Source organism: Poecilia mexicana, unplaced genomic scaffold (assembly GCF_051168715.1).
Source record: "Poecilia mexicana isolate PSO_F unplaced genomic scaffold, ASM5116871v1 scaffold_20, whole genome shotgun sequence".
Taxonomy (NCBI): Eukaryota; Metazoa; Chordata; class Actinopteri; order Cyprinodontiformes; family Poeciliidae; genus Poecilia; species Poecilia mexicana.
Genome location: NW_028263389.1, coordinates 18,020,409 through 18,163,952, shown reverse-complemented (window position 1 = coordinate 18,163,952; position 143,544 = coordinate 18,020,409). Strand labels below are relative to the sequence as shown.

The 143,544-nt window shown below is 38.0% G+C and overlaps 8 protein-coding genes across 15 annotated transcripts in view; 4 read left to right on the top strand and 4 right to left on the bottom strand.

The window, feature by feature from the left end:
• Nucleotides 1-5,149, bottom strand: part of nell3 (NELL (neural EGFL like) family member 3) — a 9,135-nt gene extending 3,986 nt beyond the window's left edge. The window contains exons 1-4 of the mRNA XM_014997357.2: nt 4,303-5,149; nt 2,296-2,855; nt 1,696-1,762; nt 1-1,607 (exon numbers count right to left, since the gene is read on the bottom strand). The exon at nt 1-1,607 is cut by the window's left edge and continues 3,986 nt beyond it. Of these exons, the coding sequence (XP_014852843.2) occupies nt 82-1,607; nt 1,696-1,762; nt 2,296-2,855; nt 4,303-4,867 (2,718 nt within the window). The 5' untranslated portion in view covers nt 4,868-5,149 and the 3' untranslated portion in view covers nt 1-81. The remainder of the gene's footprint in view (nt 1,608-1,695; nt 1,763-2,295; nt 2,856-4,302) is intronic.
• A 6,265-nt stretch (nt 5,150-11,414) lies between these two features.
• apbb1ip (amyloid beta precursor protein binding family B member 1 interacting protein) lies at nt 11,415-37,775 on the top strand. Its single transcript, XM_014997359.2, has 14 exons — nt 11,415-11,796; nt 20,255-20,314; nt 21,344-21,431; nt 22,955-23,241; nt 26,400-26,477; nt 28,761-28,920; nt 31,872-31,993; nt 33,096-33,170; nt 33,242-33,385; nt 33,943-34,053; nt 35,199-35,297; nt 35,381-35,507; nt 35,582-35,643; nt 36,244-37,775. Exons 2-14 carry the CDS (start codon nt 20,255-20,257, stop codon nt 36,820-36,822), a joined length of 1,992 nt encoding a protein of 663 aa, XP_014852845.2. The 5' UTR covers nt 11,415-11,796; the 3' UTR covers nt 36,823-37,775.
• A 2,277-nt stretch (nt 37,776-40,052) lies between these two features.
• On the top strand, nt 40,053-46,080 carry pdss1 (prenyl (decaprenyl) diphosphate synthase, subunit 1). Its single transcript, XM_014997380.2, has 11 exons — nt 40,053-40,255; nt 41,363-41,424; nt 41,500-41,632; nt 42,276-42,406; nt 42,602-42,743; nt 42,963-43,074; nt 43,153-43,262; nt 44,272-44,352; nt 44,421-44,534; nt 44,622-44,702; nt 45,435-46,080. The coding sequence occupies exons 1-11, from the start codon at nt 40,100-40,102 to the stop codon at nt 45,573-45,575; spliced, it is 1,263 nt and encodes a 420-aa protein (XP_014852866.2). The 5' UTR covers nt 40,053-40,099; the 3' UTR covers nt 45,576-46,080.
• A 499-nt stretch (nt 46,081-46,579) lies between these two features.
• On the bottom strand, nt 46,580-97,318 carry abi1a (abl interactor 1a). Of its 6 annotated transcripts, XM_014997362.2 has the most exons (12): nt 97,203-97,318; nt 95,500-95,792; nt 81,107-81,274; nt 69,620-69,796; nt 62,616-62,719; nt 61,986-62,138; nt 56,878-56,969; nt 55,312-55,449; nt 52,664-52,912; nt 51,333-51,419; nt 50,260-50,442; nt 46,580-49,177 (listed from the first exon to the last, which is right to left on the bottom strand). In XM_014997362.2, the coding sequence occupies exons 2-12, from the start codon at nt 95,614-95,616 to the stop codon at nt 49,002-49,004; spliced, it is 1,644 nt and encodes a 547-aa protein (XP_014852848.2). In that variant the 5' UTR covers nt 95,617-95,792; nt 97,203-97,318; the 3' UTR covers nt 46,580-49,001. The 6 variants fall into 6 exon arrangements, with proteins under 6 accessions (XP_014852848.2, XP_087857512.1, XP_014852853.1 ...); XM_088001386.1 differs by lacking the exon at nt 51,333-51,419 and having other exon boundaries at nt 50,260-50,439; XM_014997367.2 differs by lacking the exon at nt 55,312-55,449.
• acbd5a (acyl-CoA binding domain containing 5a) lies at nt 97,220-105,814 on the top strand. Of its 2 annotated transcripts, none has more exons than XM_014997379.2 (13): nt 97,220-97,326; nt 97,539-97,669; nt 98,985-99,105; nt 100,590-100,662; nt 101,365-101,482; nt 102,597-102,794; nt 102,868-103,032; nt 103,639-103,718; nt 103,794-103,965; nt 104,258-104,442; nt 104,545-104,601; nt 104,686-104,795; nt 104,887-105,814. In XM_014997379.2, the coding sequence occupies exons 2-13, from the start codon at nt 97,573-97,575 to the stop codon at nt 104,897-104,899; spliced, it is 1,389 nt and encodes a 462-aa protein (XP_014852865.2). In that variant the 5' UTR covers nt 97,220-97,326; nt 97,539-97,572; the 3' UTR covers nt 104,900-105,814. The 2 variants fall into 2 exon arrangements, with proteins under 2 accessions (XP_014852865.2, XP_087857516.1); XM_088001390.1 differs by having other exon boundaries at nt 97,237-97,326; nt 97,535-97,669.
• A 1,316-nt stretch (nt 105,815-107,130) lies between these two features.
• On the bottom strand, nt 107,131-116,161 carry mastl (microtubule associated serine/threonine kinase-like). Its single transcript, XM_014997381.2, has 12 exons — nt 115,870-116,161; nt 115,641-115,778; nt 114,999-115,138; nt 114,831-114,919; nt 114,115-114,221; nt 113,869-114,028; nt 113,477-113,622; nt 111,797-112,735; nt 110,825-110,966; nt 109,686-109,799; nt 109,210-109,311; nt 107,131-107,851 (listed from the first exon to the last, which is right to left on the bottom strand). Exons 1-12 carry the CDS (start codon nt 116,035-116,037, stop codon nt 107,694-107,696), a joined length of 2,403 nt encoding a protein of 800 aa, XP_014852867.2. The 5' UTR covers nt 116,038-116,161; the 3' UTR covers nt 107,131-107,693.
• Nucleotides 116,162-116,392: 231 nt separating this feature from the next.
• On the top strand, nt 116,393-126,528 carry LOC106923953 (ATP-dependent zinc metalloprotease YME1L1). 2 transcript variants are annotated; one of them, XM_014997384.2, is made up of 18 exons: nt 116,393-116,626; nt 117,195-117,314; nt 118,197-118,365; nt 118,448-118,549; nt 118,628-118,737; nt 119,697-119,847; nt 119,918-120,001; nt 121,505-121,678; nt 121,753-121,905; nt 121,983-122,115; nt 122,408-122,470; nt 122,943-123,055; nt 123,172-123,327; nt 124,080-124,231; nt 124,321-124,447; nt 124,523-124,596; nt 125,724-125,810; nt 125,895-126,528. In XM_014997384.2, the coding sequence occupies exons 1-18, from the start codon at nt 116,591-116,593 to the stop codon at nt 126,033-126,035; spliced, it is 2,145 nt and encodes a 714-aa protein (XP_014852870.2). In that variant the 5' UTR covers nt 116,393-116,590; the 3' UTR covers nt 126,036-126,528. The 2 variants fall into 2 exon arrangements, with proteins under 2 accessions (XP_014852870.2, XP_014852868.2); XM_014997382.2 differs by having other exon boundaries at nt 119,918-120,025.
• Nucleotides 126,529-143,240: 16,712 nt separating this feature from the next.
• rdh12l (retinol dehydrogenase 12, like) overlaps nt 143,241-143,544 on the bottom strand; it is a 4,846-nt gene continuing 4,542 nt past the window's right edge. The window contains exon 7 of the mRNA XM_014997389.2: nt 143,241-143,544. This exon is cut by the window's right edge and continues 167 nt beyond it. The gene's annotated coding sequence lies outside the window, so the exon portion shown is untranslated.

Genomic DNA, 143,544 nt, shown 5'->3' with positions numbered 1-143,544 from the left:
CAGCACTACTACATAGCACAAAAAAGTCTTTGAGTTTTCACAAAAAGATTTCCTGAAATGGTAGAAATGCACCCTCCTGAATCACAGAGCGACCCAGAGAATTGAAATATTTGTGCCACCCTCTTGTGTTATTTGGTTTACACGTCCTCTGATACAGTCCAGAGTAACGTAAACAGTTGTGCCATTCTGGACCTGAAAAGAGGCTCTCAGCCCGATGCTAGTCCACTCGCTGCCTTCAGGCATTGATCCAGACACCTGTTGAGCCACAGGACCGGCCTGCTGACCTCCGACCCTCTGCAGAGTCAGTTTGACTATATTACACGAGTGGATCAGTTTGAGGTTGAGGGCGATGTTTGCTGTACCCTTCTCATGAAAGACGAAGTTCCTCCTGGCGTTTGAGTCCCCAGAGCGAGCCAGACGGACCTGCGGCGTATCCGGGCTGATCTGCTGAAACAACAGCGGTTTATTCCTGACAGCTCCGGAGGGAAGACCGGTCCGTGAAACTGTGGCGGTCAAGGCTGACGACACAGCCGAGGGAATCCAGATCAGACTCAAGATACTGATCCCGGTGCTGTCACCAAAGTAGCGGATATTGCACTGCGACGGAGACGTAACTTCAAAAGTGAGGATGTCTTTGCTCTCTACCGTCACTGCGCCAGAGAGCGTGATGGAAGTATCCCTGTAGTTCACACCCGTCTTGAAGGCTTGCATTGTCTTCAGTCCAGTGGTGTTCCGGGTGGTGTAGGCGATCAGGGAGAAACCTTCGCGAATGCAGGTGTGACCCATGGAGTAAAGCGCCTGCTGAATGACAAACTTCACTACTCCACTCTCCGTGAAGCGAACCCCACGGCTGTCATGAGTCAGGCTGACCATGTAGGGGTCGGACACTGTCGTGATGCGGAAAGTCGGGCGGTAACTGGTTTGGTAGTGCGCTAGCAGGGACATCTGGGCCATCATAGCAACAGCACCAGTATCATGAGACAACCAGAGGAGACTCAGAGACGGGGTGGGAACATCAAAAACGTGAAGGTCTTTGCTCTGATTGCAGTGCTGGTTGGGACTCTTCAGCAGCAGAGTGAAGATGTGGTTGGGTTCAACCTCCACACCAGTACTGACGCTCACCCCCTGGAAGTACTTCCCATCCGGTTGCTCGATGCGAACGCCGCTGAGGTCCTGACCTTCTTCCTCCTGGCTTCTGTTGAGTCTCATCCCGACCTGGAGGAAGTTCCTGCAGCTGTGCTTTATAGCAAAGTTATGATCCAGCCACAACAAACCATGCTGGAGGAATGTCACTCTTCCAGCCTTGTTGGACAGAAGATTGCTGCTCTCTTTGCCTCGAATGTTGAGCTGCAGACCAGGAAAGATGTGGGTGCTAGACGTACCTGCAGGAGGTAGCGTCACCTTTGCCATCCAGATCTGGGAGAGTCGGTTCTCTGAAATCTGGCCGCAGACTGCGTCGCTGACGGCTGTACAGGGAGCGACCAAAGGCTCCCCATCGCAGTCTGAGCAGGCTTGGCACTCCTTGAGCTCCTGATTGTAGAAGTATTCATGACCACAAAGACCCGTCACTGCTTCTCTCTCCAAAACCCCCAAACACTTGAAACCACCTGCACGAAAGGAGACTTCAGATTAGCTCTGGCAAGGCTATAAATATGTTGGAGAATATGAAATGAAACAAAAACGTCATAAACTGACCAGGAGTATTGAGACACTTCACTCGCTCTCCGCAAATCTGTGGCAGTTCAAGACATTCGTCTCTGTCCTGCAATCCATACAATTATACTTTTAAAGTATTTCCTTGGACCAGTTTGTTCTTGTCAAGCAAATTTGATTTTTGGTATCTGCTTCAAGGATATTCAGTGGATTTAATGCATAATGTTGTCGGTTTAGGACAACAGTCTAATTTTGGAAAAAACTTGCTATTTTTCGGCTTTATCAAAATTAGTTTATTTTGCAAAACTGCAATGGAAACACACAAGTCACATGATCAACATCTGGATGTTACTACTGGTGGAAACCACGTAGAAGACGACAGGAAGTTTATGATGGCACAGCATGTTTTGTAATTACTTATCACATCAACAAACTTATTCACGTATGATTTTAATTTTGTTTCTTATTTAATGTAAACGCCACAATTGCAAAATTGTTTTTCTGACATTAGCGAAATATTGACAAAATTTTGCACACATTTATAATGGAAATGCAGCCAGTGTAGTTTGTTGTTCCAACAGGACAAAATGTGGCTTGGATTGAAGTGTTTGGAGTAGTTTTGCAGGCTAATATGAATCATACCTGGCACATTCTGTCTGCAGTTTGGGAGCACTGCGCGATGAGGAAGAAGCCCGGCGGACACATGGTGCATTTCTCACACTGCGGTGGATCCCTCTGAAAATCGCAGAACTCCTGTGATCCGCAGGGCGATTGGCAGCCACGCAGAGGCTGCGGGAAATGAGTCTCTCCCACAACATCCATCACTTTGGAGTCAATGTCCATTTTATGCACAGCGTAGGATTTTTGCAGATGGCTGCGGGCCTGGCTCTGCAGTCCCGCCAAGTGACTCTCGAAGTAGCTCTGCAGCTCCCCCTGCAGGCCCTGGAAGGAGACCTGCTTGACCGTCTCCAGCAGCTGGCCGAACTGGTTTTTCACCGCATCCATCTGCTCATAGATGTGCCGCTGGTGCTGCAGGACGTCCCGCTGCTGCGACAGCAGCGCCTCCTGCTGGTCGACGAGCTTCTGCTGCAGGTCACGGATTACGACCTGCTGGGCTCGGAGGGCTTCAACCAGCTTCTCCTGCCCCTTGGCCAGCTGGAGGTGCAGGATGAGGGCGTCTTCTGAAGGGACTTCGTTCTCCCCTTTTACAACAGGGCCATTAGAGATGGGACAAATAGAGGAGTAAATTTCCACCAAAAAAAACTCAGGAATTTTCAGATCAGTCTCAGAAATTTTCTACAAAACAAGTGGAATTTTTTGAGTCTGAAAAGGTGAACATTTTCTAGAAAACACAAGGAAATGTCAGAGTTTGAAAAGTCTAAAATTGTCATGAAAGCCACAAAGAAAATTCTGTTTGAAAAGTCAAATAGTTGATATATAAACTGAAATTTTGAGATGAATTTCAGCATTTTTTTATTTTTTTTTTTAGAAAAAACAGAAATTTTTTGAGTTCTAGAAAAAAAGGAAATCTGAGTCTCAGAAGTCCACTTTTTTTTTTTTTTTTCAATTTTGGGAATTTTCTGACATTTGGAGCTCAGAAATGTTAATGTTTTTTCTAGAAAATGTCAGCAACTAATCTCAAAATTTCTGTTTTGTCTAATAATTTTAAAAATGCATTGCATGTGCAACAACATTGGCTCATGCACACTCAGCCAATCAAAGTGCACTGAAAGCTTCCTACATGATCAGACATCAAAGTAGTCGACATTTTCCAGCTAATTGACTCTGAGGTATTTTTCCAGCTCAGCTATTGTTGCTCTGTCATTATCCCTTTTCTTAATGGCCAACAAAAAGTTACTTTTATGATTTGATAACAGGACAAAGTGTGTTACTGAAAGTTAACCATGGTATACCAAACACCATATAAAGGTAAATATAGGCTTAGGAATAAACTGGAGGAAGAGTCTGTTTATCCAGATGAAAGCAGATGTTTAGGAGTAATCTGTCTTGGTCTTATAAACTTCCAAGGTATTGTTCTTTGCCGTCTGTGCGGATAATAAATCACATCCAGTCTGGAGGATAAATGAGCCGGTGAACTCATAAACCTGAAGATAACAATTCACTATATGATGAGGTCTGGTTCTAAATATGAAATATTACAATAATGCAAGGATGTATGGGTGGATGATGGATGGATGGATGGATGGATGGATGGATGGATGGATGGATGGATGGATCCATCTTTGGATCATCTTTGGATCAAAGTCCAAAGATGAAAAAATTAATCAGATTTCGTTTTTTTTCCCTTGGATTTTTGAAAGTACAAATCTTTTATAATCTCTAGTTTTGGCGAAAAACAAGATTTATATCCATCAGAGCTTTTAAAATGCAACATTTAAGATTATTTAGACCACATTTGATTAAACTGACCTTTAAACTGCCCAGCCTTGAACTGCAAACATATTATTTAGCTCTAAAATGATAAATATCTGGTGTAATTATATATATATATATATATATAAATGTTTGTCTCTTTTGGTCAGTTGACAGCATCCACACCTCTTTAGGTATAGAAACTATTTCTAAGGTGATAAAAGGGTGGATTTTGAGTTTTTTAATCTGAATAACCGGGTTGTGACTGAAACAGACCTGGCTTTATGTCACATGTGAGCTGGACTCCCAGCGGAGCCCCGCCGAGCTCCGACGCTGCGTGTCCAAACTCCGGATAGTCTCCCAGAAACTGCGCGGCTCTGTCGGACAGGTAGACCGAGGACATGTCCGCCTCCGCCGCGGCCGAGCATCCCTCTCCCACGCAGGAACCCCCCCGGACTTTGGGCCGGATCTTCAGTGGCAGCCGGCACTCGATCCCCCGGCAGTCTCTGGTTTCATTCCGGGGCTGCTGGAGCCGGATCCGGGTGCAGCCCGGGTCGGAGCATCCGCCTCCACCGCCGTGCGGGTGGGTCTCCAGAGGCGCTCTCTGTGGGCTCGGGTGCGCATGGTGCGGGGTGGCCGCTGCGTGTCCGGTTCTCCACTGCGGCGCTGGGTTGAACTGCTGGGGGAGCCTGGATGAAATGCTCCCGGGACAGTGCGCTCCTGTGCACGGTCTTGGATCACCCGTTTCCCCGCCAGAGCAGTGCGACCCCCGGCAGAAATCCCCCACAGCGGGCGCAACGCTGTGTACGGAGAGCAGCACCGCCAGAAAAAGTAAGAACATTTTGCATTTAGCAATAAAAAACAGTTATTTGCAGTTTTCCAGATTAAATCCCCATTCCAAACAAAACCATGATGCAGCTTTCAGCTCCAGGATTCGGTCGGACTCGGAACATGACCCACTCTGAGACCCTGCACTTCAGCGTCTGAGTGGCATTCCGGAGATTTAATTAGCATCAGGTTTCCCCGGCCACATTTTAACCCTTCATCCTCTCCAGCGCTCCTCATTATCCATCTGCTGAGGCCAAAACAGGCATGAAAACCAGCTTAACGCCACCGGCAGCCAGGCGCGACAAAATCTACTAAATTCAATTTAAATTAACATCTGGCTTTCTTACAACCAAGTACATGGGCCATTAGAAACTCAGAAATTTTGTAAGGGAAAAAAAACGTGGAAATTTCTGAAGTTCAAAAGTAGAAAAGTTTTGACTTTTGAAACTTTCCGAAAGAATTTCCGAGTTCTTTCTAGAAAATTTCTGAGAACACTTAGCATAGCCACAGATTACAGTTAAACGGTTTTCCTGTAACAGTAAGTTGCATTTCTGCCATTCGCACATTTAGCAGTGAGTACAAGAGGTTGATTAACAGCGCTAAGACCCTCCACCTCGGTCTGATTGGTTGTTTTTAGTCTGGAGCGGTTTCTTCAGATGGCAATAGCAGCTCAAGAATTAGGTAGAGGAGATTTATCTTTTCACAGATTATCTGCCTGATATTAAACTGTCGAGACACAGTGATAGTTTTAACAAATATGTAAAAAAAAACAAGTTTTTCATAAAAGTTACATACTGCAGCTTTAAGTCTATAGATCCAAAGAAATTGATGCAAAGATAAGAGAAGAGTTATTGACATCCATCAGTCTGAAGAAGGTTGTAAAGGTACAAAGTTTTTGGAAAATCAAGGCTAAAGAGGAAGTTTGTTGATGGTGATCATCCTGATCAGACAGTGGATCTCTGTAACGGCAGCACAACGGATTCTTCAGAAAGAAGATCCTGCACCATAATGTCTTTCATACAAAATGAATGGTTTCAGAGTGGCCTAATCAAACTCTGGGTATAAATCTGAATGGGATTTGTAGCATAACCCATTCAAAACACAACATAAACCTTCCAGTATGGCTGAACCAAAACTGTTTCACAAAGAAAAATGGACCGAAATGCTTCCACAGCAGTTCAAAAGATTTGTTGACAGTTCTAACATTTAGATGAGACAAAAAACAAACAAAAAGGAAGTACATTTTTGTATTAATTTGTCTGTGCTTCCTCTGACCTTTAATCTTGATGCAACCCAACACCAACATTTAAGCACCTCTGGGCAGCCGACTCAGATAAACTCACTCAGAGACGACCCAATAAACCAGTTGGACGGGTTTCACATTCTTCTGCCTTGGACTTCTCCAATAAAAGGTTGACCTCTCCTGACCTTTTCTATGTAAACACAGTTTGGGTGTTTATGTTCACCAGGTCAGTGTAAGTGGGAGGATCCAGCAGCTGCCTCAACACACAACGCAACGTTATGGGAGCTTTCTGCAGCTTCGAAGGTCACAAAAGTAAAAAAATTAAAAGTAAACAGAGCAAAATGAGAGGAGACAGCAGTGCTGAGAATGTTACCTGGCAAAAAGTCAAGTCCTGAATCACAGTTAATCGATTACTGAAATAACCACCAACTAGTTTATTAATCGATTACTGAAATAACCACCAACTAGTTTATTAATCGATTACTGAAATAACCACCAACTAGTTTATTAATAGATTAATCGATTACTGAAATAACCACCAACTAGTATATTAATCGATTAATCGATTACTGAAATAACCACCAACTAGTTTATTAATCGATTAATCGTTAACTGGAGTACAGACCAAAAAAAAGCTATTTCTTGAAAGGACAACATACCCACAGCTGTAATTAAACCACAATTGTACAAAAATAAATTTTGAATGTAAGATGAAAAAAAAAAACTTAAGTGTTTGAATAAAAAATCTGCAGAAGATGACAATTTTCTTATCCAATTAACCGTGAGAATAATCAGTTACTAAAACAATCGTCAGTTGCAGCCCTACAAGCTCCAAAGTACTTAATTAGAGTTTTTGCAGGGTCATGCAATGGTCAGTAGGCCTGTCACATTAAGCAATAACTCAATTAATCTCATAATAAATTAAAACGAGATCAATGATTTCCATTGGCATGATTGATAATTTCTCTATTTTCTCTCCTTATACCAAAAACTGGATGACAAAAGTCTTCGGTCTGGTGCTTTGGACTCAACTAAACATTTATTTGAAGGACAATTTGGTTCATAGACTTCAAAATTAATTTTATTGATTTGAATATTTATTTAGAATATTTATAATGTTAAATGGTCATTACAATTTAAAGTTTACCATCACTTGAAAATGGTCTCAAAACAACGTTATCGTTTATTGTAATGACTTGTGGGTAATAATTGTTCATCAGAATGTTATCGTGACCAGACAGTGAGGAAAAATGTCTCAGCGAGGAAAACCAGAGAATGACTTCAGATCAAATACTGTCAAAATAAACACCAATCAATAATTCACCAATCAGAACCAGATTGACAAAGATTGGCATGACCCTCTGTGATGTTGATTGAGCTACATTGATTATCACCAGTCCATGATCGTAATCAGACCAATCAGAGTTGAACCAATTGAAAATAATCAATTTTAGCCTAATTAGCTTCAGACCAAACACCAACAGACTGAACAGGATCAAATCAATCACCTTTCGACCAAACAGGATCAGAAAAACAGCAATAGGCTAATCAGGACCAGACCTGATTTATTCCAGTCTGAATGTCTTAACACCTAAATACCCCAAAGACCTGTTGTTTTTACTTTACCAGGATGAAAAAACCCATTGAGATTAAAAACCTCGTTTTCAAAGGAGTCCTGGCCAGAGGCGATAAAAACTCCAACACAAAAAATTACACAGTAAAAGAAAATGTCAAGCTATAAAAACAAGCACATGTCATTGAATCGACTTCAAGAACTTTAAGTTTGGATGTAAAAGCGCTAAATTAGATGAATTTGGTCGGTTTCAGAGTTTCCTGAAAGTCGTCTTCCTCAGTTCAGCCCCAGCAGAAAGAAGAAACTGACCAAAACCTACAACTCAGTATTTCTCAGTGAAATCACTGTTGTTGCTGTTGTATCAAATTTCCAGATCTCTCCAAACATCAGCTTCTATGCACCAGAAATCTGGAACAAACCTCCAGGAAACTGCAAAACAGCTGAAACACTGAATTCCTTTAAACCAAACCCATTTGATTTAATTTAACATTGATTAATCTATTTGACGATGATTATTCCTGAGGAAGGCATTTGACAAAATGAAAAGCTTATTGCTTGTTTCATAATTGGTTACTGTATTATGTTTCTGTGGTGTAAAACACTTTCACTTGATTTGACTAGACCAAAACAGTAACAGACCAATTCGTTTTAGACTAATAGCTGACAATTGTTCAACTGGTCAGAACAATACAGAGTTTTAATGCGACGTCACACTTTCGTGAACTTTGTAACCGACAGCTATCTTGGCAGGCGGTTGCTATGGAGTTGCTATGACAACAATAAACAAGCCACGAGCTTAGAACGAGCTTTCACTTCCTTCCTATAACTTATAAGCAATATAAGTGCAGTACAACGATTAACTAAGTAGTTAACAATGTCGTAATACGAGATCAGAGGGAGTTTGTTCACATCATCCGGCATGTTTTCCTTCTCCGTCTCATACGGGTCGACCCAGACAGCAGCCATTTTGTTCTAAGATGGCGCAGATCACTTCTGGTTCAGACTTGTGTAAAGTTAGAGTTAGGAAAACCAAAGTCAGAAAAATCAGCGTTAAACCAATCAGTGTCTAAACAACAGTCACGTGCGGTCAGAGGAGCCAGAGCATCACCTGTCATCATGGGAAAATATAATGGTAAAATAATTTATATTGCTATTTTCACCCTGTGGTTTGTACTGCAAAGTATTTATTTTTTATTTAGCTTAACCAATTTTGATTATTTTTTCTTCAAAAGTGTTGAATTTTCGCATTTTTCCATTCAAATGCTCGGAAGCGCAGCTGGTGAGGCAGCAGCGAGCGGAGCCTCACCTGGGATTGATCAACCGCTGCTAACTGCACTGGCTGCCATTCTTTGAGAGCATGCTCCTTCTGTCTGTACGCTGCCAAGAAAATGGCTAAAAAACATTTTATATATGAACTGATTTTCCATAATTTAGCTTATGTATACAATACACGGTGATTTTTTTGTCACCAACTGTGTGTGTAACGTAAGCGATCCTAAACGGCAGAAAACAGATTCAAGGTGAGGCAGGCAGTTCTCTTGCCTCGTCGCTGGGGGCGCTCATGATCCCAGACATTGTGACTCCACAACTGCAGAGTAAGAGACAATAACAGCGAGCTAGTCATGGAGCTAGCCGTACAGTCGAGTGCAGCGACGTATTTATAGATTTCTCTTCGTACCACAGCTTATTAATAATCGAAAAATAAACATCAAGCCCACAACAATACTAGTCTGGCCAACGCAGATGGCGAGAGAGACGTGGTTTTGAGTTGCACTTCAACGGTTTTTCCCTTTGCTGTGGAGCACAGCACAAAATAATAATACCTATATTTCCAAGGCTCATTGAGTTAACTGAATTATTCTACGGCAGCAGCGCAGGTATGCATGGTATGTAAAGGAGTTGTCTTTTTGCCCTCCAGCTTTGTCCGCATGCGCGAAATTTCCTTATGTAAACAATAACATGCAGGTGGTCTACATCCGTATATCTGATTACGATTAAGTCAGTACCTCACCAGCTTTGCACCTCACCGACCCAAATGACCTTTGACCTGAATGCTGATAGACCAAACACCAACCAACCACATTCTTTCAGAGCAATCAGTCTGGCTACACTCACTTGAAGGCAATAGTAAACTCAGTCTGAAGGACTTAACAAGAGCGACCTTTAAACTAAGAGCTAGAAAACTGCTGGTTTGCAGATTTAACAGTACCTCCATCAGAACCAGCGCCGTTGGACCACCCTGTTTGCTAGAAATGAGGTTACAAAGACTCAACAACACAAACAAATCGCCTCGGTCCCTGCTGCTGAGCTCCACAGCCATTAATCTGTAGATTTATTTGGGAAATGCTCTCCTTCACGTTTTGGACGTATGCCTTTGGTGTCCATCTGTTTGTCAACCTCAGCGAGGAAATGAGCGCGGTCAGGACAAACGCCTGCACCCGGGGTGTTTGTCTAATTTATCACCTGTCATGAAAGGTTCTTGGAGCCATTTGAGGTTATTCATTTTCCCCTGTTGGTGCTCAGCTTCACCCTGTGATGACAGCTTTCCGCCACAGAATGGGGCGGTCTGCTTTCCTCATCAGACCTGAGGAAAATACAGCTTGAGCAAGCTTAAAATAGTTACATAACTCAGAGAATCAAGTTTTTACGGTAGCAATGGGGAAAAATTAGTCCTGTAGTGAACATCTTTGTGTAAATGTCTTGAAAGTAATAAAAACAGAAATGAAATCCTCACAAGTGTCTGCATGAAGAGATAACAGAAGATATTCATAGCATGATGGGTTGAATTTTTCTGGTTCCCCTGAAGATAGCAGACACAGTTTCACCACAACGGTCTGTTAAGATGTTCTGACCCGATTAACCAGTAAAGAAAAAAACAAAACACTTATGTTTTAGACCGATGCAATGGATCAACTCAATGTAGCACATAAAGGTTGTTAGAAAAATAAATAGTTTTTAAAATCTTTGCAGCAAAGTGAATGTGAAAAGTTTGGTTATTTGTATGCAACACTTTTTTACATGATCACCCTTAAATAAAATCCAGTAACAATAAGAAATTATTAGTAGGGTTGAAACGATTAATCGGATTGTGATTAATCGGTCAATGAAATGAAATGTTATTTCTTAAGCTCTGACAAGACAAAAAACATAAGAATTGTGTGAATAAAATAACATTTTATGTGATCAATATAAAAAATTACATATTTTCTTGTGATCAAATGGGGAGTGTAATGAAAAATTGGACTGTCTGGTAATAAATTCATATTAGATGATACATTTTTTTGCCATGGCCAACTAAAACCAGATGATCTGAGGCAACATTTATGCTAAATGAATGTAATAATTACTGAATAGTGAATAAAAACACTAAACGTTGATGTTTCTTATTGGCTGTTAGTTTGCAAACAGAGTCTCTGGTAAAATGTTATTACTGTTTGGGAAGAAAAATCAATTTCCTCAAATCGTTTGAGATCAACTAACTTATCAAGTTTTACAGTGTACTTCATAATTACTCACTACATTTTTGCAAAAATCAGTAATTTAAAAAATAAGAGATGTATTAGGTGAACTCACTCACTCACTCACTCACTCACTCACTCACAATGTTTTCTCAGTTTCTGTAATTTCGAGACTTTTAGTTAACTGTAATAACATGGTTGGCAGCTCAGCGCTGCCACTCCTGACCTGCTGTAAATCAGTTTCTGCCTGGTGAATTATTAACCAAGATGGCTGATTCAGCTTTGTTTTCTTCTCTCACAGGCTTCCATCATCTACTCCAGCACTTCTCTGCATCTCCTCCCTCCGCCGAAGCAAACTGAGCTTCTGAGGCGGTTTTGTTGAGACGATAAGGAGCGACTGGGGGGGAGGCGGGTCGGTCCAGGATTGTGAAAGTTTTTATCTCTCAGCAGGAATGCAGTGGCAGGTCTGGACCTGAACTTCCGCATTAAGCAGGAAGAAACAGTCAGAGTCCCGATGCAAGCCTCATCAGCACACCCAGACCTGCCTGCATGTGGCCGTCATCTCAGGCTGCTTTCTTAGCTGAGCGAGATTTCAGGGTGGCTCTGATGTCCAGGTGGCTTTTATTTTGAAACAAACTGGTGAATTGAGGATTATTACAACTGAAAAGGTGAGTTACATCTCTGATTATTTGAGTGTCGTACCTACAGGTAACGGTAAACACCTGCAGCTGCTCTTCTCTTTACTTAAACCAGGAATATTCTGACTGTTAGTCACTTTATGTGAATCATTTTCTCCTTTTCTTTTACTAAACAAGGATGTTTAATAGAAAAAACAGCTTTTAAACGTAAAATATTACAGTTTCCACTTTTTCTCCAGGAAAATGATAAAATATTGAGTTCGTTTAATATAATAAAGGTAAATATGGTGGTTTTGTTTGCGTAAAGCAGCCATTCATCATAAGCTGAAGTGATAAAAAGGGATGTAAGTTCATATGGTTTATTTCTACCTGGGTGTAGCCTGAAACTTGCTGCTCTTACACAACAACTACATGAAACCATCGGGTTGTTTTTTAAGCGCCTGACAATTTCAGTTTGCTGCTAATATAAGAGAAACTTTTAAAATGTGGATGTGAAGCTACTTTGGAAAGACGAAGTGAAGGTCTTTTTGGTTGAGGCGGCGTCTTGTTCGTGTCGTCAGGGACCGTTTTAGTCATTGCGTTACTCCGTCTGTGACTCAGTCGGGATTTTGTGTTGTAAAAAAACACGCCGACGAAATGAAGATAAGAAATTATGTTTTGTTTCATGTCGGTTATGAGTCACGGCTTTTCATCCCCTCAGGCGACGCCGTTCACTCTAATTTCTCTACGTTAAATCTCTGTGGATGCGTCTCCTAAATATAAATGCCACATCCAAGTAAAAGCGGCCGTTATTTCTGCGTCTGTTTTTGAATTTCAACGCTTTCGTGGGTTAAAAGGTGCAAACATGTTTGACGTTTTGTTGGATGGTTCTGCAGAGAATAAGTATTCAGTTCTGCATTTTAATTGTACGTTAAAATCTGATCATGAGGCCAGGAATATGAAGAGCTTCATTGCGTGTTGAAGAGGAAGTGAAAACTGTCATTGTTCTCTCCATCTCACCTCAGAGGGCAGCCTGCCGTTTTCAGTTAAACTGAGAAACTTACGTGGTCAAAACAGCCACTTAACCGATGCTATACAAGTAAAAACCGATGCTGTACAAGTAAAAACCGATGCTGTACAAGTAAAAACCGATGCTGTACAAGTAAACTCGAGTTTAAAATAACCCAGTCCAACTTTGTTAACCATATTAATCACTGTTTTTTGAAAGAAACTGCAATATACATTTATACTGTGCAAATAATTTATATTTAGTAGTCTATATACTACTAAATATATAGACTGGAGCAGTGGACTGGAGCAGCTGTTTATGCATGTTACTAGCTCAGCGTTACTGGTTCAAGTAACAACACAAGTAACAACACAAGAGCTTTAATTTAATTTACTCACATTGCTGTAATTAAGTACAATTTGTCTGTAATTTTTCCTTTTTTAAGCTGTTTAAGGTACCTGAACTTTTATTTGGGTTTGTTTTGAGTAAAGTGTTGCATTTGAAATCATATCTGCTAACAAATATCAATAAAACTAACAAAAAAAATAAAATTTTGGAAATTTAAGTCTAATTAAAAATACACATAACACCTCACAGATATTCAGAGTAACGAGGTAACTTTTACTTAAAGCAACATTTTAATTATGTTTACCTCCATTTCAGTAACATTTTAGATCAGTAACTTTAGATGTATTTAAGTCAAATTTGACTAAAGTAACTGTACTTTATATTTCCTCTGTGCTTCAAATTTTACTCTTTAAAATGTGAGTTTTGTTATTTGGAAAAATGTCACATTTTGAGTATAAAGTCAATTGGTGAGGAGGGAAACAATTAAAGTGTAGAAAATGTTGCATTAATCAGCTAAAAAGGTCAGAAATGCTTTAAGTTTTAAACATGACATGATTAGGAGTTTACCAAAGCTTCTTCAAGTTGAATTTAATAATTATTAAGACGTTGTTAGGACGGTTAGGATGTGAATGTAGAATCATTAACAAAAGTTAAAATAATTAAGCTAACTTAATAGCTTAATTATTAAGTTAGCTTAATTATTTAAGGCCCATTGTCTAGGCCTCTATTATATAACAAGGAGATTCTAAGCAGTTATTATTTTAGATATTTTCTGAGACTTTTCTTCAATGAAAACTTAAGAGGAACCATGAACCAAGACACAGATGAAACTTTAAGTTTAAGCTTGAACTGCCAGTGCATTCCTCACAGAAAAATGAAGACACTACAATTATTGCATTTAAAAGTATTTCTTTTTACATCCAGCAGAAATCCTTAGTTACAACAATTGTGTAATAATATTTTGACCTACAGAGAAATGAAGCAACATTTCCTGAGTTGTATACAGAAGTCATGTTTTCTTCAATGGCTGTTTCAACAATACAGGACGTGGTCACCAACTTGGTGTGTTTTCACGCCTGATAGTCCAGTAGACTCTGTTTGATTTGGGACCAAAATTACAGCATTTGTTACATTTCACTGTTTCAAACGAACCAAACCTTTTAAAAAACCTGTTCCCCTCCTCGCCTGTGGGGGCGCTGTACTAATAACCACTAAAGGAAACTACAAAACATCTGAAGAAGACACTGAGAGCAACTTCCTTCTTCTAGAAATGTAAACAAAAATTAAATGGCGTCAGATTATAATGGTTATTTGACCTCAAGTCATTTCTACAGCTAGTGTTAGCATCATGCGCTTGTTTTGGTTGTATTTACCCAGAATGCCCTGCGCTTTAGTCCACTTCCTGCTTTTGGAGCGGTCTCCAGTCCGCTTGGTGTTCACATAAGCATTCAAACCGGATCAGAACACACTTCAACCGAACCGAGACCGAGGTTTTTGGGTGGACCAGAGTTTGTCGTTTTCTCAGTAATAGAAAACTAGGAAACACCAAGAAATCCTGAAGAACTTTGAGATAGAGTCAGCACTGCAAAAATACAAAATTTTACCAAATAATTTTAGTCTAGTTTAAGTTCAAATATCTCAGTACAGTTGAAGTAAGACGAAACTAACTGAAAGTAACTTTTCAGCTAGATATGAGCTTGTAACCGTCCTACAGAAACGAGCCATTAGAATCATCCATAATGTCGGTTATTATGAGCACACAAACCCACTCTTCATAAAATCCAGAATTCTCAAATTTGACGAGCTTGTAGAATTTAAAATGGCTCAATTTATGTTCAAAGTATCTAAAAAGTTGTTATCTGAGCACATACAGAGCACGTTTTCTGAAAGAGAAGTGGGGTATAACTTAAGGGGTCACTCAAACTTCAAGATCCGCAATTTTAGAACAACAAGAAAAAGCTTCTGTATTTCAATTACAGGTGTAAAGTTATGGAACAAGTTACATGAAGATTTAAAACAAAGCAATAGTTTAACACAATTCAAAAGAAAGTACAAAGAGGTAATTTTCAATAGATACACATATGGGTGACAGAAAGCAATAAGGTGTGTATTGCAGATAATTTGGTGTAAGGGTTTAGAAAGACAAACCAGCATAAAATGGGAAAATGTATAGGTAAATATTAGTAACTGTTACTTCTGACTGCCACTTTGACTTTGATTTTTTTAATGACAGTAGGACTCTAAAGTTTCAAGTGTTTAGGGGGTAGGAGTTTATAAGTTCTCACTTTTTCCTACCCCATTTTGAGCATGATATGTTAACTGAAACAAAAAAATCTGTATTTTCTCTTCTTTCTTATGCACTTCTTGTTACTGTGCACTATTTTATTTTTATATTTGTATCATGTTCAAATAAAATTTCATTTCATTTCATTTCATTTCATTTCATTTCATTTCATTTTAAGTGAATAATTCCTTAATATTGATGAAAAAACTACTAGTTTCATTGGCACATTATTTATAACAATATATTTTACCATGTTACAAGGTAAATAATCTGCAAATGAAACCAGATGTTTTTCATCAATAATAAGGAATTATTTACTCAAAATAAACTCTTGCTGTATGTTAGTTTTGTCTTATTTGCACTAGAAACTAAACAAAAATACGTGGTTTTGGGTTTTTGCAGTGTTTCCATTAGTTTGCTTTTTGACACTTCTGCTGGTGAATATGTGACTCAAGTTCGCCCTTATCTAAGGAGGAAGTGTCTCAAGGATCAGGTCCGCTTTTCCCTTCATCAGCAGATGTTTTCACAACCCGTCCAAATGCAATCGCTCTTCTTTTCACTTCTCCGCAGGCTGGAAGTCGTCTGGTTAAGGCATCGGGCCTCAGAAATTAACATTTCGGAGCTGAGTGACTGACAGAGTAAACCTTTCCTCATGTGAGCTGGGTTGGAAAATTGAGCTGGTTTCATTATGGAAAATAAAATGTGATGCCAGGAGAAGAATATAAAAGAAAATTAGAAATTTGTAATGGTTTAGTACTTCTCTTCAACTGCAAACATCTCCTCCCCTAGAGGCGTGCCGAAAGTGAGAAAGGCAGTAGAGATTGAGTTTGCAGGTGGCTGCTGACACCATTTCCGAGACGATTTCAGTTTGCAGAATGACAGGAAGTTAACCCTTCTACCACTTCCTCTTCAGTCTGCGTGCCCTCCTCAAACATGGTTAGATGGTGAAGACTCAAACTCTCAAGGTGCTACAATTTGCACATTACTTGCATTTTGTGGTTCAATGTTTGATTTCATCAGTATGGAATGAAAAGTGAGTGAAGATTAAACCGAGAAGGTGTCTCAGTTGGTAGCTGCTGGTTTTCACTTTTCCAAAACTGGCGTTTCAACAAGAAAAATTAAAAATTCATCTTTCATTTTCTGCCATTGTATTTTGGTCCCAGTCAAGATTGTTATAGGACCAAACAGGAATGCTTTAGGAAACAATATGGATGCTGCAACCACCTTTTAAGGTGGCCTATTATGTTTCTACGAACAGGTCAGGATAGGTGATGGCCTATACAAAACATGCATTTTTGCACAAAATCTCTCTTAAACAGTGAGAATTGTTGTGAGCTCCTTCCAGAATGAGCTGTTTTAGCCCCTTGTCACTTTAAATTGGAGCTGCTTCTGGCCCCGCCCCCAACTCAACACTTACTCTCACACACAAGAGTGGCTGCAAACAGATGCACAGTTATGCAATCGTTCATCTTTGAAAAACAGAAGTAGAGCCCCCTGTACAACAAACAAGAATGCAGCAAGTAGTTTCTGAATGATAAGTCAACAACAAAACCCTTGTCTCTTCCAGCAGCCATTGTACAGCGCATACAGCGGTAAAACCAACTGACCAAACATGCTTTAATTCAGCTGTGGTTGCTAGGTAACTGGCTGTGCTTTGCTGAGGTTGCTAGGTAACAGCCAATGCCTGCTGATTTGTGACATTACATTCTGTAATGACTCGTTTTCCAGACACCAAAAATAATTGATTTATTGCCAAAAACCAGATGGGTGTTTGTTTTTTTAAGCAATTGGTAAAAAAAAAAAAAAAAAAGTAGAAACCCAAATTAAAGTACAAAAATGTGCAAATTGTGAATTTTGCATAATAGGTCCCCTTTAAGGATCATTCCCTGATTATCAAAAGATAAAAAAGTTGTAATCTTTTATATATGTGAATGTGGGCAAGATTTTTGCTTAAATCTGTACAGTGATCATTTAGGGAATGCTCCCTAAAGTTTACTATTGCAACAGCTTCTTTGGTTTTAAGAAACCATGGCAAGACTTGTATCATATATTATATGAATATTTTAATTAATTAAAATAAAGATAAATGTATTAACAGTCCTGGGCTTGAATGGAATAGCAACTGAAAACAAACCCATCCAATCAAAGGAAGAACAGGAAATAAACAAAATATCTTAAACATTTTTTTCTCTGAAGGGATTTAATTTGCTTTTATTACATCAGGAAGTGGAAAACACATCAATTCATCATCAATATGCCTCTAAATGGACAAAAATGAGAGGTGAACTATACTGGAAGTCTGCCATTAGCGCCACACTGAAAACAAAGGAAACATCCACAATTTACAGCTAATTTTCCAACGTAAGAAAAACAAATCCAGGACTCCGACTTGACTCCAAATTCAGGATTAACATAATATTCACTTTGAGGAACGAGGCAGCAAAAATACAAGATGTTGGCAGCTGATTCAACATGATTACAGACAGTCAAATGGAGATGTTTTTTTTTAAACACGCACTTTAGCTATTTCTTGGGCTATTTGGCTTTAACTTTAAATAATTAATTTAGATAATGTAGTTTAGTTTTTCTAGAGCTCAAAATGTTTGAGGGATTGTTTATGATCTGAAAAGGTTTATAACCTTATTTTATTTTTTAGCAGCTTGTGTGTTAAACTCTGCCCCAACTAAAATTAAAACCATGCATTTCATAATCTCTCGCTTCGTGTTACGTAAATGAAACCGGACTGAATGTCTTAACATAGACCGGTATTTGAACTTCAGGGTGTTTGTGTGAAGAGTGGTGCAAATCAAATGTTGCCTCCACGCGTACCAAAACTCTGCACCGCGTTAAGTTTTACAGAAATGCAAAATAGGACTTACCAGTTCAACATGTACAACAAGACGTGGCAAGTTTCGACAAATATCGCATGCCTGAAGTTATGCATGCAGTCTTTCTCCAATTAATGCGGGTTGAAGTTGAAGTCTGTGCAGCCTCAGGGAACATATTTCTGCACACATTTTAAAGGAAAGTGTTTGAGTTGCACTAGCATTAAATCTAAACTTTTGGTCTCCAAGATCCCATTTTAGATTTATCTGTCACTATTGCATTTAATCATCTGCAAAGAAAGTAGTAGTTGTTATATTTTGTAGTTGATTTCTAGCATAAGATTGTGGATGTTTGTATTTCATCGCAAAACAAGAACAAAACTGATTTTCCACAAACGTTTTTGCAAATATTGAACTCAGAAATAGATTTTTCTATGCAGTAAATTCACCAAATCCTCATCCAGGATTGCTAATTGCTAAAAGCTCTAATATGTGAATCTGACTTTAACTATATCAGGAGATCAGAAATAGACCAAATTTCCCATTTTTCAGGACCAATTTTGACTCCAAAGTAAATAGCCTAAACAACTTTTCAAAAGTTTTTAACTCCCATTGTCATTGCCACAGAGGACCGTAAATCCCAAGTATTGGACAAACCCAGATACATAATCAATAATAGTTTACCAAAGTTTTGAAACTCATTGTAATTTTAATGCTGCTGTTTCAAGCCTCTAGTCACTGCTAGCTTAGCATCAGGGCTAATGGCAGCCGCAGAGTAAAACAGGAAGAAGTGTAAATTAGTTTGGCTTCTGGATATTTTAATTTTTCACTGCTTCCTACATTTTAGTTTCTGTTTTATCAAAGTCTCTTTTCATATGTTATGAGTCAATGATTTAAGTTTATCTTCTACAGTTTGCTCTTGTTTTAAGAAGACGAAGTCAACTAAATTAAACATTGGTCAGGAATACAATCATTGACAAAAGAATTCTCTATAAACTATAAAAAATAAAATAATCCAGTTACAAATCAGATCTAAACCAAAGTTAAATCTAAATTAATTGTAATTTTTCAGGGAAGATTGTTTCATTTTGTATAAATGTTTTTACTTTGGGAAACTGGAAAGTGTTGCAAATAAGTAAAGCGCATTGAGTTTGTGAGTTATAACAATCACATGTGGGGTTCCTCAAGGCTCTGTTCTTGACCCACTTTATTTCCAATATCTGTATGATTTCCTTATCTCATGCTGATGGCAGACAATTTTAAATCTCTTTAACAAAGTTGAGCGTTTTTATAAATATCTATCTCCTCATTTCAGCTAAATATGTAAAAATTTGAAAACAAACAGATATGCAGTGGGAAGCGTAGAGTCGTGGGATGAATGGTGGATTCGCCATAAGCAGGAGTAAGCTGGCGCCACTCAGTCTCATCTGTGTTATTTTAATCTTTTTTTTCCTCTTACATATGAGAAAAAATCCAACGATGAGAAATTACCATTGAAATAATGGAATGGTGACATTAAAGCTACTATTCTAACTTCTGTGTACAGCTAGCTGTGCTGCAGTGCTGATGCTAGCTTGTGTGTAAACAAAAACAACATGCAAAGACTAGATTTTAGTTGTGTTTTCAAACTTCTTCACAAACCTTTATGTTACTTCTGAAGCATTGGTGTGGTCATTTTAAATGGTAACTTCTCTCATTTCCAGTAGCGGCTAGCTGTGCTACAGTGCCAGCATGAGCAAAAATTAAATATTTTTTATCTTTCTTCATAATGTTGCTTCCTTTTCATGCTTTATAGTTATTTTGAATTGCATGTCTATCTCTTTAAACCATCAGGGACTCTGCTTCTATTTCGTGTGATTAGATCATCTGATTCGAAAGAGAACTGAGTTTCAGTTTTAATTGTTTTACCTTTTATGTGTTTTCTGGTTCTTGATTGCATTATGTTGCACTAAATTACATATTGCTGGTTTTCTATGTCAGTTTATGTAAAAGCAAATCAAATCTATACTCTTAGAGCTTAATTTTTGTTGCTGTTTGTTTCAGATGGATGATATTGACGCCATGTTCAGCGACCTGCTGGGGGAGATGGACCTCCTCACTCAGGTGAAAAACTTTCACCAATACTTCTTCCTGTTTCATCTCCACTTGGATTTATGTGCCAATTTTTTATGTCATTTCCGTCCTAAGACATAAGAAAATAAAGTAGAAAAAGAAAAGAGTGAGAAGGTTTCTGATTGAATGTGTTTACTATCAAATCAAGGATAAACTTTCTTTTCCAAATGTGGAGTACAAGTTAGTCTTCCACTCATTCGATTGATTTCAAAATCATCACTTAATTATTAGATTTCTTTCTTACTGTAAAAAAATTATGCTAAAGATTTTTAACGCAAATTTAATTGTACTTAATTATTATTTATTAGGAAAGATTCATTCATTTGGCACATATGTTTTTAATCTGTGTGTTGCAAGACCTTGAGAGTCAAATGTGTGCAAACAATAACATACGGGGTTCCTCCAGGCTGTATTCTTGATCCACTTTATTTTTAATATTTTTCATTCCTCTACCTCATACAGTAGTATTATATATTTTAGCAGATGTATGTTGATGTCATAATTTTATATCTTCGTGATCCATTACAGTCACTAATTTTGTGCAAAAACACAAAATCTTACCAGGTATTGTTTTAGTTTCTACTCCAAATATCTTATTGCACTTGAAATGAGACAAAACTAACATACAAGTAACTTTTCAGCAAGACATAGAGGCTTGTTTTAAGTCAATATTTCTTTAATATTTATATTAAAGAAGTATCCATTATCAGATTATTTAACTTGTAACATGAGAAAAATGTCTTGTTATAAGTTAAACATCAATATTAAAGAGATATTGACTTAAAACAAGCTCATATATTTTGCTGAAAAGTTATTTGTAAGTTAGTTTTGTCTCATTTCAAGTGAACTGAGATATTTGCTTTACAAACTGGACCAAAAATACTTGGTAAGATTTAGTGTTTTTGCAGTGCATAATATTAATTTGTGACTGTATCAGCATAAACATTTGACAAAATTGTTGTTCCCTGTACAGAAATAGTGATATTCTCATGAATAGTCTTATTTTGTTCTTGTTTGCAGAGTCTCGGACAGGAAACCGAACCTCCTGAACCGCTCCCCAGCACTAGGCAGGAAATCAACTTCTCTGTCGGCTTCACTGGCCTGAACGGTGACTTTCCTTTTTTTATTTTTATCAAACTCTCTCTGATACCAAGTTCACTGATAGGAAACTTGCACAATAACTTATAAAGTTACGTAAAGATAGGACACAGTCATTGGTTTCACCAGTAAAACGGAAAATTAGAAGAAAAAAAGAAATAATTTAGTTCTGTTTTATCTGTTTAACATTTCAGAGATCAAGGTTTAATCACTTTGTGTCCACAAGAGGCTGTGAAAGCAGAGCTGAGAATTTCAAAGAAAGGTCACTCCCTTGATATTCACAGCGCTCATGTTGCTCGTTTATTTCTTACAGAATATTTTTTTAATTAGATGCAAAAAGTCAGCCTTAGTTTTTGTAACAACTTGTTAGCCTTTTGTTGCTTTAAGTAAGCTAAGTAGGACTAAACTGACCTTTTAACTAATGTTTTAATGTTTTATCAAAATCCAAGAGTGCAAAAATTCAGGATATAAAATATAGATACACATTCTGAGAGATCAGTAAGCTTTAAATTCTAATGAACATTTAACACTCTAACTGAAAGACATTTTAAATATCCAAAATAAATAAACAAAATGACAAATAAAATGAACTTTGAAGTCTTTGTAAACAAAACTGTCCTTCAAAAAAAGGTCTAGTTGAGACTGAAGACTTTTATCATCCAGATTTTGGTAAAAGAGAAAAAAAGAGATAAACGATAAATCATGCCATGAGTTTGTTTTAATTTGTCATGTGATTAATTGATTTATTGATTATTGTGACAAGCCTAAGCATGTGTTCAACCATTATCAACTTCATAAAAGCCTTAATTGTTATATTTGTGTTTACAAAGATCCACAGAATAATGGGATGAAATTGAAATAGGTCATTTTAAGAAATATCTCATATTTCGACTAATTTAGTGTCAGAAAATGGGAAACAAATTCATGTTGCTTTATGCAGTATGTAAGCTCTGCTAAAACTAAGCGCATAAAATAAGTTTGCAGATGACTTTTAAAGGCCTTAAATTTTTCTTGAAGTTGATATTTGCTGCTAAAAAGGCTAAACTGATTTAAATTTACATAAGTATTTTCGCTGGATGACGGCTACAATATGAGGCCTTTACAGTAAACAGTTGATGGTGATGCTAAATAAAAATAGAAAAGATTTAATCTTCCAAATTATCATCAGTTTTTAGGTTGGAGGCAAATTTTTGAATACCAATGTTTAATAAGTGACAGTGATGATTACCAATACTTGGTATTTCATCAGTCCTGAATCAGAATTAGATTTTTTTAGGCTTTGAGGTTCAGGAGTGGAAGTAAAACTAAATAGAGCATGTGAAAGTAAAATAATGCATGAAGACATTGTGCATCAGCAAACTTCTGTGGGATTTTTTTCTGTGAAGAAGGAAGATAAAAAGTGTTAAAACTGAAGCAAACTTCCCATTTACAATGTTCCTGAAATCTAATAAGAGCCAGTTTCAGTTTAAGTGGACATGAAAGGACCATAAAACATTTGAATTACATCTTGATGATTTGATTCTGCTCCACCAGCGTCACTACATGACCTGGAGGACAATGACTTGGACGCCCTGATGGCCGACCTGGTGGCCGACCTCAGTGAGACAGAAAAGAAACTGGAAGCAGAAATCCAAGGGCTGAACGCGCCACCGTCATCTTCATCAGACCTGCCGCCTCCGCCCAAAGGCCTGGGCGTCCAGCCTGCCTCCTCCATTACATCACCACCGTCTCCAGGAAATAACAGAAGCAGCAGTGTCACCACCCCATCTTCCTCCACCTCCTCGCCCCTGCCGCCTCCGCAGTCATCAAAACCCACAATGGTACGGCTCCTCTCCTCTAGAAAAGGTCACTGTCATCTAGACATCAATCCCAACCACCTTTTCTCCTCCGAAGGTTCAGATTTTAAAAGAAGTGAGAGTTTGAATGAAGGTAACAAACATTTGGAGGAGTTTACTCTTTAGATCAGGGGTGGCCAAGTCCAGTCCTCGAGAGCCACCATCCTGCAAGTTTTAGAAGTATCCTTACTCCAACAGACCGGGATCAGCTCTACAGAGGCCTGATAACGAGCCAGTCATTTGATTCAGGTGTGTTGAAGCAGGGATGCATCTGAAACTTGCAGGATGGCGGCTCTCGAGGACTGGACTTGGCCACCCCTGCTTTAGATGGACAATACAAGGCTAAACACCAATGTGGAAAAAATATTTTTTCAGTTCACTCATCACCAGATGTGGCTAGGGTTAGGTTAACCCTAACCCTAGCCACATCATCAGATGGGCTAAAAATACAAAGTTATAAATATAAAGTGGAAATTTTTGTATTTTAAGGACAAAAATCACAATAATTCATATAAAACAAAAAACAAAAAAACAACAAAATCAGGCAAAAGAAAAATGTTTCCAGATCAGTTTCTTTCAATATAAAACTTAAATAAAAAACTGCAGGTGTGTGTCTGTTTGTTGAATTTTTGGTTAAAACATCTTTGTTTTTCATCAGTGGGTAGAAAATCCAGAAATTTACTCAAGAGTAAAATACTTCATAATAAGATTACTCAAGCAAAAGTAAAAAAATAAAGTACAGAATAGTAAAATATTCCTGAAAGTACATTTTTTCTAAAAAAGTTACTCAACTAAATGTAATTGAGTAAATGTAACTAGTTACTATAAACTAGTTAATCACCGGTGTAATGGTGAGAAGGTTACATAAACTCATCATGTTAATTTGAGGTTTTGAATGGTTGTGTTTCAGTTATTTAATTTCAACATACAACTTCAGTCATTTAAAAGCCAGAATTAAACAGGGTTAGCTAAAATTAGCGCTGAAATGCGGCGCTTCATATTGAAAGGATAATGACCAACCGTTACCGGAGCGCAAAGGTAGATAGCCGTTAATGTAACTGAAGAATAACTGCCGCTAACGGCTCAATATATATATTCCTGAAGGCCCCTTAGCTGCCCAACAAGGTGCCTGATGTAAAAGACTAAGTTCAGCGTTGACCTAAACAAACAAAGGAATTTGTAACACGGATTTTCTAAAATATACTCCTATATTTTAAAATGTGTACTTCACCACATTACTTCTTGGCTTTTGACATTTCTGGCCTCTCTCACAAATTGGTAAACCTCATTTACTGCCTGGATTTATTTAACCACAATAATAATTATACTTAGTTCTGTGCTTTGTAGTTTAATCATCCCACCTCTGACAAGGCTGTTCCCTTTGTGTAAATTTCAGATGACTTCTTTATTTTTTTTCTTTCTGTCTCTGTGAAACTCAAAAAGAGTGGTTCAGGTCTTTTAGCAGTCGGACAGTGAGGTCACAGATAACTAGATCCATCTGTTGGAGTCAGAGAGACGCGTGAGGAGAAACAGTCGAGGGCCTGTCTGGAACAGATCAAACACATACAACCATGTGAAAACTGTAACAGGATCAGGGGGTTTAGAGGAGGTAAAATAGTGTCAGTCTTTGGATGGTCTGGGTAGGTAATGTAGACCGGAGCTTATTGCTTTAACAGAGCTCCTGACCTCATCTTACTGTGGTCAAAACACCAGCTGTGGCAAAAGTGTGCGTCATTGGTAGGCGAGATGTGTACAGGTTAGCTTTATAACCTTAAAAGGTACAGTGTTGGCGTTACTATCAATGTGAAGAATACTCCTGGTATTGGAAACTGGCAATACTGGAAGCAAAAACCCTAACTGGATTCTGGAATATCTAAACATGCTTACCTTTCTGATAGGAAAGCCAAACCTTAAAGCTGCAGTATGCAACTTTTGTAAAAAATATTTTCTTTACATATTGCTAGTTAGCATTTCTCATGATGACAAACGGTTTTTCTGTAACGGTAAGTGCTTCTCTGCCATTGGCCTGTTTAGCAACGCATTCACAAGGATTATTGACAGCGCTCAGACCCTCCTCGTGGCTCCTAATGCATTTCTTAAGACGGAAATAGTAGCTCAGGGAAGAGGAGGGGGAGATTTATTTTTTCACAGATTGCCTGTGCTGTATTACATTGTCACAATATGGTGACAGTTTTAACAAAATAAACAAACTTTTTTATTAAACAGAATTTGCATACTGCAGCTTTAATATTTTCCTCATCAGTATTGTTTTCTTGATTAAAAGCTTTCTGAAGTTTTCCACCTTGTTTCTTTGGGACTTTTTCAGTCATTTTCCAGCTAATTATGATACCAGACAAAGATAGCACGAGAAATAATGAGAATGTTAACAGAAAGATAAAAAGAAAAGATGTCAGAACCAAAATTAACCATGTAATTACATGGCAAATTAACAGATATGAGGGATGAATTTCTGGATAAAAAATGGCTGAAAAAGCAAGAAAAGTCTAAAAAAAACTTTAAAAGAAAAGTGTGAAGAAGTGTTTCATGAAACTGCTTCAACCTGCAGCAGAAAAATCCATCTGGTTGGGAGGAAAATGTAAATAAACAAGTTATGATTGCAAAGTTTTACACAGTACACGGTTTTTAATTGGAGACTTTTACCAAAGTTCCATAGGCAGCTAGAAAACATATTTGGAGATGCAATTTTTTGCAAACTACTAAATTAATAATGCGGTCACAAAATGAGTTAAACATGACATTTGGGCCCTACTAATTATGCTGATTTTCAGCTCTGCAGCATAATTTTAATTTGTAGTCTTCAGTATCTTGTGGCATACATTTCTCATACTCTGTGGCACCTTTGCTTACTCTAAACACTCTCACCTACTTTGAGCAGCAGTCTGTCTGATCTTACTCTAATGAAGCTCAACAATGAATCTAAGATGTGGCTACATCGTAAACCACACCACCCCGTACCAGAACACGAGCCAATAAACCTGATTTGTATTATGGTGTTTGTAGGTCAAAAAAGGGAAGAGCTAACAAAGGGAGAGTATCTTCCCTCAACTATTTATCAAGTGTTGTTTAAATCAGAAAAAACATCTACTAACTCAGTTCCTCTATTTGTTGTTTTTCCTGTTTAGGAAGAAATTGAAGCTCAGATGAAGGCCGATAAAATCAAGCTTGCTCTGGAGAAGCTAAAGGAAGCCAAAGTGAAAAAGGTAAGACATGTAAACTTCAACTCCACATATTCTGCTCTGATCTGACTGAGCTGCATTAAAGACGCAGAGAGTTATGGAGGACGGAAAATGCCTTCTGTTCCAACACAGCATGTAGTAGTTTCCTCTCCTTCTGGCCTGACAGAGGAGCCATCAATCACATTAATAGATGGGTAGCCAGCATCCTGCTCTGGATCATTCTGTACATGGACACTTAATCATCTTCAAAGTGGCACAAAAGCACCAAAGCAGAGTCTTGGATGTAAAGCTGTGCATCGGACAAAAGTAAAGTATTTGACCTGACAAAGTTATCCACTTGCTATAGTTTCAATGCTGTCTTGAGATAATTTAAACGTTATCTATTGACTTTTGGCTACTTTTCATCTACTTCCACATGGAAGCTCAATAAATTCAGCATGTCCACTTTTATAGGCACATATAAGCCTCAGTTTTGATGTATTTCCAGTGGCTTCAGCAGATGTTTCTGTGGTCAGAAATTCAGATTTATCCCTCAGCAAACCAATGCTGCTACCACCAAACTTCAAGGTTCAAACTGTACAATATTCACATGTTTGAAAGGAGATTTATTCAAATATTCCTCTTATCGTTGTGGGAAAATGGTTTAATCTTTGCCTCTTCTGCAAAGACATTTGGTTTGGTCACCAACACAGCTGGAAAGTTTGTTGGCACCTTCCCATTCCTTGATGTTCCAACTGTGTCTGGTTTATTGCAGACTTTGTTAGTAAACTGACAAAGACTACTAACAGTCATTTTATCCAATCTTTTGAGCCCACTGGTTGAAACTTGGACACGGTTGGGTCTCAAACTAAGGAAGCCTAGCATTGCTAGTTTTGCATGAACAATAGAAATCCAGACACAATTTTTCAGTAGTTTCTCGCAGATCTTTCTGTGGTCTGGTCTTTTTTCAGTTTTAGATACAAACCCTCGTGTCTGAGAATGTTTGTGATATAGGATATTATTCTACAAAAGCCAATATGTGTATGACAACAGTCCTCAGTCTTCCAGAAATGGACTTCTTTCCATATGGCAGGAAGTGTCAATTCTCTGGCCTAGATAAAAATAAATCCCAGTCAGCGCTCTGTCTGAGGACCTAAAATTACATGCAGACATTTGACTGGAATTACTGAAGTGCTGATGCTCCCAAGTTTTATTAAAGCTAACATTATGAAGCAGAAACAATCATTTGGGTACATAACATGTTATTAAACTGGTCAACAAGCTGCATGTACTTAAAGGTTGGATTTAGTCTTACTTAGGGAGTCTGCTGCTGTCCACATTATAGCTGAGACCTTTAGTCTACAAAATGAACATGTAAATGTATATTAGCAGATATTAAACATGCTTCTATCGTATTTAGTCATACCTCGTATTTAGAATACCTTGCAGCAAGCAGGTAGGAAATTACATTTATTTCATGGTAAAAAAAAAAAGCACCAATCCACAGAAATGCCGATTATTTCTTTGACTAGTCAGCGTGTCTGGTGCCAGTGTGGCTGACTTGGAGTGATGTAAAACCAAAAACAATCAGTAGTGGTATTAATCACCTGTCTACCACTGGCAACAGTACATTGTAGCAAAAATTACGGTGGCCCAACAGGGTCAACAACAAAAGCCACTGTGGAAGTTATCCTAAAATGGGAGCTATGCTACAATGGAAGCTAATGCTAAAACAGAGGTTATGCTAAAATGGAAGCTATGCTAAAACAGAGGTTATGCTAAAATGCCACAGTGGAAGTTATACTGAAATGCTAAAACAGAAGCCATGCTAAAATGGAAGCTATGCTAAAATGACAATTATCCTAAAATGAAAGCTATGCTACCACAGAAGCTAATGCTATAACAGAAATAATGCTAAAACAGAAATTATCCTGAAATAGAAGCCATACTACAATGGAAGCTAATGCTACATGAGACATAATGTTAAAATGGAAGCTATGCTAAAGCTGTAGTTATGGGATAGCTTCCATTTCAGCATAACTTTAATTTTAGCATAAATTTCATCTTAGCATATGATCAAATGGAAGTTGTGGTAAAACTGAATTTATACTAAAAGGTAAAATACAATAAACTTGCTAATGTAACTCACATTTTAGCATAACTTCCTTTTTAGCATAATTTCCATTGTGGCTTTTGCATTTTGTTGACCTCTCTGGTTTACCGTAGAATTTCAATACTGATGGTAAAAAACATGATGTTTGTTTGAAGCCTGGCTATAGCTTAGCTTTGACTTAGCTGTAGCAAATTAAACATTTTCGTTTTTGACAGCTGGTGGTGAAGGTGGTCATGAACGATGGCAGCTCCAAGACTCTGATGGTTGATGAGAGGCAAACCGTGAGGGAGGTTCTGGACAACTTGTTTGAGAAGACTCACTGTGACTGCAACGTAGACTGGAGTCTGTGTGAAACCAACCACGAGCTGCAGCTTGGTGAGTTCCTAAAATGCCACCATCAGGTGATGTCACAACGCTATCATGGTCTGTGCAAAGACACGAGAAATGGAAGTGGCAAAAATAAACCAAACTCATGTGATAAAGCGTTTAAAATAAGCAATGAACTGGTATGCACCAAGCAAAAACAAGTGGTAAAATATAGTTTAACTTGATTATGCTACAAAAACACAAACTCTTACCAACCATTTTTGTCTAGTTTTTAGTGCAAATATCTGAGTACACTCCTGTCAAGGAGTCCTTGTTGTGTGTGAATGTGTTTTGTTTTGGACCACACAAAGCTTTAAAGGAGTTTATCCTCTACCTTTGGAAGAAAATCTTTCTGTTTTACAGCCATACATTGCAAAAACATAAAATCTTACCAAGTATTTTCGCCTACTTTCCAGTGCAAATATCTTGAAACAAGACAAAACTCATGTTAGAGGATAAGCAGGAAATTAAATACAAAGAGTATGGGGGAAAAGTAGTGGGGTGTCCAGAATGATGAACTCTGATGCAAATCCTCCCAACGAGCACAGTGAAATTACTAAATTAGTTTTTTCTTTTCATTATTTTAGAGTTTTTGTACACTGCAAAAACACAAAATCCCATCAAGTATTTTATCCAGTTTCTAGACTAGAGCAAACATCTTATAGAATATTATAGAAAACTAACTTCGAGTAACTTTACAGCAAGATAGAGGAGCTTGTTTTAAGTAAATAATTCCTGAATCTTAATGATAAAATACTTGTTTCATTGGCAGATTATTTCACTTATAATTCTTCCCATGTTCTCTATGTTGCTGAAATGTTACTTGTAAGTTAGTTAGTGTGACCAAGTGGATTCAATTTGACATCCTTTTAATCAGATGTCAGTCATCTCCATCTGTCTAAAATAGGATCCTCATGATCTCAGTTGCGTTAGCTAAATTCACCAACGTCACATTATCCAGCCATGTGCTACTATGTTGCTTTAAGTCCATCAGGAAATGCTGCATGCAGCTTTATTTTAGCAGTTCCTGAAACTCCTCATGCAATGTGACGTGAGGTGAACACAATGCAGTATTGAATTTTTGCAGTAGTGGATGGACTCATGACATGTGCTAATATTAACTGTAGCATGAAGATTGTGGTTAAAAAGTTCACACTCCCACACAGTTAAAATTAAGCTTCTCTTGTTGAAGGAGCTGAATGTTAACTTTGGTTTGTTCATGTTAAAATGGGTAGCAGCCATTAAAGAAAATCCTTTTTATGAACTTTTTTTGTGGGAAAACAAAGACATTTTTATTGGCTTTGGACTTTCACCACAGAAAAACTGTTTCATTTTTTAAAGAAATCTCCACTGTTGGCTTATGTACATGGGAGAACAAAGATTTAGGGTCCCGCGCATTACAACCTGCGAAAAATAATGCATCAAAAATATCCACATATTTCCCAGTCAACACTGTCTTGTATTTTATTAACATTCACATTCTAATATACTAATTAAAATGGGTTTAATTTATATATCGGTTCATACAAATGAACTTCCTGGTGCCATGTTTAATTCCTAACAGGAAGTTTTGGTTGTTTTGAAGCGATCTGATTGGCTGATGTAGATTTTAGCTTAGTGCCACACTGCCCCCTATGGGTTTGGCATGTTCAAAACAACGCTCAGTGGTTCATGTGGATAAAAACTTTTCTGAAACCAATATGATTTTTGTTTTTATAAAGACTCAACTACATTTCCTTCCCTTTAAGTTTGTTTGCCAATTTATTTGTGCTGCAAGTACGAGGTGACGACCTTTGCCCTACTTTTATATCCACAGCTGTGTGACAGATTCCCATTTCCACCATGACTTATAAGCAAAGAAAACATCCTTTGTAGCTGCTGTGACTGATGAGCACGAGGACATGAGTTGTGTTTTCTGTCATCGTTGACTAACCTACAACTCAAAGTAAAAAAAAAAAAAAACATGTAGATGATTTTTAAACGTCTGCAAACCTTGAGATTGTTACACCATCTCTGCTGACCTTTAATCTTTACCGAGATAAAGTTGGGTCGAGTCAGGCCCAATAAACACCCACTGAGCTTAACAGCAACACCTCTTCAAACAAATCTGCTACTCCAAAACGTCGCCATGTGCTCGCCAGTCGCACCAGTGAACTGAAGTTCAAAGGGACCTCTGCTCTTAGCAGTTCATTCCCCTGCAGCTAACGTAACGATCGCAGCCGCCAAACTGTAGTCTGAAACCGTGGCAGCAATTTTATGTAATGCCTAGCTTTTCCCCAGCTGGTAACCTGTAATTAAAGACAGTGGTAAAACTGCGTTCAACTGCCAACTGTGATGGAAATTTGAAAGACTGAGTCAGTGGGTGGGCAAGAGGGGAAAAAGGAAGTATGTTCATGTGTTTTTAGAGTTTAAAGCCGCTAAATGTCCTCCATGAAAATTTAAAAAGTAGCATTTTATTCTTATTTTGGGCCATTTTAAGCTGCAGCTGGTTAAAAGGATTTGTAAAACATGTTTGGAGTACTGTTAAGTGTAAAAATGTAAAATATTTGTCAAATTACACAAAAAGAGGTAAGCTAACTTTTTAACAGAATATTTTATGTATCGAGAAATGTGGTTGTTCTTTATTGGCATTGAGTGGCTTATTGTACAGGTATGCAACAAAAACTAAATGTGTTCCTCAAGGCTCCGTTCTCGGGCCACTTCGTACCATAAATGATTGTTTTTGGTACCAAAAAGCAAAGCTAGCAGTCTGCATTCAACTAGACACCCAGATAAAACAACAAGCTAATGCTAACATTATTTTGTTATGGGTTTATATAAATAGAGGAGTCTTGAGCTTACTAAATTATGTTTTTATGAAGTTTTATGATTCAAAAGGGACATTTTAGAGCCATCATTGTGTTTAACTCTAATTTTAAGAATTGTTGTTTTGATTCTTCAGTGTGTTTTTGTTTTGACAGAACGGACATTTGAGGACCACGAGAACCTGGTGGAGCCGCTCCTTGCCTGGACGAGGGACAGTGAAAACAAAGTCCTTTTCCAGGAGAGAAAAGATAAATTTGAGGTTTTCAAAAACCCACAGGTTGGTCCTGTCATTGCTTTAAAGAAAATACCAGGTTTCAGCTCTTTGTACTTAGCATGATATCGTACAGGTCCTGGACATTTGTGCAAATCCCTCTCTGGAAAAAAAGGCATTTTTCTTTGTTGAATTATGATACATCCGCAGGCTGACCCTTTTCTTTAATGTCGTAGCTGCAGTATATCAGACGCAACAGCCAAAGAGATCTTGGCATGTTTGTTGTTATAATGGGACAATTTACAATCTCAGAGAGTTTAATGGATTCAGTCTGTTGGCAGAGACAAATAGTCCGGCTGGAGCAGCGCCGAGGCGCTCCATCATTCACTCCGACGAAAGAGACAGAACATCTCTGTTCATTTACATTTTTTCTGACAAGTGCGTCCGAACAGATTTTCCTTCCGGGAATTTTCCAGCCATCAGCAGATAGACTCTGAAAGGAGCTCTAGAAACAGAAAGACGGGAAAGTGAAATGCCTTTTCTTTCATGGATGGGCTGTATGTTTGAACAAAATAATGGCTTAATAATGACATCACAAAGTCAAGAGGTGATTTATGGAAGCGTTTAGAGTCCAGGAAGTGGAGCTGTGAGCCGATTTTTTATCTTTAATTTAGCGTGCAAGCTTGCCAAGGTTTGTTAAACTTTCCACAGCCTACATGAGAAGAGTAAAAGATACTGATCTACTGTCGTGTCTATGGTATATCTTCTCACACTTTAATGTTTTATACATTTTATCGTCAGACCATCAGATGTCCTGAATAATTTAATGTTTGAATTAAAAAAAAGCTTTCCCTCTTGCTAAATCAAGTAACTGATAAAATTTATCGTTTTTTGATCAAATTTTAATATTTACACCAAACTTGACAATGGTTTGTCATGTAGAAATTACTTTTTCAGATTGGTTTTCCCTTAAACATCACATGAAACCATTTTGTTTCAGGTTATCTTGGATATTTAAAGTTTATTTAACTATCTGAAACATTTAAGCATTAAAAAAGGAAAAAACAAGAAATATGTATAAACTTAGCATATTAGAGGTTTCTAAACCTCCACAACCGGTGACAGTCTGAAGCTTGATTCTTAAACCAACTTTCTTCCTGACTTTCAGAACTTTTATCTCTGGAAAAAGGATAAGAAAACTCTCAAAGACATGAAAGACAAAGACAAGGAATTGTTGGTGCAGGTAAGTAAATAAAATGTCCCGCGTGTCGGTAGCTAGATGTTGTTTCGCCGTCTCAGATTTTGGTTGTGCAGGAGAACTTCTGTGGAACGTCGATCATCGTTCCCGACCTGGAAGGAGTTCTGCACCTCAAAGAAGACGGAAAAAAGTCGTGGAAGCAGCGACTCTTTCAGCTCCGAGCCTCAGGAATTTATTACGTTCCCAAAGGAAAAACCAAGGTAAAGAGACGAGGATGATCAGCCTGATCAAATGGTACCATATTTCAGTAGTTCTGATGTTTCTTAAAGCGATACCAACCTATTTATTACTGGTTTTACGGGCCAACAGGACATCCATTACATTCTACATGAGGATTTAACTTATAACACTACATTTTATAATTTATCTGCCAATAGAACTAGAACTTTTTCATCAATATTAAGGAAGTATTTACTTAAAACAAGCCTCTAAATCTTGCTGCAATTTTACTTTTAAATTAATTTGTTTGATTTCAAGTGGACTGAGATATTTGCACTAGAAGCTACTTGGTAAGATTTTGTGTTTTTGCAGTGTACGGCTGTAAAACAGAAACATCTTCTTCCAAAGCTTTGTGTGGCCAGTTGGCACCAAAACAAAACACATTCACACACAAGAATGACTCCACGAGAGGAAGACTTAACCTTTGGAGCGGCCTAGTCAAAGCCCATAGTCAAAGTTGACAGAAAACGTGTGGGGTGACACCAGAGAGTGTTGCATCCCTTGGATGGTTCAGTGAAAATGTCTATCTTGTTTCCAGTCGTCCCGCGATCTGATCTGCTTTGTCCAGTTCGACAACGTAAACGTTTACTACGGCAAAGACGTCAAGAACAGATACAAGGCCCCGACTGACTTCTGCTTCGTTCTGAAGGTGAGTTCGTCTCTGCGGATGCTAGCAACACAACGTTGAGGTCTGGCAGCTGTTTGCCTGACGGAGAAGCTGAGATGCAATAAATACTTTAAGTTGAGGAAGTGAAAGTAGACATTTTAATCCAGTTTATCTGAAAGCTGTAAAGAAGGGTTAGTTTTGTTTAGCACTTCCTTGTACTTTTTTTTAGACCTTATTATTATAACTAATAAGCAGATGCATGAGAGTAAATATAGCAGGGGTGAGAGAGGAGTGTAGACGGAAACAAGCTAACAGAATAAATATGAGCCGTTGGATGATTTTAAAACAGTTAAAAGGGACGTGAAACTCTTTTCTTTCTAATCTCATCTGGGAACGCCAGAATCTGCTCAGTATTTCTTTGAAAATCTTTACTTTATTTAGCCAAGTTCAGTAAAAAGTACACTGCTTATGAGTAACTCAGTGAATAGCAACAGAAAGCAAAAAACAGGGCAAGTAAGAAAAAGAAATACTTAAGATTTTACACTTTAGGAAGAGTTAAATTTGTTTGCAAATTTATTGTAAGGCCTCACATCAGAGGAAATATCTGCCTTTATTTTGTTTTGAAAAGGAATTAAATTTCTGCTAAAATAACTCAAAAACAGAATGTTTCTAGAAAAAACTAATACATTTTAGTCTGAAAAGTAAAAAAATCCCAGAAAAAAATATGAAAGTTTGAGATTAATCTCAGATATATTCTACAAAAAATTTGAGAATTTCTGAGTAAAACATTTTTGAACTTTGAAAGTCAGAAATTTCCTTGTTTTTTTCCTAGAAAATTTCTCACACGTATCTCAAAATTTCAGACTTTTTTCTAGAAAATGTTTGACTTTTCAAAGAAAAAACTAACCTGAAAAATTCCTGTTTGATCTATTAGAAAATTTCTAGTAAAAACAAGCTCAGAAAATTTCCTCTTTTTTTTACTTTTGAAACTTGGTAGTTTCTGAGTTTTTTATAGAACATTTCAGAGAATATCAAAATTTGCAGCAATTGAAATCCTTTTTTTATATATCTACAACGACCCTATTACACGGTTGGAGAAAAGTGATAATTGTCTATTTAGAAAATGACAATCAACATAACTTCTAAACTTCAACTTTAAGTAAAAACTTTTAAATGTTTTTCTGCAGCATCCTCAGATCCAGAAAGAGTCTCAGTACATCAAATATCTTTGCTGTGACGACGCTTGGACCATGAACCTCTGGGTGACCGGCATACGGATCGCTAAGGTGCCAACTGATCTACGCTACGTTCAAAGACTTATTTCAATAAAACTCAGGTGTTTTACAGCAGCGATTCGTCTCTTTTCCAGTACGGCGCATCGCTGCATGAAAACTTCAAAACGGCAGAGAGGAAGGCCGCTGTCAGCGCCGCCGTGTGGACGAACCGCAGCACTCCGTCCAGCTCCAGCCCTTCAACGCCGTCACCAACCATCAGAGGTACGGCGGCTCGCAGGCTTTATTTAGCTGTGATGTCATTTCCCCCGGTCGACTCATGTTTCTGTTTCCTGCAGCCAAAACAGCAACGCAAGCTAACGGCCACGCCCCCAAACCGCAGCCTGGACCGCCGCACCAGGTAAACTAATCACCTGAAGAAGAAACTCTGAGGGTTTCACCACACTCACAGTCAGGAAGTTTTATTAACATCCTTCCTTCAGTACTTCCTTCCTTTGTGCCCTTTATTCCTATTTTTTTGTCCTTCCTTCCTTCCTTCCTTCCTTCCTTCCTTCCTTCCTTCCTTCCTTCCTTCCTTCCTTCCTTCCTTCCTTCCTTCCCTCCCTCCCTCCCTCCCTCCTTCCTTATTTCCTTCTTTCCTTCCTTCCTTCCTTCCTCTTGGCGCTGTGAATCAGCCTGATGACGGAGAAACAACTCAGCGTTATAGGAAACTGTCATTTTATTGGTGGCTATGCTAACTAGCCTTCAGATTCACAACATGCTCTGCTAGAGAGGATGATTGTCAGCGCTAAGACCCGCCTCTTGGCTCTGATTGGTTGCTTCTATGTAGCACTGGGAGACAGTAGAGGAGCTTGAATTTTTTCTCATACCAAATTGTCACAACATGGTGACAGTTTTAATAAATATGTAAATGGATATATTTTCTTAAAGTTTCATGCTGCAGATTTAAATATGTCTTCCTGGTGGAAATATTCCATTAATTCTTTCTGTTTTTTTTCAGGGCATCGGTAATCTCCCTGCTCCTCCCCCTCTGAACGAGATCCTCCCTCCTCCTCCTCCTGACCCCATCCTTCCTCCTCCACCGCCGTCGCTGGCCTCCAAGCCTCCACTCAGCAACTTCCCCCCACCTCCGCTCTCCATGGACGGCCTCCCTCCTCCGCCGCCGCCTCCACCCATGGACAACTTCTCTGAAGACCCTCCAGACTTCCTTCCTCCTCCTCCTCCTCCTACCAGCTACAGCTCACTTCCTCCTCCTCCTCCTCCGGCTCCGGCTCCGGCGGCTAATTTTGGTGGAAACATCAACAAATCTCTTCCCCCTCCGCCTCCAAATCCAGAGTTTCTACCTCCACCTCCACCTGATCCGGTGTTCGTAGCATCAGGTGCGCCCCCCCCGCCTCCACCTCCGCCTCCTCCTGCTGCTGTTTCTGCTCCGCGACCTGCAGCACAGCAGAAGAAGATGCCTCCAGCTCCTCCGAAGAGGACAACACCGACGCTGCAAGGCGGTGGCGGCGGCGGCGGCGGCGGCGGGGACTTTATGTCAGAACTGATGTCAGCCATGAGGAAGCGTACTGATCAGTAGCTCCAGATGGAAAAAATACAAAATAAATAATTTTACTCCAGATGATTACAATAGAGATTAATACTAGGGATGCAAACAATTCATTAACTGTCAATTAGATTAAAATTAGGTCTAACAGATTCACTAATAATGTCTTAGATATTCAGTTAGCGTTGTAGTTTGGCCGCCATCCAACAGAGGGCGCCGTTGGCCACCATCCTTAAGCGGAGCCGTTGATCCAGAATTAAAGATGGCGGCCATTTTAGAAGGGGGAAGAGAAACGGTCCAGACAGAGTCCGTTGTGGGATCTTAAAACAGGTTTAATGATTAAATGCACTTTATGCAGTTCTGTTTTGAAATATAAACCGATTATAATAAATATAACAAAACAGGAACTTAAGAGGTTCCCGTTTAGTTGTATTTTAAATAAGTTTAATAATGTGAGAAACCTCAATTTTCTGCTTCTTCAGTCAGTATTTAAGACAGCTGACAAAATGTTAAAATTCATTTAAATAAGTCAGTGTATCATGAAAAATGTAGCCCTTTATAGAATGGAAAAATGCTCAGCCCTTTTTATTCAAGAGAAAACTCATCAATTCATCATTTGATAAGATTAATACGGTTTCATTTCTGCATCCAGTCACTGTACTTTTCTTGAACATTATTTTTAAAATAGTCATTTGAAGTAAATCCATAAAGGTTGAAAATTTGTGTTAACAGAGGATAATGTAATAATAAAGCTTTACAGATACTTTTATGTAAAGAAATGTGTATATATTTGCATTGACTGTAAATACTGCAGAAAGACATTCCTTCTGTCTGTTTGGAGGTTTTATTGTTACAGCCATGACTAAGAGTTTTGGCCCAAGTGTGTTTTACAAACTTTGAAATGTTAGTTTTGTGTGTTGAGAGTTCACTGCATGCAATGGATCACTGTTAAAAGCTTTATTAAATTAAATTTTGGTAACAAAAAAGCATTTTCCACTGTGTTTTTCCATAAAATAATTAAATGTGAATAGAAAATATGTGGAAAAAAAGTGTTTTTTCTGTTCTGAGTAACTGTAAAACATAACGTACTATTTTACATGTGTAAAATTAAAGTCAAAATGTGTTTTCAAAACATAAATCTGGGATAAAGCTGAAAAAATGGGAGCAATAATTTAATATATTTCTGTCTTGCTTTTAATAATATTGGTAATTTTGGTTTTTACAGCTGATAAAAACATCAGATTGATGGTTTTTATTATTTGGTCTATTAATTGTAAGCGACAACCATCAAATTAATTAAAATAAATATCACACTGTATGTAATTAACACAAGTTTCACGTTTTGAACCGAATTGCTGAAAAAAATTATTTCTTCAATGCTATTCTAATTTATTAGGGTATTTCTACTCATGAAGAACAGCTGACCTTTAACCTTTTAGCCCACAGAGGAAGTCTTGCTGCTTAGTCCGCCTCTGCTGCAGTCTTGTGTAACAAACGGAGATGGCAGGATGCGATGCAGCAGCGCCGCCTGGTGGTAACCAGAGGAAAAGACGATCAAGGCGCTGCAGCGTGGCTGATTTTGGAGAACAGGTTCATCTTCCTGAAAAATCATTCTCTGCTTTTCTGATTCCCCGGAAAACTAAGGTACAACATTTCCAAAAAAATATTTTCCATTGAGTATCCGGAAAAAAAAAAAAGTTCCTTACAAGAATGAACACGCAAATCGCACGGGGGCAGGATGCAGTGTGCACACCACGCCTGCAGGGGGCAGTGAAACTTTGTCCCAATTGTTCTTTCTGGCCTGATTTACAGGTCCGAAATGTTCCATGTAAAGTTTTTGTGGAAGGACAAAGTGCGATTATTTTTTTTATTTTTTTATTGTGTCAAGTGATCTAATTTTTTAAGAAGCTTATTTTAGCAGTTTATGAGCTGTAAACAAGTCATAAAAATTAATTGACTGTCTTCAGTCTGACTAAACTTGATTTGTTTTGCAAAAACAGAACTGCCAAATAATATTTCAGTTTTTTAGATGTGTGGAGGCAGTGATGTTATGACTAGAAAATGCCACAAATCCTCCAAAAGTATCAGAAATTAAATCTCAAAAAGTTTAATTTTGTCCAAGACACATGGTGAGGCCTAAATTCGGCTTTATTCACATTTCCTACCCACATCTTTTATGTGATCTTAAATGATCATATAAACAAAGGGTGTACAAAGTATGGACGGACGGTCATTTCCAGTTCTCTAAAGGATTTTTTCCACATAAAATTTAGATAAATAATGTCTTCTAAAAAAAATAGATTCCTATTTATTGACGCTTTTTGTATTCATCTTAATTTTAACTGCAGTCACAAACATTGGACTGCTTCTTCTGAAAAGCAAATTTTACTTCTCAAATAAGATAACAATCAACCCCACAAATTCAGAAACTGTACAATGATTTATAGATTTGTTTTCTACAAATATCCAACTATTATGTTAGGTTTAATGAAACTGAAAATGTTTAGTTTATTATTGGGTGGACCATATAGGAAAAGACACCAAACTGTTATTGAAAGTATTGATAAAAGGCATATACCATACTTTTCAGATTGGTGGCTTACAAATGTGGGAAATCCTGCATCATCCAACATTTTCCTTCCACTTTGCAATAATACACTGAGGTCAATCACATATTGATATGTGAAAAATATAAAAAAGCATTTTTATATTTTTATTTTCTGTTATTCATTGGTTTATTTGACTGTAATTTGTAGGAGGACGGAAGGTGGAGGGGGTAATTTACCTTTTTAATACTTATTGTTTTATCCCTAAAGGAAATTAAATATTGTAATATTTCATATTATCTTCAAAAGATGCAATTATTAAATTGAAACTACTAAAATCTGCATTTGTTAATAAATCTATATTTGTGAAAAACATTGCTTCTTAACATTTTTGGCAGCGTTAATAAGAAACAATGCAGAAGCTTCGAAGAGCCAAAGGTTGAACACTGATGCTAACTTTAACGGCTAGCCGCACAGCAACTAGTCGGATCCCAAACACTGGTATACTTCCTGGAAGTAAAGCCATAAAAACACGTTTTACTGCGTTAATTTATATACGTAAAATAGTCATTATACTTCAGTTTTTCTAAGAAAAACAAATATTTTATAGAAATGGTCCTTATCTTTAGTAACTCACTATATCCGGTGTCCACTCTTATTTTGAAACGTTGTGCTAACCGATGTCCCGCTCGCTGTATTCCGTTTCCGCCGTATCATACAACCAGTTCCCCCCCTCCTGCGCACGCTGCGGGCTGGGAAGCATCATGGCGGGGTCCTGGTGGATGTGCTGCCGGAGGTTGAATGGGGGCTTTACGACCTCCGGTTTAACCGAAACGCTGCGGTGTTTTAGCGGACAGTCCGCGTACTCCTCTGCATCCCCTACGGCTAGGCCGTCCTGGGGCTCCGCACCGGGGAAGGAGGTGAGTTTGTACCTGACAGGAAGTGCTGTCAAACCCAGGAAGGTCATTGAGACAGCCCGGTCCCTCTTCAGCGGTGGTTCCGATCCTCAACTTAATGCCGTTTCCTTAAGGATTTTATCACATTTTGTTTGCAAAAATAATCTACCTAACTTCTGATTGAATATCCCGAATGAGTATTGACTTGTTGCAGGTGATTTTAAAAATATAATAATTTTAGCATTATTTTCAACCTGTGGACAGAAATATTAAGACCCTTACTCTAATCTGTCTGTTTAATTATAATCCTCTTTTCATTCATTCATTCATTTAACATAGAGGCACATGGGATACTTCAGGGACCTCAGGATAAATTATTTTTTAAACTTGCATATCTAAATACTTTAAAATAACTGAAATAAATATAACTTTTGAATCTCTTATAAACCACTAAGGTATAAAACAATTAAACATGAACTGATGAGCTTTTTATCAGATCAATGCCAGTTTGATTTATTTCTGATGAGTTGCTGATAATTTTAGGGTTACAAACATCCCTTTTAAAATATTATTTAATTCAATAATTTGATTCAAGAAGTGAATCTGGGTTTTATTTATATTCGTTGCACAAGTGTTAATTTGGATTGTTGTGGCTCACATTTAGTAATATTCAAACATGTTTCCCAGGACATTTAGTTATAACTCCAGTAAAAAAAGACAATTTAAATACAGAAATGATCTTTTTTCTACCTTATTTACTTCCTTTCACTTAACTTTCCAACTTCAATTAGACATTTAACTCTGTTTATAAATGTGAATCCCAACTAATTAGAATAAAACCATAATTTTATTTCAGTAATTCAATTAAAACATAATTTAGATCATAGAGTCATTACACACAGATATATTTTCAAGACATAATTTCTCACTATTGACAAAAATTTTAATTAAGATTTCTCATAAGATTAGATTAACTGACACCAGTTAAAATATTTTTTAATCAAGCTGTCCTTCCACTAAACTTTCCATTAATATTCTTAGATTCAACACACATCCCGTAGAGTTTAAGATATAGCTGTTATTTTTAATTGCCATATAAATCATGTTTCTACTATGTTTGCTAACTTTCAGAGGCCACTGTTTCCTGCACAAATCCACTCCAAAGCTCTTAACCTGAATCCCTCTTTACTCAGGTGAGTTGTGCCGCTGAAGCATCACTTCTTCGTTTTGTTTACGTTTGTGAAGTTGGTGTGTTTTTCTCTTCACAGACACCGCTCTAGTTCGCTGTATCCGACGCTACGGTATTGCGGCTGCAGGACGACGCACAGCGACGCAAAGTTGAGGGACCCTTTTACGTTAGCGCAGAAAGACCTGACGAGTTTATATGACGACATTAAAAAGGTGAGCCGATGAGTTTAGCATCTAATTTAGAGAAAATAATGGAATAATAAATAGTAATGAACTTAAATGTTTACCACAACATTTCGCAATACTGTTTGTTGCGCCATCTTTAGCTAACTGTATGACTGTTACTGTGTCACAGCAATTAAAGCTCCACAAGCACTAATACTGCGCTTAAAAAGCATTCCTGTTTTGTAATATGGTTCTGTAAAAAGCATATTACACATGAAGAAGTGAATTTTATATTCAGATGTATTGATGCTTTTATTAAACCGACAGTGAAGAAAATAGTAAAATTATCTATCCTGAAAGCAAGGAAAGTTTTAGAGGGTTTTAAACATAATTAACAATAAATTAGAACTCTTATCATAATCAGAGATGTATCACAATAAATGATAAATGCGCACCACTAATAGTAAATTTAAATTCATTCATAATCCCAGAATTAAACGGATTGAAACCAATCATTTTATTTAACTCGCAGCACTTTTCAGTCAGAGCCCTCTGTAGAGTAGCTGCAAGACTGACTGCTACTGGAGATGCTTCCTATCCTTTACGTCTATGATGAGTTTTTGAAGACACTTGGATGATTTATGACATTTAGTTTCCTTTTGTGACAAACGTCTCTTGTTGTATCTAACAGGAACTGTTTGTGGCTAAAACCGAGCTAAAGTACCTCTGCGATTACTATTTTGATGGTCGGGGCAAAGCGATCCGACCGATCATTGTCATCCTGATGGCTCGGGCCATGAACATCCACAGCAACAGAGCCGGGTAATATAGGCACTCACTCCTGCATTCTGAATGTCTTTAAATATTATTTTCTGAGGGTCTTTTTTGCTGTGTAGTTTAAAAACATTCATTGAAGCTTAGTGGAAAGTCACAGGTTGTACTTTACCTTGTAATAAATCCATTTATGAGGCATAAAAGTGTGATTTTATTTTATTTTCTCTCCTCTGCTTCCTGCAGGGATCTGCTCCCGGGTCAAAGGACGATAGCGATGATTTCTGAAATGATTCACACCGCCAGCCTGGTGCACGACGACGTGATCGACGGATCCGACGAGCGAAGGGGGAAGAAGTCGATCAACGACGTGTGGGGGGAAAGAAAGGTACGACTTCCTGGAAAATCAGGGAACTTTACTGTTATTTCTTGCCCCCTTTCCTCCTTTACTCTTGTTTCTTTCATCATTACCCCCTTCTATCCTTCCTTCTTTCTCTCCATCCATTCTCTCTCTTTATGTCACACGTGAATTTAATATTCTTATGCTTAAAAATCTCAGATTTTAAAGAGGAATGAAGACCTGAACTCAGCTTTTTGTCCCTTCCAGGCCATCTTAGCCGGAGACTTCATCCTCTCGGCGGCCACCATGGCGCTGGCTCGCATCGGGAACAGCGCCGTGGTGAAGGTCGTCTCCCAGGTCATCGAGGATCTGGTGCGAGGTACGTCCAAAACGCTCCACATCTTCGTCGTTTCGACGGTTTCTGCTCACTTCCTGTTTTTGTTTGTTTTCCTTGCAGGCGAGTTCATGCAGCTCGGCTCCAAGGAGAACGAGAATGAGCGATTCAAACACTACCTGGAGAAAACCTACAAGAAGACGGCGAGTCTGATGGCACACAGCTGTAAAGCAGTATGTACGTTCAATAAATCAATCAATAAATCAAGTTTATTTGTACAGCACATTTCAGCAATGAGGTGATTCAAAGAGCTTTACATCATAAAAACATCATATAGTCAACAATTGTGAAAACCAGTAGAAAACATATTTATCATCATTAAAATGATAAATTCACATCAAAATATTGATCAATGTTCCAGTTATTATGAATCAAAAGGAATTTTAAACAGGTGGGTTTTTAGTCTTATTTAAAGGAACTCAGTGTTTCGGCTGTTTTGCAGTTTTCTGGAAGTTTGTTCAGACCAGAATCAGAAGACTTGAGAGGTCTGGAAGGTTGATACAACGGCAGATCTTCAGTATATTGTGATGCTAAGCTGTTCAGTGATTTATAAACAAACAGCAGCAAACAGCAGGATTTTAAAATCTAAAAACAAAAACAAACCATCATTCTCCTACCACTTCCCATTATTATATTCTGCGTTTCCACCAGTAGCAACATCCAGTTGTGGATCACGTGACTCGTGCGATGCGAAAAAAGTGCTGAAACTTTTTACTGAAATTGGTGTGTTTCTATAAAGTTAATTTCATTTTGTAATTTCAATTTATGCAATTTTATGGTTTATGGAAACACAGTAATCAGTGCGACTGAAGATAAAGGCATGGATGCATCTTTCTGCAGTGTTAGTTCTTTAACAATAAAAATGTTTTCCAGGTGACAGAAGGCCAACTTTGTAGCCATGTTTATGTGGCTGTGAAGGTTCACACTCAGATTTCGGGCTGGATTGATTGTTTCTGTGCAGTGATTCTAGGTCCAAAGATAATAACTTCAGTTTTGTTTCTGTTCAGCACTTATTTGTTCAGAGTCACCAGGTGACATCATAATGTAGAGCTGAGTATCATCTGCGTAGCTATGGCAACTAATCTTGTTTCCTGTGATAACCTGATCATATTGATGCAGAGACTGAGGGAAATCTGTTTTTCTGTTTCCCACTGATTGTCGTCTGTTTTTGTTCATCTCAAGGTTTCCATTCTGGTGAACTCTGACCCGGAAGTCCATGAAATAGCGTACCAGTACGGGAAGAATGTTGGCATTGCCTTTCAGGTAATCAATACTCCAATTTTGAAGGGTTAAACGTGAAAAAGTTGGGTTCTGATGTGTGGTTTTCGCAGCTGGTGGACGATGTGTTGGACTTCACGTCGGGTGCCGAGCAGCTGGGGAAACCAGCAGCCGCTGACCTGAAACTGGGTCTGGCAACCGGGCCGGTTCTGTTCGCTTGTCAGCAGGTGAGGCAGCAGAAAGCAGTTTCCATTTAAAGAACAGTCAGCGAATCAGAATGGGCATTCTTTAATTTTTTTAAAACTTGTTTCTAGTTTCCTGAGCTTCACGCCATGATCATGCGACGCTTCAGCTCCAAAGGAGACGTAGATCGGGCCTGGCAGTACGTCCTCCAGGTAGGATGGTGAAAAGTTCAGAAAGTGATACATTAAAGAAATAAAACAACTTCCCTTACTAAAACCTTTATAAAAAGTAGCTTTCCAAACATTTTCCGCCCTCATTTTTGGTAATTTACAGCCGATTTAATAGATTTTCATTTTATTACACAAAATACGAATGCAGATCATTTTATTTTTTTCCAGTTTTGATTGTTTTATAACGGATATTTTTCCCAGTACATAAGAAAGAAAACTGATTATGGATGCCACATTGATCCAAGTTTTCATGGATCAATGTGGCGTCCATGTATGTTGATACTTTGAATCATCACAAGATAAATGGATAGATTCATTTTTTCATGCTATATTTGCACTTAATTTCCACTGAGAATGACCTTAAAAGTACAGTAATATTATTTTAGTTCAGTTTTTCTATTAGGTTGGACTCTGTGTTTTAAAATATATATTTTACATCATTTTACATCCCAAAAAAGGAAAAACTTAGTTTTAAAAGTTTATTGTGAGAAAACTAAAATTTTTTGTTCAGTCAGTATTTTATATAGCTGACAAAATGTAAACATTTTTAATTAAGCATATTATAAAAAAAATGTAGCCCTTTGTCATGGAAAGTCGGTTGGTCCTTTTTAAATGGCAAAAATTAAACGTCAATGATCGATAAGATGAGTGAACGTTAGATTAACCCATTGATCGTTAACTTACAACAATAATCAGGTTTATTTCCTGTTCCAGAGTGACGGCGTGCAGCAGACTACTTACTTGGCGCGGCGATACTGCGAGGAAGCCATCCGACAGATCAGCCGTCTCCGGCCGTCTCCGGAGAGGGACGCCCTCATCCGGCTCACGGAGATCGTCCTCAGCAGGGACAAGTGACGCTCCCGCAGGGCGGCCATCTCTCTTTTCAGGCAGCTAAATGTACAACAAACTTGCCCTGCTGCCATGTGGGACAAAAACATTGATGGAGGTTGGATTGGAGCGATTTGTTGGCTCGCAACGTCTAAAAAATGTATTAAGTTAAGAGTCACTTTATCTGTGGTGGAGAGGGCAAGTTACGATTTGTGGAGGTGATGTCAGAGGAAAAGTGCACCTCAGACTTAAACCTTCGTCTTGTACTGTAACCAACGGCCTCACACGCCTCAAAACGGGTAACCGGACCGTTTGAGCCGCGGAGGATGCTGGGGGAAAAAATCTGTAATTCCAAAACGTGATGGAATCGCCGTCATTGTCTGGATGCGACATCTTCGGATCCGTCCAAACCTCAAAGGCCAAACTGTGTGTGTGCGCGTTTTACACTCTGAACTTTTCTTAAGTGTCCTGTAACAACATAAGGCCTTACCACGGCAATGACAGTGTCTCAATAAACCAACTGCTTACGTTTCGGGTTTGTTTTTTATCTCGCCTGATTGAAAAAAAAAACCTCCCTCTTAATCAACCGTTGGCTTCGTGAATGCTGAAGTTTTAACGGTTGTCCGTGACGTACGTAATGCGCCAAGTCGGAGCTACGAAGCTTACCGGAAATTGCCTTCGTCGTAAGCAAACCTCCTCCACTGCGAAAAAAGAAGTGCTGAGCAGAACATTGTGGCTGTTGAAGTTAATTATTTAGTAGTGTAACCAACGCGGAATGAACGGCTTCGTTCACTTCCACCGCTGCCACTGCTAAAACTACAGACAGACTACAATTCTAAAACAGCGCAGAAAATCGACGTCATCGTTCAGAACTCTTCATACTGTTTGCTGATTGGCCCGGTCAAAAATCGACCGGGAAAAATACACACGGCGTAGTGGAGTGACTTTAATCAAGTAGAATTTCATGGCAGGCTTTTTAAACACTTATTTAAAGCTTCTGCTTTCTCCCAAATAATCACACAGAAACAAACTTGTATGTATAATCGTTTATTATAAAAGACTGTACATTAATTTCTCAATCAACATATATCTACAAATGAGCAGAAACGGGTGGATTTCAGTACTTGGACTCATGAATTTGGAAAATAAAAAGAAGGCTGCGACGATCCGAAAGCCGACAAGATGATTCCTGAGTGACTCCTGATGTCGGGTTTTATTGAGAGAAGACCTGCGATCATTTTTTGCTTCGAGGAGGTATTACTTGTTCGGCCTGGATTTTTGAGTCTGAATTCTCACGGCAGTGTCGGATGGGGCCGCCGCAGATTAGCCTGAATCCAGCAGCGACGGTAGGCTGATTCGAGATGGAGGAAAGGGTGACTGCTACATTGTATTCCAAAACGGGGAAGAAGTCGGAGTACCCGGTGAGAAAACATGCAGCTTTGAAGCAAATGTAGAGAGAAATATAAGCATTTTGTATCCACTCAAATCTTATTTTAGAAGAATTAGGGCTTCAACTAATGATCGTTTTAGTACTCGAATATTCTGACAATCGAATAAAAAATTAGCACATTCTTGCAGGCTTTTCATTTAGCCACTTAATTCTTTTTAAAAATATATAAATTAAGAAATTCGTTGAGATGCAAATTAATAACTAAACTTTGCCTAAATATTAGCATTACTTTAATGAATGCTTGATCATTTGTAGCTAATTATTCATCTGCAATTTAAAATCTACTTTTGTTAACTCAGCCCTTTCTGCTTGACTTAACATTAATAAGATGTTGGGCTAATCTTGACAAATACTTTAACCAATTAACTGGATAGCACTGGATTTTGTCATAATTTGAACCCAGCGAAGCTAAAACTATGCCACTTGATTTCTGAGAATATATTTACAAACATTTTTATTCCTAAATGCAAAATGCTTCTATTTTTTGTACAGTTTTGGCTTAATTACTGCTGTGTTCTCTCAGCAAATGGTCTTGAGTTTGTGTATTCCAGTTCACGATTAATCAGTTACTAAATTAATTAATTTAAATCAAGTCGTCACGATTAATCATTTCTATTGTAAAAACAAAAACTAATTTCACAATATCGATGAAAAATACAGATTTTTATACAGAAAGTTTCTGAAAATTATTTGATTGTATTCTAGGCTACAAGAATGTGATAGGAGTCACATTCTTTTAAAAAACATCTTATTTGGGGGATAATTATACTTTGAAGTAAAACTTACTGGATGTTTGTGGTGTTAAATTAAAATGAAAACAAAAGAGGTTATTAAAAGATGAATAGTTGCATAAGTTTTTCATTTTAAAATTAATTTGTCTGCATAATTTATTTTTGATTTGTGAAAATCTCACTTTAAGTGCATCACCATCAATAGTCTACACGGTTCATGTCTTTAATTGTGGACAAGGACCGCACAGAGTAATTCAAAGGGCTGCAAATGGCCCCCTGGCCACCACTTTGGACACCTCAAATCAAAAGTAGGGATACATTATTTTGCTGTTTGTTTTTGTCTAAGTTTCCAGCAAACACCATAAAGCAGATATGCTTCAATGATTTTAAAAGATGACAAATCTCTGACTCTCAGTGCTGCACATCATCTAAAAAGGATATGTAAAAAAAAAAAAGCTGCTCAGGTTTGAATTTTTATTGTTAAACGACTGCAAATGAGGTTTTTGCTACTGAAATGACAATAATTGAACATAAAAATGGACTTTAGCCCGTTAGTTGGTAGTTTGAGTGAAAACTTGGTGCTTCCGTCTCATCTCAAATGAGCCTAACGTCTTGATGCTTCATAAAAAGATTCAAATTCATGAAAAAGAAAAACTCAATTTCTTTATTTTAAGATTAAGTACAAAAAAAAGAAAAATCCCATGGAAAAGTTTGTAAATTGGCTTCAGAGTAAAAACTTCAGTGATTTCGACAGTCAAATTAAAAAAAAAGGAAACATTTACAACATAATTGAAGCAAAGTGGCAAAAAACGTAAAAGACTACATCAGATTTTCATGCTTTGATTCTTTAAAATATCATTTACAGTGTTATGAAATCAAGCCGTCTTGTGTTTGTTTTCCTGTCTGGGCTCAAAGGAACAGCGATCGTCGTTCACTGTTTTTACAGATTTCTGTGAAAAAACAAGCCCATGTTCTGAACCGATACTTGGCCTGAAGGTGCTTTCCTTTCCTTTGCTCATCTTAAAACTCTTTAATTAGATCATCTTTGTTCAGGAGAAATGTATAAATGCCACCCACCCATCCCTACCACACCATCTAAATAGATATCACTTATATTATTTGCATTCAGTAAGAGAGAAAACATTCTGCCATTCTTTAAAAAACAAAATCGGGATCATAGGGTTATTTCTATGCATCTGCTGCTGCAGCTATCAGTCTGTCACCGGGTTAGGATATGACTGAATAAATAGGACTTGTTACTGCCAGGTGGCTTCACTCGGCATAGTGCATGATGCTCTCCACGTAGTTGCCGGGGAACAGGCCGGTGACACCGTTGCAGACGCCCTCGAACCAGCCGTCGTCGTTCTTCTTCACCACGTAGATGATGGCGCCCTCCATGAACGTCAGCTCGTCCTCCTTGTCCTGGGTGTAGTCGTAGATGGCCACCACTGCAGGAGCAGGACGAGAGGCTATCAATATGTCGCCTGACTACTGTAGATTCCAGCTATCCAGTTGTCAACATTACATGCTAAATCTTAAATGTGCGCGTAATATATAAAAGAAAAAGGAACATTGCGCTTTGCTGCTAGTTGTCAACATTATGACAACTAGATAAAGTCAGGAAAGAGTTTTAATAAAAAGAAAAAAGAAGGAAGTTGGTCGGTGATGCTAGCTTGACTATGACAATCTTAAGATGGAGATGTGCAGCAGAATTCAGTGTTTCAGTTCGATTAAAAAAAAAAAAAAAAGAAGTTGACCCACAACAAACAGACTGACAGATCATCAGTGGAGCAAATGTTTAAATTAGCTAATCAACCACCAGTGTGTAGCTTAGCTAGTAGCAGCGGTAGCTAATATACCACAGCAATCACTTAGTAATTGTCGTAAAATAATAAAACTGTGAAGGACTGAATTCTGTTCTTTGTGTGGGAAATTTTTTAGTGTTTTTTTTTATCCTGTTACGTTAGTGGTGGTATCAGTTGCTATGGCAACGGGCCCATATGTAGCAAAGCCAACAGAGAGCGAGAAAGAAAAAGGCTAATATTTCTGTAGCTGTCAGGGTTTGAATATGCTATCTGCGAAAATTACTGATGGATGCACGGAGGACCAGATGAATGAATGACTGGATGGACGCTGGACTGATGGACTTTCTTTTAATAAAACAAGTTAAAAAAAAAAATGGACGGCTTCAAGGACAAAACGGTTGGATGACTGGATAAACGAATGCTTGGATGGACACATGGATGATAAATGATGCATGAATGGATGAAGTAGTGGTTTGGTGGATGGATGAAACAAAGGGGTGGATGAATGAGGGAAAGAATCAAAGGGTTGATAAATGCATGGAAAAACAGATGGATGAATGAATAGTAGGTAAGATGGATGGATGAAAGTACTTTTCCGTCCATTTCTAGACCTGGAAAACCCTAAAATAAAATTCCAAGCTTTTTCAGAATCCCAACCCGTATTCATACAAATCTACGACACTAAGCTGCAGATCAGATGTTAGCACAGGAATCATGAAGCCAACCTTTTTCTATGTAGTTCTTGGGGGCCCACTGCGGGTCTCCGTCGGCGTACGGGTCGTCAAACTTCAGGACGGTGGCTTCTTCGTCCTCGTAATCCACTGGAGGAGGCGGTGGCGGCGGGGAATCGTCAAACATGGGCAGGTCATCCGGCGGCGGAGGCGGCGGTGGAGTTGGGGTGTCTGCTACTGTTGGACAGTCAGAAGTTACCAATGAAAACTTGATTTATAGTTATAAAACAAGATGAGGAGGGCAGCAGAGGGATCATGCAGAATCATTGAGGAATGCACCAACATGCAGAGGGAGAGGTGTTCATATCCAGTGAGCAGGCTCCAAGACATTAATATGTCATTTAATATTCTGGAAATGTTCTCAGACATGCACATATGTTGTTTCTTTACTTCTTCAAAATAACCCAGGTTATGTTTCAGCTAAATCGTGTCCAACAGTTTATTTTACCATTATCCTGTGACTTTTAATCGATTTAAGATTAATGGTCTACTAAATTAAAATTACTTCCAATATTTTAGACCTTCTTTGAGTGTTGTAGTTTGGCCGCCATCCAGCAGAGGGCGCCGCTGGTACAGAATCAAAGATGGCGGCGGGGACTATCAGAACGGTTAAGAGAAAGTGCAAGACGCACTTTATTCGGTTCTGTTTTGAAATATAAACACTCGAGCTCATTAACTTTCACCTCTGAACAAAAAATTACCGATTTGCTACGAAGTTGAGGGATGGGATGTGACGGAAAAGCGGAGAAAAATTACAAACATGGCGCCAATAACGACAGCTGATTTTTAAGGCTGTCGTGAGTTAAAACGAACAAAGTTTTAACATTTAAGAGCAAAAAATAAACGTACGTTTTAAACTGGCAAAGTTCATCTTTACCTGCCATACATCTTTATTATTCAAAACTACAGAAATGCTAAAAGCGATGCATGCATCTAACAACTAAGAGGACAGAACGTTCCAAATCTGCTGTAAAGACAATAATGAGGCATCAGTCATAAAATGCACTTTGCATGCGGAAAAATGCTGAAATAAGTAGGAAGTAACCGAGAGTAGCCTCTTCACTTACTGCTCTCTTGCATCCTGGCCACAAAGCCAGTGAGAGGTATCTGTGGAGTCAGCTGGGGCATGGGGGGAGGAGGAGGAGCGACAGACACTGAAAGCCAGCAGAGAGAGGACAGGAAGGCGAAGAGAGGCGAAAAACAGACAGGAGCCCATCAGTCATCGAGTTCAACTCGCTACCCAGAAAACACACCAGAAAAGCGCACTAAAAGAGTTCATATTTTCTCTTCTGATTTATTTATTTGTTTTCATCTCTGGATCACATTCAGCAACAGTTGAAAAGTTCAGCCTGTGATGAGATTTCAGGGATCACTGGGGTCGGTGGATAAACTGCGGATTATGTTTGAATTCGGTCAGATTGTTCCCTTTAAAAGCAAAAGGTGACTGTCACTATTCACCACAAGGGGGCGCTGTTTCTCCAAGTTTACACTAAAGCGAATAACTGGCTGGACAACATATGTTGATGTAAAGGGCGAGAGGATTCAGATCTGCAGCATGTGGATCTGCCTTTTTCAGCAAGAAACGCATTTAAATACCGGGGGGAAAAACATTAGGGAGATCAGTGTTAGGTTTAATAATTCAGTATAAACTAAATGCAAACTATAATTTTAATTCTGTTTCACTTCATAATAACGACTAGAATCCAGGATCCGAACAGCGAATCTATCAATTTATACCATATTTTACACCATATTTGATGTTATTACATTATAAGTGACTTTGAAGTATGCAAATAAACAAATCATTCCTTTTGTAGATACAATTTTCCCTAAAATTCACCAACATAGCATCGTTTAAAGTACTTGTGTCAATTCAGTCCAGGCCTTTTGGTTCAACCTAATGTCAATACAATGTAGGGCTGATCTGTTTATTTTTTTTGTTTTATTAATAATTAAGTTGCAAAAGGTGCTTTATATATTTGAAATACAGAATTTGAACCAAGTGAAGCTACAATAGTTATTTTCCATCTTAAATGTAAAATGTATATATTTTTTGTAAAGTTGTGGCTTAGTTACTGCTCCGATTTGCCTTTTAAATCTGCATATTCCAGTTAATGATTAAACTATTACTAAATTAGTTGATTTCATTAATCAATTAATCATAATTAATTGTTTCAGCCCTATTCATTATGAAAAGTTTAAAGGATTTCCAATACGGTGAAATGAAAAACCAAGCAAGAAAATATGAGAAGAGTAGTGCTCTTTTTTACAAATTTGTGTATATTAGAGGTTACTTTTCTTTAATTGGTGGCTGTGTGTGATTTGAAAGACGGTGACCTTTCATGCTTCTGTGTCAGCTCAGTGTTTAGGGTTAAAGATGGAGACAGAAGGGCCTTACTTGAGTTTTGGCCGTAGCCAGGAGTGCCTCCGTTAATATGAGGCTGCTGCTGCAGTTGCTGCTGCTGTAGCTGAAGCTGCTGCTGCTGCAGGGAGAACTGCGACGTGACCGAAGGCGCCCGGCGGTAGGTGCCCGTGGCCGAAACCATAGAGACAGAGGAGTTGGAGGGGTTGTGCCGTGAAATCTGCCGTGAGATGGTTCCAAACTGGGACACTGGAGCGGGGCCCAGTCCGGGCCCGGAGGCCACCACTAGACATACCCAGAAGACGGGGAGGAAGGAACCGAGGAGGAGGAGGAGGAAGAGGAGGAGGAAGGGAAATTAGGAAGAGGAAGGAAAAAAACAGACAAGGATAATCAACACCAAGAAGGTTATGGAGAGCTTTTAATAACCGATTAGAGCCCCACATTTGATTAAAACAACACCTAGACAGAACAAGATGAGCTGAGGGGAGTAATTAGGGCTGGACAATATGGCTGAAGAACATATCACAATACAAGCATTTCATATCAGTCGATATTAATAATTGATTAGGTTTTTGTTAGAAATATCTGAAAACTTGTGAAGTGGCTGTTCCCGTTTTATCCAGTTTTCACTCCACACCTTTCATTTAATGTTGAGTAGATATGAGGCCGGAACCTTAAACTGCTGCTACGCTGGTTACTCAGCAAGTGGTTGCTAGGTAACCAAAGAGTGAGCGAGTTGCTAGGTAACCAAAGATTGAGAGAGCTACTGTTCTGTTGGCTCATTTGTGCTTTGGAAATACTTACGGATTATTCTCAGAATGTTGTGTTAGAAGAAATTGCGTTAGCTAGCAGCTAGCGCCCTCTGGTGGACACAGAAAAAACTTATTTTTATAATCTTTTGAGATTATTGGACTGTACAAGACTATATACCAAAACACTAATTTGTTACTCTAGACTGTTGTACAGGGGCAAATACATTTACTTTATATTTTCAGAAGCAATCTTGCAAAATGCGGTTAAAAAGCTTTTATCTTTATTTCTTGTGAATCTCTTTAAATCTTATACTATTCTTACAATTACAATGACATGCAAAAAGAAATAAAAATACCCTCCTTGAAAACATTTATATTAACAAATGTGTAAATTAGCGTATTGTGCAGGGACAGGTTGAGCAGCTATATAGCATTCCCTCTGCCTACATCTCCCAGAATGCTGTGCGGTTCTAGTTTTGAGTTTAGTGAATATTCTACATATTGAATATTTTATCAGATGCATCATGTTTATATTGATCGTGTGTATTATTAATTTATTGTCCAGCCCTATGAACAATTTAAATAAACAATATTACAGAGGCAAACAAAGAAACTGACCATTAAATGTGGCTCAGAAGCAAAGACGAAGTGAGGAATAAGCAGAGGAGCAGCACAAAAGATCAAACCAGACATAGAAATAACTTTCCATTCCAGCCTGGGTGTGTTTGGTAGAGCAAAAAGCATCTCAAACATTTCCTGTTTCATATTTCTACACAATATTCCATCTCTCGGGAGAACAAACTCTCAAACTGGAAACGGGCGGGACCAGAGGAAGTTAATCTTCGGAGGAACACAAACAAACATAGCGGCGCTGTCAGCAGTGGCAGTAATTACAGCTGGAAGAGGGCGGCGACATTCAGAGCAGAAAACCTGCAAGTGATCATCTCGCTGCAGAACTCAGATTTTGTTTGGTTTATGTATCAGACAAAGAGCTGCAACAAAATCCCACATTCAAACCCAACCGCACTCAGATCTGGAGTCAATACCCCTGAAAGACCAATGCCACTGTAAGCTAAGAGGTTCCCTTCATGCTGGCATGATGCTGCCACCACCATGCCTTGTTGTGGAGACGTTTGCTGAACTTTTTCTTCACACCACACATTGCATTGGTTTGTGACATAAAACCCCAACAAAACACATTGAATTCATGTTTTGCAAAGCACTGTGTTGATTAGGAAACCATAAAGGGATTAAAATCGCCGTCACCACAGGAGAGACGCTTCATGTGAAAACAAGTAGATGTGATTCTTGAAAGAGAAAAGAATAAATAGTGAGCTAAACTCGCGAGACTTCTCTGCACCAAATTAAACTCAGCCTTTCCTCATTTAGTCAGCGTTTTCTTTTAAAAGAAACTGAATTTATTGTCGCGTCAGTGCAGCTATTTTCATGTGACTATTCTCATATAAGTGCGACTATTAATAAAAGTACAAGTTCTCGTATTATTGCAACTTCATTCTCGTAATGTTATTTATTTACAGCTTGTTGTGGGGACGTTCGCTGCACTTTACCTTCTTTCTTGTACTTCACCATTAAACTTCACCACATTGCATTGTTTTGTGTATTTCTCGTTTATTCGTCAAATAAAATTGAATTAATGAAACTTTTGCAAAGCATAATGTTGATTAGGAAACCATAAAGGGATTAAAATCACCATCACCACAGGAGAGATGCTTCATATGAACAGTGAGTGTGATTCCTAAAGGAGAGGAGTATGAATATGACATCACCAACCTTCTCTGCACCAAATTAAAGTTTTTATTTAATTAAAGACGATCTGCTCTGCTTGCAGTAAAAACAGTCGGAAGACACCCAGAAGAACGACGCAGCCCAGATCCAGCGATAGAGGAAGCTCTGGAGCCGATTTAGTCTCACCTAAGGCTGCATAAGGAGGAGGAGGTGAAGGTGGAGGAGGTGGCGGGGCCATCCCACCCATGGGAGGAGCAGGTGGAGGAATGCCAGGGGGAGGCGGAGGAGGTGGTGGGGCTCCCGGAGGAGCCGGCACGAACGGGACTGAAAGAGGGATTAGCGTTACTGGGAATGGAGAGAGAGAGAGGAACCTCTGCACCTCCGTTACATAACATCAGAACCACTGGGAAGTCTTCGGAGCGTTTCCACGGCAACCGGCTCGCGGCGTAGAGCGCGGCGTGAATCCTGAAGCTGCGGCAGAAGCCTAAAAAATACTGCCTCATCTGGAGAAAACCAGCCTTCATCAAGGTTATGGTGTAAATATAGACTGCAGGATGATCTCCATAATAAACAGATTTCCATAAAACTCATTAAGATAAAAAATAAATAAATAGTGACTTTCTCTGTTAGTTTTGATAATACCTTATAGATAAAAGATGCTCAGAATGTGTGAAATTGCATCAAACCATTGAAAAAATAAAGTCACGGAAAAAAAATTATTTTTCATGTTTTCCCCCCAAACGACAAATCAACCTATTAATGGAAAACTTAGTGGAAGGAAAAACATAGTGTCGTTGCAAAGTCAGAACTGTTTTCACTGCAAAAACAGAAATGTTACCAAGCATATTTTTAATGCCTTTTTACAGTTCAAATAAAACAAAATTAGTTTATAATTAACTTTTCAGAAAGATATAAAAGTTTGTTGTTAATCAATATTTCCTTAATATTTATAGAAAGTACTAGTTTTACTGGCAGATTATTGAACTTATAACACTCAAAACATTTATTGTTAGAAGTAAAATAATATAGCAGTGAAACTAGTATTCTTTAAAATATTTTTTAAATCAGTATGAAGGAGTCATTGACTGAAAACAAGCTCCAAAATCTTGATGAAAAGTTACTCAAAAGTTACTTTTGTTTTAGTTCAAGTTTACTAAGATTAGTTTTGTGTTTTTGCAGTGTTCTCCAGTTCACTAGTAACGTAATCAACATATTTTTGTTCGTTACGTTTAGTTCTCAAGTGGGATTAGTTTGCGGACATCTCTGTTCGTCCAGCTTTTTCTACCACAGTTTTTCCCTCCACTAAACTTTCCTGCAGGAACAACTTCTTTAGAGAGACGCCGATTTCATTTCCTGCCCACAGCACCAAAAATTAAACTTCTGATCTAATCGCCATGGTAACACTGAGCCGGACTCAGGCAGTACTGTCAAAAAGGCAGGTGAGCGGCACCAGAACCAACATCTGAGCTGAACAGGGAGTTACATGGACCTTCAGCTAAACAGGCCTCTCACAGCTTGGCCTATTTACCCAGCGGGAGGGGGAAGCAGCTGCACCCAGAACACAATGAGTCTTAATAATCCCCAGCTTTGTGCTGAACAACATTTTTATAGGCTAAAAATCAACATTATGCATTTAAAAACCACCAGAGTGGATAAAACTCTGAATCCTGATGGGTTTGTTTATTTGTTCGTTTCAGGTTACTCTGCAGAGGAGAGAGAGGGACAGTGACCTGAGGGGCAGGTGTTGCTCACCTGGTCCAGAGTTGGGAATGGAGGGCGTCGGCACGGCGATGGGAATGCTGCTGCCGCTGTTCTCCCTGCTGCCGCTTCCCCCGCTGCTTCCACTGAAAAACAGGAAAATCTCATTTAATTCCACTTTTTATTCAGAAAGTTATGTACCTGCAGAGAATAACAAAGATGTTAATAATGTTGCAAAAAGAAATTAATCAGTTAAAATGAGCTCGATCATTTCCATTCTGCTGAGAAGCACAATGGAAAATTCTTCACAATCCATTTTATTTGTGATTTTGCTCGTGTGTGGTTTCTATTCCCATTTCATTTGTTGTTTTTGGTCGTTGTGTTTTATTTTAGATATTTAAAATGTCTTCCGGTTCCAGATTGAATTTTTTTTTTTATAAAATTAAAGTTTATTTGTCTTTGAAAAAGGAGACCTAGTATGGTTTCATGAATATATTACTTAAAAATAGTCTCAAAACAACAATATTATAATTTATCTCAATAATCACTGGGACAATTTATCATCAGGCATTACAGGAACAGTAATTATTAACCATTTTGAATTAAAATTGAACATTTTTGACACATTTACTGTTTTTCTTTTTTTGGAACTCTAGATTTACTAGGCTTGGGTTGCTCGGTAACGGGCTGGGCTTCCCTGGGGTTGCTAGGTAACGGGCTGGGCTTCCCTGGCGTTGCTAGGTAACGGTTTGGTGACATTACGTTTGAAAGTTCTTGAAATGGCTCATTTTTAAGACACCAAAAAACATTTAACTTACTGGCAGAAAAGGGCTGGATGGTTTTTTTTAAGCGCTTGGGTTGCTTTTAGAAGCAGTAGAAACCAAACAAAAACATTCAAAATGTGAATTTTGGATAATAAGTAGTCAAAAATGACTGGATAATCCCCCCCCAAAAATGTATAATCACCCATTTTCCACATTGTTTCCAGAATAAAGCTACATCTACTAATTTTTTAATTAATTTTAAATAATAAATGCCCTAAAAACATTCACAAACAGAATTTCTTGGATTTAGAACAGAAGTTTTGCGTCTTTATTGTTTTAGGACGGGATTGCAGCAGGGTCAGATGTACACTAAGCGCTGGCCTTGATAAAATATAGGACATCTGATTGGAGAATGTGTGTCAGCTCTGTTACACGCTGCCTTTCACCTCGGGGCTTTTAGATCAGCAGCCTGGCAAGCTAAAGACCCTCCTGCTATCTCGCTCTCTCTTTCAGCCTGGCCTTGATCCCAGATTTTTTTTTTTTTTTTTTTTTTACTTCAACCTAACATCCAAACATTTACATTTCATCCCTGCACTTCGGTTGACCCTTGCTGCCTCTCACCCCGGTGACCGCAGCTCGACTCTTCGAGGAGATTCCTTACCCGTCTCCCTGGACTCTTACGATTCTTTCCGTCCCGCTGAACCGCCGCTACATCTCGTTATCCACTTCTCTCCCCATCAGAGCTCCCCTCCCTCCTGTCTGACTCGCATCAATCAACCCCCCCTTGGCTCTAAACGCGCTAACAAAAGGGTCACCGCCTCTAAAAGGAGGCTAGTGGCAGTGGGAGCAAAGCGTCAAGTCAGCAGATTCTCATACCTCCATTAAATTACTAAAAACTCAAAATTACATGTTTTTTCTAAACTCAAATTCCCAGAATTCACAGCCATTTTAAAATTCAATTTGATTTATTTATATCGCACCAATTCATAACATGTCATCAAGGCATTTCAGAAAAATAACTTTTTCTTAAATTCACCCCATTAAATCCCACATCCACCGGAATGGATGATATATATTTCTGGATTTAAAGCTGAGTATGTAACTTTTATAAAAACATATATTTTATATATATTTGTTAAAACCGTCACCATGTTGTGACAGTTTGTTATGAGACAGATAATCTGTGAAAACATCGATCTCCTCCAAATCCACCCTGAACCACTACTGTGGTTTGAAGAAACGCTACCGACCAAAAAAACAACCAATCAGAGCCAGGAGGCGGGTCTTAGCGCTGTTAATCAACCTCAGGTACTCACTGATAATTGAGTTAAAGGCAGACAAAGATAAGTTAAAGGAAAACCACTTATCTACTGTCATCAGTGGCTAAGCTAACTAGCCTGAGCATCAGGACGGACGGACGGATGGATGGAATCAGTGTTGCTGTATCCATGATGGTCACTCAGTTCCTCATTATGAACATTTTGTTTCTATGGTCTAGAAAGCAGAACCTACAGATGAGTGGAGCCGTCTAAACCAAACCACTGGCAGCCATTTTTCTCCCACAACAACAAAACCAGTCCTGTTCTCCAACAGCAATAATATCAGACACCATAATGGCTGCTGCACTACACATTAAGGTCCAACAGGAGCTTAAATTCAGCTGAGTCTGACTGAGACTGATGAGCTGAATAAGCCCAACTGATCCCAGGCCAGCATAATCGAATCATGCTAGCACGGTGGTCATATTAGCAGCGGCTAGACTGCATCAGGCTTTTAAACAGAAGCTGCAGCAGCTCCAGGCCACACTTTAGCAACAATAACGCTGAGTAGACACAAGATCTGCACATTTGTTTTGTTCTTCGTCCAAAAATGTGAAGTCAGAAGAAAGAGAAGGAAGTAGTGGGTATTTTTTACCATAACAGTCAGCATAAACAGCTTTTTAGCTAATGAGACCGAATCGTTCACTCATAAGTCAAATTTAATGAAAGCGCAGCCACAGCGTTCGAGGCTCTCCATTAGTTTCTCTCCTCATATCAAATCGCCCTTCATATCCGAGGCTTTTACAGATATTAATATCAGAGATTCTCACCGTGGTAAGCGCCACTTCAAGCCTCGTCAGACAAATACCGGATTTAGTGCGGCAGGAAAAAAGAGAAAGAGGTGTGAACGAGCACTAAGCTGCTGAGGCAAATGAAGAGATTAAAACTTCCTGACATGGAGACGTTTTTCACACAGCAGTGAAACCCTGGCAGCATTTTTCCTCAGCAGTATAAAGGTTCAGATCACACTTAAGGTTTGTTCTTTTATACGTTTTGGGATATTTTAGAGTTTTATCCATGACATTTAAAATTTAAATAGTTAAAATAGGCAAGTAAAATACTAAGAATCATGAGTTTTGTTCTATGAATTAGTTTTTTGCATGATTTTTACATGTTTACGGTCAAAATCTGCAAATTTGCCCACCAGTGTACAAACTAGGGCTGAAACGATTCCTCGAATGATTCGAGTACCTCGATTACTAAAATTCCTCGAGGAAAATTTACCTGCCTCGAAGCTTCGTTAATTTATGTTTTATTAGTTAGCGCACCGTGTTCCGGCCGGGACTTCATTTGCGTTGCGCGGAGCTCTCACTTCCGCCTCTGAGTTGTTGACAAAAGCTAAGTCTCAGCGGCATAAAGTCCAATCTTCAAGATTGGCCCGTGGGGATTTTATTGATTGATGATAATGCCCGACTTTTTATCGTTTTTGGGGAACCAATAAGCATCCTTAAAATGACTGGGGGGATGCCTGGAGTACGGCAGCATTTCTCCTCCGGGGCTGCTGGTTGAAAGCGAACGGCGGGAAGAGCGCTGAGGTGAGCGGATAGACTGAACAGGGCGGGCGGGTGAGTAGCTGATGCTTACCGTGTAAATGTAGCTTTACCGACGAACCGCACAATAAATTTCATATCCCGGTCTGAAGAAACGGGTGGCGGAGCGCATCGTACATGGCTGGTAGATGAGTTTCTGAGTGTGACCAGTGAAGGTGTCGTAAATATCCCGTATTGCTTCCCCCATGTTCGTCCCCCGGTCTAACGGTTCGTCAGTCCGCTGGTCTATTTCCTCCCCTCCACCCCATCTTACGTTCGTTCATTCGCCCTCTCCTCCCACTCCAGGCGGCATTTCCCGTATTTTCAAACCCAAAGCGTGACAGGTTAGGTGGCAAGGTGAGTTTAATTAATCTATTAAACTCACTGAAGATGAATACATAAACTAAAAGCTGGATTGTAGACATTTTTATAAGCATATTTGTGAGCCTGCCTCTTTGTTATTAAATTCAATATAATTTCAGATTTTTCTATAACTTTTCTTCTGGTTAACTTAGAAAGTGAGCTATTATTGTTACAGGTTAGTTTTCTAAACTACAAAAAAGCAACTGTTAGGGATGCTCAAATATGAAAAATTGGACTGATATTGATATCTGATAGTAACACCGGTATTATGCCAGATTTACCAATATTTCATTTTATAATTTTTTTTATCCGATTACTCGATTAATCGTAAGAATAATCGATAGATTACTCGATTACTAAAATATTCGTTTACAACAGCCCTAGTACAAACCCTTTTAGCTATCGAATAATTTTTCTGATGTTTTTTTAGACTGTTCATGTTTTTTTTTCAGCTTCACAATTATTTTTAAATTTATTTCAGTTTTTTAGTTTTAAAAATTGTTCAGTTTCAAATCTTTTTTGAAACTACGTTTTTTTTTCCATTTTAAAGTATTTTCAGCTTCAAAATTATTTAAAAAAATTTTTTTTCAACATCAAATTAAACATTTTTTTTGAGGAACTTTATTCCTGAGTTTCAGAATATTTTTTTTCTTTTTCAATTTTTTTCTCCTTTAAAACCATTTCAGCTTCAAAATTATTTTTGAAATAATTTTTCAGTTTCACATCCTTGATATTTCAAGGATGTGAAAAATCAAGGATGTTTTTTCAGTTTTCGAAGTATTTTCAGCTTCAATTTTTTAGTTTTAATGAAAACAAAAAACTGCATTCTTTTGAAACTTTCCAAAATGTATTTCAGTTTCAAATAAAAAAAATAAAAAATTGATGTTTTTTTTTTTCCAGTTTTAAAATATTTTCCAGCTATTTTTCTGTTACAATATTTGTTTTCCAGCATTAATTTTTTTTTATTTCATTTTATTTATTTATTTAAATATTTATTCATTTATTCATTCATTTAAGCAAACTTTATGGCACCAATTCAGCCCCGTAGACAGGCTCATAGGTTGTAGTCAGAACAATGACAGTAATAAGGACCACTGAATGTGATACATTTGGTGGTATCTGAATGTATCAACCCAGAACCGGGTCCTGGAGCATCCAGTGAGTCCATCTGTCCCTCTCTCGCCTACCTGTGGGTGCGTGGCCTCTGGTTGAGCGACGCTGTGCGTCCGGGGCTGTTCTGCTGGCCGTGTTGGCTGCCCAGTCGGGCCGGACTGGTCATGTAGTCGTTAGGGACCGTAGGCGGCTTCACCGGCTCCAGCGTTTTGTACGGCGTGTTGCGTCTGCAAAAAATAGGAATTTGGTGTAAAAATTTAATTTATTGTGGCTTGTCACGTGTATGGTCTCGTGTATATAAATTTCCACAATTATTTAGATAAATATTTGTTACATTTTTAACATTTTAACAATTTCTTTTGATTAACTATTGAATATAATGTTTATTATGTCTTGTGCTATATAGATTAAGTTTGCTGATGGCACAAACAAATGCTGTTGGATATTTTTCCAAATATTAGTGAGAAGTGTATGTATAATTATGACTCACAATACAATCAAATACATGTAGCCAATTATTTTTATTAAAAATCACAATTTTTGTATTATAATTTCACCCCAAAAAAACAAGATTCACATAAATTAATAGCCAAAGAAATTTAGATCATTTTTAAAATAGCTTCAATCTCTCCTGTTTATCCTCGTTAACCGTTCTGTAATTAAAGGATTAAAGGACTTTGAGGAAACTGGACGGGGCGTCTTACCCAAGCGTGCCTCGCCCCGACATCGGCGGACTGGGCGGCTTCTGTGTTGGCGGGTTGGTCCTGGACAGCGTTCCCGCTCTGACGGCCTGATTGTTTCCATGTTGCTGTGGTGGAAGAAAAACAAAACAGTTGCTTCATTTCACAAAACTCCTTCAGACAAAATTGGATGATTATTACTTCTGTGACTGGAATTAAATGTTGCAGGCTGCTCAGACGGCGCATTTCTGTTGGTCCTGAACTGTGGTTACATAATCCCACCAAACAGTGTATCTGAATTAAGCATGTACTCTGGATTTACACTGAAAAACATAATCAATTATTGCATTTTTGACATGTATCTGAGCTGTCTGAGAAGCCTGGAAGATTTACCTCAACTACAAAATGTTTAAGAACTTTTCCAGGATCTAGATGTTTTGTTTTTGTTCCTCTTTATCCCACCATACCAGTTGCAGTGCTAAGCTAATACTCATGCAGCTGAGTTTCTTTCATCAGCAAACCATTGGCTTCTATCTTAGCACCAACTCTGTTTTAGGCAACAGTTTTGTCAGCGGCTGGATCAGAAAGTTAGAAATTAAATCAGAAGTCCAGAGGAATGCTGAATCATGAATTGAGCAAAATGACCCAACAAGGGACAAATTTGAGCATTTATTTGTGTACTAACCAGGCATATTCCAGCAGCGTAATACATGTTCAGAATTTATAATTTCCCCAACTGCTTATTTCTGTTCCTTAGTTGCCTGCTGTCGCTAAAAAACTTCAAACCCCAAATTAGAATCAACTTTTACTATGTTGGTCACGTTTTGCCTATTCTACCAAGTCAGTTGTAGCAGACATTTGTAAGCATTTTTTACTGTACAACAAAGTTTAGGGTTAAGACTATTTATTGAATTTATAACCAGATTCCATTGCACACTTCTGTTTCTATGAACCATGTGTAGTTCATGCTCTGGCCACCAGGTGGTGTCAATGCAGTATGTATGAACCAACATCTGAGAGTTATTTATCGCTAAATAAAAAGTTATTTATGCAAACTCGAATGCGCTAATAATAAATATTGGTTCTGCTAATGCACTAGAGCAATTCGATATTTAGCAGAAGTTATTGTTAAACTGCTATAGCAACAAGGTACTCAGCAGAAGCTAATGCTAAAAATGGTATAGCAATACTAGATTCACCAGAAGCTAATGTTAAAATGCTATACAGCAACATGTTATTAGCAGAAGCTAATACTACAACATTACAGTAATGCTATAGCACTACATTCAGCAGAAGCTAATGCTAAAATATTGTACTAATACTATAGCAACACAGTATTTAGCAGAAGCTAATGCTATAACACTAGAGTAAATTTATAGTAACAGGGATTAGCAGAAGCTAAAACCAAATGCTATAGCAACCCGGCCCTTAGCAAAAGCTAATCACAAAATTAAACCATGTGGATGGCCACCATGTTTCAATGATACAATGTGTTACAACAGTTTATTCACAACATAAAAGGTATGTAGCTAATTAGCATCAATCGTCCATGAAGGATTAAGCAACAAAGTAACTTGAATGACCCACACCAAAGCTTTGCAAGCCATGTACAGGAAACTGGTCATGAGTTTTAAAACGTGAACTGGAGGTGGGTTTACAGAGACCAACAACTAATTAAAACATAGCAAAATGGACCAATTTGGACCAAATCTACTGATTGCTTTGTATTTATAGCGCCAGTATAAGCGCAGCACTGAAACAGCTATGGTGGAAAGTCCTAAATTACAGCTAAATTACAACATGGTTGGTAAAGAGACAAGGTGGGTACTATGGGATGCTTTAGTTTTTCCACAGGAAGGACTACAGGTTGGTTAACATGGGAAACAACAACATTTCTTCACACTTACAGGGATCTGATGGGAAAGGGAACAAATAGAGGACTAAACAAAACGGGTCACATAACAGACTACACTTACCTTGGCTTTTAGCCACTTAGCATGGAAGGAGAAAATATGAGCAAAAACAGAGAGACAGAAAGAGGGCATGTCAACATAGCCATGTAATTCCTTCTTATTTACACTGAGTCAACATTTTGCAACACTAGGGAGGGTGAGCAGTTACATGCTACGGAACCAGAGGAAAACACAGTGGGTCCAATAACCCAGAACCATTCCAAGTCCTTAAAGTCAAGATCCAAAGAAATCTAAATAGACCATCTAATCAAGAGGTTTTACAAGCAGAACCGGAAGGTTTTCAGCTAACCTGACTTTACTTGTGAGCAGACGATCTGATATGAAAATGATTAAATGTTTTATTGGTCTGTAAATAAAAATATAATTGGTTCTAATAAGTGCACTAATTTTGTAAGGAAGTTTTTGCAGAATGGAATGATTCAAAGTTAGCCATTTTTAACACCAATACATAGTTCTCATGTGACGTCACCCTTACGGGAACTTTGTAGCCGACAGCCATCTTGGTAGGTATCCGTAACTAACTGCCATGACAGTTGCTAAGGGGTTGCCATGACAACTTAAAACTAGGTCTAGCTAACTTATAAACTATTAAGTCAAATGTTTCTCTCCACATACTTTCTTTTTCTTGGTCTCAAAGCCATGGTTGATTTATGCCTTGCGCTACACTAGCCTACCAAGATGGCGGTTCTGTGGTGAGGATCTCATCCGGTTCAGACTTGTGGAAACTACAAGCAAGATGGAGATCCTAGAGAGGTTCGACTCTAGATCATACAAGGTCACGGTTTTCATTTCAAGCAACTGGACGGTTAAATACTTCACCAAAAGTTTGTCATTTTTATTCTTTAGCTCCTTAAAAGGGAAAACATGCCGATGAGATATTATTGAACATTTTAATGATGATATCAATGATATTTAACCCAGATTTTCTTGTCCGTTTCATTTTCTTCCTTAAAATATCCCCATTCACAAAATTCAGATCTTTTTGATCCGATCTGATTTTTTTGCGTGATTGTTCATGCTAAATATTAAATTCAACGGCAATCAGACTTCTGTGTGAAGTTTCCTCATACCTACAAGAAATTCAGACAATACACAACATAGTTGTTTTTGGAAGTAATAATTGATGCCACTGTTGATGGATCAATTTTAAAGTTGAGCAATGGGAGCCGACAGTTTTGTCACAAGATCACAACATAAAATAAAATAAAACTCATGGTGATGGCCTAAATATATCTACATCTAAAACTTCAGAATGAAAATGAGAGTCAGTGGGTTTCTACATTCTCTATTTCCAAAAATAATGTTTAATTGTCACAGTTTTGGCAGCTTTAGTTCACATCCTGGTATCGAGGCGAGCCAGCGCTGCAGCTAAGCTACAGAGTCAAGTGGCTCATCTATAATGCAGCTTCCCTGGTGGCCTCTGCAGGAAGCTGTGCGATAAAGAGACCCAACTCAGAGCAAAACTGTGGCATCATCAGCCTCTTTTCAGAAAAATAAAGCCATTTAACTCAGCTGATTTAACTCAGATTTCACATTCAGATTAATCTCTCTCATCAGCTCGCAAACAGATTCAATTTACTATCTAGGTCATGGTGGAAATGCCGAAACCGCAGCGCCTCATCTTAATGGGAAATGCTGCATCTGCTCTGCTGAATCAGTCTGAAAATGTTTCGGTGATCGTTAACAGGTTCGTGAGGACTTGGGCATGTTGAGTTTGGACAAAAGATGCAATCAAGCAGAGCTGCAGGAGAGTCGGTGAGTCTCTAAATAATGCAGTTTGGGCTTTGTTATTGTTAAAGGAAAGCAAACGCTTAAATGCTGCTAAAAGAAAGAGAAACAATCCAGCTCATTTCTACGGTGTCTGCCAACAGGGCATCTAGGTAAAGGATCTGAGGCGTCACTGACAGAGAAGAAACAGGAAAAACTTTTTAAAAATCCAACTGTTTACATATTCAGTTTATGTTTTAGGGCTACAACAAACAATTATTTTCATAATCGATTATTCTGACAATCGGACAAAGAAACGGGTGCATTCTGCAGATGTTCTACTTTAACCACTAAACTTTTTATATGAAATACATTAAAGAATGTAAATAAACCCTAAAAATTAATTCCTTTTTTGAGTAAGGTACTTTAAATTTGAAGTGGGGTGCATAACACTGGCAATACACCGTTATAAATATGAAATAATGCTGTTATGAATATGAAGGAGTCTATAAATTTTTTACCACTGTTATGATGAAGTGTCATTTGGTAAATAATGACACTTTTAATGCAAAATTACACAAAACGTTGCATTAAAAAGTCAAATAAAAGTGTCAACATTACATTATTAGGCTACAAAAATGACACTTATTTTTAAAAGGGTCATTTTGTACCAAATAACACTTCATGACACTCATAAATATTTCATGTTTACGACAGCGTCATGTCAGTCTTATGCACACACCTTCAAATAAATTGTAACTGAAAATAAAGATTTTATTTTATTTAAAAAGGTAACAGTGCAGCTTTCCTTTAGTGAACACTTGATCATTTGCAGGAAAGGATGAATTTACACAGAAAATACTACATTAATCTACAAATAAACATTAATCTGTTTATTTTTTCCATTTACTCATTAATAACTGGATATCAAAAGGTCCTGAATATGAGATTTTTTGCATCATTTGAACCAAATGAAGGTGAAGCTGCTACTTGAGGAGTTCTGAGTAAAACATAATTATAGATTCAAGATTTATAAAACCTTAAATGCAAAAATAACTTTGTACATTTTTGTTTTAATCACAGTTCTGACTATGTTCTTTCAGCTAAATTTCCTTTTTTACATCTATAACTCCACTTAATTATTCGATTTACTAAATTCATCACGATTAATCTGATTAATCGTTCAGCCCTGGTTTGAAGTATCAGATCAGGAGTAGTGTTCATCTGTAAGGCGCTCTGTTGGTGACATAATGTCAGATTATCTTCAATCTCGTCAGCGAGACATTCAGGAATCCAGCTGGGATGACGTCAGGGTTTTAAAATTAGATGTCAGATGTCCCTGGATTTACAAAACGCCCCAACTGAAGTGATTCAGCTGCTGTAAAATGAACGGATTGACTATTTAAAGTGTATATTAGGCATGCTATATTAGCATGGTTAGCATCCTTTGAGTGTATTAACTCTAAAACAGGCGATTTAGTGAAAGAACAACAAAGTCAAAGCTGTAACCAAATCAAAACTAAATGTACAATACATGTATTTTACATTTAAAACAATGAAAAGCAAACTAATCAAATACTGATGCATTTTAGGCAATATAATATTCATTTTATAATTTAATAAGACATGCATTTGTATCTTTAATGCATTTTTAACATTTTATAACAAAGGCTTAAATGAAAAATCTGCAGAATGTGCCAATTTTTATGCGATTAATCGATTAATCGTCAGAATAATCGATTCATCCCATTTTATTTCTGAATCTTATTGCAGGATTTTGTGTCAAACAAATCAATTTTTAGGCCAAAATCCACCCTCAGGCGGATATTTTGATTTTACCCATAAACATTAATTAAAGCCCCCTCACCAGATCATTGATTCTGGTCAGTAAGTAAAGCATGTCGCCACTGAAAGGCCCACATAAACTAATACAGAGTATTGACATCAGGTATTGATTGGCTCTTTGGACAGTGACGTAAACAGATTAGAAGAAGTTTAACCATGAAGACCACAGCAGCAACATGGATTGGTTTTCATGTTTCCCCGCACAGACAGATGAAATCTAGCATTTTTGCAACCGCATACATGAGAAAATCCAGTTTATGCTACAAGAATCGTCCCATTATAAGAGCTAAACAAAAAGATCAGAGGTTTTCTGGATTAATTAACTTCAAAACTGGCTGCTAATCAAATCCATTTGACGGCTGCCATCGACTGACTGATGGGACAGAAGACACTCCAGAGACGGGGCAGACGCGGGGAAACATCGGGAATTATGTCACTATGTTGGGACAAATTTGTGACCCTGACAGTGAGAGAAAGGTTTATTGCATCAAAAAGCTTCTTGACGACCTTTTAGATCAAGCTGACTGATATCTAAATAACTCCACAACAAGATTATGAGGATCTAAGTGCTCTGAAAAATCTTGTAAATTCGGCTCCATTGCCTCTTTCACAAAGCTCTGAGAACAGATCGGTTTTCTGAAAGCTGCATGATGTAATCTCTTTACGGTTCATCTCCACCCCCGTTTGGTTCCCACCAACCCACATGCAAAGCTTTTCCTTGGGGGCCAGGCGGTTTGGGGGGGGCTTTGTGAAGATGAAAGAGGAAGTACGAGAGAGACAGAGAGAAGAGTGTGAACGAGGTAAAGATTTGGAAATAGTGGTATGAGAGATTTTATCCCCCTTGTTTCTTCTTTTTTTTTTTGTTTCAAATGATTTTTTTTTCTTTTTTATTAAATTGGACATATGCAAAATTAATATTTTGCATGTTTTTTGTATTTCCATTTGAGTATCAACTGCTTCTAAAAACAGCTCAAGCTCCTAAAAAAATGTTATTTGGAGTCTGGAAAATGAGCCATTTCAAAAACATTCCAATTGCTAAGTCACATTCCGTTACCTAGCAACCTAAACTGAGCCTAGCCCGTTACCTAGCAACCTAAGCTGAGCCTAGCCCGTTACCTAGCAACCCAAGAGGAATTCCAGCACATTTTTGTTTTTTTAACTTTTACTTCACTACATTTTACAGTCAGTATCTGTACTTTCTACTTCACTACATTTTTACAAAGTGCCACGTTACATCCAAGTGTGTTATCTTGTGTTGAATAAAATCTTTTAGAGGCATAATTCCTCACTTGCTCACATTTGGCCAGGTTGACTTCAGTCTTTGATATTGGAATTTTTTGGATGATCTGAGACATTTATGTTTCACAAGAAAGCAAAAGCTGAAAAAAAAAACTGTAAGGGGACAAACAGGAAGGAAGTGGTAGACCTGAACCAGCAGATATCTTACATTTTAAAAAAATCACAGATGTTTGTAAAGTTAAGGAAAACCTTGAAAGCGCTCACCTTCACCCCGTGGCCAACATCGTCCAGGACATTGTAGTCAATCGGCTTCCTGATGTACCTGACGGGCCGCTCCAAGTTGGTCGGAGCGATGATCTTATGAGTCCTCGCTGTGTTTTTGTTGGTGGTGAGGATCCCGATCTCCCGCCTGGCGACCTTCTCCTTGTGTATGTCCACCGTCTGGTAACAGCAGAGGAAGTAGAGCGGTGATGAGATGAAGTGATGAAGAGGGTTTAATTAAATGTTTTTCCATCAGAATCTCACATATCTATGCCAAGCCTCAATTAAGTGAGCGGCCGTTTTCCGAGAGGTCCTAGCACTTGACCTGTATCTATTTAACGTAGCGTAGCATTATTTTGGGACTATAAAAACTGTTCTTTGAAAATGTACAAGGGTCATGTCCCCTCCCAAAATAATGTCAGCGGTGTCCGACAACAATGTTATTGATTATTTTACCTGGCAGAGTAAGTACATGTACAAACAAACACGTAGGCTACACGTCCGTCTAAGCTAGCAGATAAAAGCTACATTAGCTAAGCTAATTTTGCTAGTTTGGCAGTAAGAACTACAGGAAATATTGCAGATGTTTATCTTAGTATCACAAAGAGGTGGGTAGAGTACTCAAAAATTGTAAACAAGTAATAGTTGTAATGTACTTAAATTGTTTATAAGTTAGATAGGAACGAGGCGAGAGCTAGTTCTCAGCTTGTGGCTTATTTATTGTCGTCATAGCAACTCCATAGCAACAGGAATGACAGTTACAAGATGGCTGTCGGCTACAAAGTTCATGGAAGTGTGACATCACACGAGATCTACGTATAGATAACTTTTCATCAGTCCAGACTTGAGCCACATTAAGTTTATAACAAGTTGTAGAGCCAAAGTGGGAATCTCAAACAATTAATCAGAACAAATGTAGGGAAAATTTGCCCTTCATTTTAAAAGACCAACCAGAAAAACAACTCCAGCTACAAAGCAGCAACAAAGGATTCCTTTCAAAGATCTGGATATCGACTGAACTCCAACTCTTTTCCTCCAGACTCTGTCCTGAAGTTTGACACGCAGATATGAGGTCATCAGGGTCGTTCTGGTTGGCTAAAATTAGGCCCACAACAATGTGATTTATGTGGGATTTCAAGTCTTGTGTGAATAGAATCAGATTAAACAATAACTACATATGAAGGAAGATGCAAAACAGAAATCCGCAGGAAAAACCAACATGAACAATTAATATTTCATAACAGGCAGAGAAGGTCCTGTGTAATTGCTCCCACAGAGAGTTTTAATAAAACAAGAGAAATAATCCTCCTTTTTCATCCGTTCAGATTAGAGAATGAATGACAGTCATTTTCACCAAATTCAGATGGGAAACATTTTAATATTGATAAGAGACATTTTATCTGAAGGTGGGAAACAACTGAGCCAAAAATAAACAGAAAAATAGATCAATATTTGGTCAAATATGCAAAAAGAACAAAAATACATAACATATATAAAACATTGACTGCTTCAGGTAAGATTGTATTTATATAACCAAGTTAAATCCCCCTACTAAATCAATTTCTACATCTCTCAGGCTGCTTGTTTTCTATTAAATGTTACATTTATCCAAACAGCGTGAGAATTTCAATGACCATGGCTTCTAGATAATAAAAATCTGACATTCAGGATCTCAGAAAATTTTTATATTACATAAAACCAACAGAAAATGATATTTAAAAAGGGAACCATTATGCAACATTTACATTTCAAACGTTATTGTACTTCCATTGGGGTCTCAACTGCTTCTAAAAAAGCAACCCAAGCACTAAAACAAATAAATAACCAAATAAAACAGATGATTTTTGGCAATAACGTAATGTTTTTTTTTTTTGTTTTTTTTTCACATTATAAGAACATTATGCAGTCACCAATTATGAAACACGGAATAAACTTTGCATTTTGTCAAATGTCATAATCAAAATCATCAAGCAAATATACATAAAATATGTTGATAAATGTTCCAGTTATTATTAATCAAAAGCAACTCAACAGTTTTGACAGTTTAACAGAAAGAGGGGAACTCTTTCTAAAAACACAACAAACAGAAAGACTATATCTAAAGCTGGACGCCATCTGGTTTGATCAGCAGGACAAACATCAGTCCCGCTGGCAGAATGAGGGAAGTGAAAAGGCAGCTTGCCTCCTTTCTGCATGCAAAGAAAACAGCTGCAGAGCCGAACAGAACCACCTGACGTTACTCATTGGATCGGTCAATAAAAAAAATGACAAACACAAGATTCCTTTGAACCTGCATCAGAATCCACCGAACGTCTGAGCAGAGCTAAATAGATGCAAACATAATAAATAAACCAGAACATTTTAAATCACACAGAAGTAGGGCTGGACAATAAATCAATAATATATATATGGCAATAGACATGTGATCAATAGCAAAATACATCTGATAGAATATTCCATATATACTCTGATCCAGAACTGCACAGCATTCTGGGGGATGTAGGCAGAGGAAAAACTTTAGTTGCTCCACCTCTTAAAGCTAGCTAAACAAAATTGATGAATCAACTAGCCCACTTGTTCTTTGGTTACCTAGCAACTCAGTCATTCTTTGGTTACCTAGCAACAAGCTGTTGGGTAACTGGCGCAGCAGCAGTTTAAGGTTCCGCCTTGCAACTGCTTAAAAATAAACAGCGTGGAGCTAAAAGTGTGGATAAAACATGAAAAGTTACACAGCACTTCAGATATTTAAAACTAATAAATGATTATCGATATTGACTGATGTGAAACTCTTATATATCGTGATAAGTTTTTCAGCCATGTAGTTCAGGAGTCCAACTCTTCGGGAAAGAAGCAGAACCTTTAAAGCCAGATGATTCACATGTGAGGTCAATGAATGACACGCATATGTTCGAGAATGGCTGCCAGTTTTCCACAACATTCTGGCTCTGGTGGGTTTTTTTTCTTTTTTTACTCACCAGATACAGACTTTCCAGTTTTAAAGTTCAAACTTCTGAATCTGATCCCGTGCCCAGCAGAAGTACACCACACCTTTAAGTGGTACAATTCATCTTTAGTCATGAGCACGGATTAAGAAGATCTCTGGACTTCATCAGTTTGGGAAACGAGTGAGTCAGCGCCTGGCTGGTTGTTGTGTTGTCAGTGGTTACAAGAACCAGACTGTTTCCATCATGTTTAAGGAAATCTGGCTGCTTCTAATCAAACAAACTGGAGGCTATTTTTAAAATTTAAGCATCAACACCAAATGATCCAACAAGGAGACGTGCTGTAATATGTCTGGAGAGGATTCAAAAGGTCATTTTAGAAAATTACCACTTTTCCAAACTTCTCATGCATAGGAACCCCGTTCACTGCAAAAACAGAAAATCTTACTATGAATTTTGGTATCATTTCAAATATCATGATACATTTCAAATACGACAAAACTAACTTACAAGAAATTTTAGCAAGATATAAGAGCTTGTTTTAAGTCCATAATTCCTAAATATTGACTTGAACTGACAGATTATTTCACTTATAATAAGAGGAAAATGTCTTCTTAATGCCACCCACATTTTCACTCCCTTTTGGGGAATCAAATAATTATTAGGAAGTAGCAGAATTCCCAGAGTTAGAATTAAACAAGTTATTTTATAGAGATATAAACCCATAATTAAATAAAATGGATAAATTAATAAGAATTAAAATAAATAAATGGATAAATGAAAAAAATAAATATCCAAAATTAAAGACAAATAAATAAATACCTACAATTAAAATAAATGGCTAAATAATTATATACGTCAACACATAAGTAAATATCCAGAAGTAAAAATAATAAAAATAAATAAATACTACAAATTAAAATAAGAATGAATGAATAAATAAATAATTCCAGAATGAAAATAAAATATACAAACATCCAGAATTAAAGACATAAACAAATTAAAATAAATTCCCAGAATTTACATACATTTTCAGAAATTAAATTAATTCTAAGAATTAAAATAATTAGATCATCTTTTTTGAGATAATTTCGCACATGACTTCAGTTTTAGAGCACTGTAAAAACGTTCAAACGCCTATAAGGTGGTTTCTTCATCAACATTAAATGTTTTGAAGTGGAAAATTAATTTTAAGTGACTGGAATGCCTCCTTAATTCAAATTAAACTGAAAAACACTTTACTGATTCCAAATGGAAATTAAATGTTGTAAAATAGAAATCAAACTACACACTGTAAAAACAAAATCTAAGCAAAAAAAATCTGACGTAAAGCAAGATTTAAAGGTGAAACTCCTGCAGACTGAAGGCATTCTGACTCTGAATGATGACCTATGAATGGACCGAAACACAAACTATAATTAGGTTTCCTGCTTCCTGACAGAAACTGTTACATGGGTGTCCACTCTTCTGAGAAACAAAAACCGAACTGAAACATATCACAATATTGTTGTGTTCTGGGCGGCCCAGATGGACGGGCTTAAAGATGTCAGCAAAGATGCTTAAAAGGTGTCAGTCCGGAGAGACGGCCAATAATAATACTGGAAACTAAACCAGTGGGAGGGGTTGAAGTCAGAGGAGAAAATATCTTCCTCAAAAAGCTTCTGGTAAATATAACTAATGATAAAGCTATTAATATTACTCCTACTTTCCCACATTTAGTCATATTACAACCACAAACTTCAACAAATTTTATTCTGATTTTATGTGCTTTGTGTTCGTAACCAACACAAAGCAGCACAAAATTGTTTAGTGGAACAAAAAAGGTTTTTCAAAACTCAAACTCAGCTGGAATAGATTGAGAGTGTCTCAAACTTCTTAGCTGTCACTTTGGACAAACCATCTGGACTATTGCAACATTTGTTACATTTTCAGCTGGTGCAGTTCAGCTTCACATTGGACTGAGAAACCAAACTAATTGAAAAACCAGTTCCCCTCCTTGCCTGTGGTGGCGCTGCACCAAGAACCACTGAAGAAAACAACAAGAAAACCTCTAAAGAAGACACTAAGCGGTTGTAGGATTTCTCTTTTGTCTTTAGAAAAAGACAATGAGCCATTTCTCCCAATAGCGTTAAACTTGCGCGTTTGTTTTGGTTGAATTTACCCAGAATGCTCTGCACTGTAGTCCGATTCCTGCTTTTGGAGCCGCTTCTGGTCCACTTGGTGTTCCCATATGCATTCAAACCGCACCAGAGTTCACTTCAACCAAACCCAATAAACTGCTACTGGCCAGTTTACACTCACACGTGAGAATCCCTACAAACAAACACGCAACTATGCATCTGTACATCTTTGAAAAGCAGAAGTGGAGCCTCCTGCATAACCAACAAGAATCCCTGCAAAAAGACAAAATCTTACCAAGTATTTTTGGTCTAGTTTCTAGAACGAATATCTTAGAAAATTTGAAATAAGACAAAACTAACTTAAAAGTCACTTTTCAGTAAAATATAGAGGCTTGTCTTAAGTAAATATTTCCTTATCATTGATGAAAATGTACTTGTTCCATTGGCAGATTAACTTATAACAAGACTTCTTTCTATTTTATAAACATTTATCCGCCAATGGAACAAGTACTTTTTCATCAATAATAAGGAATTATTTACTTTAAACAAGTTAGTTTGTAACATATTTTCACTAGAAACTGGACCAAAATTGCTTCCTAAGGTTTCGTGTTTTTGAAGTGCAGCAAGTGGTTTCTTGCTACACCATTTACCAACAAAGTATTTTATTGGTAAATCAACATCAAAACACTGGTTTTCCCCAGTAGCCGTTGTACAGCGCATACTACAATAAAACCAGCTGACCAAATGTGCTGGAGCTACGCTGGGGTTGCAAGGTAACAGCACAATGTGATTTAATCGGGAAGTTTTTGAAGCTGCTTGTTTTCCAGACACCAAAAAACTCAACTTTTTGCCAAAAAAAACAAGTGGTTGGACTGTTTTTAGAAGCAGTTCAGACCCAAATTGAAGTAAAAATGTGTGACATATTTAATAGGGAATGTATTGTAAGTTTTATCACACCACACACTTCGACTAGCTTCTGGTTCCAGCAGATTTAAAATGCTTTATGGAAAGTGGAAGCTCATTTTCAGGGTAGGACAGAAACCTTGAGGACAAACCAGCCAGTAAATTATCTCAGATTTGAACCGTAAACTTTAAATTACACCTGTCCTCAGCTTCTCACGATTTCCAGACTTTCCTTTCTGTACTTGGCCAAGATGGCTGCCAAGAGTCTGTTTGACTGCAGCTAAGGCGTCATCTGAAACGCTCATCTGTAACGTCACACAGCTTTTTGTGCTACACTGAGCATGCTGGAGGCGTGAAACTCTGGAGAGATGATCTCTGCTCCAAACATGGCAGAAAGACACAAACTTTGAAAGGGAGGAAAGCTGCCAAGGTCAGGGCTTTGCTTGCTTACGCAGCAAACATGAGACACCTTGGCTGACTTTTCCCAATCTCACTTTGGGCTTCGGCCAACGCAGCCTCCTGTCCTAAAAGTCTGCGTACAAACTCTGATGTAACAATCAATTAATCTCAGGCCTAGAGCCAAACAAAAACAAAGATAAAAACTCAAACATCTGAGTTTAAATAACCCAATCAGAGTTTCACCAAGAAGAAGTGTTGGGTTTGCTAAGTGGTGAAGAATGTGCTGGTGATGATGATGAGGAAGAGGAGGAAATAATGACTGAGTAGACTCAGACCAACTGGGTGATGAGTCAGTCGCTTTGTAACCTTTACTCATATATGACAGATGGAGAGTGTGAGTGTGTGTGTGTGTGTGTGTTTGTTCTTGTTTTTATGACATCATGGGGACCTCCTTTAGGTTGGTCCTTACAATCCAGTGCGCACTGGCGATGTAATGCCCTGCAAACAACTCCTCCATTTTGGTTTAGAAGAAGAGATTTTCCCACAGTTTCCAGTTTTCCCAGCTTCTTGCCAAATCCAGATGAACCAACACAAGCCAAAAAGATCGGATCACAGCGACACGTTACTTTCATAAGCCGATGCAAGAAAGACGAGTCACAGGAAGAGAGAGAGTCCAAAACAGCCAACAAGTCAAGGAATCATCAGGAAACACAGGGAGCAACACACACACTCTGAAAACGCCGCAACGCTCCACATCCTGTTCGGGCAGCCGCCATTTTTTCCTCAAAAGGAGGTCAGGAAGTCATCGCTGCAGCAAACAGGCGCAGCTTTAACGAGCCGCTCTGCTGCATGTGTGTGTTTCTGTCACAACGCTGCAGAAACAAACAGCAGACTGGAAACCTCATGGCTGTGGGAACAAACCAGTGGAGAGGTGTGTGTGTGTGTGTGTGTGTGTGTGCGTGTGTGTGTGTGTGTGTCAGCTGTTTTCTGCATTCATCCTGTTGTTCCATCGCTCCGGTCACAGAGTTCAATACGAACGCCGGCCAGATCCAAATGCAACCGGCAGAGATTTACAGCGTCCCAAATGGATCAGCGCTGATGAAAACCTCGTGCTGTTCTGGATGAAACAGCCAGAAATCGTTGAATCGCTTCTTACTTTGAATATTTCAAACAATTAAATCTGATAAACTTTTACATTTCACTTGTAAACGTTCATGGTGAAAAATTAATTTTCTAGGATGTTTCTTTCAGCGATGGAGATTTGTTTTGTTTTGTAAGAAACAAAGCAAAACAAAAAAAAACATTAAAACTCCCACAATTTAAAATATAAAACAATGAAATGTTACTGAGGCAGATAGGAAATGATCAAGGAAGGAAGGAAAGAAGGAAGAAAAGAAGGAAGGGAAAAAAAAATGCACGAGGAAGGAATAAAGTGAGGAAAAGAGCAAATGGAGAATAGATGAGAAAAGGAGGGATGATGAAAGGAGGAAAGGAAAGAAAGAAAAGAACAAATGAAGAAAAGATGAGAAAAGAAGAGGACAGAAGGAACAAAGACGTAAGGAAGGAAGGAAGGAAAGACATGTAAAAGGAAAGGAAGGAAGGACAGACGCAAGAAAGTTGAATCTGTTTTTCTGCACCATTTTTATTTGTCATATATTCCAACTCATCTGTTGTCTTTTAATGCAAAAATGTAAGTTATCTACATTTAAAAAATGTAAAGTCTTCCTGCTCAGTTAGACATCACTGGGATCAGAGCATGGAGTTTATGATCAGCTTCGGTTTTGGTGGTTCTTGTTTGTTTCTGTACCATAAAATAACATTTTCTGTCACCTAAAAGTGACAGTTTGGGTCAAAAAGACTCATTAACACTTTGGTACCAAGGAGTAAAATAAACAAAAGATTAAACCCGACCCAAACTTCAACAGTTTTGTTTTTGACTAGCTGAATCTCTACAGCTCATTATTTGATCACCAACAGACGAAAGCCGGTCATGGACGGACGGCAGCACGTCTGTGGGTTTGACTGTTTCTGAACACAAACGCGGTGAGAGAGGCTGCAGGAAATGGGAAAACCGCTGTTCAAACACCAAACATCCCATCTTCCCTCTCAGTCCAGAGCGCGACAAAGAGCTCCCTGTTCACAGCCTCTTAGCAGCCACTTCACACGCAGCGCAAGGTGGAAGCCCCGCTGGCCGCGCCACGCAGCTCGCATCACTTCCTGCCTCAGAGCTGCAGAGACTCTGAGGGGCAACAACAGGAGGGAAGGTGGCAACAAAACTAACACCTCAAACCGTGCAGGCAGCTGATGATGCGTCTGCAGGCGTATGCATGCTTTGCACTGCAGCTGTGGGTGCAAACGTGTGGATTCTCTTTACAAATATGATATCAGATTAATCAAAATCTGTTCGTCACACTGTGTCAAACATAATTACCATGACAGACTGACGGACAGACCTATGGATGAACAACAAATAGGAGGATATACAAATGGATAAATGGACTGATAATTAGATTGACAGGAAAATGGATGAATGGATGAATAATTGACACATTTACTTGAGGACCTAAATATGGTGATAAAGAACGGACAAACGGACACAGGAACCAAGGTTGGTGGATGCTGCTGCTGAGTGAAGACAACTCAATGTAGGACGAATGGACGGATGAAGGGACAGACAGATGGACAGTTGGATTTATGGATGGACTGATAGAAGGTTCAGTGAATGGACAGACAAAAAGATGGACAGTTGGGTCCATCCAACTGTTGATGGATGGATGGATGGATGGATGGATGGATGGATGGATGGATGGATGGATGGATGGATGGATGGATGGATGGATGGACGGACGGACAATCAGAGACGTCTCAATGGATGGACAGACTTTTGGATGGACAGTTGGATAGATGGACAGATATTGGACGGACTTACAGTTGGGTAGATAAAGCCTCTACCTACCATCAGTGAGAGGAGTTGCTGTACAACAGGATTTAAAAGATAAAAAGGTTACATTTTAAACCATATTTAGCATTTTATATTAGAAATGTTAGCATTACTGAAGGTAGTAACTATCAACATCTCTAAATTCAGCGGCACAAGTTTGTCCTGGCTAACATCTTAAGATAGCCGACGTACCCTGGTATTTATAGAACTTCTTGTGAATAGATAAAATATACAAGCTTCTTGAAACACCCTCAAAAATGCTTGTAACTATTTTAATTATAGCTTAATATTCATTCAAACACACAGCAGAAACCATCTTAGTACTACAGAGACTACCTGCCTCTGTTTTTGGAGGTTCAGCCAATCAGCACCAAGGAAAAAGAAAGGCGCTCCTGGATTGGCTGCTTTGAAAATACCAGCCAATAGTGTGACAAGTAGCAATGAGCCAAAGTATTTCAGCTTTCTAAGCTGCATTTTCTTTAGAACATCTTAGATAAGAACTACAAAATAAAAAAAATCTGCAAATGGTTTTCTGAGAACAATTTGTCATGTTTAACAGAAAAATGGTAGATTCTAGTTCTGGTCATTTATTTTTAATTCAGCTGATTAAACAAAAACTAAGAGCTCCAGGAAACACTTCAACCCTGGCTTTGAGGCTTTCCGCTAATTTCATTTCCATCAGCAGTAAAAAGGAAACTAAATAATGATCCACTTCAGAGTTGTAACACCCCCACATCCTGTAAATCTCACAGCCTGAAACAAACGGAGAACTCAGACTGGGCTCATCCAGAAACAAGGTGGAGAAAGAACAAGTTTTCACTCAGATATTAGCTGCTGAAAGTAAGAAAACCTTCAGCGGACCGGTAAGATACTACGAGTTTATATTTAACACTTTACGAGACCCACAAAGGACACAAGACTGGGTTTAAATATAGCGAAGGAATTTCCCATTCATGTCAGCCAGTGGAGGCAAAAGTCCAAGAATGTAAACTAAGCTGGGAGTTCTCCTGTTAAAACCGTCTTTACCCCAGTGTGGATCAAGCAGTTGTCATGGAGACGAGAGCAGAAAATGACCTTATGGTGACCTTGATCCAAAACTGCAACATTTGTTACATTGTCAGCTGCTTCCACACCACACTGTGTCAAACAAAACAAACCTTTTGACAAATCTGTTCCCCTCCTCGCCTGTGGTGGCGCTGTACTGAGAACTACTGAAGAAAATGACAGAAGAGCCCAACATCCGTCTTCACAAAATGTACACAAAAATGGAGCAGGATCAGATTTTAACGGTTGTAGGATTTCTCTTAAGCCAGAAATTTATATTTATAATATGTGAAATTATCAGAAATTTCTGATAATTTTTCCTTTTGCGATACCAGTACAGATATTAGAGGTTTAGTCTCAACCAATACAAAAAGAAACTGGGCTAAATTGACTTAAAGGGTTCCTTTTTTATAAAAACAGACATAAATGTAAGAATTACTAACTTATTTGATAACTTTGCACCATTACAGCACATTTAAATGCACCAGGAGCTTCACAAGTTTGGTCAAAAATGTAAAAACAACTTTAAACTGCTCAGTCAGCCAATGTGAAAATAGTTAAGAAAACGACAAAAAGAATAGTTTTCATCAATATACCTCCTTTTAAATGTTTTAAAAATTGCAATTAGAACTTCTAAATGTAATGTAAAATAAATAATGAAGCATAGAATTAGACTGAATAGATCCACCCTTATGGATTGGTACCAAATCTAGAATTTTTTTTCAAAATCAGAACCAAAACTGATATTAATATCATCTCTAATTTGGTCATGTCTTCGGTGTTTGCAACCCTTCATCATAAAATGCCTGATAATCTGACTGAATGAACCAAGAAAGATATTCTAAAAAACCCAGATCCTCAAACTCAGACAGTTTTAGTGAATGTTCACACGTTCAGTCACTACATATAACTCTACATCAAACGCCTGATTATTGTAAATGAATATCTTTTAGAGCCAGAAAAAGAAACAACAGACCACCATTTCCTCTAAGATAATTACAACGCCAGACAGACCTCGATTAGAAACAACGCCGCAGTAAGAGGAACCGTGTCTCGTTCAGACGGCCATTTTAAAAACAGCGTCGTGAGAGGTGGTAAAACCCAAACGCCCAGCTGTTTGGCCTGCAGCGCGTTTTCTGACCTGAGAGATGTGGTTGATGGAGGACTCCATGCGGCGCAGCTGCGAGGCCTGGATGTCCAGCAGCTGCAGGACGTTGTTGGCTAAGGCATTGATCTGGTAGGCCACGCTGGCCAGGGACTGGGTGGTGTAGGCTTTGGTCTCCTCCAGGGCTTTCCTCTTGTCCTGGGCCTGACACAAAAACAAGACAAAGCAGTGGTTAAAGATGGGGGAAATAAACCAATTTACTCCTAATATTATTACACTCTTGGAGCTCATATGTGGTTTTGGAGCCACATGAGGTCAGCAGTTCAGAAAAAGCATGCAGCTGTCTCTCAGGCTCTCATTCCACACATGCCACTCTTCTTTTGAAGGCATTTAGATGAAACATCCTGCAAATGTTCAACCGAACCTTACATCCAATCCATTAACTTATTTCCAGAATAGAGGCCGAGTTTAATATTCGTTTTGTCTTTAAAATGCTCTGCAAAAAGTAGCAAGTTATAGTTATAAAAAGCCAAAAGGATTAAAACAAAGCAATAAAACTTTTGCATGGCTAGCAGTCAGATTGTTAGCCATCCATCATGTTTCCAACAAAACACAGCTCATCTGTTTTAAATTAGCATCTGGAAAATGTTCAAGCGCACAGAGATTTTAATTATAGGATGATCTTCTTTTGAAGTGCAAACTATTTAACTGAGTAAATGTACACCAGCAGCATCGTAAATCAAGAATAGTTAGCAAAATAATATATCTAACAAAAAAGAAAAATATTACATTTAATTTCCCTTTGGGGTCAATAAAGTACTTTTGAATTTGAATTGTATCATAAAAAGAGACAAAGAAAAAAGACATTTCACGTTAAAATGTTAATTCTTAAGTAAAAGGCCAGGTTAGCGTACAAGAAAGGTACGCTAGCAGCGTCAAAACTAAAAATTCTTTTTTTTTACCAGATTTTTAACAGTAAATTATAAACATTTTGTGCTTAACATTTAAAATATTTCAACTATTACCTGTAATAAAGACTTCAAAAGAAAAAAAAGTGAGATATTTCTACTAGTAAGGGAAATAGCACCCCCTTCAGTTCTGGAGTGCAATTGCACCAGTTCCAAATATGGGATGGGTCTGACATTTGACCCAAAGCCACCCTGTCATCTGCAGCCCCGTATTTTTTAAAATCGATCAAATTTTTATCTCGAGTGTTTAATTTATGATGGTACAAAAGCAACTGTGGTGCAGTTGGTAGGGCTGTTGCCTTGCAGCAAGAAGGTTCTGGGTTTGATTCCCGGCGCTGGTCTTTCTGCATGGAGTTTGCATGTTCTCCCTGTGCGTGTGTGTACCCCGCCTCTCGCCCGGAACGTTAGGCACCAGCAACCCTCCCGACCCCACTAAGGGACAAGGATGTAAAGAAAATGGATGGATGTTTAAAAATATCTTAAAAGAAATTCAATAAAAGTTAATGCACCTGGTTAGTGATCCAGGTGCATTAACCGTTAGAAGCCTAAGGAGAACATTGACAAGCTGAGAATGTTGCTACCACCAGGGAGAGAACCAAAACATGTAGGATGCTGGCCCTTGAGGACCGACTTTGTGCACACCTGGTGTAGTGCATGGTGAGAATTTTGAGACATCTTTCTTTGAACTGGACGAAAGCTAAAAGCCAGGCTCCAACTGAGCGGTGACGTTTGATCTCTTTGTAGCCAGTCCTCTGCTGCTCGCTCAGTCCAAAGAGCCGTGCCTGGAGGGGGAACACTGGGCTTTGATAGCAGGCTGCTGAAGCAGGAGGTGGGCGGGTCCAGCAGTGGCTGAAGAGTAGATTACTAGAGCAAGTAGTGGTGGTTAGGGGGCAGAACGGGAAGAAAAGGAACATTTGGTCACGAGAAGAAGAGAGGGGGAAAGTAAGAAAATAGCCGGAGTTGTTAATGATTCAGCCACCAATCCAGAATCAATCCATAGATTGGAGAGCTGACCGCGTCCGTTTGGTGGGAACCAGACGTGTTGAGCAATAACTTTAGAAAGGAGAGGAGATTCCTCATCATGTTGAAATCACATAATCTACATGCGCACACCTCCTGCTGCCACTAGATGCTGTAACAGCTGGATGGGAGCAGATTAAGACGTCAAAACAAAGCTACATCCTGGTGGGAATATCTACGCTGGTGACAGGAGCAGATTCCCTAAACGGTTCACTGAGATCATGTTTATTTTCTCCAATACAGATTACAGATCTTTTTATATTGCAGAAACAATCGTCTCTCTGTGAAAAGGGATTAAATATACACAGACTTGAAGCAGAAATAATAAAAATGTGTCATGTTTATTTGATTTTCTAAGTGTTAGAGCTTTATATGACATTCCATGACTGTGAATGCGCATGAGATTTGCTTAGAGAAATTGCAAAAAATCCAAGACTTACACATCTAATTGAAAGGGCTTTTGATGTTTAACTTTACCTTCTTTTATTGTGATTGTGGTTTGAACAAGAAATACATGACTTATTATGTCATGTATTTCTTTTAGAAAGTCTGGTTCACACCTTCATTTGGGGAGGTGTGAATTTGTAATCAAACTGAAAAAAACCAAACTCTGGTCCGCCTGAAAACATCAGTCTCTGTTTGGTTGAAGTGAACTCTGGAGCGGTTTGAACGCCAAGCGCACCAGAGACCGCTACAAAAGCAGGAAGTGGACTATAGCGCAGGGCATTCTGGGTAAATACAACCAAAACAAACATTCAAATCTAGTACTAGCAGCAGAAATGGGTCGTGGTCTTTTTTCCTCCCACTGGTAAAATCTGACGCTTCCCCATTTTTGTTTACTTTTTGTGAAGAAGGAAGTTGCGCTCAGTGTCTTCTTGAGGTTTTTGTGTCACTTCCTTTTGTAGTTCTTGGTGTAGCACCACCACAGGCGAGGAGGGGAACAGGTTTTTCAAAGGGTTTAGTTAATTTGACACATTGCAGTGTGAAAGCAAACCACAACAGCTGAAAATGTAACAAATGTTGCAATTTTTGTCCGACAGTCCGGTATACCGTACTGTCAGGTGTGAAAACACTCCAAATCCAGTTAGCATGTGGAAAGGGAAAGTTCGCCCCATTCCACCGGGCTCATCAGGTTTTCTGGGTGAAACCCTGGAAGACGATATCTAAGGTTCTGTAATAAATCTGAAGCTGCAACCCAAATAAAACGGAAGCAGATATGCATTTTGTATTCCTGCTCTAATCTAGTTTTGCGAATGTGAAGCAGGGTCAGCTGTGGGCGTCAAGAGGACAGATGCGACACTTGATTGCTTCCTAGTTGCCTATTCGTCACTCTGTGCACAAATCCCCTGACTAACCAGCTTTGCATCTCGACAGAACGATGTCAGGAGTGAAGCAAATGAGTCAGTGCGGAATGAGACATCTGCAAAGAAAAACAAAAAGTGTGTGTTGATCAGAGCCAAAAGCAGCACAAGAGAGGCAGTAAATGAGGTGAAGTCTGGAGAGCTTCGGTGCTCCTGCGGCACTTTGTCTCATATTTCAGATCCGAGTAATGACAGAGTAAGAGAGGCTACATGGTATCCAGGAAGCAGTGGAAGTGTGCAGAGGAATGCAATTCGCAGGAAGCATGTAGCTGGGAGCTAAAGCAAGACAACCAAGCAGCTGCGTGAAAGCAGCTAGCAGTAAAACGCAGCGTGGGAGAATGAAAAGTTTCTCAAAAGTCCATTGGCTAATGAAGTTCAGCGAAATGAAAGGGAGCGGCAGCCACCGCCGGCTGTCACCCATCCAGTTTGGCGAGATAACAGCCATGTGCAGCCATGTTTTTAAAGTCAATGCTTCCCTGTCAGGACGGACCTGTTGGACAGAGACTGAAGACGATTTCCCTGAGGACGAGTTCAAGGGCCAAGAAGGAGCAGAAATATGAAAACACTCAAACAAAGACCTACATATACGTTAGTATTCTCCACATTTTGAGACTCAATGTATGTTTGAGTTTTATTCTTTATTTTTTTTAAATAAAAACCTCAAAAGTATGCCAGGACATGAGGACTGGAGCTGTCCCAGTCAAAGTCCAGAGCTAAAGCCTATTGAAAATATGTGGCAATTGACTAGTGCTGCAACAATTAACCTGATTAATCGATTATGGAAATAATCGTCAACTAATTTAGTAATAAATGAGTCATTAACGGGATGTTATAGATGCAAAAAAAAAGATTAAAAGATTGCATTTATGGGAAAAAACGTAATTATTTTCTGCAATTCCTTAAGTTGTATAAAATTGTCTTTGTCTCTGTAAAAAATAAAATAAAAATCTTATATTAACCACCTTTTACTATCCAATTATGAATCTGTTCATCTAAAAAAACAATCAAGATCATAATTTATTTTATTTAAAAAGGAATTAAATTGTTTGCATCTTTTAATGTAAAGCTTATTTATCATATAAATAAAGCTTATTTATCAAATAAATAAGCTGAAGTGGTTCAATAAAAAATCTTCCAATTAAAGATCAGAGTAAATTATTACTAATCATCAGCTCTAGTTTAGAGAGGCTCTCCATTCAATCTGACTTATTTAATTTCTTTAATTATATTAATTCTTATTTAATTTCCCTTTGGGATCAATAAAGTATTTTTGAATTTGACTGAGCGTAGGCTTTTCAACAAATAAAATGGACAAAAATAAATAAAAGTCAGACTCTGTAGGGCTGAATAAGCAAACACTTTCTTTTTTTTTTTAAATTTACAAACAATTCAAAAATCATATTTTTCTTTCATAATGATGAACTACTTTATGTCCATCACATAAAGTATCAACAAAATACAGCTAACTTTGTTGATTTAATGTGAGAAAATATGTGAAAAATAAACCCAGTCTGCCCAGAACAGTCAAACATGTCAGAACATTTCGCAATAAAAACACTTCACGTTTCTGCTGTTGATCTGGGCCTGGATTTGCACAGATGTTGAACACGTTCACGCGCTCCCACTTTTCCAGAGGGAACCACACTCAGGAACACAAAAAAGTCCAGGAATGTCTGGAATTCTGCAACATGTTGTTCAAATAAAAACTTCCCAGCGCTGCGGAAGCGCGGAGCCCCACGTGAGCCATCGATCCCGACTGAAAGGACGGGTGGTGGGGGGGATAAGTGAGCACAGAGCCGCTTTATCGACATGGATGTCAAATATTCCCCGTCCGCCAGGCTGTGAGGTGAAGCCATGTAATGAGATTACAAGACAGACGTGTTTAGGAGGTGGCTAAGTGTTGGGCAAGCCAGTTAGTGATCATCTACCTCCAGAAAACTGAAGGGTGAACTACCAGAGAACGTCTGGACAATAAATCAATAACAATGCATATTGTAATAGACGTGATCAATATCAATAGATAATATATCTGATAAAATATTCAATATATCGAAAATTCACTGAACTCTGATCCAGAATCGTACAGCATTTTGGGGGATGTAGGCAGAGAAAAGACTCTCAACTCTCTCCTTCTTTGGTTTCCTAGCAACTCTCTCCTTCTTTGGTTTCTTAGCAACTCTCTCCTTCTTTGGTTACCTAGCAACTCTCTCCTTCTTTGGTTACCTAGCAACAATCTGTTGAGTAAGTGGCGCAGCAGCAGTTTAAGGTTCCACCATTGTGCCTTATAACTGCTTTAAAATAAACAATAATGCCGTGGTTATGTTTTAAGTATCTTAGATACTTAAAACATGAAGCAAATCAATAATTATCGTTATCAACTGATATGAAACACTTACGGCGTGATAAGTTTTTCAGCCATATTGTCTAGTGAAGTTAGTTGACGTCATTCACCACCTTGCTTAGTCATACTTATTTTGAATAAAACAACCATATAAATAATAATACACAAAAAAATTTATATCATTTTTTCAGACAATAAAAAAATGCTTATATATTTTTATAAACTCATTAATATAATATTTTCTAAACAATTTGATCAAGAGAAGGAATCTGTTTGTGGTGTAACTCAGATTTTGAAATGTATGTATCCCCTGATTAGGGTCAGAAATTTGGATAATGTGCATTATTCAAAATTGTGTTGTAAAATGGGAAGCATGTTAATTATGGCAGCTATTATCATCAGAGCTGTTACCATTATAACAGTAACTATTTTGCTTTAAAAATTTATTTTCAAGTAGGCCATGACCGCTAAGATTTAAGTATATCTAATTTTATTTGACATCTACTGTATCTATTTTATTTTAACATAATTTCTCTATTATTTCATTTCTTGATGAACCTGACCCACTTTCCTGTTTTTTTTTTTTTTTTTTAGGATTTATAACTATCATTTATTTGCTTTAGGTTTACTTTGTGTGCTTTTCCCTGAACATTTAAGCAGACCAGAGCTGTCCCTGGACCAACGCTGCCTGAAGCACAGAGGCGGAAATAAAAGCCACACATCATCCCTACCTCACACTGTGGGAATGTGGACACCCACACAATCTGCCTGAGGGGTGAGGTAGAGAAAAGTTACTCTGAAGATAAAACGACTTCAGTTCAACCTTGTCCTGAATGTGACACGCCAACTCAGGAGTCTGTTCTCGGACTCGCCTCTCCAAGGCAGATGGTGGCTCGGTGAAAGGCCATAAGGTCCAGCTCAACCTGAAGCCATTAAAAATGTGTCAACAAGGACACAAAGGGGACGTTTGGACATGGAGCAAGCTCATTAACCCCAACCAAATGACTCAGTAATTGGTTCAACAAGAAAGAAAACAGCCATTAAACATAGAGTTGTGCATTTTATTAAGGATTTTCTCTCTGCTGATTACCACTGAACCATTTCGGTCACTACTTAGTTCCACGATTCAGCTTGGACCAAACCAACTCTGGTCGGCTGAAAGGATGGATGGGTCTGAATGGTCAGCAGAGAGCTGCAGGGCACAATAAAAACAGCGCACATTGCGGAAAGAGACGGAGGAGGGATGAAAAAAGCTAATGGCAAATAAGATGAGCAGAAAAACTAAAGAAATACACATTTATCACACTCAGACAAGTAAAAAACTTGCATTAATTACACTGGGAAACCAGAACCAAACGGGTATAGCCTGTAACATCGGCAGCCGATAAATCCGTCCAGTATTTTGAAACAATTTTGCTGTCTTTTTGAAATTTCCAACCAAGGACTGGGTTTGTAAATTAGCCTGTAGCTAGGAAACCACCGTCCTAAACAACGGTTGCTTTGCTGTTATCACTTATGTTTCCTTTGGGATCGCAGCTAGCGAGAGGTTGAGCAACCTCTCGCTAGCTCAACCTCAGCTAGCAAGAGGTTGAGCTAGCTGCTCAACCTCTCGCAGCTAGCTAAGCAAAATTGGTGGCATCAACTAACTCCCTCACTCACTGGTTACCAAGCAACTCTCATTCTTTGGTTACCTAGCAACAACCTGCTGAGTAACTTGCGCAGCAGCAGTTTCAGGTTTTGCCACTCCCAAAATATGTGAAAGTTCTACGAATAACTGCGAGATACATTTCACAGAAAAATCACAGAAACTGAACTGCTAATAGGTGGACTTCCACTGTAACTTTAGAAAAGTCAAAATGAGGATTTCAGACATACAGTAAAAACTATAACACATGGTGATAGTAGGATTTTAGAGCAGTTATCCCAAATGAGCACCAAAATCGGTTTGTTTTGGTAAAGCAGGCAAACATCAAGCTTCAGGGATGGTCATATTGAAAATGTCTGGACTAAAAGTGATGTCAGTGAAAGGAAACCAAGCACTTACATGAACTTTACCACACCAGCCACAACGATAGCAGAGTCTCTATAACTAGAGATGGACATTAACCAAATATAAGTGGTTATTTGAGCACTTTTGTCCAATTGTCAACTTGTGTAAATCAGAAAAACTAGACAATCCCAAACAAGAATAAACATCTGCAAGTAAAAATGATTCTTTTGAAAAAATAAGATATTCACCAATGACATAATGTGTAAAAACAGAAACCTCATGAGCAGTTTGCTGCTTCAGCAAAGTCAGACTTATGACCTTCTGGTTACCACATCACACTTCCATTTCCCCATTCCTACTTTTCCATCTACCGCCTACAAAACACTAAAACCACATCAGACAAACTGCTGAGATTTGGAGCTGGAAATTGAAAAAAACAACAAAAAAACAACTAAGGTGTAAAATAAGAAAGTATTGAAGGAAAGAAAGAAAAAGACTGAAGCACAAGAATGTAAAGAAGGGGGAACAAAAAGCGGGAAAGATGGCAAGACGCAGAAACATGGCATCAAAATAGTTTCACAGTAAAATTGTTTTGACTATGAGCACAAGTCCTCGGTTTGTCCTACCAATGCAGCCAGGTGGCCACTTTGCATGCAGTCTGTTCGTCTTTGTCACAGAGGTTAAACCACACACTCTCCAAAAACATGACACACACACGTCTGACACAAACAGGAAACTATAATAAAACCCTGATCAGAAAATCCATGTACAAGAGTCTTAAAGCGGGTGGCTCGGTGTCTGTCTCTATTATTAACCCACTTCCTGACAAAGACAGAAGGCATTTCCAGAGAACCAAACAGGAAACATCACTCTGACCAGTCAGTGTGTCATATGTCTACCACATGCAGTCTGAAACCCATAGTCAGTGGAGAAAGTTGGTGTTCACACCACTCAGTCCCTTTTAATCAAACTCCAGTCAGTTTATCTAGAAAGTTTGGTTCATTTGGGGAGATGTGAATGCGTAATCAATCCAAACTCTGGTCTAAAAAGTGAACTCTGGAAGTGTAGATGCCAATCAGATCAGATATCGCTCCAAACTCAGGAAGCGGACTAAAATACAGGGCATTCTGGGTAAATATAACCCAAAAAAACGCAAGAGTCTAGCGCTAGTGAGAGAAATGGCTCTTTTGTTTTTCACCAAAGACAAAAGAGAAATCCCACAACTGATTTTTAACACTTTTTAAGACTTTTTAAGACAATTATGAATGGGATTTAAGACTTATATTTCCATAGAAACATAATACGTCCAGCCAACTGGCGATGAATTTGAATTTACTCATTATAGATGCAAATAAAGCTAGCTGGAATGCTAGCAAGGGTATGTCTGCTTATGACTCAACCTGTTGCCTGACAGTATGAAGGACTATTGGCGCCACACTAAAAAAAAAAAAAAAAAAATATATATATATATATATATATATATATATACACACAATAAAATGACAAGAAAAGTCATAAAAATACAAGAATAAAGTCAAAATATTATGAGAATAAAGTCATAATGTTACAAGAAGATGTACGAGAATATGAGTCATAATAATATGAAAATAAAGTCACAATATTTTGAGACTAAATTCGTATTAGTATAGTAAAGTCATAGTATTAGAAGAAGCTGTATGAGAATAAAGTCATAACATTAAGAGAGTAAGTCGACATAATGAGAATACAGTCGTAATAACAGGATAATGAAGTCAATATTTTGAGAACAAAGTTGTACAAGAATAAAGGTATAATACCTGCGAGACAGAAAAAAATATATATGATCAAATAGCCTTGCCAAGATTAAATTTAAGACCTATGATTAACCATTTAAAGCCCACGTTAATTTCATTTTTAATGAATTTAAGACATTTTACAGCCTTAATCTTTGATCCATAAATTTCAGCCTTTTTAAGGATCCGCGGTCACCGTGGGCAAGGGTCTGAACAGGTTTTTTCAATGGCTTATATCATTTGGCACATTTTGGTCTCCAATCGAACCGAATCTACCGGACTGTCAGGTGTGAAAGCTTCCTGAATGCTGCAGCTCAAGCACAGCGTCCGTGACAGGAACGCAGAGCGAGAGAAGAAGGGATGGGAACGCAGGAGGGAGGAGTGTTGAACGAGACGAGACATGTAGATCTGCAGAGTGTAGAGTCAGAAGAGAGAGGGCTCATTCTGACACACAAAACGCTTCAAATCCTGCTTCTCTTTGAGCGTCAACGCTCAGATCGAGGTGTTTTTGCAGGAAAAGTTGGAGCTAATTTTACATCAGCAGCAACACGATCCCCCACCCTGCTGTTCTGCACTTAGCTACAATGATTTTCTGGCACATTTTTCAGCTCTGACTGGGGCTCTCAGGGGAGATCAGGGTTTCTATTAATGGACCAAAACCGTAGCCGCATCAAAGTGGTGACTTTTACAGAATCAAAAAAAAAAAAAAAAAAAAACAGCCTCCAACTCTCTGTGCCAACTCTAAAATAAACTATTACAAAACAAGTTGATTATTTACAGAGATGTACAGGTTTATGACGACAGCTTCATAGCATTTTATGATTTCTTACTTCCCCCTGTTGCTGTCAGAGCAATCAAACCTCACCACACTGGCCTTTAAACATCGGCAGTGTTTTGTTTTCTGTTTAAACAAAAATCACTCACCCCACAGGTTTTCTAAAGGAATGGAGGAGAATTTATGTCCACTGAACCTTTTAAACATAACTTTTGGATCACTATTTGAAAAGTTTCTACCACAAACTACCAGACTTTTTTTTTCAAATGTCCAATTATGTCAAAGAGTTCATGATGCCATGAAAGAAAAAAAAGCCAACAGCATCACAGATCCCCCATCACAACTTCCAAAAATCTCAATTTCAATCTAATCTGAAATCAAAGTGGCATTTAGCAGAAAATTGTTTGATTAAAGTAATATATATATATATATATATATATATGTATGAATGAAATTATTTTGTAAAAGGAACTAATTATATTTTTGTTCCACTTAATAAATGTGCTTAAAAAAAAGGCTTTTCTTCTCTTTTTATATGTCTTTGACTTTATTTTCGAAAAATTACAGGTTTCTTCGACTTTTTAAAGAAATGTGTCTGGTAAACTAAAATCGGAATTGACGCGCTTTTGGTTGGTGTAGGTAAAGCAACCAATCCAGGAGAGGCACTCATTTTTTCTTGGCGCTGATTGGCTGATCCCCGAAGAGCAGAGATAAAGATGACCGTTAATGCTAGCTTCTGCAGTAGAGCTAAAAGACGGCTTCAAATGTGCATATTAAGGTATGTTTTGTGTTTGAACTATTAAAAATGTGGTTATAAGCGTTTTTAGAGTAGGTCTCAAGTATTCGAAGTGGTGGTGGTCCACAACCGCCGCTGTCGGTGAAACCGGAAGTCCGCTATGCTGCTAAAAAAGAAGCTCGTTTTATTTTAACCCTTGCGTTTACAAATGGGGTCGAATCGACCCCACACCCGTATCACTTGTATCATTTTCCTCAGTCCTCGAACGCACAAGGGTAAAGGCTTTTTACACATCTGTGGACAGCTGTATATCCCTAATGAAATACTTAACCCTCCCGCTGACGAGGGAAGAGCGCAGGGGAGTTCACGTCGGACAACGGGGAAGCTATGGAGATTTCCGGTCACGAAGAAAAATAAAACAAAACGTAAAAGCGCAGGGTAAAAAGTTCACGCGGACTACGGAGGTTTAAAACAATTACTTGATATTTCCCCCCGTGTTCTGATTAGGTGTGCTCAATTTAGAGATTTTTTTTCTTTCATTTCAACAATTTTGATGTGCAAGATGAACCTACAGTAATATTGTACTTGTGTATTCTACGTAAACAGTCGTGCAAAACTTGGAGACAAAAACATTTTCTGCAACAATGCTCCATATACTTGGAATACATATATAAAACTGTGCAGTTTAATTTAACTAAAAGCTTTTAAACATGTTCCAAGGTCAAAGGAAAGCATAACTACATGGCTATTCCTGCTCTAAATGTTTTATTGGTGTTCTCATTTATTTTATTCCATCTTGTCAAGATTATTAGATTGACTTGTATGACTTACTTTGTTTTACACGTAAATTTGTATGTTTACTTAAAGCAGATCTCTCTTGAACATGAGACTTCACTTTTTCACTCTTTTTAACAATTAAACATGCAAAGAAGAACTACAAAAGCCTTTCAGGTTTGTGCAGATCTGATAAGTAATTTAAAAACATTAAATTTTAAGTAACACAGTCAGGAAAGAAATTAACACTACGTGTGGGAAATCAACAGATTATTTGAGCAGCACAAAGTACAAGATAACATTTCCTGTTAAACATTAAGCATGACAGTTACTAACACTCCCAACAAAGAGTCAAAACAGACCCAGTTATCCCAGAGTTGTGTCATACTTGTGGGAAATTCAGATTGCAACGTCTTGGTTTCATGTTTCAGTCAGATGAGGTGATTCCACAACAAGGAAATCTCCCACATTGGGCTCATGAGAAAACGAAACTGTTTTGGTTGTTGTCCGGTAAGGAATGGATCGGGCACCATGTGCAAAAAAAAAGAAAAAAGAGAACAACAAAAAGAAAGAAAAACACACAATCCCAGGACGAGGAAGGAAACTAAATTACAGGGAGTCCTTGGGGAGTACCACTGGAATGGACACGCCCTCTGTAGCTGATATGTTGGGTTCCTGTTTGGAAAGAAAGTACCAATACAGCACCAAGACACAACTGGCTGAATGTTTGAGTAGATTATGAAGAAATCCACTGAATCAATATTGAAAACACAACATTATGGCTCAGGTTTGCTCCAGAATTTGCCTTAAAATTAAAATCAAAGATAAATTAATGCATACATTTTCCAATCTGGGCAGCAATTTCTCTTCCCATGCAGAAGAGTTTTTATTTACCTTAATTTACTACCCATCCACCAGTAATAGGTTTAAAGCCAAATAAATATAATAAAAATACAGATTTAAAAAAGACAATTAAGTAAATCAAATTTATCAACAGGCTAAACAAAATTAAATAAATTTTATAATAATAATAACAATAAAGTAAAAACTTTAACACGTAAAAGAACCATTTAACAACCTTTCAAAAATCCAAGTTCAAGTTTTTATTATTTTTCCACTAAAACATTCACAACAGCACAATAAAATATGACTCCATTGCAGGATTTCAGAAAATCTGTTTTTAAATGGCACATTTAAAAAACTTCCTTGTATATATTTGGTTCAATGACATCACAACAGGGAGATGAAGCAAAATAACAAAAAGATCGTGGCAGTCACTGATGTTGAGATTTAGACCAAAAGTCACAAAAACAGAGATAAAACACATTATTTTTCCATCTGATTTGTTGCTGTACATATTTTCCATCCTTAAAATAAGTAAATGTTATTTCCTAATTGGATTTCCTTATATAGGTACATGATTTTCCACTAGTGATAATGCATAGAGTGAAAATGCAGATTAATTTACCTAAACAACTTATCTCCTTCTCTGCAGATCAAGGAGATTTTATTCCACTTAAAGACTGCATCAAAGTTAGCTGAAGTGTTTACAAACCAAAAATTGTGGAACGTCTTAGATATGCTGCATTTAATAATACTTTATATTATTAAATATATTTTTTTTAACCATATGAAAACTTTGCCGTTCAACAATCAGAGTTAAACAAGTGGAAAATTGTACAATTAATGGTGTTTCAACCTAATTATTCCTTCCTATGAACGAGGAGTGAACAGCAACAGGTGGGGGAGGAGCCTTTACTTTGTACTGTAAATGCCTATACAGAGTTCAAGTAAAATATCTGAAGCAGCAAATTTATGAAAAGAAAATTATAAAGAGCAAAAAAAATAATCTAGAAAACAAACATTTTGAAATAAAGTCATTAGTTGCCTTCTGTGATGTCACCACCATCATTTGCTAGTGGAATCTTGTTTATTGGGATATTTTTGATTAAAGAACCATTTCCAATAAAACAATTTGAAAAAAACAGCTTTGACATATTGTTGCATATGTAATAAAGCATGTTTGACTGATTTTACAGAAAAGTCTGACCAGTAGCTTTAAGTACACATTAAAATAATGCAGCAACAGTAAAAAGCCACACTCAAACATGGTGCTTACAGGTCTAATATTGTAGACATTACCATACCACTACTGTAATGAGCTCCCTGTGGAGACTTTACAGTTTTTGTGGTATTAAATGGTGTGTTTAACGACCCTACAAAGAGCTGACTGGCAGGCTCATAATTTTGCTGACAACTAAAATAAATATAACCACAACTACCAGACAAAAAAACTATAATATCCTTTCAACATGTCCTGTGGATATATATATATATTTGAAAACAAGAGTAGCGTTTGATGTAAAATAAAATGGGCCTCGTTATCATCAGTGGTGAGAGTGGGAGCAGTTTTAAACCAACCCAGTTCAATGACTTAAAAAAAAAGTAGACACACCCCGTGTTTAAACGGAGAATATTTGATCAAAATCACAAAAACTAAAACGTCCGACGGTCATAAATGCACCATCTTTAGAATTTTTATTAAAACTTGAAGATTTTCGAGCTGAATTTGCTCCCGGGAGTAGTTTCTGTATCCGCATTTCCTGTCCCAACAACCTCTCAAACCGCGGAGAGAACGGGATAAAAGTGTCGGCCTGCTAACATAAATGAAAATAAAAATAAACTTTCTCACCTGGACATAATTGTTCTCGCAGTAGTCGGCTACTCTCGTCAGGTTTTGGTAACTCTCCACCAGCGCTCTCTTCCCGGCCGGAATCTCTTCGTCCAACAACATTTGTAGCTCTGCCATCTTACATCTCTCCCTGCAGAGCCTCCCTTCCCTCTCTCTGCCTTCCCTCTGATTGAAACAGCCACCAGCCCACAGCTCTGACTCGGGAAAAAAAGAAAAAGAAGCCCTCCTCTTCCTCCGCCTGGTATTGTGGGATTCCTGGCCCCGATTTGGCGTAAACTCAATTCGAAGATCGTCTGTGTTGAGAAAGAGGTGTCACTCAGATGTGGATTAACGTCACCAACCGTTCCATTCAGGTTCCATTATCGCTTTGGCATGAGTTTCTTGTCAGAAATTGTTTATTCAAAATTTGTTTTGTTTTTAACATTTTTTAAACTAAAACTCTTCATTGTGATCAAGTACAAATAATTCAAATTTGGTCACATTTTTATATTCAAAATAATAAAAGCGCACTATTACAATCTGGTTCAGTTCACGCAATCGGGGTTCACGTTTTATTCAGTGACATCACTACCTGTGTAGGGTGAAGTGTTTTCATGGTCTTCAATTGTAATATGCATTTTTAAAATGTCTTCTCATCCAAACTTCAGAATTGTGTGTTTGGTTTATACGTTTTTATTCTGCATTTAGTATGTAGTGAAAGAAACTGAGACAAAGAAAGAGCGCCCCCTGCAGTCACAGTACAGTACGGCTGTGTAAATTAGGTGCATATTCAGAAATATACATAAAAATGACATTAACAAAAGTTTTCTCCTTCCCAATGATTTTGTGACACTCTACCCTAAATATCACTAAAGAAGCAAAACAATTACTAATTTATTAAACAAATAGAATTACACAAACTTTCCAAATCAAATACAAATCAAGCTTAAAATACAATCACGATTAAAATATTCATGTTTTTCTTAATCTTCAATACACATGCACATAATGTACATTGTTTAAAAAAGTAATCGGACTCAGTTGCAAATTCCTTGGGTTGAATCTGATATTCCTATTATTATTATTATTATTATTATTATTATTACTATATTATTGTTAAAATAATATAGTAATAATAATAAATATGTTATTATAATAATTATATAATAAAATAAGAGTTACTATTATTCTTTTTTGCACAACCACAGTTCTGTGTTGTAAAGAATAAAACAAAACATTAATAAAGTGAAATATAAAGACATTTAAAGACAAGTCAATATATTTCAAAGATATGCATTGTTTAAACATGCTCTTCTATATGTCTATAAAACATGTACATATAAAGTATGATTACTTTTTTACATCAGTGTTAGTATTTTGCTCGTCAAATTATTAAATGTCACTACCTTCTAGAATTTCTCTAAAACAGACAGAGTGAGAATTCAAACTTTTCTTTCGAGGTCACCTATCACGGTTCGATCTGGGAAAAAATGGGATGCCTTACAGAGCATGCTGGGATGTGTAGTTCCAAGCTAGTATGCGTTAGCAAAAGTGACATTTACACGGGGAAAAAAACACTTTTAAAAAATTCTGAACCATTTTTTTAGTACATAGAATAATTAACTTTTATATCCGTAAAATCCGTTCACTGAAACCTTTAAACTACCTTTTTAGGAGTCCGTTTTCGGACGAAACCTGAGAGTTATGGTGTTTGTAGGACTTACCCTTGGAAGAAAACTGCAGCTCCCATGATGCACTCCGGCTTAGCTTTATCTGCTGTTTATGGCGTCTACTTCAGGGCTAAGGACAAGTTGCGTTCTGACGGCTGGATAAACATTAAGTTGAAAGGTGCGTGATGTCTTTTTAGAGTTTTTACTTTGACCGTTTTCACGCCATTTTGGAATTTAGCGTCAAGAAGTGGCGCAACTGACGCTGCGCCGCAGAAGAGTTGCTGTGTCCTACATACTCAGCTGGTCGAATCCTCTTACTGTCGGTCAAAACAGAGGCTGCTAACTCACAGATCTGTGTTTGTTTTGTGTTTGTTGCTTTTTGTAAGGCAGGTTTCCCTGCTAGCTGTCACTGACCGACACCAACATGGAGGTGGAGAGTGTCAGCGCGGAGGAGCAGAAACGTCTGACCCAGAAAAGGTTCGAAGCCGCGGTGAAAGTCATCAAGAGTTTACCCCCGAACGGTGAGTAAAGACCACCAGCGACTTCCGCTGCCAGCTTGACCAGTTCAGAAGGACTTTAAGTCAGAACTGGTCAGGTTCAGCTGACTTTCGAGTTAGTGTAGGAATAAAGGGCTACTTCTCAAATTTCACAGAAAATTAGCTCCAGAACGAACATATTGACTAACGTGAATGTATTTTACATTACATACCAACGCATGGTAGCTTATCCAATTCAGTTTGTTTCTATTGTAGAAATTTACAACACCTAAAGGCGCTTTACAAAAATGTGAGTACAGTCTACATATATTCAAACTCTGCCATCAGAACAAGAACTTCTTTTATTCACATTTAGGGATTAATGATGTGAAACAAGCTCACATTTCTTGCTGAAAAGCTTTGCATGAGTTAGTTTTGTCTTATTTCTACTAGATTTTATTTAAGGGATTTGAATAAAAATGCATGCCACACTTTGCAGTTTTCTATTTACAAACCACAAGTCTGATTTTTATTTTTTATTTTTTTAACTTCTGTTAATTAAGAGCATCCAGTGAAAACTTGAAATGTTTTAATCTGAGGAAAAATTATATAAAAACATTGTGAATTCAAAAATATTTGTAAAAATAAATACAGTTTTGTTTCTATTTTAGTGAGTATAATTTTAAATTTTAGGATCACAATGCCATTGTTGTGTTATTATGGCCGATAACCAATATTTATCGATATTAAATGTGTTTTTCTGCTGTTTTGACACCTTTGGGGGCGGGGGTGGACACCAGAAACAGACGGCAACAAGATGGAAATAAATATCGGTTGTTAGTACCGGCCCAGTTTTATTTATCGGACCGATACAATATACTAAAAAAATGGTTAATGTCAGCCGATACTGATTTTAGTGCCGATATATTGTGTGTCCATAAAATAAATAAATGTGTTGCTCTCGAGTCCCGTAACTTAAAAATGTCAGAGTTTGGACGCCTCTAATCTGCAGGATTCTCTGATTTATTGTAGTAAAAAGCAACCTGGTAAGAAATTTTAAAAAAAATCAGCGGGAACAGCTTGGAAAACAGGAGATTTTGCACTTTCTGAATCTACTTATTGTGTCATATTCCATTTTGAATCGATTACATCCTTAAAAGCGGTGGAATAGCCCTTTACTTTGCTCCTGAATCAGACGCCAACTGCAGCCTGGTGTCAGGTGAGCCGCAGCAGCTTGAGTGATTTAACTAATCCACTTTGGCAGCAGACCTGCAGCACAGATCGGCCTCCGCTCCAGCTCTGTTCACATTACCACCAGTTAGAAACACAGTTTACGTAAACGTGTTGTTTTTATTTTCAGGTCCCTTTCAGCCATCAAACGACATGATGCTAAAGTTCTACAGTTACTATAAACAGGCCACTATCGGGCCGTGTAATATTCCCCGACCCGGATTCTGGGACGTGGTTGGCAAAGCAAAATGGTTTGTATATTTCTCCTCTAACTCTTTTATTTGAGCTTTTCATGTAAAACACGACTGTAGTTGGAGATTCTTCTGTGCGTTTTCTCAAGCTGCGCTCTCTGGACTCCGTTTGGAATGTGACCTTTGACCCACAAAGCAGGACACTGCAAAAACACAAAGTCTTTCCAACTTTTTATCTCTAGTTTCTATTGCAAATATCTTACTACACTTGAAATAAGATAAAACTAACTTAAAATTAACTTTTCAGCGAGAAATAGCTTGTTTTAAATTAAAAACTCCTTAATTTTGGCAGATTATTTTACTTGTAACAAAAGATTTTCCTGTGTTATAAGTGAACTAGTACTTTTTCTTCAATGTTAAGGATTTATTGACTTAGAAAAGCTTCTATTACCTGGTGAAAAGTTACTTGTAAGTTAGTTTTTTCCTATTTTAAATGTATTAAAACAGTGTTTTTAAAAGTGGGGGCTGCAAAAGTTAGAGGGAAAATGGGGGGGAAATTCAATACTATAAATGTTTCAATCTTAAATGTACCTATTATTCAGTCATGCTTTAAAAATAAATAAAACGCATTTAAAATAATTAATTTCAATGTTATTTCTGATGCTCATTTCTGCCAGTCAAATTCATGAAGCTCCTCAAACTAACAGAGAAAGCAAGAAGACGAAAGGAGCCGTCCAGCAGCCCTGCAGGACTCTGCTGCTAAAAATAACATGAGAACTGTGGGAATAAAACAAAATTTGATGTTATTTAATATAAAAAAATACATATTTTCTTATCAAAAGAGGGGATTTTGGTGAAAACATGTATCATTTGGTAATAAAGTCATAATATTTTAATAAACATTTCCCCCACAAAACTGATCGCCATCTAAAATCAGGAAGCATGAAGTGGGATTTATGCTAAATGAGTGTACTAATGACTGAATAGTGAATACAGACATAATGAAAGGTGATGTTTTCTCCAGAGGTTCATGCTTTTTGTGGCAGCTATTGCATGGAAAAATTTGGGAAATCCTGTGCTGAGACATTTGCACTAGAAACTAGACCAATAAAAACAAAGTAAGATTTTGTGTTTTTGCAGTGGACGTTTTCTCTCTTTGCTTAAGAATGTTGTAAATCATAGTTAGTCACTCAGCCTTTGACCCACAGATTGCAGGGAACACACTGACCTTGTGGCAGCCAAACTTGTTCTGTTTAAAAAGCAGAAAACAAGCACAACTTTGGCAAAGAGTATTTATTTTTAATTAATATTTCTGCTGACATTTTTTAAAAATCCACCTTTAAGATGTAGAGGAATTTTTAAGAGTGGTGTGAATTTAAAGGCAAAAAGAAAACTTTCTGGATCTCTTGAAGAAATCTCACTTTAACTCTGGATAGAATAGCAATTATTTGCAAAACTGATGATGTTTGAAAGCTATTTAATCCGACATGGAGTTTTGACATTTATTTATTTTGTCTTTTTACTTGTTCACGTTTGTGAAACAGGGATGCGTGGAATTCTCTTGGAGAAATGTCTGAAGAAGAAGCGATGGCGGCGTACGTCGACCAAATGAAGCTGGTTGGTTTCCTTAACTTTCAAATTTATATTACTGCAAAACTTAGTGGGCATACATCATGTTTTAAAAACTGTTTATAACAGTTATTTTTATATCTACCTGTCTAGTTAGCAGCTAGCTTCAGTTTGAGTTCAGAAAGTCAAGATTGAAATAGTGATTAGTCAAGTAAGGAGGAGGAACTTAAAATAGCGTTTGAGGTGTAATTTAGAGACCTAGCAAAACAGCTCCCTACGGAGGGATTTAAAAGCACTCTGTTGTGTGCCTAGTTCACCTGAAATTCATTTTTGAGAAAATACATCTCAGAAATAATTAAGAGTCCACCTCTGTGAGATTTTTGACGGGTTTCGTGCCTTTAGTAAGGCACAAATCCATTGGTAGATGGGAATATTCACTACCTCAAAACTTTTTCAACGCCCCTTTTTGTTGTAAAAGTCAAAAACCACATAGAGAGCATAGTATTTTTGAAGTTATTTTGAATTTTATCATTTCCATCCATCTTTTCTAATACAATACTTCAAAATCCATATTAGAAAAGTTGATGGGAACATGGCTAGTGATGATCCTGAAGATTCGTCTCTTCCTACATTAAGAGAAATTTCAAATGCTTTCTTGGCTCTAAAATACATTTGTCTTTAAATCTTGAAATACATGTAGTTTATTTTTTTCTGGTTTGTAACAAACGATAATTTGGGTTCAACCCACAGATCCTGGAGGGAATGCCGATGACCGACGAGGTGGAGGAGCTGCTTCGCATCCTCGGACCGTTCTATGAGCTGATTGACGAGAAGAAAAAAATCACGCAGATATCGGACCTGAGCACAGGTGCGTTCTTTTTCTTTTCTTTTTTTAATGGAGTCAAAAACAGGCTAACGAAACTTAACTGTTTACAATTTGCCTCTGATCTGCTCAGCCCGCTTAACCAAGTTTGCTAGGCAACTGGAAGGCAAGTATGCGACTGCGTAGATGATATAGAGTAGAATATGTGGTATTTTAGCTAGTATGCTTGTAGTGTTTGATAGCAATGCTGTTATATATTGTACATATTAAAGAGTAGATTAGCACAGAGGTTCCCAAATCTTTTCCTACTATGAAGCCCTAAATGGCATGATGGAAAAAAATGCTAAAATAAAATTTTCCAGAAATTTTTAGCCAATGTTTTTTATCATAAAATCTCTGCAATTTTTTAATCATCATTACAAAATATAATTTATTGAAATGCTATTTGCCATGCTAAAGTTCCTGATTGGCTGCCAGTCTAATGTAAGCTAGTGCTTTGCTCATTAAGCTAGCATAGCAAGCGCAGAATTGACAAGATTTTAACAAAAATATACAAATTTACCAAAGGAACCATCAAGCATTCCTAGAAAAAACCTTAAGAACTCATGTCCAACTAAAATCACAATTTATGCTAAACAAATGTAATAATTATTAAACAATGGATAAAAAAATTATATATTTTTTTGCATAGTTTGTAGCCAGACGCTAATGCATCTTAGCACCCCCTGGAGGACTGGAGGCCCCCACTTTGAGAAACAGTTGTATCATTACCTTCCTAAAATATTGGCCTAAGACTTTTTTTTTTTTTTTTTTTTCAAAAGTATTTTTTTGTGTGTTTTTGCCTAAACATCTTTTGGATAGAAAGAGGTGGGGGGTTTTTTCTCTCTTTTTTTTGTCATTTAGCAAAAAAAAAAAAATTTTTTTTTGATGAACTTAGCTGTAATTTCATTAAAACTGATATTATGATGTTTTATAATAATGGTTGAAAAATAGATTAGATGTTATGATTTTTAAAAAATTATTAAAATTTTATGGTTTAAACATATACATATTTTTGCATTTTTTTCCTCATTTTTCCTCCTGAGGCCCCTATTCACTGATTCTGCTATGAGATTTTCAGATTTGTGTGTTGAGTTGATAAAATCCATTTTCTGTTCAGGATTTGGAACAGTGCTGAACTCGATGGAATCAAAAAGTGTTGCGAAAAGCATCATCAGAAACATGGAGATGAACGGCACCCTGGAGACCCGGCCCGCCAGGCTCAGACAAAATGAAGAAGTGGAGCAGGAAGAGGAAGAGGAGGAGGATGAAGATGAAGAGGAGGAGGGGAAAGAAGACACAATGGAGATCCGAAAGGGTAACACAGATTTCTTCTTTTTTTTAGATGAAGAGTATTTCCTGGTGACTCATTGTGTTTTTTATTCCTGTAGCCACTCAACCCAAGAAGAAGATTTCCACCAGGAGACACAAAGCGTCACTCCAGAACGGGAAGCTGTCCAACGGCGGCTCCCACCTGGCCAATGGCAGCCATCAGAGAGCCGACGACGAGCACGATGCCTCCAACAGGGAGCCTCTGACCAACGGACACCACACAGGTAGGTGGAGCCATATTGGATCTGATGGGTTCCAAACGTCCGCCATGTTGGATCTAATGGGTTCAAAACGTCCGCCATGTTGGATCTGATGGGTTCCAAACGTCCGCCATGTTGGATGTAATGGGTTCAAAACGTCCGCCATGTTGGATCTAATGGGTTCAAAACGTCCGCCATGTTGGATCTGATGGGTTCAAAACGTCCGCCATGTTGGATCTAATGGGTTCAAAACGTCCGCCATGTTGGATCTGATGGGTTCCAAACGTCCGCCATGTTGGATCTGATGGGTTCAAAACGTCCGCCATGTTGGATCTGATGGGTTCCAAACGTCCGCCATGTTGGATCTGATGGGTTCAAAACGTCCGCCATGTTGGATCTGATGGGTTCAAAACGTCCGCCATGTTGGATCTGATGGGTTCAAAACGTCCGCCATGTTGGATCTGATGGGTTCAAAACGTCCGCCATGTTGGATGTAATGGGTTCAAAATGTCCATCCGTCCGTCCAATCGATCGATCGATTGATCGACTGATTTGATCAGTTTGTTTTTATCAGTGAAGGCCTGACCCACGTGGCCCGGTTCTGTTTAATCTCCATCCTCCATGTTCCAGACACCAGAACCAACCAAGTGACCAGCGACTCTGACAGCGAAGTCTACTGCGACTCTGTGGACCAGTTTGGCCAGGAAGAGGCAAGTCCAAACCCTGGAACCGGACTCTGGGTCAGACTTTCTGAGGTACTGACTGAAGGTTTCTGTTTGCTCCAGAACTCTGAGCAGAACCGCTCTCTGGACGACCTGGAGGAAGAGGACAGCCACTTCCTGGAGGAAGATCAGGATCCGCCGCAGGCTGCGAGGCGCAGAAGGGAAGAGAGGGAGACGGGAGGGACGGCGTCTCTGAGACTGGACCGATGGGGACGGGAAGAGGACGGACATTCAGGTACAGTTAGAGTTAGATGGAGCTTAGTGGGCCCAGTAGAACCGGGACCAACACACTGGGAGGGGGTTGAAATAAATCTATCTGCTCAGCCATCCATTCAAAACATTTTGGGAAAATCTTAAGACAGATGGAAATGTCTAAAAATGAAATGTCAAGATGGAACTTCATCTCCATTTACTTTTCAAACTTTGTTTATTTTCAAAATTAAAGTTTGGTGTTAAACTCTGTCGTTAATAAAGGGTAAAATCCTACATAAATCTGTCGCTAACGATGGCCGTTTTCTGCTTCCAAGGCTCCAGGTCACTCGCTCCGGGATCCCAGCTGCACCGCAGCGGGGACGGACCAGAACCGGAAGAACCGGTACCACCCAGAGGCAGCCTGGATGAGCAGATCGTGGTGGCGCTGGCCCGGGTTCAGGAAGACATCCAAAGCGTTCTGGAGAGGATGAGAACCGTAGAGGCTCTAACCGCCAACCTGGTGAGATCAGAACCAAAACACGGATGGATGGAAAGTTTGATGAATCCATTTAATTTCTAGTGAAATAAAAATAGTTTGTCTCCCTCTTTGTTGTGTTTTCAGGCTCGATCAGTGACTCTGCCTTCCTACGGATCGCCTCCGGGCAACAAGAGGAATCGGGTAACGCGTCTCTATCACATATTGCTGTTTTTGTTTCTTTATTTATTTTTATTTTTTATAAACGTGTGTGTGTGTCTCACCTAGAATCCATCATGGTGGCCTTTCGACATTTCACCAACCAGTCTGGCCTTCGCCATAATCTGGCCGTTTGTGGTTCAGTGGCTCATCCGTCTGTACTTCCAGAAAAGAAGAAGGTAATATATCTTCATTTTTAAAAAAAATGTTGTTTTTCCTCCTGTGAATGTCTAGTTTGATATATTTACTGTTTTGTTTTTATTCAAACAGACGAATCAACTGATGCAGTTTATGGCAAGACGGTAACGAATCCCTACACTGTTGGGCTGCAGCTTCTTTCGTCCTAATTAAAGTAATTTGCTTTTGCACTTCGAAGAAGGAACCTTGGAGCAGAGAAAGAGAAGAGTCTGGAGTTTGGGCGAAACACGAATGCTTCTGATTTCTAAAAACGGTTGTGAACTATCATAGCTTCTCGATTATTTCCCTAACTTTGGCTCCGTTGCACAAATTTTCCACAATTTTCTTAGCTGCCGAGGAGATGCTGCTATATTAAGATGTGATTAAAACTGTAGAAGACATATAATGAATGTAAAACTGTGTTGAGATGTGAGTCTTTCCTGGTAATATTTATTGCTTTAAATGAGTTTGAGACGTAAAAATCGAATAATTTTGTTGTAGATTGCTTCATATCGGGATGTGCTTTATGTCAGGTTGGTCCAAGTTTTCACTTTCATTCTCCAGGAAAAAGTGCCTCGTCATCAAAATGTAGAGGGCATTACGTTCAGTTCTTCCGGGTTTGGACCAAATTACAGCTAAACATGAGAATATTCCATTCAAATTGCTGACTAACAAAAAATGCAACAGAAAACATTGTTTTTGTTTTTTTTCTTGCATAATTTTGATTTCCTGTTTGCAAAGCAGTGACTTCTGTACAAATTATATACAGTAGCTGTACAGTTCAGACCTAAATGCAATATTTTAATTGCATCTGTGTATTAACTGTAGATTAATATGTAATATTTGCAAAGATTGGCGTGCTAATTAAAGCTGATCTTTTCAGAGAAAAACGATTTTAATAATAATAAAATGGTTTACCTTTATATTAAAATGTACTACAGACTTTTTCACCCTTTCTGCCTGTGCAGAGTGGTGTGTGCATGTGATAAACGCAGCTTGAATTAAAGTTTTGACCAAATAATTTAAGTGTCTGCAGTTTATTTTATTATTAACCTGATAAATACTCAGATTTTCACCCAAAATATGGTAGAAAAACTATTATAATATAATTCTACCATCATTTGGATGTGATAAAAAAAATCTATTACAACTTTTGCTTTATTTACTCCCAATTTTAAGCCAGAAAATTCATCTTTGGTTACAGAACAATTCATTTTAAACACCAGGTGTCTTTTGGGAGCCTCAGTCGACTAAAACCAATAAATTTGCCATTTTAAGGGAAAATTTTTAAAGTATTTTTTGTCCTAATTGATACTGTTTTACTAAGAAACCTTGATTCAATTATTTTTGTTGCTCAAGCTCCTTTTGATTCACGTTTAGCTTTCAGGCTTCAGTTCTATGGCAAGCTGTTGGTGTATTTATTCAAAATGATTTATCATCCATCATTTTTATCTACAAGTTTGCAAATACTCTGCACTAGTTGTACATTTGACCAAACTAGCTCAACTAGTTGAATATCTGGTTTTTAGTCGATCTTGTACAGAATTTATGACAGAATTAGGGGCAAACTAAAAAAATACAATAAAATGAGAATAAATGTATATTATGAGAATAAACTCATACAATAATAGGTCATAATAAGAGAATAAAGTAAAATTTTGAGAATGAAATCAGTATTATGAGAACAAAGTCATAATAAAATGAGAATATCAAACTTCACAAAACCATTGTTACAATAGTCAGTATGAGAAAAAAGCCATTAGAATAACAGAAAATTTTGAGAATTAAGTCGTGAAAATAAAGTCGTACTAGAATAATGTAAAAATTCAAGAACAAATTTATGAGAATAAGTCAAATTGAAAAAAAGTCACAGTATTACCAAAATAAACTAGTAATACTGTGACTTTTTTCTTGTAATTTTATTTTCATTGTTTTAGGTTGTCCTTTTCCACAGCATAAAATCCTGGCCTTCATATTTAATATTTTCGCTCATCTTGTGTTTTTATTTCAGAGTTCCTTTAAGCAACAAGCTTTAAAGCAGTTGCTCATTGGAAAGTTAAACTGTTACTTTTCTAACTTCCTGTGCAAGCTGCTGTACTGCAGCATGAATACTTGTGTATAAAATGAACAAATTTCCCATTTTTTTATTAGCAGCTCTAAATTAGCTTCTTGTTTTAAACCTTTAATTTTATTTAGTAAAAGATTTTTCATCAACTTTGCATAAAATTGAGTTTGTTTCTGGTTTCCATTGAAAGGAAAGAGAACGGTTTCTGAAACACTTGAAACAAGTGCAGCAGTATTTGGCGTTTATTGAAAATGTTAGATATACGAGGCGGATCATGTAGCAAACATTTTATTTGCATTGTCCCTTTAAAAAAGATAAAACAGTGTACAAACAGCACAGGGCGCAGAGAAGAAATCAGATCAAAACACATAAAAAGGAGGAAATTTCTGTTTTAATTCAAAACACCACATATATCTTAAAACAATCAGACAAAATAAACACAGAAATTGATACATTAAAACATTTATGAATATATGAGTAGGTTTTTCTTTAGTATTGTTGCACTCCTAAACGGTTTTAGGGCCCGCAGGTCATGACCTTTACACAGAAAAACATGGAGGCAGAGCAGAAAACAGAACCTAAACACCAAAACCTGCAGATAAAGTTAGCAAGCAAAGAGCATTATTTAAGACTTCTTAGCAAATAAAGTTTTAAAACACTTTCCTCTCAACATCATACAGCAGCAGTGATTGCACATGTGTAAAAGTTTCTTTTAAAAGAACCAGTGAACAGAGAACCAATCAGAACCGTTTACATGTCCGTCTGCGGCTCTGATTTTGCTACACCCTTAAATCAGTGCGGTTTAACAGACATAAAACCAAACGAAGCTTTGAGGCTACAGACTGAAGCCAGACACGGCGATGTGCTGAGCGTTGTTTCTCGCCTCGAAGTACGATGTGTCGGTTTCATCCTCCGGCTGCGGTATGAACGGCATCGGCTGGTCCTGCAGGTTGTCCCAGTCCAGGCCGTCAAACAGGCGGTGGCGCTTCAGTTCTGCAAACAAACCGACAAAAGAATCAGGCAGCTTTAGCATATTAGCCTGGTCTTAGCATCTATAGTTTCCACCATTAAAAAAAAAACGACACCAAAGCTGAATTTATCTTCCTATTTTAGAAATGTATTTCCATCAGTAGACTGACCTAATCAGGTCCAACAACTATTGAAATGATCAAATAAAGGATGGAAGTGAACGGTTCTTTTATTTTGTTATTTTGTTGGTAAAACCTCCCCCAAAATGGTAGTTGTAGTATCTTTTTTGCCATTAAGCAATAAATCAGGACAAACACATGATCAATATCAATAGATAATACATCTGATAGAATATTCAATATCGAATATTCGCTGAACTCCGACCCAGACCCGACTTCAGCCAAAGCAAAGTTGGTAGAATCAACTCACTCATTCACTCTTTGGTTACCTAGCAACAGCTTGAAGCGTCGCGGTTGCCTAGCAACGACCTGTTGAGTAACTTGTGCAGCAGCAGTTTAAAGTTTTGCCACGGTTCCTCATAACTGCTTAAAAATAAAAAACGGCGTGAAGTGAAAACTTTTTATAAAACTGATATTTAAATGTAAAATAAGATATAAAATAAGATAAAACAGATATTTAAAGCACAGAATTTATCAATAATAGTGATCGACATGAAATGCTTATAGTGTGATAAATTTTTCAAGACAAATTTAGACCCAGTTGAAGGTCCAATTGAACTAGAATTTAAAGTTGTAAATAGCTTCCCTTTTAATTTTTGAACAACTGTCCAGTCAGTCTGGAAGTTAAAAATCTAAATATTGATGAGTGAAATGTTAAAACTGATTCAAATTAAAGAGGAAACATGTCAAAATAAATAAATATGAATAACATTAATAGGCTTTTACGCTTAAAAAAATAAAAATAAAAAAATAAAACAATAGGGAAATATATTTTTCCCATAATTAAATTTCTTGTTTCCTGGAAAATGAAAAAAGATAATTCCATACTTTACAGGATGTAATTTTCACATTATAAATTATAATTACATCACTATTTTAAGCTGCTGTAAGTTAATTTGATGACCAATTCAGATTATTTGCAGTAAAAAATTTAATAGATTAACAATGCATTTTCAGACACATTTGCAGGCAATATTACCCAATTTAAAATAATTTCATAGCATAGAATGGGGGGAAAATCTCAAATACAGAAATATTTTTATACGCTCCATTTTCTTTTTCCAAACCTGTCAAGATCTGGAAAATATTTAAAAGGAAATTCTACATAGACAATAAAAAATAAACCAAAGCAATGGCCTACTAAAGGTTTAAAAGGCAAATGTTCCGACTTAATGCAACATCCCGGCAGAGTGCGAATTTTACCCTTCAGGCCGACGCGTTTCCTCATGTCCATGGTCAGCAGGATCTCTATGGCATTCCTGGAGTTTACAGGAAGTTCCTCCTCTCCTTCAGGCCAAGGGATGTCTAAAAATGTACAAGTTAAACTGGAAGTAAGAGCAAGCGGCTAAACTAGAACAACAGGAATATCGGTCTAGCAAATGTTTTCTGCGAGATTTTAAACTTTTCAAGGTTTCTGAGTTTTTTTCAAGCAAGTTTTTGATTTTTCAAATTCAGAAATGTAAATGTTCTTTTTTAGAAAATTTCTGAGATTAATCTCAAGTTGTTTTTAAATTTTCTAGTACATCAAAATTTTAGTTTTTTTCTAGTAATTTTTGACTTTTCAAACTTTGAAATTCCTGTCTTTTTTTCTAAAACTTTTCTGAGATTAATCTCAAAATTTCTTGGTGGAAATTTCCTCCTCGTTTTTATCTCCAACACGCCGTCGTACTTGAACTGACCTCTGTTGAGAATATTCTGGAAAACCAGCTGGGGAGTTTCGTCGTTGAAGGGCGGCACTCCGGTGAGGAACTCGAACAGACACACGCCGAGCGCCCACCAGTCCACCATGCAGTCTGGCCAGAAACAAACAGGAAGTAATGAGGATTCAGGTAGATGCTAACAGGCGAGCATCTTCCCCTGTGATTCCTGTTAGTGTGACCTGATTGGGCTGCAGTGGCTGAAGCAGGAAGGACTATGTTAGAGGTTCACTTTGACACTACTGCACATTAATTATTCACTTTTATATGCAAATATGGTTCAAATCAGATATTTACACACACAGAAGACAGAAACACATTTTTCTCTGTGTCTGAAGATAAATCAGACTAAACTTTTCTTGTTTTAGCTTAGTTAGAATTACCAAAATTATTTATATTTGCTAAAAAGCAAGAACATTTTTTAAACTTTCCTTGAATTAAAACATGTTCTCACATTTAGCAAATAATTGTAATTGTAACTAAGCTAAAACAAGAAAAGTTTAGTTTGATTTAACTTCAGACTACAAAAAAAAATTGTTTTTGTCTTTTTACTCAGTAAATATCTGGTTTCAACTGTAAATGTCCATCGGGTTAAAAAAAAAAAAAGTTGGCACAACAGAGAAAATTAAAAATAAATCACAGCAATTCTGAATTATTCATGTGAAATCGGACTAAAAATAAACTGAGTTTACCGTTTTGCAACTTCTGCATGAGTTTCAACATTTGACCCAAGCAGCTTTTCAGAAGCAGAAACCAGTTTGTCCAGTTAAAAGCCTCCAGATTCCCCTGCTGTTAACATGCTAACTGCACAGACAACCCACTTTCATCCTTCCAATCCGAAACTTCAGTCCCAATCAATAATCAATCCCAGTTTGTTTCCAGATCCAGAAACAGAGGGAATGGGAAAATTGGGGGTAGGATCAGTTTATTTCCTACAACAGTATTAGCAGCCTGGCAGGGGCAACATGCAAGCTGCAAGAAACAACGTTGCTATAAACTTACCAAACGGAGAACTTCCTGAAACTAAAACAGAACGCCTGTCACAAGAGCTACAGTGACAATCGGCAGGCGATTACATTACAGGTGGATTTGTTTGATTTTAAAGTTTTCCCTTCTTTTACCGTGAGGTTTTCTAAGAAGAAGCTCCGGAGCCAAATAATCCGGAGTTCCCAAAATTGGAGCGCCCTCAACAGGCAGCGCGCCCCTTCGGACGCTCTTTGGAGTTCGGAAAGGGGTGTGAGAGGTCGACATGGGCTGAGGAGTCTAATGTGAGAGGAAAAGAGAAGTTAAAAAATGGTTCAAAACTCTGTAAAGTCAAGCAAACCTTTGAAAACTCGCTGAAAAAAAAGGAAAACAGAAAAATATTTATATGAAATACAAATGCTATATTTTTATTTTACATGTAAGCATATATTCATATTCTCATTATGTTTTGAATTGGTGGTTTTGATTTTTTTATTTAGTCTTGATTTTAATGTATTTTCATTTTAAATCTTAATTTGAAATATTGTATCTATATAAATAAATCAAGAGTAATGACTTATAAAAGAAATTAAGATATTATGAAATGAAAATACATCATTTTAAAAAATGTAATCCTTAAAAAAAATCAAAATGAAATAAAAATGTTCTATATAATAAAAACCACCAAAAGTTTAAAATAAAATGGCAGGAGAAAAAAAAATCTAATCAAGACAAAATGCATAAAAAGACAACATAATAAAAAAAAACCACAACACAAGCATTAAATAAAAAATTAAACCAAGATGAGACTTGAATAAAAACAAAAGCAGGGATATAAAAATATAAGAAAAAAAATCCAGACTTCAAAAATATTAACGCAAAAAGGATTTAAAAAGTAAAATATGTTTAATTTTAAAAACGTTTCAAAATTAAAATAAAATCTAGGTCAAATAAATAATAAGAGAGATCAAACAAATAAATTAAGATACGAAATTTAAGATTAATTTAAAAAAAATCCAGAATACAATTAATTAAATAACTTTTTTTAAAATTACATTTTATATTTTAAAAAAATTTTCAGATACATTTTTTAAAATGACATTCTTCGGTCTCCACCCCTGAACACTGACCTGGTTAACGGAACCGTTGGAGCTTCGCCGCCGCTGCACAGGCGTTGCCGTGCCGCAGGCAGAGTGACAGGAAGCGGCGGCGGACATGTCCATGGCCTCCACGGAGCCCACGCTGAGCCTGGAAACCCCGGACGTGTTGGAGCGGTTGATGGAGCTGCAGTAGCTGCGGAAAACCACAACGTTCCGCGGCTTTAGGAAGGACGGAGACTGCGAGAAGCTGCAGGACATGTCATTGATTCGGCTATGGAGGAATTCGCCTCTCAGGTCGGACTCGACTAGTTTGGGCGTTTCTATGGTGACGGGGAAAGTCCGTTGAGGCGACACGGAGCTCCGCTCGTGCTCCTCTGGTTTGATTGGCTGGAGAGAAGCGTTACAGTCAACGGTGAGAGACGTCTCATGGATGGAGCCGTCAGAGTCCAGGCTCAGGCTCCGGCAGACGTCCACGTTCCCCGGCAGCGGGGACGTGAAACTGCACTGGGACGGCTCTTTAGTTCCGTCTTGAAACACGTCCTCTGCCGGCTCCTCCAGCTCACTGAAAAGACTTTTGACGGGGATTGGGCTGGAGCGCCTCGGGTCGCAGTGGTCCGCCGCCATGTTTCCTGTAGCGGTCAAGAAGTCGCCAATCTGGATGGTGGAGAACGTCCCAGTCAGACCAGTGTGACTCAGAGCGGTGTCGGGAATCTCAAAGAATCTCTTGTATTCTGCGTTTGTCTTCTTGGCTCTGGTCTCCAGCAGCTCTGGACTTCGGTTCATGTCTGAAAATGTCCTCTTTACAGAGGAGGGAACTGTTGGCTGGCTGTTATCTCCCTCTGATTCAAGATGGCGCCGAACTGCGGACAACGGTTGACGTTTCCTGATGGGAGAGCTGGACTTTTTGGGCAGATTAGGGGCATCTTTAGTAGAAACTCCACATCCTCTTGACCCCTGCTCGTTTTCTTTCTAAAGAAAGAAGAACATTTATCCATTTATTTTAGCACCCTATAACAGAGTATTAGGTCCATTGTAGAGAGAAAAAAAGGAGTAAATTCCCACCAAAAAACCCTTTAAATTTCTGAGTTTCAAAAAAATCGAAAATTCTGGTCATTCTATTTATTTTGTTGTTGTTTTGTCTGATTTTGTTTATTTAAGGAAAACACAGAAAATTTTACACTTTTGAAACTCAGAAGTTTACAAGTTTCTACAAAATTCCTGGTATTAGTCTCAGAATTTGAGTTTTCTAATAGATTTTTGACTTTTCAAAGCAGAAATTCACTTTTCTAGAAAATTTCTGTTTTTTTTTTTAAAACATTTGACTTAATTTGTCAGAAATATCTATGTATCTCAAAATTTCTGAGTTTATTCTAGCAAATTTTCAACTTTTAATTTCTCAAATTTCCACATTTTTTCTAGAATATTTTGACATTTCAAGCCAGATATTTAAATTTTTTCTAGAAATTTCCTGAGATCTCAAAATTTGAGTTTTGTAGAATATTTTTCACTTTTCAAACTCAGAAATGTCTTTTTTTCTGGATTTCTTAGATTAATCTCAAAATATGAGTCTATTACATTTACTAATTTGTTTCTATCTCTGATGGTCCTAATACACCATATTCTGTTTCTTTTCTAAATAAAGAAGAAACTGTAACTATTTAATTTAGCAGCAAACGAAGTCGGAGCTGCTGCTGTTCCGCCATCACTGACCTCACACTCCCACACAGGACTGACACCCCCCTCGGTGTCGGTGGTGCTTCCGGGGCTCATCGTCTCAAACCGTTTTCTGCTCCTCAGCAAATTGGGAGTCAAGTTTTTTGCCAGTTTATGAGGACTGAAAACTCTGGTGTTAGGTCCTGCAGGAGTTATCATAAACCATGGGAAGAAAAGTCATGTTAACTGCACTTATTTTAACGTTTTACCTTCTGGAGATTTTTTTCATCACTTAAGCTTATTATATAAACAATATTAGAAATAAACAATAGATAAATAAAACAGGGCTGTGACCTCAACTCTTTTGAAAATATGTGGACTGTGGTTAAGATCTGGGACTTTTCCACAGAAGAGAAACAATTTAAATGAAGTTAGAATTAATTTCATACTCATTTTACAAAGGTAGTCAGCTGGAGAAAACAGCTGTTCTGAGTTGTTCATCACAGGAGAACCAAGCGAGTTGTTCTTCTGCTTCACTTTGCTGCAGGACATCGGGCTGGACACAACCGAGGCGCTGCAGTGCCGCTTCCCTTCTGTTGCCGGCGTGTTCTGCAGATCCCAAAAACAAACAGAGGATTTAGAGTCCACATTCATGCCGATCGCCTTTTCTGATTAATGGTTTAGGCGATGCTTACGAATCCCAGGGAGCTGATCAAAGAGAGAACTTGACCCGGCGTGCGGAAGAAGTCTTTTTTCGGTTTGGCCAAAGATGGAGTTGTGAGGATGTCCATAAGACTCAGCTCTGTTTTACACACAGAAGAAGTGAATAAGAATGAAGCAGCTCATGGTTGCAGGTTTAGGGTTTTGGATGGGGACAAAAATTGCAACATTTGTTACATTTTCAGCTGGTGCGGTTCACCAAACTCTTTGAAAAACCTCTTCGCCTGTGATGGCGCTGCATCAAGAACCACAGAAGAAAATTATACAAAAACTTTTGAAGACTACATGAACACAACTTCCTTCTTCATGAGACATAAACAAAAATGGAGTAGCGTCCGATTTTAGCAGTTTTACAATTTCTCTTTTGTCTTTGGTACAAGACCACAACCCATTTCTCCAGCTGGTGTTGGACTGCTGCGTTTATTTTGGTTGTATTTACCCAGAATGCCCTGTGCTGCAGTCTGCTTCCTGCTGTTGGAGCGGTCTCTGGTCCGCTTACATTCACATATGCATTCAAATTGCACCAGAGTTCACTTCAACCGAACCGAGACCAAGGTTTTTAGGTGGACCAGAGTTCACTGATGCATTCAAACCTCCACAAATAAACTGTGTGTTTGACTTTCTAGGCAAACACACTTCAGTTTGATTAAAGCAAACTAAACAAGTCTGATGTGAATTCACCCTTGTTTACCTCTGTCAAGCTTGACCTTTGAGAGCCCAAAATCTGTCAGCTTGATGTGGCCTTCGTTGGATATGAGCATGTTGTCTGGTTTCAGGTCCCTGAGCACATCAGATCACACAATGAGAATTGATCACTTGCTGTACTAAAACATCAACATCTTCTTGCACAGCCTGTTACCTGTGGATTATGCCGTGGCGGTGAAGGTAGTCCAAAGCCAACGCAACCTCAGAGATATACTTCACAGCCATGTCCTCCTCAAAATATCCATAAATATGGAGTAGAGACTTCACATCCCCACCGATGAGGTATTCCATCACCTTTGATCAATAAAACAAAGACTTTGTTAGGATATGGCTAATAACCGACGGTGGAATGTTTAGTAGGAAGGAAATTATTGCTCGAATGTGCAATAGAGCGACACATTGTTTCACAAATGTTTGCACAAATAGGCTGCATACCAAGGCATATTATATACCTCTAGCCATGTAAGTGATTAGACAATAATAATTTAAAATGAAATGTCTGAATATTTTGGCAATATATTGTATTTTTCATGGCTTTGGCTTAATCAATAAAATGTTCTGGTTTCACAAAACAGTGTGTGAGACCATTACATATTCCTGATTATCTAATAGAGAATGACTGGATTGATGGATGCCATTAATAATACCTGGAATAACCCTGAAGATGTTAATTTAGCACTATAATGACTAAATAATGAAAGCACTTTGTCCTTCGAGGTTAATAAAGAAAACTGAACTGAGTCCACTAGAGATATTTTAAATAAAAATTATTTTGAACTCTTTCACTCAGCATTACCAGATAGATCTTGGCTGCAGTCTGGAGGGAGTAAAACAAGTGAACAACGAAGGGACTTTTGCTCAGAGCCAGGGCGTCTCTCTCTGCCTTCATCTGACTCGCCATGTTTTTATCCACCATGTCTGCCTTCTTCATCACCTACGACGACAAAAGATAATGTTATCCAATTTTCATACAAAAAACTACCAAATAAATGTAATAAAATTTAACTAAAGGTGTATCGACTCACCTTAATAGCGTATAAGCGCGCATTGCTCTTCTTCCGAGCGAGGTAGACCTTTCCAAACGCGCCGCGGCTGATGGGCTTCAAAACGGTGAAATCATCGATCGAAGGAGGCCTCGGTATTTCCACTGATTTTACACTTGAACCAACTTTGTGCTTCTTTTTTACCTCCATTCTAACGATGAAATAATTTCACTTAAAATCCGGTAGCGAGTCCAGCGTAAACACTACCATGGCAGAACAACAAACAGTGCGGAGTTTGTTTTGAATATTTGAATTCCCTGCCTGTCACGGGGTCCGGTGACGTGTGTAGGTACTCCAAAAACTGCCTGTATGAAATCTTTCAGCAAAACAAAAATTTTCAATGATTTAAAGATTTTATATTGATATTTAAGAACGCAAGCATTGAGCAAATATCCTCATTATGTATCCTTTTTCAAAATAAGTAGAGTCATTTTTAAACAGGCGAGGCAAGGACGCCACTCGTTCCTGGTCGTTTTAACTGACTGCGTCATTTTGTAGTCCATTTGACCTCAGATGCCGGGGGAGAATCCATTTCCCTATGTTAGCTAAAAGAAAAGTTGTGTAACTATTGAGAGTTGTGTAACGGGGGAAGCTAAAAGGACAGCGCTGTGAGCAGGACTTGATTGTTAACGTTTTATTGAGGTTCTGTCCTCTCATTGTAACTCACCGAAGACAGATTCTAGCAAATACTTACGGGAGAAAAATGTTTTCTCTGTCGACGTCATTTCAGCCACAGCAGGTATGTAAGCGGACAGACTGAGAAGCATGTTGATTATATGATTAACTTGTCTGCATGTATCCGACAAAAGTTTCAGTTTGTCACTTTAACTCTTGTTTTAAAAACATTAAAGTCATTCATAAGCAGTAAACGCCTATGTTTACGCTTGTTTTAGTTGTGACTTTTGTTCTTAGCCAATGACAACTCGACTCGGCTAATGCTAATGCTAAGGGTTTAGCTCGTAAACGCTACATTTCATCCACATGAGCCGATGCTTGCGTCATTTCGATTGTTAACAGCTGTTCATTTTTATCTATATTATAGCTATTACAACAATTGTAAACTTGTTTACAAATTGTAAACGATGTAAACGTGTCGGTACAGTCTCAGTACTTAAGAAGCATGTGACTAAAACTGACATAATCCTGACCTGCTGTTAGTAGGTTAGCTGAATCTACTTCCAGTTTATTACATATTAACTATTATGATCGATTAGTTGCTATAAATAAAGTCAAGGTTAAGCGGGTCACCGTGGATCAACATGTGGGGAAAGCGTGTTATTCTCTGTCCTGTCTTCATGCTCTCTCAGATGGTGGTTCCTCTCAGCCAGGTCCTCAACGCCCTCCACTCGCTGAAGAGCTCAGCTACAGCTTCAGTCCACTCTTTGCACAAAGACTTCAGACAGGAGCACAAGTCATACCTGAAAGAGGTGATACGAGTACCTGACATTCACAATGTATCAAAAAGTATTTTTAATCAAGTAAGTAAAGATTTAAAGAAGAAGGTAGGATTAAAAGTAGAGGTAGGTGCATCTTGATCGTTTAAGTCAAGATATTGGTTGCAGTTCAAAAAGTATTCGCGACAAGTTATTAATGTTTCTTTTACAGGGACATTTGCTGTGATATTTAGCCAGTTGGACAGAGTTTCTCAGCAGCAGATGCTCTCACCATATATGACATTCCCCAAAAACGCTAAAGATCAAAGAGTGATGAAAGTCCAGATAAGAGAGGAAACACAAAAATAGACATGTGTTGCAACTGATAGCAATATTTGCTCACAGTTTCTTAATTTTGTGCAAATGAAAGCAATTAGAAGCACATTCATGATACAGAATCGCCCTGCAACAGCAGGAAAAACAAAGGAGAATTAACAAAAATAAATAAAAAATCAAAACAATATCTTTAAATATCAAGCTAAACAGCTGAATAAATTATTCCTCATTACTTTGTAAATATAGTTGAATGATGGCCCAACCAAATTTTCCATCTAATGAGCCTTGATTTTGTCCAGCTGCCATTTTTTCTATTAGTTGTGAGCGATGATAATTCAAACAAACAGAAATAAATGGTTTAAGTTGCTGAATCTGTGCTCAATTAATCCACAATATGAGTAACACTTTTTGGATAATTTGCCAAAATTTTGATTTTTAATGAATTCTGAAGCATATTAAAGAGATTTAGTGATCAAAGTTTATTTGAATTGTCCATTTCAACCCTAATCCATAGAAACCAGGCCCATAAAACTCCTGGAAGTTGCACAGCTTGTTGTTTTTGTGTGTCTTTGTCTCACTGCTGTTGTTGTTTGCTGCCAGCCGAGTGTCAGCCTGAGGGATCTGGGCCTCTCCGAGGTCCAGGGGAGTCAGCTGAATGAGCTGGTCAGCAGGTTACTGCCCCCACCGAGTCTTGAAGAACCTCCCACCGTTACCTCAATATGGAAGACTAGCCACGTTTCTGCAGACAGCTTCTTTCAGAACAAATATGGTGAGAAGATCAACCTGCTCTGCTGTTCTTTTGTTTTATTTCACCAGAAAAACCCCTGAAACATTTCTTTTTTTACACAAAGGGTTTTCACAAAAAAGACTATTGGGTCATGGCTCTCCGTTATTCCACCGTCGGTACCACAGCCCTCTTCGGGACGCTTGCTCTGAACTCCAGCTGCTGCCTGGTGAGACACTTACATTTAACCTCTACTCAGAGGCCATGAATGGATTATCATTTTAGCGTTTCTGTTTTCTCCTCGTAGTGTGGCTTCAGAGCCGAGGGTTCAAAACTCTCAGAGCAAAGGCCAGACGAGTGGAGTCGGGTTATGACGGTCCGGTAGAACCTGATGCCTACACACCAGCTTTCATGAAGGCGAGTTTGTTACAGCAGTGGGGTCCAAACATTTTCCACCTAGGGCCAAAATCCACACGTTGAAAGTCCTCGGGGGCCAAAATCAGCATTTTCTCCCAATTAAAAAACAAAACAATAATATCATTCTGAATTCTTCCTCCTTTACCTACGCAACAATAAATTGAACAGATTTTTTTTTTATCAAAACCAACATTAGAATGAAATTTCCCTGAATGTGTACATTTATTTTACTTTTTGAGCAAATTATTATCCATTTTGTTGGATTGTTTTTGACTTTCTTTTAAAAACTGTAAGAATTTTGTGTCCTTACACAAAGTTTATATGGAAATCTCTCCCTGATTACTTTAAAAAGTGTCCGTCTCATCTGCAGCGACTCCATTTGCCGAAGGGCCAAATCTGCACCACAAAAAAAAAACATTCTAAGGGCCACAAATGGCCCCTGGGCCGCACTTTGGACACCCCTGTTACAGAAAAGTCAATATAACCGTTTTTTAGAGATGAATCAACTATTGAAATGATCATCAACTATAATTAAGCAATCGATTAATTATTAAAACTGATTTTTAAAAAGGACATTTGGTGAAAAAACAAACTCAAAGCAATAATTAAGGCAAATCTGTACAGATGGTTTGCATTTAAGATGAGATGTCTGTAAATATTTTGCAACCAAAACTTCTGAAGTTGTTTAGTTTTATCTTCACCTGGTTCAAATTCACTAAAGGAATGCTGCGTTATTTCATTTCAGGCAATAAAAGGTCTGTTTTTTGTTTTGAAAAATAATTAAATTATTAGTTTTTGTCTTTTAATGTATTTCTATTATAGTGATTAAATTAAAAATCTGTAGGACGTGGACATTTTTTTATTCAGTTGTTAGAATAATCATTATTTGCAGTCCTAATTTGTTGTATTTTATGATTAGAGATTGAGATTAAATCTGCCGCCTTTGGCTCCTTCTTCAGGGTTTGCTCCAGAGGGAGAAAGGAGCGGAGGCCCACTCTCTGGACCAAGTGGTGAAACTCAAAAACCTTCCTGAAAACCAGCAGGAGGCTTTCAAGACTGGCTTCACTGAGGGGTTCATGAGGTCCCAAGCTCTGACTCAGAGAACTCAAGGTGTGTGGAATAAAAACTTAAAGCTTTTTATTGAACTGAGAGGAGACCTGATGTTGTTTCCTTTTTACAGACTCATTGAGGAGAACCAGGCTGGTCCTGCTGGTCCTCCTCCTCATCGGCATTTACGGCCTCTCTAGAACCCCCTTTCTCTCCGGTAAAGGCTCCTTTTCTGACGCCGGTTTGTTTCGGTTTTCATTCTTTCTTATACATACAAATAAAATTCCAGCTCTACATGCACACAGTTTATTTATAAATTCATTAAAATAGCACTGGGTGGTGGTTATTTTCAGCTACATCGCTTTATCACATATATTAGACCAGCACAAAGTAGCAGGGGTGGTTCTAGGGATGGTGTAGGGGGGGCTGTAGCTCTCCAAGAAAATGAAAATAAAAACCTTTTTTTTCTATGTCATGAAATATTTTTATTTAACCTAAATTCAAAAATAATCTCCAATAAACAGTCATTTATGAATATTTTCTAATACAGCTAAGTGAAAGCAGAAAGACCAGAGAAGCTTTCTGCTCATGTTGAGCAAATAAGAGAACAGACGTACCATTAACAACAAACAGGAGTTCTTGTTTATCACGCAGCCTCACAAAAACACATTTTTAGACTTCTTTAAGTTGATACTCGTGTCTTTGACATTTCCAGTTCTTCAGTAAGCTTTGGGTATATTTTCTTTTGAGAAGCTGCAACAGAGATAGCTGAATCTCCGACCCCGGATCAAGACACATTTATTGTTTTTAAAGTAATTCCCCTCCACAAAAGACATGTTTTGATTTTAAAACACCCGACATTAAGGCTTCAATCTCACAAATTGCGACCCAATCACAATTTTTTCCTACTTTTTTACTGCCTGATTCTTATCTTATACATCCTCCAAACAATATGTGGAACTAAATTACATAAGTATTCTCACTGACATAAAGTATTAGAGGAAAAGATGCAGAATAAAATTAGTTTTATTCATTAGAGATGCAAATCTTTAAGTGCCCAGCGATTCGATTCAGATTTTTTTATTCCGAAACCATTTTTTCCTATTCAAATGTTTTAGAGTTTCTGTTTAAATTATGAGACTGACAAGAGTAAAGAAATAAAACGTTTATTTAAAAACTATTCCATAAGGTTCCTACTATGTCAGATTTAATTAAAATGTGTTTTTGTTTATAAAATTCTTTAACTTAAATTATTATGTTGGCTTAGCTGCCTGGATTTTTCTGTAAAAGAAAAAAAGAGAGAAATTATAGAATTATTCAAAATATACGTAAAATTAGGTTTGGATTGATTCAAGGAATATATATTGTGATTCTTTATAGAATTTTTTTCTGCGCATTTATTCATATTTCAGTTTTTTTGGTCGTGATTTTGCATTACTTTATGCTGGTTTATCCATGAAATCCTGATGAGTAGATAACGAAGTGAAAAACTGTGTGCAAGTAGAGTTTGGTCGTTTTCGCTTCTTTTTCTCAATATGTGCATTTCTAGAGCAGCTGCTTATAGTTCCTTAACAGAACTGGAGCTAAATGAGTAACTGACAGGATAAGTTTGGATCGTCACGTTTACCTTTGTGCCACAGTAAGCAGAAAGCTGCATCTTTGTTTCGTAAAACCAGTTTGTTCGTGTCGTTTGTGAGAAGTTTTCTGGGTTTTTCCACAGTGAGGTTTCGCACCACTACGGGCCTCGACTCGGCGGTCGACCCCATCCAGATGAAGAACGTGACGTTCGAGCATGTCAAAGGCGTGGAGGAGGCGAAGAACGAGCTGCAGGACGTCGTCGAGTTCCTCAAAAACCCACAGAAGTTCACAGTGTTGGGTGGAAAGCTGCCCAAAGGTACCAGCAGCGTTTCTATGTTGGTTATACCTGCTGGTGTGAATGAAAATAGCCTGACTGTCGACTCTGCGCAGGGATTCTCCTGGTCGGGCCGCCCGGCACCGGGAAGACCCTGCTGGCGCGGGCCGTAGCCGGGGAAGCAGACGTTCCTTTCTACTACGCCTCCGGGTCGGAGTTTGACGAGATGTTTGTGGGCGTCGGCGCCAGTCGCATCAGGAACCTCTTCAGTACGTTTCCAGAACCGGTGAAAACCGCAGCAGAGAGGAAGCCGAGTAAGAACAAGTTTTCCTGTTGTGGTTTGCAGAAGAGGCAAAAGCAAACGCTCCGTGCGTCATCTTCATCGACGAGTTGGACAGCGTGGGAGGGAAGAGGATCGAGTCTCCGATGCATCCCTACTCCAGACAAACCATCAACCAGCTGCTGGCGGAAATGGACGGGTGAGTTTCACCTCCAGTGTCTGGCCCAGTCCACAAAACAAACACATTTTTATGCGTTTTGACCTTTAAACTACACAAAACTTTAGTGAAATGTCATTTAATGTATGCGTGAAAACTAAATTTAGTGTTACAATGCGAGATAATATATCCACATGATTGCTTTGACACGATTCCTGATCAACATTGTCTGACTTTACGTCGGGGCTGGACGGAACAGCTGAAAAACTCATCACCATGAGCGCTTCATATCCCCCGTTTCCATGGAAACCGACACTATTTTGATGTTTTCCAGGTTCAAACCCAATGAAGGCGTCATCGTCATCGGTGCTACAAACTTTGCTGAAGCTCTGGATAAGTATGTTTATATACTGAGTTAATTGTTGTCTAGAACTAGCTTTTCTTTCTAAAGAGGAATGATTTCAGCTCATTAAATAAATGCAGCAAAAACTCAATGAGGAAAATAAACAAGGATCTTTAAGATTCATGTTGGAGACTCAAACCGCCAGCAGAACAAAGTTAAGTTAATTTAACGTTTTTCCTTTTACTTAGAAATATTTTATGGTGGTTTGAAGCAGGGATAGCTTAGAAAATAAGATTGACTTTACTTCAAATTCACTCCAGAACATTTGCCTCTATAGACTCTCCTAAGTGGCTTTTAATAACTTTAATTTTTTTTTTTATTGAAATAAAACAGTAAAGATACAAATAAAATAAAAAACTTGTTAAATTTTGCAGGTTTTCTGTGTGTTTTTATTGGATATTTGTGTAAAACTTTAGTTTGTTTCAGGTAATTGAAGTAAACAGAGGATGATTGTTTCTGCTTTCAGTGCTCTGGTGAGACCCGGCAGGTTCGACATGCAGGTGACCGTCCCCCGCCCCGATGTCAAAGGTCGCAAAGAGATCCTCAACTGGTACCTGTCCAAGATCAAAGTGGACCCGGGTAGGTCGTTTCAGAGACATCTGCTGATGCTCATCAGCGCTCCAAGCCAGCGAGCCACACAGGCTCCCGCAGTCAGAGAGTCGGATGACTTGACGAGTTGTTTTGTTTCTGGTCAGCCATTGATGCCGAGATCATCGCCCGAGGCACGGTGGGCTTCTCCGGGGCAGAACTGGAGAACCTGGTGAACCAGTCCGCCCTGAAGGCCGCCGTGGACGGGAAGGAGATGGTCACCATGAAGGACCTGGAGTTCGCCAAGGACAAGATCCTCATGGGTGAGCGACGGAGCTCCGAGCAGCTCTTTATCACAGAAACATGCAGGAATGGGAAATAAATAAAAAAAAACTTGATTTTTTTTCTCTCCTTGTCACAATAACATTTTACTGGACGGTAAATTGTCCCAGATTTTATTGTGATAACCTATTATGTTGCTGTTTTGAGACCATTTTCAAGTAATCTAATGGTAAACTTTAAATTTTCTGGAACTGGAAGATATTTTAAATAAAGTGAATAAACAACAGAAACAACAAATAAAATTAATTATAAAGTCTCTGTAAACAAAACTGTCCTTCAAAACAAGAAGCTAGCTTAGACCAAAACACCAAGCAGAAGATTTTATCTTCCAGTTTTTGGTAGAAAGAGAGAAAAGAAAAAAAACTATATATTATGCAAATAGAAATTATTGACCTTGTTTTAATTTATCATGTGATTGATTTATTGCTTATTACAACAGACCCACTTTATCTATTCTCCTATTTGTCCATCTGTTACCCATCTGCTGTGAAATCGTTATTTTCAAGATGTCGGCGCGTCTTTAAAGAGTCTAAAATTATGTAACTAGAATTAAAATGTCTTAAATCCATAGAAGAAATGTGAGTTGACCTTAAATATGTTCGTCATAGGTCTTAAATTTTGTCTCATGTAGTTTTTTTTTTTCGTGGGACTTTTCTGTGAAGTTATCTTTGGACCTGAGGAAATTTGACTCCATGAAACCTGTAGATAACCTGATTTGTCTCTTTCCTTTCAGGTCCTGAGAGGCGTAGCGTTGAAATAGACAAAAAGAACAAGACCATCACAGCGTACCACGAGTCCGGACACGCCATCGTCGCCTATTACACCAAAGACGCGATGCCCATCAACAAGGCCACCATCATGCCCAGAGGACCGACTCTTGGCCACGTTCGTTCGGTTTTAAACCTTAGACTCCAGCGTCGTTCGGTGTGGCTGCGCAGAAGCTAACCTGAGTCGTGCTTTTGTTCGTCCTCCAGGTGTCCATGCTCCCCGAGAACGACCGCTGGAGCGAGACGCGGGCCCAGCTGCTGGCCCAGATGGACGTCAGCATGGGCGGCCGCGTCGCAGAGGAGCTCATCTTCGGAGACGAAAACGTCACCACAGGTACCAGCTGCTCGGTAAAATGCTGCTTAGACGTGACGGTTTAAAGGGTTTATTTAATAATCGGTCTGTTTTTAGGAGCCTCCAGCGACTTTGATGGAGCGACACAAATCGCAAAACTGATGGTGACCCGGTTCGGCATGAGCGACAAGGTGAGCCGAGCTGGTAAAAACGGCATAATGAGGAGCATTGTTATGATGTCAGACAGGGCAGGTGCTTCTTAAAGAGACAGAGATCCAATTTTAAGGCGTTAAGTTTGCAAAGACAAGGATTTATAATTTTCTCCTTTTATCTCTCTACCAAAAACTGGATAATAAAAGTTTTCAGTCTGGTGCTTTGGACTCAAGTAGCCCATTTTTTTGGAGGAGAATTTTGTTTATGTTACTTTAAAATGTTCTCAAAACAACAATATTATTGTTTCACACTAAATTCTGGGACAATTTATTTTACTGTGATATGCCTGGAAAATACTTTAATACACAAGAAAATTTCTTTTAAGTAAGTGAATGTTTTCTGGGAAAAGAGCCGTTGCCTAGCAACACCAGCCACACCCAGTCCGTTCCCTAGCAACCTGAGAAGAGTTGCAGCGTTTTGTCGGCTGGTTTTACCTCTGTACACTTCAAAAACACAAAATTTTACCAGTAAATTTGGTCTAATTTCTTTAAATATGACAAACTAACTTAAAAGTATATTTTTAGCAAGATATAGAGGCTTGTTACAAGTAAATAATTTATGTTCCATTGGCAGATAAATTAACTTATAAAATGGGAAAAATGTCTTGTTATAAGTTAAATAATCTGCTAGTGGAACAAGTACATTTTCATCAATAGTAAGGAATTATAATCCTTAAAACAAGCCTCTATATGTTATTAAAAAGATATTTTTAAGGTAGTTTTGCCTTATTTCAATTTTGCTAAGAAATTTGCTCTAGAAACTAGATCAAAAATAGTTGGTAGAGTTTTGTCTTTTTACAGTGTGCAATGGCTGCTGGAAAGATAAGTGCTGTGTTGTTGAAGGAGGCTCCACTTCAAAGATATACGGTTGATTAATTGCGCATCTGTTTGCAGCCATTTTTATGTGTAAACACTGAGTTTAAATGCACATCATGTTGACAAGTTATACATGTAATTTTTGTCTCTACACTCAAGTTGAAACAGACAAGTTCTTGAGATATTAAATAATTAAGAGATACGGGAAGGATGCCTCAGAAAAAGTATTTTATTTGGATTTAAAGTGACAAAATGTGATTTTTAAGGATGTAATTTGTGTTTCTGTGTAGCTCGGGGTCATGACCTACAAGGACATCACCAAGCAGAGCCCCGAGACGCAGGCCGCCATCGAGCACGAAGTCAGAGCTCTACTGAAGGTGAGGCGCTCTACGTCCCACAAGTTGACCTTTTCACCCTCTCCTGCGTCAGTTTCTATCGTTCCTTTGTCCGTTTCTCTGCAGGAATCCTACGACCGAGCGAAGAACATCCTGAAGACCTACAGCAAGGAGCACAAGAAGCTGGCGGACGCACTGCTGACGTACGAAACGCTGGACGCCAAAGAGATCCAGATGGTGCTGGAAGGAAAATCTCTGGACCACTGAGACATTCAAAGACTCTGTAAATAAAACGCTGTGCAAGCGGGACTGACCTTTTGAAAGCCTTTCAGTCCTTTTTATTCCTCCTTTTGACAATGTGAAAAGCTGGATGAAATGTTTGACATTTTTAAATCACCACAGTGCGATGAATCTGCGCTTCTCAGTTAAAATCATAAACTTGTTTTCTTGCTGCTCCTCATTGTCAAACTCACAGCTGAAGGGTTTCTGTATCTCATGTTTTTTCCTACATATTATGTTGTTTTTAAGTTATTTAAGTGCCCAAAGGTATGTATTATTATTATTATCATTGTTTTCATTTTATTTTCTGTCAGGGAAAATCATGATAGATCCTCTTATCCACACCTGAGGAAAAACTGTAAGTGCTAGCCAGTTTGTGTAAATATTCTGTAAAGAGTCTGAAAGGACGGATTTGGTGCTTCTGTTACTTTAGACGACGGCCTTCTTGGAGCTCCAATAAAGATTTCTCTCAGGAAACAAATGTTGGGAGTGATTTCTGTGATTCAGGAGTCAAAATAGTATAGCAATTTTACTGTAACATTTACACGAAACAAAGAAAATGTGATTGTTTCTTGTTTTGAGCAGTGAGTAAAGCTCAAACACCAAACATATATAGGGGGAAAATACACATTCTGGAGTAGAATAGAATAGAAATTCACTTTATTGTCCCCCAATGAGGAAATTAAGGCAGGTGTGTCCACACATAAAAATTATATAACCACTTCTGAAAATAAAACCTTGAGCAATATATGTGTAAAAAAAAATCTAGTCCAAAAGTCTTATGAAATTAACATGTTTTATGTAAATGAAACATGTAAAATACTAAAAAGCCATTTCTTTAAAAAAAATATTACCAATTTTAAAATTTAGACTAAATTTTAGCTTACATTTCACAATGGAAATGTACTTAAAAACAAGTTAGCAAAGCAGGAAAGTAGAGAGAATGTAAATACAAATGATACAAAAATAAAATCCACCAGTTGATCATAAAATTATAAAATGCATTCATACAAAACACCAACAAAAACAGATGAGCTGAAATCCACAGAAAGCTCCTTTGTCTGGGATAATTAATGGTTATCGGATCATTTTAACCTGCAATTAAGAGATTTGGTTCCGAGAAAAACACACCGACCCGAACAAACCCCAGTTGTCTCTTTTCTGTCCCAGTATTTATAAGCAGGCTGCGGGTTAAAGAAAAGCTGCAGAAGCCTCCATGTTTCACTGGACACTTTAGTTTTACCACGAAGAAGCTTAAAGACGCTCAATCAACTTCCTAAATAAAGATGGCGGACGCCGATGAGGACGTCGCTGTTATCGGGATGGGATGTAATTTCCCTGGAGGTGATTTTACTGGCTGCTGGCGGTCGCATCGGTTGTTAAAGGTAATTTATTGACTTCTACTCTACGTTAGGTGAGGGACTGGATAATTTCTGGAAAGTTCTGCAGGAGGGAAGGAATTGCGTGTCGGACATTCCAGCTGAGAGATTCGACGGCAACTTCTGGCGCGACGCTGACGTCACCAAACCCGGAAAGAGCCAAACAGCGAAAGCTGCGCTTATAAAAGGGTGAGGAGAGTCATCAGGTCTGATATATGGGGAAAAAATACTTCTGTTTATTTAGGGGTAACAGACCACAATGGGGCTCAAATCCACTTAATCACATAATTTTCAAATTTATTATCACCTGAAAAATGTATCTTAGATTTTGTGTTTTGCTCTTTCTACACTACCAGTAAATAAATGTATGACCGTGTATTATGGTAATTGTAGATTAAAAAAAGGCGTAAATTTCTGAAAAATAGAACTCCGAAAATTTGAGATTAACTTCAGAATTTTTCTAGAAAAAAAAGTGGAAATTTGAGTAGAAGTTTGAAATGTTAAAAATTTGCGAGAAAACAATGCAGAAATTTTTAGATCAATCTTGGAAATTGTAAAAAAAATTGTAAAAAAAAAACAACAACATGGAAATCTCTGAGTTTTGAAAAGTAAAAAAATCTAGAAAAAAAATTAAAGTCTTGAGATTATTCTCAGAAATATTCTGGAAAAATGAGTTTTAAAAGTGGAAAATTTGCAATAAAAACTCAAAATCAGAAATTTAGATTTGAGATCAATTTCAGAAAATTTATTGAAAAAAACTTGAAATTTCAGTTTCAAAAGTCAAAAACTTGGAAGAAAAAAACTGAAATTTTGAGATTAATCTCAGAAATATTCTTAAAAAACACAAAAACTTCTGCATGTGAAAAGTCAAAAATATTCTAGAAAAAACTCAGAAGTCTTGAAATCAGTCTGAGAAATTCTCTAGAAAAACATGGAAATTTCTGAATTTCAAAAATCAAAATTAGCGAGAAAAACTAAAAAAAAATAAAAAAAATAAAATAATTAATCTCAAAAATTTTCCAAGAACAGTAAGACAGGAGGCCATGCCACCACCTTCTGATTCTGAGTTTTTCTTGCAAATTTTAAACTTTTGAAACTCAAACTTTTCCAGATTTTTCTATAAAATTTCTGAGATTGTTCTCAAGACTGAGTTTTTTTTTTAGTTTTTTTTTTTGCTGTTCGAACTCAGAGATTTCCATGTTTTTTTTCTAGAAAAGTTTTGACATTAATCTAAAAATTTCAGTTTTTCTCACATATTTTCAACTTTTCAAATGTAGTATTTCAGATATTTATACAAAAAACTAATCAATTATTATCAAATATCGACTGATGAGACACATGTTTTTTCAGCCATCTTGTCCAGCCTAAGTAAAAGTACTAAAAAGTAATTTCCCCCCCAAAAGTTACTCCAGTAAATGTAACTTGTCATCTTAACTCTGTGACTCTGAGTCATGACAGATCTGTTTTGATTTCTTTACAGGTTTAATGAGTTTGATCCGTCGTTTTTTGGGATTCCTGAAGTAGAAGCGGACTTCATGGATCCGCAGCAGAAGCTGCTGCTGCAGTGCAGCTACAGAGCCTTAGAGGACGCAGGAATACCTATGGAGAGCCTCAGCGGAACCAGAACCGGCGTTTACATCGGTAACTCTTCTCATATTTTACATTTTGAACCCACCGACTCGTGAGGAAGCATTTTTCTAGCCTGTTCTGCTTTAATGCTGCAGGTTTAATGAACAGAGACTATGAGATGATCAGGAGTAACAAGCCGGAGACGATAACACATTACAACTGCACGGGGACGGCCGTGAGCGTCGCAGCCAACAGGATTTCCTTCACCTTTAACCTCACTGGTCCTTCTCTCATCATCGACAGCGCCTGCTCTTCTTCGCTGGTGGCTCTGCATCTCGCCTGTCAGGCCATAAAGCAAGGTAGGCATTTATAATTTACCTCGATAGTCTGGAGAAACATCCAAAAACATTTCCCTTACATGTTATGTTCTTTAATATGATTTTTTTAGGGCTGCCTGAGAAGTTCCAGCCATTTATGTTCGGTTTTAAAAAGCAGTGAAGACAAAATGAGGGCAAAAATAAATAAAACTTGTAGGAAGTTAATATAAAACAGTATGCATATAAACAGTTTGGTTGTAACTAGTTAAATTTACTTGAGTATCTTTAAAAAAATATATTTTAGTAATGCTGAACTTTAACTTTAGTATTTTACTATTAAGTATTTCTACTTTTACTTGAGTAAAATTTCTGGATTTTCTATCCACTGAATGAAAAACAAACATTTTTTAACCAAAAATTCACCAGACACAGACACATATTTTCAGTTTCTATTAAACTTTCATAAGTTTTTTTTTTATTAAAAGAAACTGATTTAGAAAAAATTTCTTTGGTCTGATTTTGTTAGTTTTTATTACTTATATGTATTATTGTCATTTTCATCCTTAAAGTACCAAAATTTCCACCTAACTTTATATTTTGTCTATCTGATTATGTAATTTTTACACATTAAATGATGTGTACTAAGTACTTGAGTAAACTTTTTACCAAATACTTTTTTACTCTTACTGGAGTAATTTCTTGGAGGATTACTTTTTACTTTACTTGAGTAAAATTATGTTGAAATAGTTCTACTTTACTTACTTGAGTGTAATTTTTGCATATAAGACGATCTGGGAATGAAATCTTTAGGAGCAGCTACTTTCTCCAGTCACCGCTAGGCGGCACTGTGGTTCCTGGTATAATGAACTGCACTGGTAATAATCAACAGTTTTTCCATGTGCTGTTGCCCAGAGCAAAACAAATCCATCACAGTTCCTTATTATATTATATTTAATAAACCAAACTATCAACGACATATTAGGGCCATTGTAGATAGAAAAAATAAGAGTTAATTTCTGCCAAAAACTCAAAAATGTTGAGGTTAATCTCAGAAAGTTACTAGAAAAACATGAAAATTTCTGAGTTTGAAAAGAAAAAATTTGCTAAGAAAGAAATTGGAATTTTTTGAGTTTCAAAAGTAAAATATTTTTGACTTTTGGAGTTTTTCCTTGGAAATATTTTACTTTCAGAACTCAGAAATATCTTCTTTTTTTCTAGAAAATTTCTAAGATTAATCCGAATTTTTTTGTTTTGTTTTTGGTGGAAATTTATTTCCTTTTAGTGCTGTCGTATTAGGCATGATAAGCCTAATACGCCTCACTGTGCTTTATAGACATTTATTGCTTACATTTAGTCTCAAATCTCAAAATATTTAGTCGATGTAAACAAAAATATCCTATGAAGTTTACACCATGTAATCTTGTATGATGAGTGGCAAATCTAGACATATTTAGGAATGCCTCTTTCAGCTAAATATGACTATATTTGTAAAAAAGTGCCAAAAAGTTTCCATTTTAGATTAAGTGTTAATATTTTCTGCAGCCTTTCTATACCAAATTATTCATAGCCAAGAGGTAATTGGCTTCACTAAAATGCACAAACTTATTAGATATTGATCAAAAATAGTAGAAAAGAAGCCAAAGTTCAATGTAAAAAGTTTAAAGATGTTCAGTATGTTCATATGTCCAGTGATCAAGACAACTTTAAAGAAGGTCTGGGACAAAAGAGGGTCAAAGTACTTTATATTTTATAAAAAATTGTATGCTAATGCATGCAGTTTTGTCCTAGGAGACTGTGAGATGGCGCTGTGCGGAGGCGTTAACTGCATCATCGAGCCAAGAGTGTTTGTTGCTCTCAGCAAAGCCAGGATGATTTCACCTGAAGGAACCAGCAAGCCTTTCTCCTCCAGCGCAGACGGATACGGGAGAGGAGAAGGCTGCGGCGTTTTGCTCCTGAAGCCTCTGAAAAAGGTTAAAAAGATTTCATCTAGAACAGTCCAAAGTGTGGCGCGGGGGCCATTTGTGGTCCTTGGAACAATTCTGTGTGGCCCTCCACTGCAGTTCAAGAATGCCATTAATTTGGCTCTCCAGAGGAAACTTTTCTGATTTCTTTAGAACGAGAGTTTTAGTGACAGATTTAACTCTTATTTAATGGTAAATGTTTTCCTTTAATTTTAATTTCCTAGTAAGTGGCGATCAAGCAACTTTTTACTTAAAAAAAAAGACTGGAGCATTTTTATTCTATTAGACTTGGTTAATGAAAGGATTTTTGAGGAACATTTTTCTTTTTGTTAGGATTAGACTAAAAGATTTTCTAGACCAAATAATCTGGAGAAAAAATGATCCAAAAAGCTAGGAAATACTTCACCTTTCTCACTGGGAGATTGCACGTTTAATTTATTGACTAGCATTTAAAGAAAAATTCCCAACAAAATGAAAAACAATATGGCTCCCCGAGTAATTATAGGGATTCTGGCCCATGTTGCAAAACGTTTCGACAACCCTGATCCAGAAAGATTTATGTTGTTTGTTGTTTTTCAAACCTGAAGATCGTCTAATTATTTCTTTTCTTGAAGGAATCATAGAACTAAAAGGAAATATTTTAATACATTAGATAGATTACCTATATTTATCAATATTATTTTCTGCTTCTTTTCTACTTAAAGGCCTTGAAGGACTGCAATAAAATATGGGGTGTGATTTGCAAGACTGCCGTCAACCAAGACGGACATTCGGTGACTCCTCTCACCAAACCTTCAGTGACGCAACAAGAGGAGCTGCTCAGAACAATCTACTCCAATGCTGACATCATGAATGTCCAGTACATCGAAGCTCATGGGACTGGGACTCCAGTTGGAGACCTAACAGAAGCAGTTAGCATCTCGAATGTCATTGCCAAAGCCAGACCTCCAGACTCAGAGACACTCTGGGTTGGCTCGGTGAAGGGCAACATCGGACACACCGAATCTGCAGCCGGAGTGGCCGGACTGATCAAGGTACTCATAATGATGAAGCACCAAGCTATTGTTCCCTCAGTTTTCTACTCCAGAGGCAACTCAAGTGTAGATACACAAACCCTGAATTTAAAAATACCAGACAAATTAGAAAGATGGGAGACAAATCAACCACTAGGAAGGGTAGCTGGGGTCAACAGTTTTGGGTTTGGGGGAGCAAACGCGCATGTAATTTTAAGAGAACACATTCATCAAGTAGTTCCCAAAAAAGCTTGGCAAAAACTCTTTGTGTTGTCAGCTGCTTCTGAGAAATCACTCATAATGACCATTGCAGACACCTACCAGAGACTGTGCCGCAGTCACACACTTGACTTTCAGGCACTTTCATACACCTCTGCTTGTGGGAGGAGTCACTTCAAACACAAATATCGGAAAGCCTTTTTGACATCTTCCCTCTCAGAGCTACAACAACAGCTCAAATTGGCACAAAAGATGGAGTTTCAGTCGGTTCAGTCTGACATCCAGGTTGTCTTTGTGTTTTGTGGAAATGGGGTTTGCTACAGCGGCATGTGCAGGCAGCTCATGAGGCAGGTTCTTGCTTTCAAAGAGACAATCCAAAAAGTTGAAATTGCCTTTCAGACGTACACTCCCATCAACATCAGTAAACTCCTCGAAAGTGACTGTGATGGCGTCGATATTGGCCAGCCAAATGTCATCCAGCCTCTTCTTTTTGCAGTACAAGTGGGGATTGCCACCCTGCTGAAGCAGTGGGGTGTTAAGCCTTCGGCCATGCTTGGCCACTCTGTTGGAGAGGTCGCTGCGGCTCACTGCTCAGGTCTTTTGTCTCTTTGCGATGCGGTGAAAGTGTTGCACCATCGCAGCGCTCTTCAGAGTAGAGTCACAGGAGGAAAGATGCTTGTCGTCGGCAATGTGGCTGTAGAAAAGATTTTAGAAGTTCTCAAAGTCTTTGGTGGCAAGATCTGTGCTGCTGCTTTCAACAGCCCTCAGTCCTGCACTTTGTCAGGTGATGCAGGTTCAGTGGATGCCCTCCATGAGATGCTGAGGATTAAATTTGCAGATGAAAATATCTTCCTCCATATCTTAGATGTCCCTGCTGCTTACCATAGCCACATGATGGATCCAATTCTAGATGACATTGAGAGCAGCATAGGCCTTTTGAATGCTAAAAGCATAGCGTGTCACCTGTTTTCCACTGTTACTGGCGAGAGGCTTTCAGATGGGGATTTCAGTTCTGGCGCATACTGGGCTAAGAACATCCGGGAGCCTGTTTTATTAAAGAAAGCTCTTTGTGCTGTTCACAAAGAGATACCGGCAAAAGGAAATGTGGTCTTTGTAGAGGTTGGACCTCGAATGGCTCTCCAAAGGTACATCTGTGAAACTCTTGGCGATGAAGCCAAAGTTTTCCCGTCAGTCCACCCAGACAAAGACTGTGACACCATTTCCTCGACTCTGGCCAGCCTGTTTGAACTTGGGATTAATGTAGACTGGAAGGAGCTTTTCAGGGGTTGTGAGACATTACCCAGTACTCCTCCAGTCTACCAGTTTGACAACACAAAGAATGATGTGAATTTTGAAGCCTTAAGGGGAGATAATGAACCATCTCATGACTTTTGCGATGGACTTGAGTCCCAAATAAAAAGGGATAAGAAAGAATGCACAATTGAACTGTCTTTGAAGACTGCACCCTACCTCTGGGAGCATAAAAACAACGGCATTGCCATTGTGCCAGGGGCATTTTATGTTGACCTAGCTTATGCCTTGGTGATGGCCAACCTGAAGCCAAAGAAGCCTGCCTCACTCGTCTCTCTAGGTATAAAATTTGAGAGTGTGCTTACTCTCAACTCAAATTCTAAGAAACTGAAGATGACACTGGAACAATCAGAGGGGGAAGCTTTGTTTAAAATACAGTCACCTGTTGCAGTTCATGCCTCTGGCACATGCAGGTATAAAGATCAGCAACCACTGCTAGAGGAAGCAACCATTTGTCTTGATGTGATCTACCAAAGGTGCAAAATTATTCTGACACATCAAGAAATGTATTCACTTCTCTCTCAGGCTGGATTTGAGTATGGCCCGCTTTTCAGGCATCTAAACAAGGTGTGTCTTGGCAACAAATTCAAGGAAGCTGTGACCGCTTTTCAGGTTCCAGAGGACATTCTGAAAAGTCTCCATAAACATTTCATTCACCCTGTGGTACTGGATTATTTAATTCAAATGGCTGCAGTTGTAGCAATGGGACAACAAGGATCCAAGCAGGGATTCCCATCACAGATCGCAAGCATTGCTATTTCAGAAGTCCTGCAGGAGACAATGGTCATGTATCTTCGGACAACTCAAGAGACTCAAGATTTCCTTGAGGTGTGTGGTTGCTTTTCTACCAAAGATGGGAAGGTATTGGTGGAATTCAAGGGTGTAAGGATTTCCTTTTTGGTCCAAAGTTCAGATGTTACCAAATCATTGTTTTTTCATAGTGAAACAGTTGCATTAGCAGAAGAGAGAGATGTGGATGGCTCTAAGATAAAAGCCATCATCTTTGAAGATCACATGGGCATTGCTAAAGGTTTAAGACCGTACATATGCACTGATTCGGTCATTGTAGGGATCAGAAAGAAGTTAAGTGCAGATGAAGTAAAACGCCTAGTGATTCATTCATTGAACAGCAATGACAATCTGAAGAAAGTTCTCTTCATTTGGGGTGTGGAGAACTTGACTCACTTGTCCTCTGAAATGATTCTGGAGAGCTTTGTGACTTGTTGTGAGACATTTCGTCACATTGTTTTGGCTGTCAAAGAGACCAAACATTTGTGTGCCATCAATGTCATAACTTACAGATCAACAGAATTGACGGTGGACCATGTGAGTCCTGGTTTTGTGCTTTCTGGTATGATGAGGTCCTGCTCGGCTGAGATCGCAGACATTCATTTCCAGCATATTGATCTGGCTTCTGTGACAAGTGAAGACATCCAAACATTGGCTTGTGTAATTAAAACCAAACAACAACAAGATGTAAGGATCAGCAAAGGGCAGGCATCAACAACAAGGATAGCACAAACTCCAGTTAAAGACAGTGATTTATGTGCAGAGGCAATAACAGCCGGCCAGTCAAGAGAGTTTGTCCTACAGACTACCAGTCCTTATGGAATAGAAAATTTGTGTCAAGTCTCTAAAAATAACTCTGATAAGAGTCCAGTTCCAGAAAGCTTAGTTGAAATTCAGCTGACAAATGTCTGCATACATTCATCCGACTACTTCCCGGTCAGCACTTCCCATTTCAATTTTGGCAGAACCTTCTACTGGAACAAGCATGTGACAGAGAATCATGACCTTCTGGCTTTAGATTTTAGTGGCATTGTCTCAGGTGTTGGCAAAGACGTCAAAACTCTAAAACTGGGAGACCAAATTGCTTCATGTTATCCAGTTCCTGCAGCTTCGAAGATCTTGATTCCTGAAGCAGTGTGCTATGGCACAAAAGCATTTCCCTTTTTTCGAGAGACACCATGTGTGTCCTTCCTCATCCTGGCGTGGGAGATCTTGCAGAGGCTGCTGTGTGAAGTTAGAGGAAGGCACAAAAAGTTGGTAATCATCTCTCCAGACTCAGCTGCTGTTCTCATACAAGTTCTTGCCCTCACCGCAAACAGGTCAGGCTGGAACGTTTCCTGTCAAGCTAGTGTTACCAGGGAATCGACAAATTTTGATGCTTTGCTTTTTCTACCGCCATTTAATCAATCATTTGAGGGATTGTTTGGCAATAGTGACACTGTGAAGCATGTCATCTTTGTCTTCAGCAGTCACATGTCACTCTCAGTCGCCACAAGCAACACTACATTGAATGATAAAAACATTCATGTGCACCACCTTGATGTGGCTTATGTTCTCCAGAAAGCGAATCTAGAGGCACAAAAAAGAAATATTTCTAACTGGCTTCTGTCTCTAAGCCTTGATCCAGATTGTCTGCCGCATAGGGAGGAGATTCTTCATGTGAAAGAGCCTAAAATCGAGTCCTCTTTCACAACAGCAACGGTGCAGCAGGTTGTTCTTGATAAAGGATTGGATTGGCTTAAATGTACTCACCGCTCTTTGCCTACCAAACCTGCACGACTCTTTGAACAGAGATGTGTTTATATAGTAACTGGAGGCCTGTCTGGTTTGGGTCTGGAGACTGTTAAGTTCATTGCACACAACGGTGGAGGTTGCATTGCAGTCCTGTCAAGAAGTGTCCCATCTGATGAAATCCGCTTTCAGTTGGATCTCCTTCAGAAAAGAAGTGGGGTTTCTGTCCTAAACATCCAGTGTGATGTTTCAGAGTCAAAGCAGGTGGTGGATTCCATCACCAAAATTGGGGGAAGGTTTCCATCTTGTCCAATCAAAGGAGTGTTTCATAGTGCTGCGGTGCTGCATGATTCCCTCATTGAATCCCTTGATGAGTCGCTGTTCAGAAAGGTGCTAAAACCCAAAGTCAGTGGCACTCTGAATCTCCACTTTGCAACTCTTCACAACAAATTAGACTACTTTGTATGCTACTCCTCGATCTCATCATTCATTGGAAATGCCTCACAGTGTAACTATGCAGCAGCCAATGCTTTTCTTGACACATTCTGTCATTACCGGAGAAACCTTGGGCTTGCCGGACAGTCCATCAACTGGGGTCCCCTGAATCTTGGTCTACTGCTCAACAAAGGCCACTTTCAAAAGTTCTTGGAGACCAAGGGGATGATGACAATGGGTGTACATGAAGTTCACAAGACACTTCAAAGGTGTCTAGTTATGAACAGACCGCAGCAAGTAATTTGCAAATTCAACTTCAAGAACCTCAGCTTGCACGTCCTTTCCCAAAATCCATCTCTCAGGGAGCGAATGGCGACTTTAGTGGAAACAGCAATTAAAGATGAAATACACAAAACCCCCAAAGTTCAGCATTCCTTTACAGCTTATGAGACAGTGCGGATAATAGTCAGTGAAATGCTCAATATAGATGCTGGAAAAGTTGATGATGACTCCTGTTTGTCAGCACTGGGCATTGACTCGATGCTGGCTATGACTCTGCAGAACAAAATCTACCAGGAGACAGAAATAAATGTGCCTTTGGTGACAATTCTGGATCCTAACACCACACTTACCACTCTGGTCAGTTTTGTGCAGAACAGCATGTAGTTAAATACAAAACTTGTGCTTTAACGAAAGACAGACAAGAAACTCAATTATTCTGCACCTATCACTGTAGAACCTTGCTAAATAAACAGTTTCACCACAATCCTTGTTCACGTGTCCAGCAATGATGGCAGAGACATTTTTAACAACAGACAAGTAACAAATAGCAAATAATTGGAAACCAACAGAAAATAAAATATCTCCTGTTTATAATGGTTGTAATGACTATGTAGCGTTTGGAGGGTTACTGGCATAAATGACATGATTTGTGTAGTTAAACTGTATTCATGCATAGGAAACAGAGGAAATCTTAAGAATTGGAGCTAACACCAGCTATTTTTAGACTTACCTTCTGGATCTTTCTAGCTAAGCGTAAACTTGCTTCACTGAGGGAAAGAGTATCTGGTTAGCACTCAAAGCATTGGAAGAGCTAAATTAAACAATATCCTCAGACTTATTTGATTATGAAAAATCCTACAAGCTTCATGGGAATAGATTATTGGTGCTTTAAACTGTTCTCCTTGAAACTGTGCTAATGCTAGCTTAATGCTAGCTTTGTATTTTTAGGGATTTTTGAGGTTTATTTTAATCCATAAACAGGTGGTGATTTCTTTTTATTACCATATGTGTTGAACATTGTACAAATGAGGCTTCCATCAGCAAAAATAAAAAGTTATTTTTACTTCTACATAAAATTATAGCTTACGTCTGCTAGCATCTGTGCTAACACATAAAGAGGAAGTGGAGATTCAACTTTTAGCTTTTTTTTTTTTCTCGCCATCTTTAGTTTTTTTTATTGAACTTATACTTTTCAAATGGTTTATATTAATACAAAACAGTTTTACATACACTGACTGATTAATATTACTATTTGTTTATCTCTGTAACATGGACTTTGTACAACAGTAGTAGATGAACTCATATCAGTACTTTGTGAGTACTTGGTTTAGATTATATAGAAAAAATCTTATGTTGTTGTGGCAGCTTGGATGTACGGAAGCGCATTGCTATCACGCAGGAAAAAAAAAATTTCGAGCGCTATCACGTTATAACGTGATACGTATGTCGTTAAAACGTGATAGTATCTCGTTAAAACGTGATACGTATGTCGTTAAAACGTGATAGTATCTCGTTAAAACGTGATACGTATGTCGTTAAAACGTGATACGTATGTCGTTAAAACGTGATACGTATGTCGTTAAAACGTGATACGTATCTCGTTAAAACGTGATACGTATGTCGTTAAAACGTGATATGTATGTCGTTAAAACGTGATACGTATCTCGTTAAAACGTGATACGTATGTCGTTAAAACGTGATACGTATGTCGTTAAAACGTGATAGTTATCTCGTTAAAACGTGATACGTATGTCGTTAAAACGTGATACGTATGTCGTTAAAACGTGATAGTTATCTCGTTAAAACGTGATACGTATCTCGTTAAAACGTGATAGTTATCTCGTTAAAACGTGATATTTATCTTGTTAAAACATGATAATTTTAGGTCCAGGAAGTGGCGGTATTATGCTAGGCTAGTGCAGTGGCTAACATGAATTGGTCAGGTTTCCTTTCATGTTTGGTCTACAACATGTAGAGATACGGATGCTGCTTTGCACTGTGGTTAAAACCATTAATAGCATGCGTACTCTGAGCAGGATCCTAAACAGAACGGGACTGCACCGAAGGAAACGTCAGTCCGGTCCTCTAGCTGTAGCGGCGTTCCTGACTGTCTGGATCGAAGCTCAAGTTGGCTTCCGATTGTAGCTTCTGATTTGGGAAATGGCTAAAGGGAGATTATAACGGAGGCTCAGACGTATTTGCTGAACAGTTTCTGTTCAGATTTGTTTTAACAGTACACTTGCTGAACTACGGCTGTTCGTAACCAAGCAACCGAAATCAACAGAAGGCTCGATAGTGGCAAAAGACAAAACTAGATCCTGTTAAGCATTCTTCAAAATAAAAGACTTCCTCTCTCCAAAATAAATCATAAATCAGCAAAAGCTGAATGGCCTCCTTTAAGCGTCCTGAGAAACAATCACCTAATGATCGTGATTCATAAATCTCTACTCGGCTTGGCTCCAGCATCCTTAAACTTTCTTTTACATAGGTCTGTTAATTCCCATTCTTTACGTTTTAACAATATTTTTCTTTTACATGTTCCACTTTTCTGAACTGAAAAAGGGAAGCAAGCTTTTAGTGTGATGGCTCCTACAGCCTGGAAACAGCTCCAGTCTGAAATAAAGATGTCAAAGCTGGTTTCACTGGACTTATTTCGAGCGATTCTTAAAAACAGACGAGATTCTATTAAACAGTGTCACTGTTTTTAAATTCTTTTCTACTGTTTTACACTTCTGCATATGCATTAATTAATTTTATTTTGTAACCAGGTTGCTGTGTGTTGCAGACTTCTACCCAGGTCCCTCTTGAAAATAAGATAAGATGTGTATCTCAACGGGGTTTACCTGATAAAATAAAATAAATAAAATAAAAAAATAAAATAATAATATTTGTCAAATATTGGTCAACAATTTTTAATATTTGTCGACAAACAAGGAGCAAAGAAGAGACACCTCTCCTTTACCATATAGGTGACTTAAAATAATGTTTTCTAATGGAGACAAAGAGGGTAGATAAAGATTATTGTGTTGCTTTGATAAAATAAAACTCTGAACTTGAAGATAGTTATAGAAATATTTTGTAGGAATATCATGTTTGTTTTTAATTTCTTCAAGTTACATAAATATCTTCCCTGAAAAAAGATCAGACACTTTAGTTATATTCTTAGCAGTTTAAATCCTGCTCTACATGGATGAACATTACATCGGATAGTTGTTGCATTTCTCCCAAATAATCAAGTGTTTTTTGCCAGATCATCATTGTATTTTTCAGAAATGGGTATTTTGTTTGCTTAATTGACCTTTTCCTGCCTGATGAGTACATGTACAAGTCTATAGCAATAGAGATCCAGTGGGACACAATAGTAACCCATGCTGGGGGCTGTCTGGCAGTAAAGTAAAACATTGCTGCCCTGATCTGGGTTGAAATAACATAATAGGTTTGATAATTGTTAACACCCTCTGTCATATGGCTGATATAAGACAGACAGTTTCATTCTCGGGCGTTTACCATTTAAGTGAAGTTGGAAAAAGTTATATTTAGCTCCTTAAAGAAGAAGGGGAGTGAGGAAATTGAAACTGATTGGAAAACATATAAGAATTTTGGCAATATTGTAATTTTTATAATATTGATGTGACCAATTAAGGAGATGAGTAGCATCTTTAACTATTAAACTTTTAAAGCTAACATACTTAGACACTTCTGATCTGGAATAGATTATTCATCTCTGATGCTACGTTGCATCACTATAAATCGGAATCTGAAAAGTTGTTGGCATTATTATCCCAGCTGATGGATCCTTGTAAGCCACACAAAAAGGCAGGTGCTCTAGGACAAAAAAGTGAAAGAAAACAGAAGGTTAAAATAATAACAAATATTGTAAATGTGATAGGAGTTTATTTCTAATGCATTCCAGATGCAAACATATTTTTAAATCTCTCATTGCTGAGGTTTCAATTCAGATAAAGATTTCACAAATCACAAACTAGGTTTGAAATATTCTGCCATTAGCGTAGATTAGAATAATCTACTCCAGATTTGAAGTGTCGATGTATGTTCGTTTTTAAAGCAGAACAAATTATTTCTTAACATTTATATGTTAAATATAATTTCCATGATTAGTTACTTATTTACAGTCATATGTCAAGTCATATGTTAAGTATAATTTACATGATTATTATTATTCACCGAATTTAACTTGATTGTACACAATTCCAAAAGGTGACGTGAAAAATAATTAAATTCAAAGCTTTCTGTATGATTTATTTTGGAGAGAGGAAGTCTTTTATTTTGAAGAATGCTTAACAGGATCTAGTTTTGTCTTTTGCCACTATCGAGCCTTCTGTTGATTTCGGTTGCTTGGTTACGAACAGCCGTAGTTCAGCAAGTGTACTGTTAAAACAAATCTGAACAGAAACTGTTCAGCAAATACGTCTGAGCCTCCGTTATAATCTCCCTTTAGCCATTTCCCGAATCAGAAGCTACAATCGGAAGCCAACTTGAGCTTCGATCCAGACAGTCAGGAACGCCGCTACAGCTAGAGGACCGGACTGACGTTTCCTTCTGTGCAGTCCCGTTCTGTTTAGGATCCTGCTCAGAGTACGCATGCTATTAATGGTTTTAACCACAGTGCAAAGCAGCATCCGTATCTCTACATGTTGTAGACCAAACATGAAAGGAAACCTGACCAATTCATGTTAGCCACTGCACTAGCCTAGCATAATACCGCCACTTCCTGGACCTAAAATTATCATGTTTTAACAAGATAAATATCACGTTTTAACGAGATAACTATCACGTTTTAACGAGATACGTATCACGTTTTAACGAGATAACTATCACGTTTTAACGACATACGTATCACGTTTTAACGACATACGTATCACGTTTTAACGAGATAACTATCACGTTTTAACGACATACGTATCACGTTTTAACGACATACGTATCACGTTTTAACGAGATACGTATCACGTTTTAACGACATACGTATCACGTTTTAACGACATACGTATCACGTTTTAACGACATACGTATCACGTTTTAACGACATACGTATCACGTTTTAACGACATACGTATCACGTTTTAACGACATACGTATCACGTTTTAACGAGATACTATCACGTTTTAACGACATACGTATCACGTTATAACGTGATAGCGCTCGAAATTTTTTTTTTCCTGCGTGATAGCAATGCGCTTCCGTATGGATGGTTTATTTATTTTAATAAGTTTCTTTATTTGAAGACCACTAAAACCCAATTCTTAAATCTTGTTTATTTTCTTGCGTTTCCAAATCTCCCGTCAATGTATGCAATAATGAAAAATAGTAAAATATCTAGCCTTGGAGAACTTTATTAAAATGTTTATATTCATGAATGTTCTTGTCATGCATCTGTGTAATATATTTTATGTATTTTTGCTTTCTTGCAAAATTATAAGATATTGAAATATTGACCTTTACAAGATTTTTAGAGGTATTAATCAAGACCAATGTTCTTCTCCCACATGTAATAAATCAGTAGCAAAAAGGTTTTTTATGGGAGAAGACTGTGTCATATTTTTCCACTATCACCATAAAGCCAATAATCTGAATTAACTTTTTGGTGATAGAAAATCATCATTACCTGTGGATGTGGGTTAATATAAGACAGGTAGAAAAAAAATAACATTTGTAGACAGACTTCTAGGCTTTACATTTGTTGAAATTTAATAAAATAGTACAAAAAGGTGCCAAGATACAGAGATTATGTAATATTTTTAAAATATTGTTAGTGACAAATATATCTTTTATGTTTGATTCTGACTTTTTCACATTTTCATAAAAAATTTATTGACATAAGTTAACGTGAACTAAAAAGACATTTAAAAAAAAGTTTATACAAATCATCTTGTCTCAATTTGTAAAAGCAGTTTGCTCCTTGATAAATCATGAACTTTGATTAAACACATTTTTGGAAAGCTGAGTACAATTTCAGATTACTACTAAAATGGATGTATAAAAAAAATGACTAACAAGTCAGAGTCGGGATGGGGGCCCCCAGCCGGGCCCGGCAGCCACACCCCCTGCAGCTCCGCACCCAATTCCTCCCCACTTGTTCGTCTGGAGCCGGGGCTGAGTATAACAGGGAGTCTAAGAATCCACCAGGTAATAAAGCTAAATGTTCAAATTTGACTCAAACAAAGATTTAAGTTTTTAAATTCAAACCTTTAATTTCTAAAAAGTGCACAAAAATGACTACATAATTGGCTTAATAAACGCACCAGAACCAAATTAATCCAGTTATCAGCAGGCGCTCCTATGATAAAGTTTACACAGCTGGATGTTTTAAATAAGCATCCAGGTTTACTGTGCAACAGAGCAAATCCCCCATCTGTTTATTTAGTCAAAAAGACTAAATAAAATAACTTTATAGCTGCATTTATGAAAAAGAAAAAAGTTAGTAAAACCTTTTATTAACATATAAACACATACACAGCAGGGAAAATGC

Bases quoted from the DNA above. Each gene is read 5' to 3' on its own strand.
- apbb1ip (XM_014997359.2), top strand. From the start codon at position 20,255: ATGGATGATATTGACGCCATGTTCAGCGACCTGCTGGGGGAGATGGAC. The intron at 20,315-21,343 runs GTGAAAAACTTT...TCTTGTTTGCAG, and splicing joins AGATGGACCTCCTCACTCAG to AGTCTCGGACAGGAAACCGA. The intron at 34,054-35,198 runs GTGAGTTCGTCT...GTTTTTCTGCAG, and splicing joins ACTTCTGCTTCGTTCTGAAG to CATCCTCAGATCCAGAAAGA.
- pdss1 (XM_014997380.2), top strand. From the start codon at position 40,100: ATGGCGGGGTCCTGGTGGATGTGCTGCCGGAGGTTGAATGGGGGCTTT. The intron at 43,075-43,152 runs GTACGTCCAAAA...TTTTCCTTGCAG, and splicing joins CATCGAGGATCTGGTGCGAG to GCGAGTTCATGCAGCTCGGC. The intron at 44,535-44,621 runs GTGAGGCAGCAG...ACTTGTTTCTAG, and splicing joins TTCTGTTCGCTTGTCAGCAG to TTTCCTGAGCTTCACGCCAT.
- abi1a (XM_014997362.2), bottom strand. From the start codon at position 95,616: ATGGCAGAGCTACAAATGTTGTTGGACGAAGAGATTCCGGCCGGGAAG. The intron at 62,139-62,615 runs GTAAGACGCCCC...TATTTTTTGCAG, and splicing joins TCGGGGCGAGGCACGCTTGG to ACGCAACACGCCGTACAAAA. The intron at 50,443-51,332 runs GTAAGTGAAGAG...ACTGTCCAACAG, and splicing joins GGCCAGGATGCAAGAGAGCA to TAGCAGACACCCCAACTCCA.
- acbd5a (XM_014997379.2), top strand. From the start codon at position 97,573: ATGGAGGTGGAGAGTGTCAGCGCGGAGGAGCAGAAACGTCTGACCCAG. The intron at 99,106-100,589 runs GTTTGTATATTT...TTTGTGAAACAG, and splicing joins GTGGTTGGCAAAGCAAAATG to GGATGCGTGGAATTCTCTTG. The intron at 101,483-102,596 runs GTGCGTTCTTTT...TTTTCTGTTCAG, and splicing joins GATATCGGACCTGAGCACAG to GATTTGGAACAGTGCTGAAC.
- mastl (XM_014997381.2), bottom strand. From the start codon at position 116,037: ATGGAGGTAAAAAAGAAGCACAAAGTTGGTTCAAGTGTAAAATCAGTG. The intron at 114,920-114,998 runs GTAACAGGCTGT...TGATGTGCTCAG, and splicing joins CGCCACGGCATAATCCACAG to GGACCTGAAACCAGACAACA. The intron at 110,967-111,796 runs GTCAGTGTTCAG...CTCTCACATTAG, and splicing joins CCAACGGTTCCGTTAACCAG to ACTCCTCAGCCCATGTCGAC.
- LOC106923953 (XM_014997382.2), top strand. From the start codon at position 116,591: ATGTTTTCTCTGTCGACGTCATTTCAGCCACAGCAG. The intron at 119,848-119,917 runs GTGTGTGGAATA...TCCTTTTTACAG, and splicing joins TCTGACTCAGAGAACTCAAG to ACTCATTGAGGAGAACCAGG. The intron at 125,811-125,894 runs GTGAGGCGCTCT...GTTTCTCTGCAG, and splicing joins AAGTCAGAGCTCTACTGAAG to GAATCCTACGACCGAGCGAA.